The 144,179-nt window shown below is 40.2% G+C and overlaps 1 protein-coding gene and 1 long non-coding RNA gene across 4 annotated transcripts; both read right to left on the reverse strand.

Annotated features, from left to right (window-relative positions):
- Positions 1-1,065: 1,065 nt before the first annotated feature.
- Positions 1,066-103,851, reverse strand: LOC121674393 (cadherin-6). 3 transcript variants are annotated; one of them, XM_042048714.1, is made up of 12 exons: positions 103,477-103,851; positions 51,374-51,729; positions 29,656-29,950; positions 28,107-28,226; positions 25,975-26,142; positions 24,269-24,456; positions 22,575-22,828; positions 16,727-16,863; positions 12,175-12,296; positions 11,255-11,372; positions 10,916-11,167; positions 1,066-7,274 (listed from the first exon to the last, which is right to left on the reverse strand). In XM_042048714.1, exons 2-12 carry the CDS (start codon positions 51,599-51,601, stop codon positions 6,784-6,786), a joined length of 2,373 nt encoding a protein of 790 aa, XP_041904648.1. In that variant the 5' UTR covers positions 51,602-51,729; positions 103,477-103,851; the 3' UTR covers positions 1,066-6,783. The 3 variants fall into 3 exon arrangements, with proteins under 3 accessions (XP_041904648.1, XP_041904649.1, XP_041904650.1); XM_042048715.1 differs by lacking the exon at positions 103,477-103,851 and adding an exon at positions 103,187-103,249; XM_042048716.1 differs by lacking the exon at positions 103,477-103,851 and adding an exon at positions 103,112-103,135.
- Positions 103,852-106,286: 2,435 nt separating this feature from the next.
- On the reverse strand, positions 106,287-114,773 carry LOC121674463. Its single transcript, XR_006019626.1, has 3 exons — positions 114,635-114,773; positions 114,334-114,487; positions 106,287-106,561 (listed from the first exon to the last, which is right to left on the reverse strand). It is a non-coding gene; the product is annotated as an uncharacterized LOC121674463 (long non-coding RNA).
- Positions 114,774-144,179: the final 29,406 nt, after the last annotated feature.

The raw sequence follows: 144,179 nt of genomic DNA on the forward strand, positions 1-144,179 counted from the left end.
GTGTTGTAAATCCATAACATAGATTGAGAGAATTAGAAAAAAAAAAAAAACAAGTTAGAAAAAACAATTTATTAAGTAATATCATATAAATAACTTGTTACAAAAATCAATTTGCAAAAAGGCAAATTCACTCTGTCTGTGAGAAATTGTTGTTCAAATTGGTTTCTCATCAAATCCTTAAATTTTATTTCCCCCTGCCCCCAACCCCCCAAAAAGAAGCCAGTACAGTGAACAGGAAATAGAAGGGAGAGAGTGCACACTTTCCATCTGACAAAAACGAATTGCCCATCCACGCTGCAGAAGAGATAATCATTCCAGCATGGGTCCCTTTGCAACACAGGGAAGTTCTAGGTGTAAGCCTCTTGGGTGACAAAATTGTCACCCACAAATGTCCCTCTCTGCTGAGCAATGACCAGATCCATCCAATGCTGAGGCTCCTTTGGCACAACCAGGGGATGACATCATGAGAGACTGTGTGGCTGGAGTATGCCAGCAAGTAAATCTTCCCAGGTGGAGGCATCATTTTCAATTTATGCTTGGGAGTATTTTTAATTAAAAAAAAAATCAATACCAAAAGCATTTATTTTAAAGGGTTTAAAAAATCACAAATCACAATAGGAGTTTGCCAGATCGATTTCGCTCAGTAACACAGTTAAGATGCACATAGCATTTATTATAAGGCCTTTCTTTTAAGTTTAATTTTTCAGAGCAATGAAAGTAATCACAGAATTAAAACAGTACAGTGATTCTGAAGAGTTTTTTGTGTCAAAATCCAGAACAATTTTGTGTTTGCAGTGTTCTTTCTTTGTTGTCTTCACCTGAATGCTTAATAATTCTATAAGTTTGTATCTTTAATAAACACTAAAGTAATAGATCATAGAAAACTAAAAGCTTATAGAAAGTGTCTCCAAGTATATTTACATAAATAGTGCAGTCTCATAGGAAAAGTCAAAAGCCCATGGGAATGGAAAGGATTTCTCTATATGCTGAACTTATGCCTTATTTGTCGAATCGACTTTGTGGTAGGAGAAATTTAAACATAGCAGCTCCTTTTTTATTTGTTTCTTTTTTTTCTTTTTTTTTCAAATTTATTTTTAAAGAAAGCAAAAGATGCATGAAGAAAAAAAAGATAAGGGCAGGTTCTGTAAAAACTCCTTTGAAATACAGTAACTCTAAACACAAGATGACAGTTTTGTGGCTTTTGAGTCCCACAGGCCTGCCTTGCCTATGACTGATTACCTCCCCTCACCCCCCATGCAATTCACCTCTCTTCTTCTTAAAATGCTCAGTTCTCTGACACTTGTACTTCCTGTAACCCCAGCCACAGCTTTTGGATACCTACCATTGAATTTTATGAACTGTTCAGGAAACTGTTTAGTGTATGACAAACACAGGTCTGGGCTCAACAGTGTAATATTGCAAAATGATGGGCAGGATCGAGATTGTTTCAGCTGGCTTAAATAAAACTGCTGAGGGCAGAGACTGGTATTAAAGGATTGTGTTGGTGTTCTGTGTTTTTCTCTCTTCCTGGAAAAATGCATGAGTCTGTAGACATTAAATATGCTTTTGTTTCTCTTTAAGAATGGAAATGATCTCTGAGAAAAGAACTCTTTCTAAAGACTGAATTGAAAGCAAAAAATATTGCGGCTTTGACATTTACTGGACGAGGCTGCTGTTTCACAGGTGTAGATGGGTTGGAAAAATCCTGCCCTTCACAGCTTATGACATAGCTCATACTCACTGGAAGTAGCACAATGACTGTTACTTTGTCAGCTCTCATTTGATGAGGAAGCTCAGACTGCAGAGTTAGTTGAAATGCAAATAGGCAGGGGGATGGCAGCATCCATTTGGGACAGTGGTCTTCTGAACCACTTCAATACTACTCATAGCCAAAGGAAACATGGAGAGACCTTTCTAACAGACAGGGGTGCTTGCAGAGAGTTACCTGCTCAGAACCACTGTGAGGAATTCTCTCTGCAGAAAACCACCAAGACAATTATGCTGCAGAAATTTACTTGCTTTCCTTCTGAAAGATCTACATGGAAATTGCCTGGATTCAAGCTGCTTGGTCAAAAAAGATCCCTTTCTCCCTATCCATGTAGATCTCCCTCTGGTGTGCCAGGAAATCTGAACGTGTTAGAAGTCCACTGTTGGTTCTGCTCAACTAGATAACTCTGGTTTTGAAACATGGCCAGCTTCCAGTGTTCATTATTTCCCTTCCTTTTAGTCATACTGTACATATGTAGACACACATTTCTAGAGCCATTTCTCTCTGCTATACTTTTTCATGACTGTTCTGGTTTTTATGGTACTGCAGATGTTCAGTTTTTTGGTCTTGCGGGATTATTTTTTGTTTTGTTTTCATAACAGGGAAATGGAAAAGTTGTAACTTGTAATGTAGACTGCTACTTCCTAAAGTGGGTTATTTCAAGGTTGATTCTTCCATTCACATTTAACAGTGACAAAACACCCATCCATAGAATGAAGTAAGGCCAGAAAAATATATCTGTTTCTTAGGAAAAATTTAGAAAATATTGGTACAGGTGACATGTTCTTCTACTATGTATCTTTTCCAGCCCTTTATTAACAGAAATAACTGAAAAATACAGACAATTTGGTTTTCTCATGGTTAGACACAACTCCATCTATGTCAGGTTTGGGAACACATCTCAGTCCCGTGATACTGCTGGCAGAGCCTTGTGCAGAGCTCTCTGCAAGTCTTTGCCTCAGCTCTCTTCCAAGCACCTGTCTACATGGAGGTGTCCTGGCACAGCTGCACTGGAGGCATGGGCTGCCACATCTCCCCATACTGGTGCTGCTGTGGGATGGAACTGGGTTTAACCTGAAGTAGTTCACCTGGGGTAAAAAACCCCCAGCAAACACAAAGCAAAAACAACTCCCCACCAGTTTTCTGGGGTAAAGTGACTTCTGTTGGGAGTTGAGATGAAATAGTTACTGTAGAAACCTTATTCCATTTCAAGTGTAGAAATGTTACTGTTCTGCAGCAGCATGGCTGGCATGGACTCCCAGGTCCCTGTTTCATGTTGACTCCACAGAATTCCTTGGCATCTTTTAATATGTTTCCTGTTGTTAGGCCAGATGCTTTCCCAAATTAAAACCCAACTGCATTTTTATCTCTCTACCTGGCTTAGCTAAACTGCCTAATAATATTTCTTCTTCTGAAAAAGGTGTGGTTGTAAGAAGAGCAGGCTTAAAACAGCCTTGAAAGCCACTTCATAGCCCATAGTCCAACACTTGTTTATCTACAAATGACAATTGTAGCACTGTGTGAAAGCATTGTTAAATACTCATTTCTATCATCTAGCACGCCACCATGCAACAAAGTGCAAAGAAATACTACTGCAAAGGTTTGTATTCACTGCAATATGGCACTTTCAATATTTAATATGCAGTAATGATTTTATAAATTGCACTTTGTGGTACTGCCAAGCAAGAAGAACAGAAAGAATTGAACTCTCCTTGCTGTGTGAGAGGTGCTAAATCTGTTTAATTTGCAGGAAAAAATAGACCTTAAAATGCATAAATGATAATTTGGATGCAAGGTTGCCTCAAATTTTCTTAGAAGAATGCATTTGCTATTCAGGCACCATATTTGTGGTGACATAACATAATTTTATATATATAATGTATTTACATAACAGGCACGAGTAGCCACTCTCTATTATTTACTGTGTCACTCCATGGACAACATAAAACCATCTTTGAATTAAAAGGAAAAAAACCCAAGCCAACCCAAAACTTGTGTCTGGACTGCTACTAACAATCACTAAATCAGACACAATCACTGTACAAACATAGGAAAATAGTTACAAGGAGTTCAGTGATCCTCCTGTCTCGTTACCCCACCCCAAGAAGTGACTAATGCAGGCTGACTTGCAGGGGGCCCAGCCCCTTCAGGGCATCAGGGCTGTCTTCAGCCAAGTGCCACTGATTCCCTCTTCCCAGTGAGCTGGGGGTGGCTTGCAGGGCCAAATACCTGCGTGGCTTCACTGCCACCTCTGTTTCCTACGGGCTTAAGGAGGGGAAGGGACAGCTCACTGGCTCACATTGGGCATCCAGCTGGATTCTGAGCTTGAGGCTATTTGCTGGAGGCAACCCCAGAGTGCAGGGTGAGAGAGGCCTGTGTTAGGAAGTCACTGGGAGAGCCCCTGGAGGGATATGCTGGCCCCACTGACTGTGTGAGGGGAGCAGCCTGAAGTGAGGGACCTGTGGCAGGTGGTGCTGAGCATCTGCTGCTCCTCCACGTATCTGAAATCCAGATGGTCTCTCCTGTCTGCCAGAGCCAGCTTTGGACAGATTGCTTCCTAGAAGTTCTGATTTCAAGGAAGCCATGAAGAGCTAGGCTTTTATCATCTTAAATTACTTAGGGGCCCTCACGAGGACATAATAAAGCTCTAACCATGCCATTGCCATTACGATGGGTGCAACAGCTCAGCCCCCCACTAAGTGATGGAGTTGGGAACCACACTCTGTTTGACTTAAACACTCTGAGAGGCCTCCAACAGGGATGCCGAGGGCTCTGGACCCTTGGAAACCCTGGGCTCCTCTGCTCTGGAAGCACCCAATCTATAATGCTGGGCATCTGCAAGCCAGTAGCTTCTGTGCCCTACACCTACAGGCGTGCAGTGCTCCTCCCTGTGAATGAGTCCTTTCCTGCCCAGCCAGGGCCACAGCATGGCTGGCTCATCCTCTTCCCTCTGAGCTGGTCCACAAAACCTAAAATTCTGTCATTGTGGTTGTAAAAGTCTAATATCCGGGACTCTTACAGCTCTCTTTAACTCACTAGGAGTAATGAATTCCAGGGACTAATTTTTAATTCCTCTTAGTTTTCTGTTCATTAACTTTTTTCTCATCTCTCTTTATTTCTGGAGTAAATTGGAGCTGTTTAATTTTCAAAATGATTTACTTAAAATTTGGGGGAGGAGGAAAATAGATCCATTCCTGTAGTGCTGCTACTAAATACTGTTTCATGAAATAAATGAGAATAGTTACACATGAGGTATTTAAAAAAAAAAAAAAATCCTTCTCTCCTTGGCACAGTCCCATGGGCTGGTTCCCTACTTTGGGACACAGGATGGCATTTAACTCCTGGAACTGGATATGCCCCATGGCAGTCCCTTAGGGTTTCCTCCAGATAGCCTCTCCTAGATGGCTGGATTTGAAGAGCAGCCACTACGTTTGACAAACCGACTGAAATACTGAGTGGTGTGCAAGCTATAAAGAAAACTGTTTTGGCCCAAGATTATGGCATTTTCCCCCACTCCACGCCTGGACAAAAATTACTTAGCTTGGCAAAGCAGATAAACACACACAGAGAAACTTGTGGTTAAAATTTTAACATTTGGTGAAATCTTTAACAGCCCTGGCTGAGTAGTTTATTTTAAAAAATGAGTGATAATTATAAACCCTACTTTTCAAGCTGCTGGAATGACCATTAATTCTCACTTATTTGTTCATTCAGGACTTGAGTCTGGAAGAAAAAAAAAGGAAAAAACTACCCGAAAGCATGGAAAGTTACTTCCTCTGGCAGACTGCCAGTGTTTTCCATTTCTAAAGCATTTTCCAAATGACTTATATAGTTCTTGCAACATCCTGATGAGGTAGGCATTATTTCCCCATTTTATAGATAGCAAAACTGGGCAGAGAGTCAGTTAGGAATCCACCCTGGACATCCAGGCAGGGAAGGTCAGGACAAAAAAAACCACTTTCCTCCTCAGCAGTTGCTCCTTTTGCCCCAGAGGGTGGCAGTCACCTTTAGGCCACTCCTCCCCACCTGCACATGAGAACAGGCAGGAGTAGCTGGATATGAACACCCTGACGCCAAGCTCCCCAGGATAGTGGCCATCACTGATGTGCAGGTGGGGGCTGACTGAGGAAGTGCAAACAAAAGCACAGTTATGATCTGTTCCTTCCTCCAAGTCATGACCTAATCTGGAGCTGCATTTGATGACTTTCCCTGTATCGCAAAGCAAGCCTGTGTTAGAACTGGGAAACCATCTAAGAATTAGGTATTGGGGCTACTGACCACACACACGTGCACACACACACATCTCTCCAGCGATGCTAGGTCCAACGAATATATACACAGCAGTCAATGAACTATATATATGTGTGTGTTAGTATGATTCAGCGCAATGGGGCAATGGTGAGTTCTAGAGAAACACTCAGGTTTAAATTACCATTAAGCCTCTCTACCCTCCTCATGAGTAAAATGTGTGTTTGATGTTCTTTTCTCAGCTTACTCTACTCGTATAATAAACCTTCATTCCATCACCACTACTTTTGACTATAATACATAGGGTAAACTAGGGTACCTCATTACATTGGGATGTGCAATACACAGTCGACAGAGCAGTTGTCTGAGCTGAATAGTCTGAATACAAGTCAAAAGCAAGTGAGCTTAAACAGTAATATACTCCAATTTACAATATAAGCAGAACAAGTAAAAATATTGCTCCCCATCTGATCTTTTTTTTCCCTCCACTACTGCTGTGCCTGTAAGATTGGCTTGGTAAACTGGATGCACTCAAAAAAATAAGGATTTTGCCTCTTGGAAGCTCATAAAATGATACTAGAAAAAGTTTTCTGATGGCTAACCCACACAGACTGCAGTCATTAGACAATTCAAATGGATAGAATAGAGAACCCTTTCACACAGCTGTGGAGAAACAGAAAGAAATAGCCACTTCACATATCCCAGTGCTGTTTCTGGGAATGAGGAAGAGAAAAAAAAAAGAGAAAGAAAAAAAAAAAGACAACATATTAAGAGTCTTTGTCACTGTCCATGGAGCCATACATATCTGCCAGCTTTTTAAACCGAGGTCCCCAGTCACTGAGGTAATCGTAGTCCTGATCTCCGTCCGTAGTCACCGACTCCAAGGAGCTGAGGGACTCGGCCACAGAACCATTACCTTCGTACGCGTAGGTTGCTAACGAGTCATACGGGGGTGCTGTTGGATCTGTATCATTTTCCTTTAGCCGCTGGTTAATGAAATCTCTGACATCCGTGTTATCCCGCGCTGTTGCAGTCCGCCGTGGCATAAAAAGTGTTTCCGGCACAATGTCTCTGCGTAATTTATTGTCATCTATGGCTTCGGGATTCCTCAGCGTGCCAATATCAAACGCCTGCGTGTCTTCCTCTCCACCACCTTCATCGTTGTAACTGACAATGTTGTCTCTGATGTCTTCTTTGGAAATTATCAAAGGCTCTTTTTTCCGCTGCCGTCTCAGTGCTGCAAACAGCACCACGGTAACTACAAACAAAAACAACAGCGAAAGAGAAAGGGAAAGCAGGTTAATCCCCAGCTCCACTAAAGCCCAGAAGAAATGCTGCACCTCTGCTTGAATTTGAAGTTTCAGAGGATGTTTTGCAAAACTGAAGATGTGCATGTCAGATTTTCAGGCTGCGCTTGCTGTGCCTGTGAGTTCCTTGGGAGATGAAATGGCATGGATGCACAGAAGAAAGGGGATGTCAAGCCTGCAGGAAGCCAAGCAGAATGTCTTCTTGCCAGTAGGCACTTTGTTACCCAGAGCCATACAGTAATTCTGCCACCTTGAGAGCAGAACTAGTTTAATGAGAGTTAGGAAGGAAGAACCACCTTCTCCACAATAAATAACACCAGATGTTATTTAGGTTGAACCCCTTGGACAATATGCAACTTCTGCCATGGACAAGGATGGTATCTACTGAGCTTAGCAAAGCTGAATTTCAAGATAACTAAATCTATCCTCTTCTGGGAAAAAAGCTTGGAATATGGAGTGGATTTTCAGCTAGCACAAAGTCTGAGTTTTATTAACTTCCCTGGAATGCTTTTACAATGTACATCACCTTAAAAAGTACACAAATTAAATCATGGGCTGATGAGTTATGATAAAGTTATTTTTTATTCTGACAAAGGCAGATTTCTAAAACATATTTTATGTCCTTTGTTTTAAAGTGTGCATGTTCATACACATATTTTTCATTTATTTGGAGGGGAGGAGCTCTTTCCATGACTCCAATCCGAATTTTAATATTTTTACTCAATAATGATTCTCATTACTGATGGAAAAGTGGACACAGAGGGAGGAAAGGGATATGGACAACACTTTCCTACAGAAGCTAATTTCAGATTTCTTAGCTGAATACTACATTAAGATGTAAATGGCTGAATATTGACAAATGAACAGCAACAAGGAACAGGGATGTATTTCTGCTGTCATTATTGCTTTGGTAGTCTGAAGTCTGCAATGCCCAGCATTTCAGCTCTGCCGTGCAAACTCCAAGGAAAGACACATCTTGCTGTCTTTACGGTTTTTTCATAGCAAAGCAAAGCAGAAATGCCTAAACTCATTGATGTGAGATGATAAGGTGGATCAAAATGATCTTTCATGTCAGCTTTGTTTCTAAAATGGTGTGTGAGTCAAAGCACAGTAACTGTTAAAGAACTTTTTTTCAGTCCCTTCCTCCGTTGTAACCTTTTAAGGCCAATGGCAAGGACTAAGGGTGTCCCCAACACAAAACTTTATTCCATTGAACCTGATCATTCTTAACTTCCTTTGACAGACAAATTCTGGTGGGCTTTTTTCTTTTGGTCGGGGGGGTGGTTGGGTTTTTTTGTTTGTTTGTTCGTTTTGGTTCAGTTTTTTGGGGGTTTTTTGTTTGATTTGGTTGGTTGTTTTTTTAATAATGAGTTCCCCTGCGGGATTGCTTAGAGCAAAATACTGTCTGTAGCTGTGCCCAGGTACCTTGTAGGTTGACTATGGAAGGTCACCAAGAAGACAGGATAAAGTAGGAAAATGCTGTGTCTTACCACAGGAATACTGCGAATAAGGAAGAACATCTGTCAATATGAGCTGAAAGGAAATAGATAGTGAAGTTGAAGAATTAGGAGAGGTGGTTCAGATGGCATTAGAATCTCAGCCTAATGATGAGGATTTACTTATGGTGTCACAGAAGGGTCCTAATCTGAGCGATGCTTCTTCGTGCTGCTGTGCAAAAATGCAGTAAGAGACAATTGTCTTCCTCAAGATCAAAAAGCTGTGGCGCTGTGTGGAAGGACTGGTGAAAGGTGTGTATGAAAGAAGAGAGGTAGCTGGAGAACATTTTGGAGAACTTGAAAAACCCAGTGTCAGTTTGGAATGGGCTTCTGGAACAGTGAGTGGCAGAATGGTCTGAAAAAGCACAGGAATGACAGATTTTACAGCAAAGAGTTGCTGAAGTATCTCATTCCAAAAACAGTGTTACACAGAACATGCAAGGATGAGACTTTGATAATTACATCACGTCTGATATGTGGATTTTACTGTTTTGTGCTGAACTTGCAGGAAAAAGACCCCACCATAAGCTACATGTTGAAGTTCATCACCTTTATTTGCATGTCTGTGTTCAGCATATCTGAAGCCTCCTGATAAGATGCTAAACTTACTCAAACTGCATATAAACCTAGCAATTTACAGGCAATTTTTGTTGCTGCTAAACTTTGAGTTGTGGTTCAGGTCTGCCCAGAGTATTGTTTTTCACTCAGTAGTGGTTGCACATTCAAACCCTGCAACCAACCTGAAAATAGAAAATTATATAGTTGAGTTAATTGAAAATCTGCTTATGGTGCATGGTGGCATGAGCAGTAATTGACATAAAGTGCTGCTTAGCACACAGAATCAATTATTTTCGATTGACATAAAACAGGAAATCGTTTAATGTCAGATTGGTATTAATGAGCACAGTTTTACTAACGAGTGCAAGACTACCTGCAGCATTACATTACTTTTTCTGGTAAGGAACTTAATACAAAGTGAGCTCAGCCCTTAGGGGCAACGATACCATGTTTTGAAAAATGAATTTAATGGTGAATTAAAGATCAGATTGTTATTGTGGGAATCTTTTCTGAAAATGGGATAGTGCTCATTTGAGGAAGTCATGACTATACTGTTAAAAGTCTGAGAACCACAACATCATCTTTGACTCATTACTGGATAGGGAAATTTTGTTAAAAGTAAAGATCAGGATGACTCTGCAGTGGTGATAAGCATGTCCAAGGAAGATAGGAGTATGGTAAAAAGAAGTAGAATCATGAAGGGAACATTTTCTTCCCTGCCTGACCCTACTGCTGTAAAATTGGTCCGACTCCCTTCTTTCCTCCAAGCATCCTAATAACAACTCCCAGAGAACAGCCTACGTTGTACTGTACAGTTGTCCCCAGATGAACAGGTACAGCTAATGGCTGAGTGACCAACTATCTCTGTTTGCAGTACAAGAGGGGTGGAACCTGAGAGGAATGTGAGAGATGGTGCAAAGTGTCCTTATTTTCATATATATTAAAAAAAAATGTTGACCACCTGTAAGTGCTGTAGCCAGAGCTCTGCACATCCTCCACACTCAGGATCCAACCTCTTTCTAATCACAGGTGGGTGAAATGGAGGACCCTGCAGCGTTTGAGAGAGTCCTTTAGTATCATTCAGCATCCTTTTCCAACAGAACAGAAGCACTGAGACTTGTTTCTCCTCAGTTTAGAAATGAGAAGTTAATTCTTCAAAACTAAGTTATCTGCCCTCCTTCTGTGGTCAACAGAAAGGGATGGACACCTGCAGAGGGTTATGAGTAATGTGTCTGGTCCTCCTTAGATACCAATAAGAGATGGGATGAATGTCTCTCTACAGGTGTTTCTTTCCATTGACCAGAGGGTGGAGCCCAGCTGTCTCCTCTTCCTCATATATCGCTAACTTTTAGATAACTAAGGTTAGGTAGGTTGTGCCCTACACACCCCATCTGTAGCAGCCCTCAGAGGAAATACAATAAAATATGTACAGGATGAAACAACGATGTCTTTACTTTGCCATTGTCCTAGTCTGGGAATAATCATTATAGCAATGCAAAATAACCACAAAAGGAACAAAAAGTCCCTGAACTACTTACCAAGTAATATAATGATGCAGAGAAGAATGGCAATAAGAGCCCCAGTGCTAAGACCAGTAGGATGAATCAAGGCTTCTGCATTACAGGACAGCATCTTCCCTCGATGGTCACAAGCACACACTCGAATAGTCACCGTTTCAGTGCTGCTCTGGATGGGGTAATCATTGTCTGATATCACCACTGGCAAGAAGTAGGTACTTGTTTCATGCCGGTTATATCTGGTTTTTCGGGTGAAAATCCCTGCTGTGTTGTCTGGAAATATAAAGCATGCATTAAGACTTCATCTGAAGACTGAAAACAAGGATAAGATAATAAAGAAAAGTCTTCCTAGAAATTCACCTCTGTTGTCCTGTAGTGTAAAATTTGAGCTGCTGGCTGCCTCGGGAGCTATGGAGAATGAAAACTGATGTCCATTGTAAGAGTCATCTTTATCAACAGCACTTAATGTTTGTATCAGCTGAAACAATAAGAACAAAATTATCTCCTAAGTCAGTGAATTTTATGTTTATTTATGTACTCTAAAAAAATCTTGTAAAAGCAATCTTTTGTATTTTTTTTTTCCTTCTGCTTCCAGGCAGATGATGTTGCTATAATGAGCTAAAGAAAAGTGATCCGCATGCTGCTGATGCTGTTTAAGATCACCATACTATCACCATGCTATACCATTGGTGAGTAACGTAAGGAATTTGAAAGCTGGCAGGAAAATCGTGTTGATTTCAACAGAAGGCTTGTGTTAATGCCACTCCAGATCGGCAGGAAACCTTTGCATGTGACAAGCAATGGAGATGAAAGGTGAGACAGTCCAGGATGACTTTATATTTGTCTACCCAAATCTCATGTCACAGAAATAGTTTGGCTGAATCTTCCGAATTATCTGCTGCTTTGAACTACTTCACAACAGGAGTGGTAGACTGAGAGTTATCTAGCAGGAAAATAGTTGTATCACAGACAGGACCTGTAACACTTATAGACCTGAAATTGTTTCTGAAGGAGACAGTGGAGGTACCTGAATAAAGCAGAGGATGAAATAATGAAAATAAATCAGGGGTAACAAGGTGCAGTACAGAAAATAACATTCAAAAACATACCATCATGTTAGCTGGAAGAATACTAAGTGAAATAGATACTGTGCAGCCACTGTTAAATTTTGCAATTAAGTTTGATGCAATGCAAAGTGCACCTCTTGATGAGGTAATGCAAGAGTAGTAGCAAAATTCATTTCATTTGGAATATTTTCTTAGTACAAGCAGACAACACACCTGTTCTGCCTTTGCGTTTTCACAGACGAAGGTCTCATAAAACATGGCAAACTCTGGAGCGTTGTCATTTACATCCAAAACCTTAATGAACACTGGGACACGGCTGCTTTGTTTTGGGTTGTCTGAAATGACAAAACCAGAATGGAGATTTTATTTAGACCAGTTACTGACTCAGTGCAATGGAAGAAAAGGACAGACTTGGAGGCTCGTTGCCTTAATTCTTCTCACTCAGAGCACTTCACTTACATTCTGTTTATTTCTGGTGAATGTGTTATGGGATGAACGTAGTATCATTAATTCTGCATAAACTATAGAGTTAAGATAGATTAGGAGTCCAGGATTTACAAATTCCTTTGACCATTCCAAGTGTGGTTATGAATGTATGTGTGCTATATGTAAATATAATACTGGAACTAAATTAGATCTGTTTATTAGCCTGACTGATACTGCTTAGTGGCAGTGAAGTATCTAGAACATATTCCCTTGCTTAGCTCTCAAACAGGAAGACTGAAGAGTCGTGAGGATGAGATTGAGTGGGTTTTTTCTTCTCCATTTGTTAAATGTAATACTCGGTGCTGTACAAATCTTGTGGCACAGTTCCTTAAGATACCATGATTATCATTATGTTATAGAAATAGTAATTGCAGCTGTGATCACAGATACTTTCTAACCTGTTGTGAATTGTTTTGCCTGGTGTTCTAGGGTAAATACCAAAGTGTATCAGCTGAGAAACATAAGCACTATATAAAACCTGCAAATCCCCCTATGTAAACAATATTTTTTTTCCCTGTAAGGACTGCATAGTGCCAAGAGGTTGAACTTGACAAGGATATTCCTGAGCATAGAATACTAATGAAAATACTGTCATTGTTCTGGATAAAAATGAAAACATCTGGAAATGCACCATACTGTATAGACCATTCCTTTTCCTGTTGGGAGGAGACAGACCTTAGTCAAAAAGATGCACAGAATAAGGAAGAAAAGCAGTGGCAGCAACCCTGCCTAGAGCCAGGCATGGTGAAATAGGCAAGATTCTGAGTCAAAAAGTCACACCGTAACAACCACTGACTCCTAAAAGATTGGTACAAGATCTGGTCCCAAACAAATTTTTCATCACTAATCAAAAGAAACCCAAGAGATATCGCCATTGATCTGTCTCCTTTGTGCTCCGTATCACACAATATCCACCTAGGAGTATGTGGGTATGGGAATGTCAGAGAGTGAAATCTGAGTGAAAGAGTGTGATTGAAATAAGTTTCATTTAAAACAAACACCTTCACCTCTCTTATATGAGGGCTCACACTGAATTTTCCTATGTTGATTTCCTACCCATTATTAATACATTTTAACCTATCATTCAAGTGAAAAAATAGTGCAATAAAATATAGCGGATCTAAGACTCTATATTCCTCTGCAAGCATTCATTATAGTAGCTGGTTGGTTTTATTATTATATTTATTCATTATAGTAGCTTCTATTTATTCATTATAGTAGCTTGTTGACTTTAATAAAAGTCCTATTAATGTGTTTATCATCCTTTTATAAATGTGAAAATGCTTTCTCCAAAATTGGCACTGCTTATTTGTATTACAGAGCTCAGTCATTTGGACAAAATATTGTGCTTTAAGGCTCCACAGTCCCACTGAAGTTAATATGATTCCATTAGGCATAAACCTCTAATATGAGCCATTGGGCTAAATTCATTCAATGTATAAAATAACAGTTTATGTATAATACAGACTAGGCTGAATTCTGTGCTAAAACACATCAATAAAAGAGCTGAATTTTTATAACAGGTAGAAATCAAAGGCACTCATTTGAAGTCACAGGACTATTGGCAAGGCTATTTTGTAGGGCATACTTTTCTAACAAATACATTCAAATATATTCACAAACATGTTTCTTCTCCTCCCAAGAAGGAGAATTGTTTTCTTTCCTGCTTTTTAAACCTAAACCTACATATTTTCATTTTACTTCTAGGTGCTTAAGGTTCTCACAATTTAAAATCATACTGTAATAAACAGAGGCTTCATATAAACTCTAGGCTCTTCGAACGTATGCCTCTTCTCTGGTTTAATGGAAATTAATATACATCTTCAAGTCTTTTCTTTTTGATATATTGTGTCATCATCTTTCAAGTTATTTGTGCAAATTAATTTATGTAGGTTCATTTGTTTGCATTATCCTTTAATTAATGCTGGGGTCCATCTCCATTGACTCAACAAACTGCTTAAATCTATTTCTCTCTATAGGGGTATGTTTTCTGCTGAGCCAGCAACCAAAATGTTAAAGTGGGGTTTTTTTTCAGAATACAGCCTCAAAGTCCTGCCAGTGTTTGACTTGCCCCTAAGTGTTAAGTAACAAATACTTAAAAACACTCTGGGAATTGTCTCTGGTAAATCAGCTGTAATTCTGCAGCTGTGACTCACTAGACCTGTGTCCCCAGTTTTAATGCCAGTTTGCTGTCTGACTGTGGCAGATGTACTGACCCTGTGTTTCACCAACTATTTATTTGCAGCAGTCACAGCATGACTGATTCTCTGGGCTGCTGAGCAATTGCAGCTCATACTGGTGAAAAAGGAGAACGTTTAGAAATGGAGCAATCTAAACTTACTGACAATTCTAGACAAAGGCAAAACAACTTCTGTATCTTTTTTTTTTTTTTAACTATAAAACGAAATCAAGAGCAGTCATCACTGGAAGGTGTTTCTCTTTATGCCTTTATAATTTTTTTTTTCTATATCAAAGGGAACACATTTGAAGGCATATCCTGCCTATAACCTGACTGGGTATTTCTTTTAGATTACTTCAGTGAAATATACTTGGAGCTTGGTGAGATAATGTCACTGAGAGTAACAAGTGATTCTATGGAATTTAGTGCAATGGGACTTTAAGTAGCCTTGCTAGAAATTTCTGGGTTTAGCCAGGAACAATAAGCAGTGGTATTTTCCAGTCTAGTCCCTTGAGACTAAAATTAGTGAAGTGTCCTGGGAACAGTAACTACACTTCAACCAAAAAAATTGCCTTTGGAAGACATCTACCCTAGTTAGGACAAATTTTGTCTAGGCTTAGTAAAGCACACCCTGGGAAGCAGCCTGAAAGGATTCTGACTAAAGAGAAATGGTAATTAAGACAGAAGCCTGTGTCAGACACAAGAGGTTAAGCTGAGAGGGTTTGGTGCAGTAGAAGGTCTGTGCTTACAGGAGAAACCAAATGAGAACTTCCTATAGATGCTAAGCTGGATTTCAGAAAGAATACAGTCTTCTGTACTGCAAGTTATTTCAGCCCAGCTGGGGTCAATGCAAGTGTTCTTGCTATTCCCAATGCTAAATGTTCTTGCTATTCTTTCATTTTTAGGCATTTATTTTTCCCTTCTGCTCTACCCAGGAGCTGCCTATAGTGTACAATTTTTGACCCTAGAACCCTCCTTCAAGAACTTCATAGAAACACAACCATGTGACTAACATTCAGTGTTTGGCGTGCTGAAATCCTGTACCTAGCATTAAAAGGTGCAAACTTTCATGGGAGGGAGAAAACTATTAATGTCCTGTCATTCCTATAGGCTCATACCCACTACTCCACCACACAACCCCATTTACTTGCCTCAGTAGCATTGTTTTACACTGGTTTTCAGTTTTAAAGAAGACTTACACAATAAAGAAAGTTGAGTTCTTTACACTCTTCTCACTGTCAAGCAGGTAATTGAGCCATATACAAATACAACTAAAGAAAGTAGAGCTTACGTTGTCTCAGAAAAATCAAAAGTTTTTTAGCCTCTGAGGTGCAGAGAGACATTGTGACACTCAACAGAACTGGTGTTTATTTTAAAACTTATCTACCATTCCATCATAAACATAGGTACGGCGACTCTGCAAAAGCAAATAGAATTGCATTCCCTGCTATTTGAGCATGTGATGTACTTACAGATAATGTATTAAAACAAAGTGGATTGTTTATTAAGGCCATCTCGAATACATGCCCTTATCTTAGATCCCTGGCATTTCGACTTCTAAAATCAACAGGTCTAGGATTATCACAAGATTACTACTCTGGAACAATCCTAAACTAAGTGACAGACTGATTTGTAACTACACCTTGTAATCTCAAAGGATGCACACAAAGTAAAAAACGGAGATGCATAAAACTGATTAAGATCTGGGCACCTAGCTCAGCCCAGACCTTAGCCTTATTTGACGACATCCAGTCTGAATGAGATTGAATTCAGCCAAGGAATGCAGTTTGGCTTTAAACCATCTGTTTTGCTGCATGTCAGTTTCAAAACTCAGCAACCATGTTCGAAATTTGAAGTGGCTATAACTGATCAGAGAACACAGAACTGTCACATTTCTCCCTGCTAAGTCACCTCTTCATGAACTGTGTCCCTAATAAACACAAAACTGCAGATGACCTCTTGCAGAGTTACTGCTTCTTCATTAGTATTGAGTGGGCTATCCATAAACCTGACATGTGTCCAGCTGTGCTTTCCACACACTCAGCTAGAAGGCTAAATTCATTACATCAGGGACAGGAGTCGTATTTAGGTTTAACTTACTGATCTCTGCTGCTATTACTGTAATGTTGTGCCACAGCAGCGTTTCCCGGTCAAGGGGTTTTGAAGTGAATATCGAACCATTTCCTGAATTGATGTTGAATACTCTGTCCATATCAGTGTGACGATCTACAGAGTACCTGCAAACACAGAGACAGCGGTTAGAGGCATGCTTTCCTTTCAACATCTATGTTCTAAAACCATTTTCTAAGACTAGACATCAAACAGCGAGTAAATGGGGTTTCCTTTTGTTTTCAGCACAGGCTTCAGAGTCTTTATGTATTCACACAAAGAGCTAGTTCTGAGCTACTGGATAATGACACATTGGAGGTTTGATTTAGAAGGTGGAGTATTGTCACTGAATAAATGAATTGCTGCAGAATTTACATACCTCTGAGAATCATCAAAGCTTTGTTTTTAGTGAAAAATGTGAAGTCTATGTCCTGAAAGATACGAAGTTTATTTTAAGGCTGAGTTGGCTTTTCCTTTATAAAGCCTTCTTTTTATGGCTTGATATCTCAACTGTTCCAAATAATTTCTGATATAAAATTTGACAGCTGGGGTGCATTTGTACCTTTCACTTCCCAGCATTTAAAAAGGCTGCCTGCCCAAACCAAGTCAGCAAGGAACAGAGATTCATTATTCCATGGTACATATCACACAAAGGTTTGTTGTAACTCATTAAAACGAACATTCTCAGCCCTGCTTGATGGTATCTGTATGTGAAAATGAATGCTAACAAGCTCTGGATGAGCTCAGAGTTTAAATACAGATTCAAATTTTCAATCTGATCTTTTGCTTTTTCCCCTGAACTAAATCCAAGTTTAAAAGTAGAACTCTCCAGTTCCCGGGAGAGGGTGCTACCACCTTGATCCAAATGCTGTGACTTGGTTTCATCTCTCCTGAAGGGAAAATTCTTGCATAAATTATGGAACTTTTGACAGAAATATGTCTCTGATGTTGCCAAAGCAAGAATGCAATTGCATTATTCTGCTCGTGTTTCAAGCCCAACTCATGTACAATCCAGGACATAGGAAGCCCAGTGTGCTCCCTTGCTCTCCTTGCAGGCCACGTCAATGGAGACAAGGCAGCTACTGCTGTGCCTTGTGTCCAAACAAGGGTAAAGATAATGGCTGAGCTGGTAAGCAGTCAGATGAAAACTGGGCCAGGAGAATGACTGGCAGAGTTTACTGCCACTACAGAATTCAGGGGAACTCAGAGGCTGAAGAAAAATTTCTCTCCCCTGCTCTGCCCTAGAAGCAGCTGCAAGACACGTCCTTTATTCTGCACAGACTTCCTAGTGCTTGCGCAGTGTCTCTTAAATTCTGAGAAAGATCTTGCATGAAAGAAGAAGGGAATAGAAGAAACCAGCTGAACTGTGATTCTGACAAGCTTTAAAACTAACTTGCTAATTATCTTCTGATTTTTTTTCCTTCTTTGCAAATAAAAAAGTGGGATATAATGCCTACAGCAAATTAGACTTATTAGGTCTTATTCCAAAATAAGAATTTAAGTGTAGCCTACCTTTCAAAACAAAACAATGGCAAGTATTAATTATTTGTACTAAACTGTTTTCCTTCTTCCATGTTAAATTCCTAGAGAAGCACCCAAATGACATTCAAAGGTACTAGCACAAAAAGCTAACATTTTTTGGTAGGACTTGCATAGGCATAGCTTGCTAGGTCTTCAGGAGTCCAGATTTAGTTTTCATTCATTGCTGTCACTTCACTGACAGTACTGCAATTTTGGCTGCAGAAGTCAGCTGTGGTGTCCCTAACTTAGTTCCTTTATGCAGCAGTGTGACATTACCATCAGCTTGAAAAGTGTTGTTTTGTCCAAATCTAAATACCAGGTGTGAATCTGTTGACTTGGCTGAAATGTTTAACGGGAACAAGTTTATACAAACTGGTCTGACTCTTTTATATATTGACAAAGTAAGTATTTGGTATGGTAAACATTTCATTTTAACTTTCATTCATTCAGGCTTTTATATGATATTATGTTGGTATCTTCTGAATTCAATTATTTTCAGATATTCTGTAGCTCATTTCCATATCTTTCAGCTGTAATACTTTGGCATTTCCATTTTGCAGTTAAATCTAGATTCTGTATTCTTCTTTGAAATGAAATATCAGGATTTTCCATAGATTAGCTGTTCCTGCTAACTGTAATACTATGTTTCAGACTCTTATTCAGCAAGACATTTAAATAAGCAACTAGCTTTAGGCATGAGTTGTCTGTTCATTGGGGGTTTTTTCTTCAATTTTACTTTCACTCCAGCTTCATATTTTGAATGGACTTAAAATATCTCACTGTCTTAGCACATTTTAATGCCTTGGTGTATTGCAATCACTATCTTTGTAAGATTTCCCAAATTCAATCTCTGGTACAGTATCTGGAAGGAAAAAAAAAAAAAGTTCTGGACTTTTTCTAAGATTACCAGGGTTGTAACATTGAAGAGTTTTTCTTCAAGATATTACAAATTTTAAAGTATTTGTAAAGCCGTATGTATATTCAGTCATTTGTACAGCAGAAACTCAAACTCATAAAAATAAAACCAGCAGAGACAGTTTCTTAATGGAATGTTAATTTTATTTCTTCATATGCCAAGGAAAACACATACAAGGCCAGTGCATGTAAAGTATATTCCAATTATAACATTAAATCTGGTCTAGAAGGATGATTTTAATAAGGTAGACTGTCACTTCTGTTTCTCAGTTTGCATAATCCAGTCTCTTTTGATCAAGGATTTTTAATTATGTTGAACTGGTGCTGATTCTGACTTCTGGATCACAACCTAGTAGGAATTAAGTAGACAACATCAAACTAATTTTTACATTTATTTAATGAAATTACTGGTGTGTATTTGTCAGATTTCAGGACTTCATCTCTTTCAAGCTTTGAAGAATTGACAAGCTAGGAAGTTAAAAAGTATCTATGCAGACTCCAGTCTCTCCTTGTACATAACAGGAAGAAGGGAAGGGTAAAAGAATCTAACACATGCAAATATGTTGTCAGTAAAATACACAAACAAAATTTAGCCTTACATTTGTTTGCAGATCATTTTCATCTGGGGTACTTTAGTAAATCAAATCACAGCAGGAAGACAGTTCCAGTGACTGATGAACTTCATTATGCCTCTGAGGAGTTACTATAGCAAAAAAACTCAGCTAACAATTTTAAAAGATCTGATGTACAATACAGCAGTGCCAGTTTCAGCATTATTTTTTCATCAGTATGCAGTGGTTCATATTATTTCTGTGTAGATCAAACACAAGTAGAACGCAAAACTTTTGTTTTATAACACAGCTGGACAGTAGAGTGCTACTCGGGAGTGTGCTAATGTTACTACACATGGACACATTCAAATATAGCAAAACATGTACTGGTGCTTTTTTGTGTTTTCTCAATGTCATGTCAGAGCAAAACTTACTTATAAGACTTAGGCTGAGGCAATTTAGCTCTACCAGTACACAGGTCACAAATGGTTATGCAGTCTTACAGCCAGGGCAGATATCCGCTTCATTTTGCTATCGCTTCATTGTCTTGTGACGTTCAGCAGCTTGCTGTCTAATGTAACCACAAGTCAGGAAGATTTGTGGGTCAGGAAGGAATGTGTGTGAATTTTTCATAATGCATTTTCATAATGATATTGTGAAGGTTTCCTTTAATGGAAGATCAAAGGGGCTTTCATCTAACAGAGTTAGGGCTCAGTTTGTTTAAGAAGAGAAATCTTCACTCGAGTAGAGGAGAAAATGGAAGGTTTTCAATGTAATATCAAGTGTCTAAAGATTTTATTTTTAACTGTCAAGAAAAATTGACAAGCAAGTGACAAGTCATATATATACAGTCTAATTGCATCTTCCCCGAAGCTCAGAGTGAAAATCAGATTTCGCATCTCTATTGCATGATAGAAAAAAAAAAATTACCCTGTCAAAAAGATGCAGACTCAACCCATGCCCCTAAATTCTAGCAGATGCCCAAGATATTAGCACCATAAAATCACATTTATTGCAAGTTAACATCTCTCAGGCTACTGCTCTCTGCTGATTTCCTTTCTCTCTTACTGATTTTCATGTTTTTTCTTGCTATGTTTATTTCTATTACTCTAACCTCTTTCTCATTTTTATTTTTCTTCTTGCATTTGGCTGTGGCATGCTATTAAGGTAAAAAGTAGACAAGCTTTCCGCTGCACTGCATCAGTTTTGACACTTCTACTAATTTTTGCTCAGTAACTATCCAGTACTTAAATATGCAAAGTACTTATACTGTATTTAAGAACTGCCCTTTGAAAGTTAGGTAAGTTTCAGCACACACATTCAATTAATAGCAAAGAGCCGGCAGGCAGTACTCAACAATGAACAGCATAGTCCCTATCCACTGTAAATCACTTATAATTAGGAGCTGGTGCTGATGTGAAATGCAAATGGTTGTAGTTATCACCACAGGGAAGGAGGGAAGCACTCCCCTTAACTCTCCAGCACCATTAGATACAAAAAAGCAGGTTCCAGTGAAGACTGCAAGGGGCCAGCGTGTCACCCCAACTAATTTTTCACCTTCATGCTAGCATGTCCATGAAAATGTGCTACAAAAGATGTACATTCTGTCCCGGGGCTTCACCAAAGTTGGCAAAACATTATGCTGTTCTTTAAGTGACTGAGCTCTGCTGGCCCAGAATGGCATGTAATTGTTGCGTGTCACAATACAAATTTAAAAAAACCTTGATTACCGGTAGAAGGTATAGTCTTGAACTAGAATTCATGTGTAGGGCATGCTATGCAAACTGAAGATAGAGAGAGTTTCTGCCAGAAACATTTTAGAATTAGCATCTTTATCTAGGAAATTAAAATTATAATATTTACCACTTTCACAAGATGAGCTAAGAGCTTAAAACTTACTCATCATTTTAAGATATCTTGATGAAAGACAGTAGTTTGCAGAAGTGTAAAGTATTGATGGACTAGATTTTTATTAAACCTGCACTGTTCTATTATGATCAAAGGCTACTGTTGATTTTCCAAGGTGCCCAACTCAGAAACCTGCTGAAAATTGACCTGGATTTAATATTGCTGCACTTTTCAATTCCTCCTCTGGCTGCCTTGTCAGTAGCAATGAACTTTAATTAAAGCACACAACTATTTAAAAGTTCTTTAGCACTCTATCCAGTATGACTTAAGCACATTAAGCATGCACTGAAACAATACACAATTTACAAAAAAAGAAGTCTTAGGTATAGCTACTCCAACCTTAACATTTCCTCCACTTCCACTAAGAACAGTTTATTGATTCATGGCAAGTTTAATTTATGAAGCTCATGAGACTGACTCTTATCTTACAAGCCTTGCACTGATATAGGTGAGATCAGAGCCTGTGTGTGCACATGAGCTGATTTTGAGGAATTTCTACTTGCAATTTAGAGAAGATAAATGTGGCCTCTGTTAAGCAGGTCTGGACAGATGGAAGAAGAAAAGGCTGCTGAATCACCACCCTGTCATATAGCCAAGAGGATGCACTGTGCTGCACTGGAAAATGTTAAAAGTGGAAGGAAAATACTAAGATTTTCTTAGTGCTCTTTTTGCAGTAAATTTTTCATGGTAGAAATAACCCCATACATTAGTTATTGAAGAGATTAGGATGCAATTCAAACTGCAAAAGCCATGCAAAAACATTCACACATACCTAAACATGCCCAAGCATGAGAGATCATTTGCTATGTAAAATACTCCATATTCAAGCATGCCCTACAATTCACATTGTTACAAGTGAGGATTTTTTTGTGTGTGCTGACATGATAAAAGCAAAATTAAAGCTGTAAAAAATTTACAGACAAGCTGAACTAGTATATGCTTACTTGACAGGGTTCTTGGCAGCATCTGGATCCTGAGCAGTTACTGTTCCTATTACACTGTTTAATGGAACATCTTCTTTCACTTCCATTATGTATGCTGGTCTGCTGAACATGGGGGGTTCATCTACATCCTCCACCTGAATTCTGACAGTAGCTGAGTCCTTGAATGGCCCCAAGTACAGGAATCGAGGGTCCACATGAGTATTGGTAGCTTCCACTTTGAGAATATACAAGTTTTTGTTTTCGAAATCCAGTGCCTGGGAAGAAAAAAAAACAGAGTTTGAGAAGTCTGTGGGGATTGCTGTGATTCTCAGCCAGATGAGCAGGATGAATGGTGGGAAGTCGTGGAGAGGCCTCTACTAGGTAACAGGAGCCTGAACTGGAATTAAAATTCTAAAAGAAAGGAGAAAGTGTGCCCAGCTAATACATTAAGAAGAAACTACTTTTTCAAGGAATTCTATGCCAGGAACTCCTAAACACCAAGTAGTTTTCTCATATAGCCTTAACTCTTCATGTCTGTTGTTCTGTCATTTTTGGCATTTTGATGATTTCTTATCTGTTTTGTGCCCATAAGCACCACACACTAAAGGAGGGAAGATTTTCTAGGTATTGCTTGTTTAGATACTGGCATTCCATCACTGAAATGAAACACTGTGACATCTAGTGTCTGGATATCCAAGACCACCTACAGCCAAAGCCAAACATGATTTTATGATAGGCTATGACTACAGCACACCCTGTTAAAACTATGAAGAAACAGTATTTAGAGACTCTTTGTCACTACTTGGGAGAAATGTGGGGACAGAGTAGTCACCCTGCTTTTCCATTCCATTTTAGAAGATTCACAGCTTCTGTCAGCAACAGACAGAAATACAAACGGAGTTAGACTGATATCATAATCAGCCCCTGGAAGGCATCTCCTAAAAAACAAGCAATGACAGGTGTCGTACTGATATCAACAAGCAAGTGCATGCTCGGAAAATCTACACAATGTCTATCTAGTGATGACTGAACTTGAACTGATGAAGGATGATATCTGTAACCTTATCAAGTTTGCCTGATAACCCACTGTAAACAATATTTCTCAAACCTTTTCTGACAACCAATGTGCAACCTAGTAGATGATGTCCACTGTGATCTCGCAAGGCACTGTGATTTTTTTTTCTAAAGCATGCTGATAGATTTATTAAATTTTTACAAAATGTGAGTCAAAAGAAATTTGTCTATATACTTTAATATATTATAGCTGCACTATTCAACATCCTCTGATAATGCAAAATAGGCCATGTGATACTCATTGTTTCTGTGGTCTTAACACAGTATTTTCTACTAAGCGAGCAGATCCTTTAAGCATCATAGGGAGAAAATCACAGTTGGATGGTGGTGCTTCCTTGAGTTTTTCTGTGGGTATGTTCAGGCTGTAGAATTTTTTTCTCAGTTGCATCACACTCCTTAGGTAATTTACTCTCTCAGGTCCTCCAAAGTATGTGCATTGGTTTAGTACAGGAGGTGTAAGAGGACGGACACCAATTGCTTGTATAAAAGAAACTTTACATAGGTAATGTAGAGATTCCCAACAGATAGAGTTCAAATTAACAAAAATGACATGTTGCACTAAAAATGAAAAACAAGTATGTGCTAGATAAAGGTTTGACCGGTGTTTCAGAGGCTGGGATTAAGCGTGTTAAGATGTGTACCTTTTTCACAGTTATAATTCCTTCCTGTGTGTCCTTGTCTGTGGTAATTCCAAACATGTCATATCCATCCCCCTCAGTGATGCTGTATTCGATCTCTGCGTTTTCATCCACGTCAGCATCGTTAGCTTTTATCCTGCCAACGGGGGAGTCGAGTGGTGTAGACTCAGGAGCTCTGAACTGGTACGTGCCTGCAGCAGAGAGAGGGAAATCTGGTTAGTCAGTCTCAACGTGCTTTGGACACCACCTCTCAGTCCACTGCCAGGGTGGGCATGTGTACGTGAGTTTGTGAGTCACTGTGTCCACAGGCCTTCCTGGGGCAAAAGCCTTCAGCTTCTGCCATACTTTCATGTGGATAAAAGTTACTAATTTTCCTATCTGTTTTCTCATATGGAGGATGGGCATTTTGCTTTGCTACAAACATGTAACTTTAGCAACAGATGTCCCTTTCTGGACGTTCTCATGGTCTCTGCTGGCCATATCAGAATTGTGTACGAAAAATGTCTTGAGGCCAAAGGGCAAATATTAAGAACTGTCAGAAGCCAGTGCAGCTTAGTAACACTAAAGCTGAATCCAGCTCAAATGCCTATTAAAAATGTACTACATTGAATTTTTGTCTGAAAAAAGCTACTTGTGGAATGTTGGCATTATGAAGCTGTATCTTTGGCTTTTATATTGAAGACGCTTATGCCCAGAGAAGTATAATTAACTCATTGGGGGCAGAGTGCTATATTTCTTCTTAAGTTGCTCTAATTTAAATGGAAACTCTTTGCCCACAGCTAAGAACAGACTTTGAACCTAAATGACAAGTTGCTTCCAATAACTTTCCCAGCGACTTAACTGCCAAAGCTCACTGATTTGTCTGATAGTATCTGCAATTATTTTCTGTAACAGCTGCTCTTGACTTTGACACACACTGTGATACACACACATCATACAGAGAGCAGTGGTTAGACAAAGTAAAAAAGGAAAAAAATAGAGTGAGAAAGAAGGAGGTAAAGAGAGGGAAAGAGAAGAGGATGAAAGCTGAATCACTTTGAATCCCTTAAGGCAATGAATGGTCATTAGTAGGAATTACTTTCTAAGAGAGCTTGCTCAATTGATTCCCATAAGTATCACACGTGTATCTACCGAATTATTTGAGACAGGGGAAGTAAATAGGCAGAAATACCTGATATATTTATGTATGTGCTTTTCTTTCTGTATGCAAAGAATATAGGAAAATTCATTGAAGCAAATGCTTTCTGGTTACAAATACTCATTTCTACTGAATTTGCTCTTGGGGTATTTTTGCATACTTAAATACATTTATTTCAAAACTTAAATATATTCGATTACAACAGATACCTTAAACTGCAATCAATCACAAAGTCTGAAAGAAATAATAGCAAACAAGAAATACAGATCATGGTGATCAGAGTTACTTAACAGGTAGGAAAAACGGAAGCTGTTTCTGCACATTAATTCACCTCTCAAGACTGTCAACTGCAAATGGAGTAAAAATATTAAATATTTGTTTCCCAGTTACAGCAATTAACCTTGGCATGATGCTATTACTTAGTTATGTGCTCTCTTTTGCTTTCCTAAAGGAAGTTTGATACTCAATAAATTCACAATGGAAAAACAACACCTAAGGTGAACAAAAAACAAAACAAGAACCATTTTTTGTCCATTTTAGTGTTACAACACGGAATGTAAATATTCCATACTCTGGGGGAAGCGAGGTGGATTGTCGTTTACATCAGTCAATGTGATGTTCACGGTGGTGGTTCCTGATAATCCGCCCATCTGGCCTCCCATGTCTTTAGCCTGGATGACCACTTGGTATTGCTCCCTATTTTCACGGTCCATGTTCAGTAAAGCAGTTTTAATAATGCCTGTAAATATGAAAATTAAAGAGTGGGGAGTTCACAGGTAGTGACTTTGATGGAAATTCTTATTAAAAGAACAAAACAATCTCTGTGTAGTAAGTAAACTTTGTCCAGTACAAATATTTACTGTTATGAGATGGTTCATTAAATTACAGACTTGTCATGCCACATCTCAGGCTACTGCCTACGTGACAGACACAGTATTAGTGGTACCCACAGAAAGATGTTCTAGTTATTTGTGAGCTGTGTTATTTTACATCACTATTTACCCTCTTTCAGCTCCATGCTAAAATTTCTTATTGAACTGGAAAAAAGCTGTTTGTTCATTATTTTGACAGATGTGGTAAAAAAAAAGAAGAGCTAACTTCAGCAAGACACCATTAAAGAGTGCAACAACATTAAATGGAAGAAGCAAAATTAATTAAGAACATTATGAGCATCCAAACATGCCTGAGTATATATATTTCTATTTATACATCGATTGAAACGATTTGCCAGTCACTTCCTTCTTCAAAGGCACAAGTATCAGTTATAAAGCCAACTCCTATTGAAATTCAATCATTCAGATTTACCATGAAGCAAAATGCTTGCCTTCTCACTGGGTCTCTTAAGGTGAGAACTGACTCCTTTGTAGGCAAAAGGGGTGAAATTCAAGTACGGAAATCCATGACAAAATTCACAGTGGCTTTGAAAGAGACGTGTTTCACTCTAGGAGTTCTGCAATTGATTTCCATGGCAGGAAGATCAAGACTGTGGTTTACTTAGCTTCCCGTGCCCCATAAAAACCTCTCGATAGAAGTTTATTAGTGGTGAACTCCCAGCTACTTTATCCTTATTATAAGTCTGGAAGAGCACATACTGTACTGTCAAAGTCAGAAAAAGTGCATCAGTGCAAAAATCCTGGCTTGTGTTATCCAATACCTTGTGCTTGAAGGGAAGCTCCCTTTGAACTTGGCTCTCTCCCTTTTCAGAATTGTGCACACCCTTTCAGCTCAGGTTTCAGTTTGAGACATACAGTCTCTCTTTCCTTCTCCCTGCCTGAGCTTCTAAGATTTATGTAAGAAACAATCCTAAACCTGATTGCCTGGGATAATCTATTTCTTTCCTGTAAGCATGCTGAGGACAACCAATTTCCCAAGCTTCCAGCGACCTAACACAGTGGATGTTTCCACTGAAGGAGTTTCTTGAGATTATTTGTTTCTTTTTGGAAAACTTAGTCAGAAAGCTTGGGAAGAGACTACCTATATTCTCAGGTAGTCAATGGTACACCAGATCCAATCAGACAGAATATGTATGTTGTACATGCACAGGTTCCAAAGCTGTCTGTTAGTCAGACCATTAAAAATTCGAGTCACTGTGTATAATTTAAACATCTTCCAAAAACAGAACTCAGAACTTTGGGATTCTATTTGTGATCTTCTAGTTTAGCGCAACAGTCAATTTTACCTCTTCCATCATTACTCTTAATTAAGATTTCTTTCATAAAATTAGCATTAAAGTGATATGTTGCAGATGTACAGAAATTATGATTACTTTAAACAAGTTTTGAAGAAGCAGACGGAGAAAAAAACCTCACCTGAACAAACCCTTAGTCTTAATTTAGCCATTATCAAGATCTATGAGGATTAAGCACTTTTTTCCACACCCACCTGTTGCTCTCTTTCATCTAAAAGCCAACCTATTTGGTTTAATTTAAGCATCCACTGCAGTCTCCGTACCCACTGCTTGTTAAAAATGATTGAAAACTGATTCACATCCAGTACTAATTGTATTTATTAGACTTTGCTGGTAAGATTAAAATATTGTAGTTGTCATGTTTACAGATGCATCACTCTATTAAATTTGTCAGATTTTGCACTGAGTAAGATGTAATCTCTTCAAAGTTTTTTTACTAATATATCCTAGCTTGGCTTAGCATGTCATTTTGAATTACAGACATTGTCAGAGAATGACAGATAAGGTCCCCTGACCTGTCTCAGATTCAACGGAGAAGTATGGTTGTCCCTGGAGAATGCTGTAGACAACTTTAGCACTGTTGCCATAAGTAGGGTCATCGGCATCAGTTGCAGTGACTTGCACAACAAAGGTACCTGCAATGAAATATTAAAAAAAAATAAAAATTATTAGGTTTTTTCACGGCCAAGGCAGTTTATGATGTAGAGAAAAAAATAATTCATGTTCAAGTTAGACTTGTGGCAGGAAGTTAGAAATATCTTATTTTGTAGAATTTTTTCTGTTCATGAAGGACATAAACTCAAAATGATACCTGTCTTATTCTCAACTCATTCAAACACACAGTTATTGATATGTGGATCCTTCATCGTGTTTCTCATGAAGGAAACAGAAATGCACCCTTCTCCAGATATTGAAAGCATTCGGAATCTGAATCTAGGTCTAGAATATACTTTTGCAAATTTACTCATGCTCGTAATGTATTTGACAGAGGAATGTAAATACAGTTTTTCATGTGTCTTCTAGAGAAAGAAATGGTGTTGAATCCTAGGCAAAGTGTTAAGAAACAAAAAGTTAGCTTAGATTTTGGCATTTAAAACCATTTGTGAATACGGTGTTCACATATTAAAATGTGAATACTAGGTTCTCACTTCACCAGATGAGTTTTCATCCACATGACAAGTCCCATGAATGAGGGGAGAGAGTATGCCCCAAAGTCTTTATTTTCATATTGCTTGAGCTTTATTTTAATCTCATTCTTGATCATGATTAATTAATGCTTCTCTCCCTGGACATTATTTCAAATTAGAAATGTGCTTCTTGGAATTCAACCATCCATTGCTCTCTGACAAAGAAATCAAAATCATCTCCCTAAGAATCAAAGAATCAAAACCTGTCAACTTCTCAGGAAAAGATCCCATCTTAAAATAATTTTCCAAGGAAGTTCTTTTTCTTGTCTTAACTGATTTTTACAGCTCAGTATATTTTAAATCAATAGAAATATTTCAGTGGACTTCAAGGGACTCTGGAGCTCTTTTTTTTTTTTGAATGGAAAGAACAACAAAGGTTATAGGAAGTTAATGGCATATCTGAGAACCAGTGGGTGACAGAAATGTGTACAACCCCTTCTCTACCTACCCTTTTCCATTTTGTTTACTTTCCTGAACTAAAGAAGGGTTGCTGAACAGATCTAGAAGTGGTATCGACACAGGTGACCATGGAATACCGTATTACTACACTGCTACTAAACCATATTAACAATGTGTGTTAAACTCTGGGGTTGCGTAAAGGAGCTCGACTCACTTTCATTGACGTTAAACCAGACAGTATCAACATGTATTTTTTGTGCTAAAACAGAGGGAGCATACCCAGCTGACACCTCTTATTCCAGCAAATCGCTGCCACTATTTTCCTGGATTTTTATGTTTTTTAAATGTCTGAGGTGCTATTACTCCAGACTCAAACAGCAGATGTCTCTCTTCAACACTTGTAAACTCTGGGCTCTTCAATAACTCCACAGAAAGACGCCAGACCAGACACTGAAATCAGTTATTAGTTAGCACCTACCAACATCTGACATTTCGGGAATGCTGGCATTGTAAACGTCCTTTGTAAACATTGGCTCATTGTCATTGATATCATGGATCTTAATGATGAACTCAGATTCTGGTTCCACTGGTCTTCCAGTCCTTCTGTTTATAGCCTGGGCACGGAGTATGTATACAGGCTTTTCTTCCCTGTCTAGTCTCTTTGTGGCCTGGATGTCACCAGTGTTTTCATTGATAATGAAGAGGTCTCCTGCTCCATCTCCAGAAAGGATGTATTTAAGTGATCCATCTCCTTTATCCTGGTCTGAATGCAGCTGGTGGTGAAATGGGAATTAAAAAAAAAAAAAAAAGAAAGGAAAATAAATAAATAAATATTTGGGACACAATTCTAGATACTTTAACTGATATCATGATATATGCTTTCCTATCAGTAATACTCAGCCAGAAGGCTGTACACTGCTTTTGGGAAATGAGTTGATACTATAGTAGAAGCAGTGAGTAGATAGAGTTGTGTCTTGATGTCAGAACTGAAATGGTCTGCAATATTGTAAGAAATTGCCTGAGGATAACCACAAAGTGAAGCTGCAGACCAATTTCCCAAGCTAAATATACATCAATCAAATCCAAGTGCTAGTGGCTTAGGTGGAATACTAGGAATATTATATAGGGCAATGATATCCTACAGTGGAAAACCAGTGGATTTGGGAATTGAAGTAAGCAAAGAATTAAAAAGTGGCCAGTCAAGCTATTTCTTGAGTTTAAATTCCGGGTGCTTGGCTCTTATGCCCCATGGACATTATGTAATATATCACATAGTGTACAATAAAATAATCTATCAAACACATATACAAACAGCAGATAAATACATGCATTCACAGATCTGGCAAACTAAGGGCAGAGGCAGGCAGGTATAATAGACCATTACAGCACTGGAAGTGATCAGTTGCCTTATCCAAAGGGGCATGGACAAAGCTGAAACATGGTGGAGGAAAGGGAAAGAAGAGAATGATGGCAATTAGCATACAAAGCATGAACTGCCCAAACCATCATCTTTTATTTCCCCAGATGATTTCCACATCTCTTGAAATGCTGTTGAGTGGCACAAAACATGTAACTGACTAAATCATACCCCTATGGGCATTCCTTCGATAAAGCCTTATTTATTCCCCCGGCCTTAAAATGCAGGCTACTCAACTACAATTTATTTTATTGTTATAGAAAATAAAAATTTAACAAAATGAAACATTAAAATGGCTTCCAAAGAGCATAGGTACTGAAACTAATGGGAAAAAAAAACCTGTTAGGCAGCAGATTCCTGGAAATAATTTCTTTCATAGAGAAAACATGTTTATGAGTCAGAAGAGCTGGACTTTCTCAACCAGCTCTTTGCTTCTCTTTTCCTGAATAAAAGTTAGAAAAAAACCCCCCTGGTTGAGCGTGTTGCAAAGCACTTAGCATTGCTGGATAGCATGCAGAGGACAGAAAGATTTGTAGATTTAAAAATCTTGGCATAGACTCCAGCAATGCCTGGCTATGCCCCTACCATGCTGGAAGGGCAGCCTCCAGCATGACCATATGGTCAATGTTTTGGGATTCCTCCAACTTTCTGCTCAGATCAGAAATCCACAGACAACACACTTGGTGGCACAGAGCTCCACTGTGTGTGCATATGCCAATGATCCCTAGAGAAAGCATTCTCCATGCAAAAACTCTGCCTTTAAGGGTAAAACTCTCTGTCACCACACATTCCAAGACTGTCCAATAATGCAAAATATTGTAACTTTGGCATGGTTAATCATTAGCAGACATGCTGAAGCGCTCTTCTTAATTTTCTCCTTCAGGGAGAAAATGGGTATTCTGTGTAATTTTGCACAGAGCCCTTTCTCTTGATAATAAGAATAGCAATAACTAGGTTCTGTGCAGAATTTTTCATAAACAGATTTCACATCCCTTCACAAAACCAGTCAATACCATTTGCTCTGTTTTTGGATAACAAAGTTTCCCAGAAGGCTAGTCTTGAAATTTGGAATAGAGTTCAGGTCTCTTGAGTCCTATTCAGTTAGCCAATTTCCTTGGCCGGGGGGCCTAGAGGAATTACATTATTTACTAGAACATAGCTTCAGACTCTAAAAAACATCTATCAGACCAGCTTCTTCAGAAGTCAGACTAGAAGTCTACTGCAGGATGCAATTTCAATAGGTTGTTTGAATAGAACTTTCCTTAAAGGCAACCTGTAACAGAAAAGGCATGAAAATAATTTTATTTTAAAACTGTGTATTTTTATGATTGTTTCACATCAAAAATTCAACTTCTGTCTGCCTTGAAAGCCTGTTTAACTTTGTCTGTATCAGAATGGCACAAAAACAGCCCTCAGTAACAGACTATTATTAATTCATATGAGTCATGGAATAGTGTGCTGTTTTGAGACTTGGTAAAGGCTGAACTCTCAAGCTCATTTTTGTCACCATTTTAATTAAACTTGGTTTCAACGAACAAAGCAGCAAAAAAAGGTCAAGATAGAAAAGGTGTTGGAACCACTGGGAATAGTTTTCCATAATATTCTTTAACTAGCCTAGACTACTTAAAGAACTAAAAATGGAAACTTGGTATTTTCATGTCAATTGCTTATTAAATTTCCACTTCTCCTCCAAAATTAACCCACCTGTGTAAGACCCACTGTGATTCTGGATACCAAGACAAAGTATATCTCAGTGTCATCAACACTGAGAATGAGATGATCCTCACCCAAGGTTCAATCTTTAGACCTCCATCTAAATCACTAACTTTTGAAAAAAAAAAAGCTCCCTCTGACATAAACCTTTCCAACTTGGGTATCTTTAGTTTTACAGCTTTCCTACAAACTAAGTGCTCAGTTAGCCAGCCTGTACGTGGATAATTTACTGTGAGAACTTGACCTGGGGGAGGTCATGTCCTACATGTGTGTCACAGAGAGTTAAGGCTGGCTGAATGCTTGTTCTTCAAACCAACAATGAACTTACTGCGTATCATCACGTGTGGCCTCATGAACCTGGTTCACAAAGGGTCTCTAAAAGTATGACTGAAATTTATTTGATTACAGTAAAGGAGGATAGTTGTCACCATAAAGTACTTGTGGGACAGACCTGTATCACCTGCTTAATTCCTGGGACAATGACTATATTACCAAAATAGTTTGGATTTTTTTCCCTTCTATTCAGAAAAAAAAAAAAAAGCCAAGCAGATCTCTAGAAACATTTCTCAAAGATAATAAATATGCAACATTCCTTTGTGAGGAAAATATAAAAAAAAAAAAAAAAAGAAGAAAGATTTATTATTTTAGATTACTTTATCTGTCCTTGACTCTTTCTTTGGTAGAAAAGTTCTACCCAGGTAAAGACAATCTTCTCTTTTACTTTTTCTTAAGCATCAGTTTATCTTGGAAGTAATATTTTCTTTGTGCGACCTGTATGAAGAGGGAAATTGCTACTGTAACCTGGTTAAAAAAAAAAAATTCAAATAAAATTAAAGGAAAAAAAATAGTGCAAATTGAGTCTTGATGAAAGGCCTGGAGGTGAGATGTAGTTAAAAATACAGTTGATGGGTTTTGTATATAAAACTTAGCACCACTGTGAGGCTATGAGGATGAAATGAATGGTAATAACAACCCCATTTTCCTTTTAAGTTGAAGTTATTTTTCACTACCCAGACACCTCATTGCAAAGAAAGTTTGCTGTAATGAAGTATGTGCATAAATTATACCGCAGATGCTTTTAGCAGGACTGTTGCTAGCCAATACAAGATATTATAGCTTCACTCTGTTTACTCACCCATATTGCAAAAGAGTGTCCATTATACTCTGCATAAAGTTAGTCAAATAAAAGGGCCATGGCAGATAGTCACAGGATAGAATAAAATGTTTGGGAGACAGCACTCACATCATCTGGGCTGTATCATATTACCATTCCTCAAGACAAAGTTACTTCAGCCAATATTTTAAAGACTCCACTTTAAGACAAAATTTTTACTTCCGTGGGAACTAAGTGTTACTGAAGGGTGCTCATTTCAACTGGTGGCTGAACTGAGCAATACCCAAAAGGTAAGCAAAATGGTGAAGAGCAATAAAAAGTAAATGCATCAGCAATTGCACTGTATTAATATTATAATAAATTGATTCATTCATAATCTAATCTGGACAATCTTGAGACACTGTCCATCAATCACTGGCTAAGGCTGAGGATAAATGACAAATTAAAGATTTTACTATGCCCTAGGCACACTTTTACTCATTTTGCTTTAATACCACTGTAAAGTGAACCATCTGGTTTGCTTTTAATGACTTACAGTCAGAGAAAACTCTCCAGCCCCTATCTTTCTCCTGTTCCTCCCAAATGTCCTGGCCCAAACCATTCAAATACATATGCCTGGACATGGGGAAGGTTTCATTCCTCCTGAAGGAAGAGGTGTTTTAAGAGCCCTCAGGACTACAGCAATAGCTCCTTGTATCAGACATTCTGCTTGTTGTCATATACATACTAACTTTAAAGTAAGAGCTGGTCGTTCTTTGGTTTGGGGTTTTTTTTTCTCAAAATTAGCCACAATCCAGAGTAGCCTTGTTCTCCACAGTATCTCTGGCAGACCCTTCCAGAATATCCAAGGGAAGATGGACTGTCTTCAGCACGACATCAAGAAAAAGGGACATGAAATATCTGCTCAAAGTACTTTTACATGAACATTTTATTTTTTTTATTTTTTTCTGGACTGAATATATTGACAGCATTTATGTTCATCTCCAACAGGTAGCATTGCTTCATTTTAAAGTAATACTCCAGGAAAACTTTATCAGGATTTAAAAAATTAAGTTGGACCCATTCTACACACTCAGGAATTCCTTCAGCAAAGCACGTGGGAAGAATTTAAGGGCATCTTCCAAGTGCTATTGCAACAGGACTATAAACTGCTGTGGTGCAGGGAATAGCATCTCCCCAGGTGGGCGATGGCAAGGCCTGGCAGCCATGGCCTGTCCCACCACCCCAGACAGGAGCAGGGCAGCCACAGGTGACCAGGACAGCCCCAGTGCTGGGTACTGGGCACCTCCTGTGATGCCTGGGCAGGGCTGTGGGGAGCTGGAGACTGGTCCTGCTGTGGTGTTTCTGGGGCAGGGCCATGGGGCTGACTTGGGGTCCTGGGCTCTGGGCAGAGGGACAGGGACAGTCAGGGCTGGGCCCTGAATTTTGGGCCCTTTTCTCAACATGCTAAATTCACCTTGATATGAAACTTTATGAAACGTCAGGACCAAAACGGAATAATTGAAGTGAGACCCCATATGTTTTAATAGGTTAAGACTAACCACTAACTTTCTTGTGTGTTTAAATGGAATACACCAGAGAGAAGCGGCTTCCTAGTACGGATATTTGTAACAAGGTTCTACTGAAAATGTACTTCTACTGCTGTGGTAATTAAATTCCAAAAAATTGAAATTGCAGGCCATGGCTATTCTCCAGAGTTAAATAACACCCCTCCTCTACCTCATTCTGCAACGCTGATTTAAACAGCATAGTTAATCTCATTCATGAAGTGGCTTTAGGTTATGAAAGACAGCTGTAAATTGCAGTTTAGCTCCCACTAATGTCATATTGCTGGTTACGATACCTGGCAACTCAGTGGGTAAAATGGTTTTCTATTCACCCTACAGACCAAGTTCCCTTTCCTTTTGTGAATATAACATGCTTGTCACTGAATTTCAGAGCAGTTACTGAATCTCTGCAAAGATCAAAGTCAACTGACCTTGGGATGTACACACTGAACCATCAACCCACAATTATCCACAAATAAACTGCCTGTTGCATCTTATTATTTGTTTCTATTTTTATGAGGGACTTGATATTCTGGAGTTGGTGTGGTCACATTTTTGTTTCCTAACACATTAATGGAGATCAACTATTAAAATAGTAAGCAAGCAGTTGGTAGGTGGCTAACATAGAGAATCATGTTTTTACTCCTGTGAGTATTCATAGCACATGATTTTGCTCCAAATTTAATATATCCGAACACCAAAATACTGTCTAATAATGAACAAATTCAACTACATGTATTGTGCGAGGTTTCACAGCACAATACCGAAGCATTCAGAAAAAACAAAGCATGCAAAAAGAGACTGCTAATACTGTAATAGTAAGAGTAGTAACAACCTTACACTCTTCCTTGGCTCTCCTGGGGCTCTTTACCCCTATAGCATCAACAAAACCCCTTAATTACTATAATAACCAACTCCTTTAGTATCCTCAAATAATCAGCACCAAACCTTTTTGCTCTACTTGGTGACTCTGTGGCTTTGTGCATTAGGTAATATTTATATGTATTTTGCTGAAGTTTAGGTATAGACTTCTTTCCAATGCACAACCCCCCCCCCCCCCCAAACACTACATATGGATTCCATATACCTCCATATACACAAAATATATCATGGGCAAACACATACACAAATAATTTATTTCAAGACATAAAAGATCCTTTCTTCCAAAAGATATTTCAGAAGGTCCATGAAGAGATCCAGCATCACCAGAAATGACAGATTTCCTGTGGACGCGTGAGCCATGGTGGTTTTGGTCTCCTTTAAGCTAAGCTCTGGATCCTTCCCTACACCACATAACCTCCCTATCCAATTTAGCCCTAAGCCAAAGCCTCCTGTCTCCCTCATATCACTCACCTCACTGCATGGTGCTGGCTACTTCCTGTTCTGGCCCTTGTCTTTAAATCCTCTCCTCTAGAAACTCCAAAATGGTACTATTCATGTTCCCTACATGCTTCCTGGAGAAGAACCATCATGGACCATAGTTGGTGGTGGTTTATGTGTGTATCTATGGAACAGCCAGCTGACCAGACAGTCAAGGCAAAAAGTAGGTTTATTTGCCTGATGTAGCTACTGTTCTTCAAACTGTACATGAGATTAATGATTTTGACACATTTATTCCTCTATAAAATTAACTGAAATAAGTTAATGGCTTTAGAACTATTTAGAGGAGGCCAGTGGACAGAGATAGAGGCTAGACTGCTGAAGCTGATGATCAGATAGCTAGATGCTTAAAAGTAGTTTGGAAGACAATGGGAGAAAGATGCTACAGTGATTCCAAATCTTGGTGCTTACAGAAACTAGAAGAGATGATTCCTTTCCACTCTTATATAAAGCAATTTGAAGATTTTAGTAAGATTTATACTCTGTAGCCTCAAAAATCAAGAAACAGACTTTGAAGAAAGATTCACACTGCCACTTTCAAAGAAAGTAAACCAATTAAAAATATTTGACAAGATTAAAAAGAAATGTGAACAGACCCAGTGCTATCTGATCAAGGCACCATGGTTCCTGATGTACAGCTGTCAGGAGTAATGCTTTTACACAGGGGCTGTATTTAAACTGTTACCATAGGTACCTAAAGTAAATTATCACTCTTTTGTATCTCCTCACTAACCTGAGATCTGCTATCCTAAACAATCAGCAGTCTTCATTTTTAATTACTTTCTTGACCTTACAGATGTCACAGTTTACAGAATAATTGAACTGGCTAACTACAGTAAGTGATTAGTTTAGTATGGTAAGTACAGTTCCTGTACTATAGTTAATACAGTAAACCTGAATATGGTTCAGTATGACTGATTCCTGAGTGCTTGAGGTTTTTAATGTAGTTTTATCTTGCTTGGCTCTCACCATGCCTAGCAAAGAAAGAGGTGCAACAGGTACACAGTTCCAGTTTGAAGAAAGTGCTGCTATGGAGATCAGAAAAGATCTTGTTTGCCGAACTAGATGTGCTGTTTTTGTGCCAGCATTATTTTTCTGTTTTAAGAGCTTCCTCCCACATACATATATTCTTCCTCATCCTGCATTTATAGATAACAATTCCATATGCTCTCTTTTTTTTTGCTAGACTCCCAGCCTATATACAGCCTTTGCTTGCAAAATAGGCACTTCTGAGTCCTCAGCTGGAAACCTGGAAACATCAGTATCTTGTTTTCAAGTCAAGTGGATTCCAAAAAGAGCCAGTGAAGAAAAGGCCAGATAAGAAGGGCTGATGCTCCTAGCTGGTTTTCTGTAAATGCTGCATTTCAATTGGCCTTCTGTCTGTAACAACACACATAGATCTTGGAACAATCTGCGTTAGATTGTACAAAGATTTGCTATTTTCATTGCAGTATCAGACTAGTTCTTCCTGACTAAAACACTCAGGATTTTTCTCTTTCTCCTGCTCCTTCTCTTTCCATTTTATGACCATGCATTGTCTATTAGATTTTTTTCTTAATAACTCTTATTTCATGAATATTGCCTTTTTTTCCTGTTTTTATTCCTTCCATTTTAAATAGCTCTCTTTCACTACTCTCATAATTTGAGTAAATATTATGAGAAAAATATTATATAATCTCATAATAAAGGATAAGACTGAAATCAAGAATCATAGAATTACTGAATATGTTGAGTTGGAACGGATTTATCAGGATCGAGTATTCCAACTCCTGATTGAAAATATTAAATTTATAAAAATTAATGCAATATAGCACTGAAGAATTACTGAGATTATAGGAGGTTCCTGCATTTTAGGGTGTTGGTTTCTTTGGAGTTACTGAAATATATACTATGTCTATTTGATTGTGCTTACTTTTTTGATCCATAAGAGTTAGTATAGCAAACCCAAGAATACCTCAAAACCTGGCTCACTCTGCTGTGGAATCCTATTAATATAATAATACATAGCAGGCTGTGATTTTATAGAAAGAACATATCTGCAAGACACCTTGTTTACAAAATGCGTATCAGCCCTGGTTCCATGCAAACAGGCAGATTAGCAGAAAAACTCAGTAAATATTGAAATATTACTAATAAAAAACAGTACAGGATATGGGAATTCCATACTTGAACTATTAAAACATAAGTTAAATGCTTTATTAAGATAACCACCTCAGTGCATAACATGCAAAGGGTAAAACAACAATATTCTTTATGGGTACCCTTTAACCGAAGTATTGGCTTTAAAAAAAAAAAAAAGAAAAAAGAAAGCAGCCATGAGATGGAAGAACAAAAAAAAAAGCTAAAATTGCACCCACTACAAACAGCGAAAAAAGCTGTAAGTGTTCAGTAACAGCAGTATCATCTGCAAAACATATTGTCCTGATATTAAGAATTACAGGAGAAATTAAAAAAAATATCACGACGATGTTGTCTTTCTGTTTCTTGAGAGTATCAAAATGTCAGTGAACTTTCACGTTCATTCTCAAAAGCAGCAGTGCCAGTCTGTTCCCTATAAATGAATGACACTAAGTGAGGCGAAAATTGGTTTTGTGGAGATGAACACATTCAGAAAATGAACAGAACAAAAACCACTAAGCATATTTCAAGATTCAGAAGCAACCAGGTACTCGAAAGGCAAACTAAGTATAAAAGACAGAGGCATTTGATTTCAAAACAAATAGAATACAAAAAAGTCACTACCATAAGAATATAGGCTGTTGGAGTAAAAAAAATAAAAAGGGTAAGAGATATAAAGGGCAAAGGAATAAGAATTCGTCACTGGACCAGAGACAAGATGTAACGTGTTCTTTCACTTTGGAACCTCAGGCTCACACCCTTCAGGCCAGCTGGAAGTCTCTTTCTTTGAGGGCCATATGTGAGCCCACATGGCCTGAGATAGACAGGGACTACAGTTTGGCTGATGTTGGAATCCTTGGTTTAAGGAACAGGCTGCCCAAAGTGTGGTTGGGAACCTGTTGTTCTCTTTTAAATGCATGGAACTAGGAATAAACATCCATACTCTGGTGACTCACACCTTTATTACATACCCTTCAAAATCACAAATGGGTTTTCTAACCTGAAGTGCAAACATGCAGCCACAGCTAATCAGCTTTGCAAAAAATCAGTTGGAGCATGTCAATCCATTCCACATTGCCTGGGGCCTCTCAAGTCTTCTTCCTCTAGGGCTCCCCAGCTGCTTCTGCTCTTCATTGTGATTAAACAGGGATACTGGCACAAGAGCTTTTGTCCTGTGCTGCAGTACATCAAACTAGCAAGGTACCTCATTCTGATGGCCCTTCTCTCTGGGGGCAACTGATTATCAGATCTTAATGAGCATCTGGCAAAGCTACAAACCATGTAAAGGTACCTCCATGTTCTCCTGAGCTGAGTGCTACTTAGCATTTCTGTGGTAATGCAGTTTTATTTGTTCCTCTTCCTCTTATCTCTAAGCCAAATTATAGCAGGAATTTACAAAGTTTGCCTTTACAAAGACAAATAGGTCTTTAATTTGTAAGGAACAAGAGACCGTGGTGTCAAGTCTGATCCCTATACATATGGGCCCTTGAGTTTCATGTCCTTTTATCAAACTTCTTGCTATTCTTTGAACTACTGTATAATACTAAGAAAGACGCAGTCTTCCTTTCAGACTCTAAGGAATTCAAAACAATTCTGACTCTGAGTAATAACTGACCTCTCACTTAAAAAAAAAAAAAAAAAAAATCCATGGGTTGTATATATGAATTTTCCCAGTTTTACTTAGAGCAGTTGGGCTTCAGTATGCCTTTGAAAGATCAAAGAGCTCTCTTCAGCTAAACAGTAGTGTTGGTAACAATAGATCATCATACAGACTTCTGCAATTACCCTCACAAAAGCGTGGAGATCTTGTTCTTCTCTCAAGGAAGGCCAAGGCAGTCTAAAATCCATTTTATGCTTTTGGTCCATCTATTTAATCACCTGGATTTCTTTGTCAAAGCAAGCATTATTTATTTTTGCTAGTGTTTTCCAACTGTGGAGTAGCAAAAGGACCTGACAGACATGAGGATTTGCTTCAGTTTACACATTAGCATTCACTTACTAAAAAGTAGAAATGACTTAGCCAACTCTAGACTTGTCACAACCTAGCTCAAGTACTAGGAGACCTCTCTTGAATAGCTGAGCAGAAGTTTAGAATAGATTTAAAAACTATTTTATCTAGTGTATACAATTCAGTGATCAGGAATGAAAATTCAAACCTCTGAATGCTTGAAAGAGCTATACGAGGCGTATTAGGAGACAGATATTGCCACCACTGCCAATCTACCACCCTAACTGAGCAGTCAGTCATTGGCTTCAACAGTGAGACTTAAAGACTAAATGGGAAACTTAGTCTGAGACATCACTGATGATTTTCTTGGTATATATAAAAAAAATACAAACAAGGTTCACTCAGTGAAGTACCTTTAAGAGTATTTCTTCGACAAAAACACGAGCTATGTAAGGGAAAGACAGGCTTGTAACCACAAACACACTGTCAAGTTTTAATACTGTTTTTGTCACAGTCCTCCTGCCTAATCTTAGACAGATCACCATTTGATGCTTCTACATTCTCCCTGCAGTAAAATGTTAACAATGTCCAGTTCTGTATGCAATGATTATAACATGATTTGAGAACCTTGGGTGTAATTTGTTCTGTGTTAGTTCATGGAAAGACTGTGCATCATTTAACTGGCATCAAGATTAGCAATATTGTGGCTTTGCCACAGCTTGCTGTATTTAGATTGTGGGGGGATGGTCTATCCTTAATCCAATGGTAGAAAATCTAATTGTTCTCAGGTTTTTGTTATTATGCCCCAGATGAAGGTTACTGTCACCAAAGGTTTGAATGGGCAGGCAGGGGAGTTTCTGCATTCCAAGGTTGGCTATATTAGCTAAAGTAGCATTTTGAGGTATCTTAAAAATTCCCTGGAAAGTAGTATGTGTGCTTTCATATGTGAGGTTAAAGAAAATTAAGTGCCTGACTTGTAATGACATTCAATGGGAATACATGGAGTTCATGAAGGCATGCATGCCTAAACCCCATTTTTCAACTAGAACCTACAATTGAATTACCTACAATTCAAGAGCACCAACTTTCTTTACAGCTTTTTTCCAAGTCAGAGGAAGTGAATTCCAATAGCCTAATATCCTTCCACTGACTATAATGGGACCTCTGTCCTGTACTGCATTAGTCAATTTAAAAAGGGAATAATATAGTAGAAAATGGCAGCAGGTATTCTCCTGAGATTAGGAGAAAATATTTTTTTTTTTAGAAGAGTACATTCAGCAAACATGCACGGCAATAATAATTTTAGTATATTTGCCTTATTCTTTAAATTATGTGATGTGTAGATTTAGTGAAATCAGTCTGTATTGTATGTCCAGCTTCATTTATCTTTGATTTCTCTGGGAAGTCACCCAGGGACAGTTGATTACTCTTTATCACTGGTCAGAATTATCTATTTAATCACTGACAAGATGTTTTCTTTGGAATCATGAACTTTTAAAAATGCTTTATAATTAAACTGTAAGCAAATACAGCATCTTAATCAAGGTATATGAGCACATACATTTCTAATTCCAAGAAAACCTCTGTTCTCCTGTGGGGGTAGGAGGAATCTATCTGAAAGATGAACTACAAAACAAAACAAAACGAAACCTTGGCCTTATATCCAGAAATGTTTTTACTGGGATATAGTTGAATAAAACATCAGGCTTCTTTGGCAAGTAACAGCTTCTGACTACTCCCTGATGGATGCACTTGAAAGCAAATGTTCATCCTTTGCTTACTGACAAAGGTGACCCTTTGATATTCTGAGTGCTTGATGCTGACAATCAAACCCTGAAATGTGTGTATGAATTTTATATGCTATATAAAAGTGTGTGTGTCAGGGAGGAAGAAGGGGGATGAAGAAGGGAGGATAAAGACAAACGCTAAAACAAATGAGAACCCACATTCAGATTTAAATGAAGACTTAACAAAAAGGAAACTAATTCATATCCACAGGTTTAATTGAGTCTTTAATCTGTTTTCATGCCCCTGTCATTTAGTTCTATACATCAGAAGCTGGGAAAAGGAAAAATATTTCCATTCTCTCATGTTCCCCAACTTTGTTTCTAAACAGAAGTTTGTGTTATATAACCAGATAATCAAGGATATGTGAGACAGTAGATGCAATATAAAAGGTCATACATTTATCTCTCAACAGGACCCTCTTGAGGAAGACTCTTCAACTAGAAAAATATTCATGGGAAACTTCAGCCAAGTCTGGCATTGAGAAGATACTTCTTCCAAATAAGTACTTCTCAAAGTGCAATTAGTGAAGCTGTAAATGGACAGCTCACATGACCTGAATGTTGCAGCAGAATGATGTAGACCCTTACAAAAGCCAGGTCAGGAAGGCAAGGAGGTGGATTAGCAAATAATCAGCACATGTAGGTGGAGCTTTGCTTTGGAACAGGTGACATTTCAGTTGAGATCTTCAGGATAAGAGGACAAACCAACACAAGACATCACATTAGGTATCTGCCACAGACTGTCTGCTCAAAGAGATGAAGCAGATGCAGCCTTCTTTAGGGAGGAAACCCTGTGATCGCAGGTCATAGTACTCTTGGGGGACTTTAATCATTCTTATGTTTGCTGGAAGGGCAATATGTCTGTGTGCAAGCAGCCCAGGTTTCTGCAGAATGTCCTGAGACAACTTCTTCACCCAGGTGATTGATGAGTTGACCAGTGGGTGTATTATGCTGGACCCATTCGTCATGAATAAAGGAGAACTGCTCAGGGATATGGAACAGCACTTTGCCCAGAGGCCCCAAAGAGCCTTGAGTCAGACAGAAAATTCTGGTAGAGTGAAGCACTATCCACAGTAGACAAAAACTAATAAATCAGAAGCCTTTTAAGTAAATTTGAAACAGTTCTGTAACAAAAATCAGATGCATCTAAGGACAGCGACAGTAATAAAATATTTCTTTCTATAATGTCTGAAAAGCCACAGTCTTTGGGGAAAGTACTTAAATTCTGAAAACAGGGGAAGTCACACCAATTCAGGTTCAAGATCCAGCATAGCCTATCTAGGAATGTGTATTAATTTTGACTGGAGAACCTGGAATTCTTTTGATGAGAATACTTGTGTCTATGCTCTCCCAATTATATAATATCTATTATTCATGAAAGAAAAGAATTCTCTCTGAAGCACATGTAATTGGTGTGATACTATCAGCCTAAAAATTCTAAAGGAAATTGTTCAGAAAATATTTCCATACATAAAATAACAGATATTTATAAGGTGAATGGCGTAGATCCTGACAGGATCTGCCTGGAAGTAGCATGAGGCTCAAGCTCACATGAGTCTACAATTACCACGAATATACATGCAAGAGTTTTCTTCCACAGGCATTAACTCTTTGCCGGCAACCCCCTGGCAGTTGTTATTCCCAAGATGTGGGAATTATGCTATTCCCATAGTCAGTAATTTTAGCAGTTGTAAGAAGCATTAACTGTGCTTTAAGTGACTGACCTGAAATGTGTAAAACTACATGAAGTGGAAAGGAACTACGAATGGGTGCTCTGACACCTCAGTTTGCATGCCCTTTAAATCCTCTGCCAGTGCCCCGATCAGCTTGACTGCAAGGGCTGCTAGGTACAAGGAAGTATGTCATAGAGCCAAAAGTACAGCTATGTTGTTTGGTTCTGTCTTTTGGGGGGAACTTGACCTTTCATTAATGATAAGATGATGCCAAACACAAAAGGTATGCAAATGACTTGACTGAACTTGATGTCGCCTTCCAACATGAAGATATAGAACGAGCAGAGATGACAAATATGCTGAAGATGACTGAATGATCATTATGTGAGCCTGAGCAACACATTAAAACCTTCTTTGTTCCAGCAGACATCGAATGTGAAACACCACTTGATGTTTCACAAAGAGACAAAGTATGAAAAAATGCCAAAGGGACAATATTCCTATACAGAGAGGCCACTTCAGCAGAGCTCTCCAGGAGCCCTGCCCTGTACCACATAGCATAAGAAAGCTGGGGATAGAGGGACTTTATCAAATGATACGACTCCAAAATAAACAGCTCTGTAAAGAAAACAGTTGGAATTATAGTTCTAACATAAACATTTGCTAATGTTTCCCCCTTCTCCATTAATGTAAGTTTTTTACATCTAGCAGCTCACTCAGTATTTTATTTCTTTACAACCTTTGTTTTGCTGTTTTGGGGTGGGTTTTTTTTAATGAAATTAGAAGACAAGAGAGAAAGGACTGATATTTTTTCCTTTTCTTTTCCTTCTAGAGGGCAATTCTTTCCTTCATCTGCCACCTCAGACTTTCATGATAACTACAAGCTTCACTGCATCCTGAAGTACTTGCAAGTGCATGTTGAGGTTTCTTTCACCCCATTAATGGTGAAAGCAAGCCACAGTCTGCATTAGCGCATATGGATCGACAGTAGGCATTCACATCACCACACATTTTCAGTTTGTGTTTTGAAATGTTACACTGACTAGCCACAGCTCTCAACCCACTGCTGCCCCACTGTGAACCGATGCTCACCAGTGAGGGAAATGGCAGCAAAAGAAAAGGGAGGCACAGACAATATGTTGAATTTAATAAAGAGATTTCTCTAAGCTTTATGGTTTACTATATTTGGTAAGCCAACTGTGAACAACAAATGGTGAAGTAACAACGGCTGTCTTAAGCCTGAAAGAGGCATTTTATTTTTTAGCTATCGCTAGCCTTCAAAATTTACATTCATGATGTTGGAGCTTCATAGTGAGAATGCTACTGTGTTACAAAAACAAATAAGAAAATAATAATTGCAGCTCCAGAGAACAGCGATCTAAATACTCCATAATAAAGCATGAACTTCACATGTAGTCTCTCTCTAGAGAGGAAGATTAATATGTTCAGCTGTTTTTCTATAGCTAGAAGTCTAGGGACACACAATTCAGGACTATGTGCAGACTGCTAACAAGAGTAGAACAGGATAATCTGTGGAAAGATGTGATCCAAAATGTAAGCACTAGTATGAGTGGGTAATTAGCATGAGGAAAATAAAATCGTTTTGTTTGGGACACAAAAGTGAAAAATAAGAATTAACAGAACTATTGCCTTGAGGGTCCCAGGATTTGCTTGCTTTGTAGGTGGAATGGGAAGTAGGGGAGGAGGTTATGTATCGTTACACTGTAAGTACCATCATGTGCCATCATGTAGGAAATGGGGTTTGTTTGAAACAGATGGTTGCAAGGCTCTTATGTTGTGTAATATATTTGGATGCAAGGATGATGCCAAGTAGATTCACAATTATGATGATCGTAAACATTAACCATGCTGTATTTCCTGCCTTTTCATTTTCTGAATAACATCCTTGCCCATCCCACCCATTGTTCATTATCTCCTTTCTTAGCCCCCATATGATGGTTTAAAACCCGCAAGCTGTTTCTGGATTGTCACCCTGGGCCTCTAACCTCTCAACTGTCCCTCATTACGGAGTTATCTCTATTCCGCAGAGACCGGCAGTACAGAGAACTTCTATCAGCACCAGTAAATCTTTCGAAGAGGAATATAAGACAAGTGTGTGTATGTGTGTGCAATTCAATATAGAAATGAAGGGCACTTGGGAAAGTCAAGTGGTGGAACATAAAATATGACTGATGGATGAGGAATAATGGAAGCGCAGATGTGCCACAGCATTTGTTCTACTTTTTAAGAGAATGACAAGTACTCAGTCTATTGACGTGTGAGGCAGGTGACCTAATTATATAAATTGGGGAGGCGGGGAAGGGGCTAGGAACTCTTGATTTTTTTTTTGTTTTCAATCTCTGTTTTGAAATTTCTGACTTTATTTAGCTGTGCAGAAGGACGCTTAACCTCCCTGTACATAAGTTTTGTCACATGTAAAAGGCTGGTCTTAATGCTTACAGTTCTTCTGGATGCAGAATGCAAAATGTAGACCCTGAGAGAGGCTATTCTGATCATCAAAAATGAATGGAAAATTGCTTTGAGATACTCTCTGAATAAACAGAACATACAAGGGTAACTTTTAACTTTAGGCTTTGCAAAAATGCCGAATAGCCACTGTACTTGGAACAGGAAACTGAAGGCATTAGGCATATATCATAGTGCAAGTTACAAGGCAAGGAAAACAAATACTGAGCAAGTGTCTGCCAGTAAAGCTGCATAAAGGATGTTAAAAGTGCAGATGGGGGAGTCATTTTAGTTTGACTTTTCACATTTTGTTTTTTTTGGGAAAGAAAAATTTTAAAGGTAAGCGCAGAACACTAGTGCACTAAAAGCTGAAAGGGAAGATTTCTCTTGCTAGTTATCATGCCATACAATTAAGATACGATACCTTTTAAGCATTGGAGTAATGTTACTCATTACCTCCTAAAATGCTGAAAAGGCATGGACTGTATTACATGACAGTAATTTTCTTTCTTTAAATAGCCCCTCGTGTGTGCTCACAGCCAGATAATTTTGCCTCAGTACATTGCTTAGTCCCCCTACTTGCAATGACTTGGAGGGATTCTGCCTTTTGTTTTATTTGCTTCTGCTGAAATACACTGCTGTGCTTGCCTTCAGAATAGTTGTAGCCAGAAGTAAAATCAGACAAAAGAAAGAAAACACTGCTGAAACTATACTGTGGTAACATTTAGTTCATCCCCTCCTCAAAGCACGGTCAACAGTACCTTAAACCATTCCTTGACAGAGGGAAATTTATCTTTCCAAGTGGTTCTTTCAACACCAAACAAAAAGATTCTGGTTTTGCCTACAGTAACACAGTATCCTTTTTGCTTTGCCAAGCCACATACCAGCAGGCGTTTGACTTTATCTTCCTTGAAAAATGGAATTGTCAGCAGAGGCTGATTGTTTATGATGGGTTGTACAGGTAGTAACATCAGATAGCTCCCAGGCGAGCATACTGCTTGAACTATATGAACATCAATAAGACGCAGCAAAAATGAAAAGTATGTCTGGAAGTTTCCTTTTAGTGCCAGACAGACAGAGTGTTACAAACCATTCCACAGTTGTGCCTGTTGTTACCAGGAAAGCAAGTTGGTCCTTTCCATTGCAGACTGCCAGAAGCTGTTCCTGGGTTAATGAGTAAGATTTAAGACTTGTTCAGATCTTTCTTTAGTCCTAAAGAAAATGGAATCCTATCCCTTTATGTAACAATGATTCTAGGTTTGTGCTCTAAACTCAGTGATGGATGCCAGTACATGGATTTTACATAGCCAGTGGGACAGTCATGTCAAAGCTGTCAAGTGTATACAAATAGTAACTATAGCTGTGAGTATAATCTTGGAACAGGGCAGAATTTTTCATTTTTTTTTTACTCCTTGAATATCTGAAAATATCTAGAAAACACAGTGTATTTTTTTATATGCAGCTGCACTACTACTTCATTGTTTACCTGTGATTTAAAGATGTATTCACCTCAGCCCTTTAAAATTGCACTAAGCAGTCACTGGTACAACTAGATCTCATTTAAAACCTAACCCAGATGTTGCAAATTTTGGCTAGGTAGTAGTGCTAGACGCTTCTCTACTTTGATGCTCATGTAATTCCTGTATTTTATTTTTGGATTGAGTCCCTGCCAAGTGCTATAATTTCTGAACCAGAAGAAAAGATATCTTCAGGTTAAAATGTCACTATGTCCATCAGTCACACTTCAATGCATAGCTATAGTTCACAAGTTATTCAGCAGTGCAATGAATAATTCCGGTCTAGAACTTTTCTTCAAGTTCCTTATTATTGGGTCTGAGACTAGTGACTGGAGGCATGAATTCCAACTCTTTTAAAAAAGACTTTATTTCACAAATATACAGGAATGAAATTGAGGAATACAAGGATGGATAATAAAGCGATCGATCTGGTGTCAGCAAACATAAACTTGTATTTGTAACACTGTGAGTGTCTCCCTGGCAGCTGCACATCCTTGTCCAGTGAGACACAGTTGCATGTTTGGGCTGACAATGAAGTGTGCAGCATACAAAACTGGGGAGCACTTTTTAATAGCTGACAGTACCCATGGCTACCAAAAAAAGAGTTTCATATGTGCTTGGACAACTAACTCTTAAAGGACAGAAAGCTCTGGGTTCAATGAATAAAGAGCATACAGGGTATGGAGAACGACAGTGCCCTGGTCTGTGACTCAGATGATGCTGCAGCATTGTCTTCAGTACTGCCTTGAGCTCTGTTTTCAGAGAGATTGTCTTTCTTTTTTATTATCTCAAACCTGAATCCATTCCCTTTCACTGTTTTTTCCCTACTCTCTAAAACTACTATGATGCAAATATGTTTTTTGTACTATAAACAGTTACAGAATTTTACAACTGTAATTTGGGTATCTCATAGAAATAGCACTGTTTTTTAGAATCTTTCACAACGGACTTCTTAAATCTCATATTTTGATGTAGATATTTGGATTAAACAGATGCTAAAAAAATGAAAAGAAAAAAGTGAAACTAGCATGAGTAAAAGATTTTTTTTTGTAGCTTATATAGAATCTTTTTATTTTTAATAGTTATGATGTTAATGCCCACTAGCTTTAACCACTGAACACAAAAAACCCCAGAAGATTCATGTCTGCCTGTTTATACAGTAAGGAATAAGCACAATTCCCCTTTATATACATATATTGCTATTGTTTTAAAAGATTTTGTTGTTCACATTTCTTTTTTTATATTCCTAGCATTTTTAAGTCCATATTTAAGGTTAACATTTAGTCCTCTGAGGAAAAAAAAAAAAAAGCTTGATAAAAATGATCATTATCCTCATTTGCCCACATCAATCAAGTTTAATTGCTCAGTTAAATTGCCTGGTTACCTCAATTTGGAGACATTTAGATGTTTCTATCATTTCCCCTCACACCAATCTTCAACTTTAATAATAAAAGGCTTCTCTTCCATGCCTCTTGGCTAATTGTTCAGTTACAAGAGTGTGAGCAGTTCTGGCATTTGAAAGATGTGTGAAAGGCCACTTGTGAACGGCTTAGGAACACAGAATCAATGACATTTATACATTATGTGTTCTTTCTGTGCTTTACAACAGAAAGTGTAATAAAGTACAAATAGGCGGAACAACAACTTTTAAAAATAACGTACATTTTTTTCTCTCTCTCGACTCCTGTTGAAACTGTCTTGGTTTTCTGGCCCAACTAGACCATTTTTTAACTGTGTCTCAGCAAACTTATCCTGCAGGAATATTCACTTCCCCATCAGTCCCTCTGAAGTCAATAGCTTGTACTCTAATTCTGCAGTGGAAAGAATGTGGGGCTGAGCAGGTTTAATGTCAAAATTCCCAGTGAAAATGAGAGACTGTAGGACTCATCTCAGGACCACAAACTATCTCTGAACTAAAAGATCCCCAATACCCTGGCCACCCTCGGCAGACTGTGAAACACAAGAGTGTGTGGGTGTGTGGAGGACTGTTGTCTTTCAATTTGTTGCCTTTTTTTTTTTCCTTGACTCCATGTTTCATACCTGTTGGTTTTTTTCCTTCACTGTCTCATCTTCTGTTTTTGTTTTTGCTCTCTTTAGGGAAACTTTCTCCCAGCTCTTATCCTCTACTCCCATTTAGTATCATTTCCCCCTCCTTTCCATCTTGATTCCTCTTTGTAAAGCTTCCATTCCTTCCACCTCTGTCTTTCTAGTTCTTTTCTCTTACTCTTTTTTTTTTTTTTCTTACCCTCTTATCTTCCTTCTCTAATTCTCCTCTCTGAGGACTCTCTGCCTTTGGCCTTTTCCTGTAGATTGGGCTCAGTGGTTCCTTTCATGAATGCTGATTATCCTGGCTGGAGTTCTATGAGTATTACACCAGCTCTGAGTAGCTCTTCATTTGAATCATGCCTTGCAGCCATTTAGCAGGAAAGGAGTGTCACATCCAACTTTGACTGACAGCTGACTGGCAGGAAAGAAAAGCAGCCACCATCTCTCATGGGAATGCTCAGAAGCTTGCAGAGGGAGATAAAATGTCAAACCACTGTGATCTGCAACCTTTGCTAAAAGGCTTGAGAGATCAAACTAGGATCAGACACAACCCCATTTTAGTTTGGAAAACTAAGCTGTATTGTTTCTGCTTTGAATGTCATCATCAATAGCACAATTTCTGTGTTCTGCAAGACATATTCCTACAGACTATGCCACCTTGGGCAGTATAGACTCTCTTTAGGCTCTTAACACAGATGCATTAGCTCTACAGCTCACATAATGGTTGTTACCTACATGGGGGTCTGCTGCTCAGGGAGGCGGATGTTGTTCTCAGAGTTAAGCTGTGACTTTTCTTTTTTAAACTTTTTTTGAACCCTTTCCCAACTGTCAGCATGCTTTGAGATTAGAAGTCTTCAGCTGCCTGGTGCCTCTTAGTATATAGGCAGAGTGTGCTTCAACCAGGCTTTGTAGGAGCATGGCTGGTGGTGTGAAAGTCACGTCACGCAGTCCTCAGTGGCACCACGAAACCTCCTCAGAAAATGGCTGCATCATTGTTGTGTGCAGTGGGGAATAAAAATGGAAATAATTGCCTTTTGCTGGGTAGAGACCATCCTAACCAAAAATTCAGGTACTGTGAATCCTAACTTATACCTAAACCTCTTCTGGTTTATGTAGTTTGACTGTAGCAAAATTAATGAGCATGAGGGAAAACACATATTCCATTTTGAAGCTAAAAATCTGGCCTATAATTAAGCTGCATTATTTCCAGACACAAAATAAATTGGAAAATCTTTAACAGAATTGCCAATGATTTGCCATGGGACTTCCTGGTTAAATGAAGAACTTCTTGTTGATGACAATTTGAAGTTGAAACGTACTAACCTTTCCGCTGAATTACTCCTCAGCAGAAGCTGGGCAAACAGGAACACGAACTAGAAGTTGTGGCAGGCACTGTTCTTCCCTACTTGCTACTGCTGGCTTTCCAGTGCTTCTAAAATCAAAACTTAGATGCATATGAAAGAAACTTACCTTGCCAACATACTGGTAGTCAGTTCCTGTGTATTCCTCCAATAAAAAGAACTGATTCCACATCCAGCTCCTTTTGGAACGATGGAGGTCTTGCCTGCTGTTTCCGGACAACACCAAAACCTTTTCCTTTTCTGGAAAGCCACTAGTCCTCTTGGATAACGGAGTTAAGAAACTTTGGTGGGGCTGACCAGCCCAAAACAGCAGCCAGAAGCAATGGTAAGTTCTCATCACGGCAACACAAGATGGTCTAAATAATGATTTTTTGTCTTGTCCTCAAACTAACCTACTTTACTGCACTGAATCCAATCTCATGCCGTCCTCCTTCTTTGAATAGTCTTTGCAGTCTCAAAGGAACTCTGAAAAGAAAAATAACGACTTTTTTAGCATTTCCAAAGGTACTTAAGTGTCATCACCGCAGCAAGTAAGTCCACAAAGCAGACGAGTAGTAATGATTGTTGAAAACCTGGGCTGTTTCTGAATCAAAATGTCGCAAATGGTCCTTCAAATGATCTGAGTAGGCAGAAGGAGTCATGATGTTTGGATTTAGGGTATGTGTGGCTCCCCTTTAACTCCATTTACTTCCCTTCATCAATAAAGGCAAGCCAGATATTTCTCTTTTTACTGCCTGAACTTTGGGATGTAACTGATTCCTTTCTGATTGGGGATCTTGATGAGGTTACCTTATTGCATTAAAGAAATGCTAGCAAAACTGCACACTGTCTTCCCAGGATGCATTCTGTTGCTATAGTTATGGACTGAAGAGACTGGACTTAACTCCAGGATTTTCTTCTCACATTGAAGGAGTTTTGCCTTTGACTTCATTTAGAAAGGCCTGGCTTAACAGGTTAGAGAAATAAATGTGTGTACTTGTCATTATCTCATACATAACAGACCTGCTTGCTATGGCATACGAAATGGACACCTTGGTTTTCTTATTATCTGCTGCCAGAGTTTTGTACTGAGTTTTGAATCTTTACATACATAGTTATATAAGCACATTGTCTCACTAATAAGTTCTAAAAATAGAAAACAAACCCCAGCTAGTACATTGCTACCTGTGGGTTTTTACTAGCTACTTCTTCCTACTATTATTAATATAAAATATTGGTGCACCTACAAAATAATTATGAAAATGATCTCTATCTTTGAATACTGCGTAATTTTCAACATGCAAAAAGCTACAGATACAGTACCTCACTGTAGTGTTGACGGTTCTTCTGTTTTTAAAAAAGCTGAAAGCTTCTATTCAGAAGGAAGAAAATATACTATATGTCTCAGGTAACCAGTCATACAGAATGCCTAATGAACAGCTTTGGAACATTTTATAATGTGAAGAAATCAGAATTAGTTGACAGAAACATTCCACAACATATGTTTTTGTTGTAAACACTTCATTATATTTTTAGTTCAAACAGATCTATAATCTCAGATAAGGATAATGTGATTAACTTTCATTTGCTTTCTCATTGATGCTCTTTGAAAAAAAGTTTTGGGGTTTTTTTTCAGTATTCTGATCAAAACCCAATAAATCATTCTGAACCAGCTCAAAATTCAATACAGCATCTCTCAGTATTTGTAAAGAAAGACTGTGGAATGACAATCTGACTATACAAAATGGAAGAGAAAATTTTTGTTTGTTTGTTTCACTGCATTTCACGCAACACTACTTGGATCATATTCTATATCAACGACCATTTTTTCTCCTTTATTATGTGTTTACCTATTTAAAGGCGTACATTAGACAGAATTTAGCCCTTGAGCTATGCTGAAGGAGTTACAGTACCTACAATCCCTCGGGTTAGCTACTCTTCCGGCTGTCGTTGTTCTTGGTAATAAATTGTATAAAATAACCCTAAGTCTCTCAGAGTTCCTGTTAATAAATCATTTTCTATAAAGAAATACCACTTAGCTTTTATATGAGTAGTAGGTAATGGAACAGGACTGTTCAAACAATATTATTTTACTGCTTCAAAAGGTAAAATTCCGTTAAGAGGTAACATCTGTGTGAGAAGGAAAAAGATTTTTAGCCTTAAGAGGAAGAATGTAAATAGTACAATTAATTCTGAAGCAGTTTACTTTCTTCTGGAGAAGAGGGAAGATTTGTAGTTACCTCCTGTTAGCCAGGGAGCTTTCTATAGGAAAAGACAACTCTGTCCTGCAGGTCATGGGAGTTGTGTCCACACACAGCTTTGAGTGTTGTGAGAGACACAGACCCTGGGTGTATTCACACATACACGTATCTATACACACAGAGACAGAACAGCAAGAACAGAGCTGCTGCTCACAACAAGGCCTTCCCAGAGGAGGAACAGGAAAAGCTGGCATGACTAAGCTCAATTGCAACTGATGGAACAGTGGCAAACTAGCGTGCAGGTTGCTACAGCAGGGCACAGGCAGCAGGTTCAGCAGATTCAGGCACCAGGACAGGGAGAGATGAGGTGGCTTTAACTTTCTCCATACCTATAGTCTCTCTTCTCCTCCTCCTGTACCCTTCCAATCTGTGTAGGGTCTTGTCCTTTATCACTCTGCCAACATCCATTCTAACCCTGCCTCTCATTGGACTGTATTCAAGTGGACATCTTCCTTCATGTGATATGGAAGAGAAAATTACGTCTCATACAACATTTTGACTTCCATTTTCTTGCCAGGTTGCTTTGGGGAGAGACTGGGGCCTGCCCAGGGGAGATAAGTACTGCCCCAAGTAGGGGCAGACCCAGTGATCTACCATGTATCAAGATGCATGTATCATCAGGATGATCTGTGTTTGGAGGGCAGATATGGAAAGATGGATTAGACAGTGGTTCTGGCTGGGTACATGTGTCTTACCTTACCGGGCAGGCAGGGTCTGAGGTAGGGAGTGAGCAAACCTACAACTTTGCTATTAGTAAGGTCTGGATTTTTGAGGCATAAGTGAGTGAAAATCATCACCTGACAGGCTCCTCTAGCGCTCATCCCACCACCCTTATGGCCAGATCCTGTGGTGGGGCTCCATACCTCTGCTCCTGCACTTAACATTTCCTGAGAAATGCTGCCTGGAGCAGCATTACCTAGACGGGATTTGTGCCAGCCTTTTAAAGGATCAGTCCTTCAAACGCCAATTGCCAGGAAACAATTATTCCTGTGGGGGAATTTTCTGCAGTTGAAGTCAGCTATATTTCACAGCTCTGATGTCATGGGAAAGGTTTTATAGTGGCTCATGCTGAATTATAGCTTACAAGAATGATATCATAGCTGTGAAATACAGCCTTTTACTCTTCCCTGCAGAGATGTGTCCAAAATGCTGAAATAAGGGCATGATCCTGTAACGTCCTTCTTGACTGCATAGCCTGCATGATGCAGCAGAGCAGCTAAGCCCCAGCAGCTTCCCTGTGAGTGGCAAGAAAGGAGACACACCTTTACAGACCCTGGCTCAAGCGTGCAATCGGGGTAAGTACCAACTGAACCCACGGTGTCTCTGCCCTATGGGTGCTGATTACTCTTTCATGGGGCATAGTGATAAATTCAGTTGAGTGAATAAAAAGGACAGAGCACTACACTCTGAGCTGAGGATTTAGTAGAGCGAGCTCTTGTGGCTCTTAAATGCCATTTTGTGCTCCAGTCCCAGTGTCTCATGCTCCAGGGAGGTCTCTGCAATCTCTCTTTATTTTGAAAACAAGTCATTTACCAGGGAGATTCTTTAAGGGTAGATGTGCAAATATAACTGATGGGACCTGGGGATGGGAGCTAAAATTTGTTTTCTTCACATTGCACAAAGACAGGTAAAAGGAGGCACTTTAAACATGGCATTTCTCTCAAACATCAGCTGGTCAGCTGGCTGGGGAACTTGCTGTGTTAATCAACTGTCAAGAGTGAAAAACAATTTTAGTGTACAACAGCCTCAGACAACTGGCTTAGCTCTGTCAGCTCAAATATATAGCAAATCTTGGCTTTTTACGAGAAAAGAAGAAATGTGCACATCCAGACTTAAAAAAAAATCCCAGTCTAACTTTAGCTATGATCACTGTTAACATAAAAGCAATGTAACTTGCAGCTACAGAACTTTCTTCACTGTGATGAGTTGCAGATCTAAAGTTTATGTCCATGCCTCTTTGAAGGATTAACAGCTCAGACAATTGCTTAATCACTGAGTATCAACTTCAAAATTACTTCCCCCAGGCGATAGTAGTCATAGTCATATTCACCCTCTCCTCCAATACTTCATTAATGTAATGTCTTAATGTGAGAACTCAGTGCAAATTTACATCCTTCCAGAGCAATATCCAAGTATTTCAACCATAAATCAAAAAAGAAATGCATCCATTGGAGTCACTCCTATGAATGAGGGAGCCCTGCCCTGGAGATGCCTTTCTGGCACAGTGACAGGCATCAGGTATAGATTCTTGACATGAGGAGCCCCAAAGAGGTTCCAGCTCTGTTCCTGCTCAGCACTGTGGGTTGTAATGCTCTTCCCAGCTGGTTGTTGAATAAACCAGACTAGAAAAGAGCCTGAGAGGCATCAGCAAGGAGAGGGAAAAGCGATTTTCTTCATTCCTTTCTGTTCAGCCCCACAGTACTCACTCCATCGGCAGACTCTCAAAGGAATATGCTTTATAAAGCAGACTAGACTCTGGACTCTTATGCTTTTTACAGAAACAATTATGTTTCTTTATGAATTCATACATCCTGGATGTTATGGGCTGCTGATAATTAGATTTTAAATAGCTTCTAAATAGGCTAGCAACCATCGGTGTCTCTAAAGTTTCTGATACAACCTTTACTCAAACAAAGTGCCAGTTTAATAGATCCTTTATTCTCTAGTCAGAGAGGTACAGTTTCATTGTTTGAGCATTGGATACAAAGCTTTGCAGATTTGGATTAAGGTCCATTAGTAAACTGGAATGAACATCAATTGTGTTTTGAAGAACTGATAATGCACTGCTATTCTCACACAGCAACTGAATGAGGAAGTGAAAGTTAATATACGCTTTGGCATAATATATAGGAAACTGAGCACGGGAAATGTTTTGGAGCTTGAGGTGTGACTATTTATTTATTTATTATTTCTGTAACACAACAAATTGCATCAATCCTTATGGAGTTTGCTTGGTGTGAGAAGCCACTTTAGTTTGAATTCAGCCATTTTAGTTTGCCTCAACTCTGGCTGTCAGGGTCGTCAGAGGCATGTGGGGTGAGGGAGCGTACACCGGCCACTTGCAGGAGGCAGCCAGGAGTTCTCAGCAGCCCGCCGGGAGCCGCGCAGGCTCGGCCAGAGCCGGCCCGGCCGCGGCACAGCCCCTTCGGGACACCGCCAGCACTGCCCTGCCGGGCTGCTGCTAACGCCCTGTTTCTCGCTCTCGCTCTCCTCTCCCCCATTCTTTTCCCGTTTTCCTTTCTTGTCTCTTCTAGCCCTCTTTCGTTTGGGCAAGTCCTTTTACTTTCTGTTCTTGTTATCAATAAACGGTTCTCAGATACAAGGTTCGCCCCGTTAGGCTTAATTTCGTTCCCATCAATTTTTAAAAGAACTCTCCGCAGTTCCCCACAGTGGAACGCGACACTTAGGTTCTTAGAGAAAGATGCACCAAGACAGAGAATAGACCCTACTCTCTCATTCTAGCAGATTACACTATGAATGCACAAGTATACGTGCCTTTACTGCCCCCGAAACAGTTCTAATTCAGAGTTCTTGGTGGAAAGATACAAACTAGTCCCTGGCTTCATCATTGTATGAAGTGTTTACCACCAGTATCTTTGGAGGAAAAGGAGGGTTCTACCCTGGAAGCTCTAATTTATATTTAATTTTGTAGATGATGTGGGAACGCATTGACAGTATTCTGACATTTTCTAGATGCTTACCCAGCCAGCACCAGTTAAGTCTGTCAGGCAAACTGAGCCTGCTTAAATCCCAAACAATTCTACAGAGCCAACTAGCAGTGACAGTAACCGGACTGCAGGCTCTGGATTCACAGCTTCCCTATGCAGGAGAGTCACTTTCTAGTCCCCCAGCAAGACCCTGCAGCAAGAGGAACTCTCTCTACTCAGTCCTTGCTAGGAGGACTCTCCCCTGGCTCAACCGTCACGTGCTAGTGTTAAATCTGTCAGGTCTGCAAGAGGGGAACACATCAACATCTTTGTCAAAGCCTGAGGAACCAAAGGTGAGGAAAGCCTTAATAGGGGAGGAGAAAAATGGCTAAGTAGTGACTTCTGCATTTACTGTCTCAGATATGAGAGTCTGTGGTATGGAATGAGACATTCTAGGTAAGGATCTGGTCATCTGTTGTTTGGATTTTACCTTATTGCAAAGCCAAGCCAAAGGAGCAATTCACAAGTCCCTAGGAGAATTTGAGTCAGAGAAGCCAGGACCCTAGGGTGTCCTTGGGGCCGTCCTCTCTAACGTGGAGGATGTGATTCCTCTAGCCTGGAGGCAAGACTGCAGGGAAATGATTAAGTCTTTAAGGAAAATCTGCAAAAAAATTACTTTCTTACCATGGAGGGGGAAAGGTTAAAGTGACATTAGTTGCACAAAGAAAAAAAAAAAGTATTCCATCTAACTTCAAAAAATAGAAGCTTCCAAATTTAGCATATTCACTTCTTTTCAGTGTCATATTAATATATTTTAATAAATCATATTAGTACATTTTCATATATAGCAAAGAATTTCTTGCTGGGTATTTTCAGTAATAGCTGAGTTTCATGTGCTCAGAAGCTGTAACACTGCAGACTTGTCCATAATTGACTTGGACTTAAAACACAGTTGTTGAGTTTGAGCTCACTTTACAATTATGTCTCTCTTATGACCATTTAAATCTGAAAGTCTCCATCTAATAATTTTCTCAAGTGTGAATAAGCTTTTACAGCACTGAAACCCAAATGCTTTTTTTCTTTATTGTCCATGAGGCTTGCCTTTGTAAATATCAGTCATAAATGGAACAAAATGTCACTTTTCCAGTGCAAAGATAGCTGATGAAATTTTAATCTTCTGATAGCTTTTTTTTTTTATCTCTTTGTTATATAAACCCATATACTCTAGCGATCATTCCTGTAAATACACCACTGAAATAACAAAACAGAACAGAGCCAAGAGAGAATTCAAACTGAAAGATTTGTGGGTTTAAACTAGAGGTACTTTATGAAGACATCAAGTACACAATGTAATTGCAGCCAGCAGCCGTTGATTATAATGTCTTTCAAAGTCATTTTTTTATTCAGTTCTCTCAGCAGGAAAAAAAAGGTGCAGAACTATAAAAATAACTAAATGCAGCAGAAATACTAAGATAACTACTACCTCCATCCTGCACTGGGGACTATTAACATGGTGGTTTTGTACAATACAACTGATTTAATCCTAGTGGACCTAGTGAGAGCACCAGGCCTCACAAAAGCACACACTGACAAAAGAGGGAAAGTGAGAAATGTATCTCCTTCTTTGATTCGTGAATGGCCATGGCAAAAGATGACTGTATGGATTTATTCAATAGCTGGTGAGTGAACTGATGATGATATTTGTCTGTTCTCAGAGATTTTGATTTTTTTATCACTTGGCATTTGAAAAGAGCCTTAATGTCATACTGTTCCAGAGATGCCCCATCTCAGTCTCTGTAGTTAGCCACACTGGGCGTGTATCTTTCATCCACTGTGCAAAAACAGTCTCAACACACAAGACAGAGGAACGACACAGAAAAGGAAATCTTGTTTTCACTGTATGGCTGCATTAAGTGACATTTCTGTGGTCATTCAAGAATATCTATGGAAGGGCTGGAACCTGGACCTAGATTCTTGAGGCATACAGCAGTATTCTAATCACCAGGATATTATTCTTCCTTTCTGATGGAAGTCCAAGTCATCCTACCTGTGCTTTAAGCACCACAAGCACCTTTGCTGCATGTACTGGCTGGACATTGGTGTGAGCTGGAGGATATGTGGACACTGTAGCTGGAGCACCTGGAGAAGGATCTGACGTTCTCTGGGTGTGAAGGCAAGAGCAGCGACGTTACGCAGGTACCACAGGCTGGTCACCTCTGCAAGGAGTGATATGGGAGAGGAAGGACAGACACAGCTCTAGCTGATCCTGTCCTCTTTGTGAGCTACCTTTGTGTGGCACTAACAGGGAGCAGGAGCTGGTCTTGCAAAATGCTTCCAGCTTCTTCTGCCTTTTCCAGGTGATGTGGGGACAGGCCTCCACAGCATTTCAATGTCCCCCTGCAGCAGGAAGCACCCTGCTAATGCTGCTTTCTAATCTAAACCAGGGACAGGTATGTGACTAGCAGATAATACAGACTAATACTGTAAATTATATTAAGTTGTTCCTTGACAGAGAGAAGACTAAAACAGCCAAGCAATCAACTACGTTTAGTAGTTGAAATCAGTAGTGCTCCTACTGCTATGCATATCTGATATGCATATTTTTTATTCCTGATGAATACCTTAATGGCAGAGAGTAGCAGATGTGCATGGAACTAGAGCCAGAGTTTTCAGCAGTACCCAAAGCAACCCTGAAGCCATGAAAATGCTTGTAGGAAAATCTTATTTCTTGTTGCAGTACTTGATAGAAGTCTGCAGTGTTGTCATCTTGTTGTCCAAGTTACTGTTGTTCTCAGACATGCAATAAGCTACCATCAAATTATAAGGTTGTGCTTTCCCCTAACCCTTTTTATTTATCTGTTTAGGTATGTTAGAATACAGAACTAGCAGGCTCTTCAAAACAGGCATGTCGGCAAAAAGAAATTCAGTCTACACTACGCATCAAAATTTGTTGTCTGAAAAGGAGCCTAGCTTCCCTATCCAGACAATAGAAAGACTCTTAGGTGACCATCAAGTGCCTAATTTAAAGTGCTTTGTCTCCCACTGAAAAAGCTACATGGTCTGAATACCTGTTGTTATATTTCTGTTTAGACACTGGAATTTGGAAGTCTCCTAGACAGGCTCTTAGAAGTGATCAGTGACATTTTAGGCTTTCTGTTGTAAAGCAAAAATAAGAGCTATTTTAAACAAGACTCCAGTCTGAGGAAGGTATGGGATGCCACCACTCAACAATATCAGGTAAGGAAACTACTAAAAACCTTTGGACACATTAAAGAAAAACCTGGTCAGCTTCTCCCTTAAAACTGTTTTTCTTGCTCTAGGGGAGATACCCTGTTTTGCTTTATTCCATGCACACTCGGCCTACCATTTATTAGGTATCTACCTTCATGCCATCTGAGGAAAATTATCCACAAATTCCCATAAATAAGACAGAACCATAGGCAACAGATCCTTTCTGTGCTGAATAGCAATTATTCAAAGCCAAAGTGTCAGCGATACTCTCCAAACACAGGAGAAAAATCTGGGCTTGCAGATGCTTCAGTGGCATTGCAGTTCTCCCTCAAGTATTGTAGAGTGATAATGATACTGCCACATGCATAGCCAGGAATAAAAGAAAGGAGGAGGTAAGGTGTCTTTTCAATAAGCACAGGCATATCTTCTCATCAAAGACTGACTATTTTTGACAGTAGCAATTAGGCAGTTCAATAACAGACACAAGTAAAAGAAAATTCTTTGACAGGAGTGTTTTGGATGTGCTTTGGGCAGTGTATATTGTTGTGAAATATGATATTAATTGCTAAAATCCTGATTTATTTCCTTCAGAAGAAACTCAGATACTGTAACAACAGAACCATTTTAGCAAGTGAGGGCAAACAGGTAAGCAGATTTCCCACAATTCTAATTTAAGCATGTTAGAACATATGCACTTTTCCTAGGTACAAAAGAGATTATTCTTTTCTACTTTTTATTTACAACTGTCTGTAACTTCACATTTCTAGGATAGCCACAATCCCAAATGGTATGGCTGCTGTCTCTTTTTTTTTTTTCTTTTAGTGACCTTAATCTTTTCTGCCTACGTTTTGCAGTTCTCCACTACAGTGACTCTCCTCGCTACCCCTGTTCCCAGTGTGCCCCATTTCATCTGTGGTAGAGCAAAGCAGTTGTCTTTCTTAAGCAGTTTTCTATTCACCAGCTGCTGCTTGCATTTTCCTCTCTGCTAGAGGCTCAGTGCTCAGTACATTTTTCTTGACTTCTTGACAGAAACATATGCTAATTTCCCACTCTGAAATTAGGCAAAGTTAGGCAAAAACAAACGAGGTGGGACATAAGGTACTGGAACCTGGGCACGATAGAAATAGCTAAACTTTGACTTCACATTTGATTGTCAGGAGCTTTCTTATCTCTCTTAGACTTTCATGGCCATTTACCAATATGAAATGGGTGCAGAGTGCTACCAATTCAGAAATACCTGCAATGCGCAGCTCAGTGTGGGCAAATGAACTCCACTTGTGCAAATATGCTCCAACAGGAGAAATCAACTAGCAAATAAAGAGATGCCCATTAAGACTGATTTCATTTTGAATGTGCTATTAAAAGAACTGTAGATTAGGAGGTCATGTCTCTTTTTTGATGAAAAGGTCTGTTATTTCTTTGATCGTGATAGTAACTGGCTACACTAAAACGCTCTAGATTCTCTAAAAGCTTCTTAATGTTACCCTTATTAACTACACAGCTTAAGAAGCTGTAGCAAAAGAGAGGAGAACTAATGAAGATAGGCTGGCCTCCCTTCTTAGATCTTTTGATCCTACTTGTGATCCTGTTAAGGATCTAGGAGACCTTCTCAAGCAGGGCTAGACTGGATGGCAGAGGGTGGAGATAGCCACGGGGACAGCCCCAGGAGGCCTACCATGAGGAAGCAGCTGCAGTGGCGAGAGGGACTGACCATTTCTGAGTCACTTCAGAGTTACTAGGACAGAATAATGAGTACTAAAATGGGAATAAGGCATGCTTGTGGTTCATTCAGGTGAATAAATACCATGCCATGCTGGCAGGGATGTTCTAGCCATTTGACAAGTAGGACATTCTGTTTCCAGTAGGATGATATTTATTCACTGTTCAAGTGCATGGCAGAAGCAGCTACACTCAACCTGCGACTTCAGGTGAGGCAATAAACTTTACCACTTCAGTGTATATTTCCAGCCACGATGACTCATTACTTAACCGAGGTTTTGTGAACAGTGAGTGATGTTTCTGAAACTCTTGAAGTTTCATGAATAGGAAACACACATACTTGCTTTTCAAATCACTCATTGAGAGGTGGCTTTCTTCTTTGAGAAGGGCCTTTTAATATGTTTTTGCTAGTAATTTTATGTTTCTCAGAATATGAAAATGTATAAAAGAATAATGTTACTTATGACTGAATAGCTTCTGAAGTATTTAATAATGCCACTTATGTCACTAGTTCTTTGGAAAACCTTAATGAGTTGCTTAAATAGAAATACTGAGGAAATTTGAATGGCAGATTTTTTCCTTTTTTTCTCTTGGTTCATACAGGTCTGCATACATACATTGTGAAAATCAAATACGATAGAGGTGACTAACTCCTTTGCTTGTATTGTTAAAGAATATTCCTCTGGTGAGGAGTTTTCTCTGGGCATTGAAACCAATAAAATGTATGCGATCAAATGCCTGTAAAAATGTTTCTTCTTAGGAATGGGAAAAAAAGAAAACAACATCAACAAAGACAGGAAAGACTGCAATCTGACTTAAAACAATTGGTGTTTCTGGTATCATTAAATTCTTTGCAATTATGTGTGGAATCTCTTTGGGATATAGAGAGTTTGTATTTTTTGCAAGTGGAGTCTACAATGGAATTACTGAAATCTTCCCCTTGTGTAATGGACACTTGAATATGGTGCTTTATTTTTAAAATCTGTTCCAGACAGACTCTTTTCTATTGTTTTCCATGTAAGGGAGCTGAAGCCATGCTGCAACTCTTAACTATATTGTTAATGCTAAATAACTGTGATCATCATATGCAGCAAATTGGGGATTAGAAGCTTCTAGGACAGCTCTGCTTTTATGTTTCAGACAACTGAAGGAGCTAATCCTAAAAATACAGAACATGTGATTCAAGTGGTTGTTCTCAGTCCAGGATTCAGTAGAACATTGCTCTGTGCAAGCCAATGAAGACAGCAAAATTGGCCTTTGCTCACTGGAGTTTTTGATTTTGATTCTGAATTAATTCCATGGAGCTGCCAGGATTGATAGCCAAGATCAAAAACACTGGAGAAGTAGCTTGGGAGAAGCAGAATTAAAAGAAACCACTTCTGTATGATTTGAGCTTTTATGCCTGTAAACAGATGTCCCTGTTTAAAAAACAAAGAGATACTAATCTGGACAAGAGAGACTTCTGTTTCAGAAAATCCTTTTCATCAGGCATTCCCCTGAGTAGTTAATGCTAAAGAAAATTATTCCCAGTAAGAAAAGAAACATGACCAACTGAGGTGCCAGTACAATCTCTGATGCTTCCCTTCACATCAGAGAGGGGTAAATCATCTATTCTTCCATTAATGTAAAGACTCCATGTATTTTAAGTATTTTCTTGAGCCAAAACTAAACTTCTCTGATGCTCTTATGGAAAGCAGTGAACAGAAACAACCAGCCTCAATCTTGTTGAAACTGTTAAGAATTTTGTGTCAGTAGAGCCAGCATGTCACTCTTAATTTTTTAAAAATGTTTCTTAGTTCTACTATTGCTTCTTTCAATTTTTGCTACTCTTATTGGCAAAATTTCTGTTAGCCTGATTGACAAGGGCTTAAATGACTGGAACTTAAGTATGACTTGAAGTGATCAAATGTTTGCTGACTATATCCAGAGAAATCCATGCTTTCGCAATAAAGAATGCAATTAGTTAAATCTCAAACATTTCTAAAAATTGCACTTATTTGCACTCATAGTATGTTCTACTTCAGTATCTTAAATATTGCATGAATTTCTAGCGCGTTGTGACTCTCATGGGCTTGGGCTGCTTCCTTCTGGAGAGATAAAAGACTTCTTCTCATCAAGGTCACTTAGCTTTGATCCTAAAGTCCTCCCAGTTTCTGCTTTCCTGTTTCCTTCCCACCTCTCATTATGGGCAACTGATGTAAGCTGAAAATTGTCAAAGTGTCCTGCAAACATGAGTGTTTATTCACCTAAGGTACCCACATAGTCTCCATTACCAAAGAGTTTGATCACTTAATAATCTTTACTGTATTTATCCTCAGCGTAATTCTGTGAGAACTGCGAAGCTACCGTTCCTGAACACGGAAAGTGAATATAAAGACCAGACCTTCAAAGGCATTTAGAAACCTCACTCTTACTGCAATCAAGTCAATGGCATTTAAACCTCTTACACCCTGACATCTTAGACCTAATGCAGAAACAGAAGGCTATAGGGACACCAGAAAGTCTGAGAAATTATTATGAACTGAACATGGATAAACTTTATAAATACATACAAGTTTCTTTGTCATTACTCTCTAAGATTTAATGTGTTTCTACACAAGTCTTGACAACTTTGCTTTTATTGATCTCTTCTTAAAGAAGCTGTAAAACATTTACAGTTTTATGACGTTTCTTGCCTGCTGGATGAAGACAAGTTTAAAAACAAAATTGAGGCTATACCAGCCGTTTGTTAGCCCTATCTACACATTATCTATTTAATTGTCTTGTGATGAAATGTTGTTTCTTCAGTTACATGAGAAATCCATAATTTATCTGTTTTATACCAGAAATTAGATTCTTTCTCCTATTTAAAGCCCTTCCAACTTAGCCACCACACAGGTGTTGGGTACACACAGGTAATCTGAGGGGAAGTCTTCCCCAGAATTATCTGCCTCTTCTACCTTCTCATAATCGCTAACCAATACCCTATTCTTCTGATTTACTGCAAGCTGGTTTAGATTGTAGGTGGTAAGATGACTGTTTTTCAAGCATGGGCACTTGTAAAGCAGTAGGGATTACCCAAGATTCAGTCTGTCTATGGAAATACAAGATTTGACCTACTTCAGTCTAAGATGTATGGGTTTAGATTTTCATTCCATTGTTTATAAATGCCTGAAGTTTGTCACAAATGTGATACGTCATTTAGTCCCATATTCCAAGTGTTGAGCTTACATGTGTACATATATGTATTTAAAAAATATATATATTTAAGTCTGTACCTTTGTGCTGTACACTACTACCTAAACTGATCATGGCTATTGTAATGCTACTATTGTCAGTAGAAAATGCACTTTAATTTCAGTGCTGAATAGCTCACGTGTTTCCTTGATGTTAGTATCCAGAATAGGATGGAGGCTTAAAACCACAAGTCACTGTTCCTCAAAATGGAAGTGTGACTCTATCAGATGTGAACAGCTTGAAAGAAAACCTCAGGTGTTTGGGGGAACAACATGGAACACTTTAACTGCAGTTTATTTGGCTGTAACTGGAAAAAACAAGTAAGAAGAGTTTTACTGACATAAGCATTGATGTAATGGGCATGTACAAGACTGCATCAGCAGTACCAGTGTGAGCACAGCTTTTATAGAACCTTAGGAAATGTTACCATTGCTACCAAAATCTTGCAGATTTTGTTTTACCTTAACACAGGTCACTTTGGGCTTTGCCTGGTCCTCAGCTTATATTAGCTTGTTTTGGCTGAATCAGCAATTGCCCAACAGATGACTAATATCCAACTTATATTTGGTGTTATCTTCACTCTGTAAAATTGCGTGGTTTTACCCTAAAGAAATTACAGCATGCGTGTTGTTCCAACACCTCTTAAGTGAATAACCAGTAACTAAAGTTGGGCACTAATTAAAAAAGTGATATTAACAGGCTGCGTAAAAACCCCAAGCAGACCCAGAACTAAAGATATTCCTCCCAGTGAAGAATTTAAGGTGCTAATTATTTGCTTTTGCTACTCATAAGAAAAGTGAGTGTGATGTAGCAAAAGGAGGTAGATAATAGGAGGTTGGTGACTAACAAACTGGGTACTATTAATGGGAATTAGCAATAATTAGATAATATGGACTATAAATGTTAGCATCATTGTAGCTGGACTTGGAATAACTGTTTGATTAATTTTGGTTTTACTGCTGAAATAATAATTAGACTAACAATAAACTCCAATTGTCAGCTCTGCATAAAAGGTGTGTCCTCAGGTGCCCATAATGAGATTTTGACTCTTTGTCAGATGGGCAATTTTTATGCAGCAGAAGTGTGGAAAAGGGGAAAATAATAAGTAGCAGCAAGGAGAAAGAGGAGTGGCAGCAAAGAGGCTTCTAGCTTGGCAGTGCTTCAGAGCTGGGACACAGCTGGTTATCCAGCTGTGATCCTGGGATGCAGCCAGACAAGGAAGACTCAGGGCACACCCCTCAGATGTACCTTTTCATGCATTTATATTAATCTCATGCCAGCAGCACTCTGACATACCCACCGTCAATGCAGGGGTTGGGTTCCAGCCCAGCAGGGGATTCAAGTGGGTGTCCCTCCCCTGTGCCATCCTCTCAGAGCAGCATTGAAGGCAGGGCACTGTGTGCAGTCATGAGGGCTGTGATTGCTCTCTTGGTCACAAGATAATTTTTGCTCTGGAAGCAGCCCCTATTCTCAGCAGTTTTGCACTGCAGGGACGTGCCCCATGCCAAAACAGACAGCGTCAATTCATTAGTCAAGGCTGACTGAAATTCGGAGCCGCATCTCAGAGGTGCAGCCTGTACGGATGCCTGAGGGAAACGTGGATGAGGGTGACTTTAAGCAGCCTTGCTTTCAGCTGTGCTCTAGAGCCTGAAGTGGCCTCTGACAAAGCCTAGGCAGTCCTGAGGAGCTCTGTAGTCACCACACCAACCTGGGTTTTGCAGTTTAGCCTCTATCTCTCCAAATCCAAGATCATCCTCGGACATGCGCCCATGGCTGATAAAGTACGTGAGCAGAGCTGCTGAAATTCAGTTCCTGTGCAATGAAGTCTGAGGGAGTGTGTCCTTCCTGGTGGCATCTGGGGCTTCTAAAGTTCCTTTATCAGCTCCTTAAACAGACCCTTTGGCAAATACGGAAAATTTGGGAGTGATGGCTGGGTCCCTATTCATCCAGTTGCAGCACAAGGTGTGACAGACAAGATGGTTTTCTCCGTCATAAAAAACCTAAAAAGCAACACGCCTCACTGCTCTTGAAAGCTAAACAGGGAAAGAGAGCGTTTCACTTCAGCGCAGTTGCATACCCATTGAACTGACATGGTGGGGAAAGGGCCAGGATGCATTCCTGTGGGGGCTCCCACTTAAAATGCACTCAAGTCATGTGTCCTGAATAAGCATATGAAGGAAAATGAGTTGTCTTCAAGGAAAAAATAGCAATGTCTGGCCTGCCTTGCCATTCCTTCTCAAAAGGGGGAGTGCAATATATCACCCCTGCTTAAACTGCATATTTTGTTAAGCCTAACATTTGGATTTATTAATAGTACAACTTCCCTCCTCTATTCCCCCAAGATAAGAATTCAATCTTTTTTTTTTCCCAGAAGCCGCATTTATATGCATACTTATGGGCAGGCAAGGTTTGCAGAAGGTGACTCCCTACAGAGAACATGTGGCTTCTTAATGTCAATTTGTTTCTGCATTTGCTGGAGGACCCTGTAGTAATCTGGATGAATACTTGCTGTAAATTGATAACAAGATATGATGTCCTAGAAAGTACATGCTAGCATAAAACATGAGGGAAAAAGAATCCTCATTCCATTTTAAATTAGCCAAGTTGTTACAAAATGGAGAGATTCCCCTTTGTGTTCTGAAGTAATTTATAAGGTGGGATTTTTTATTACAGCTGTTTGGTGAATGGGATGGGAAAGAGACAGATAATGGATGAATGTGCTTTTTCTGATGTGGAGGGATGTAAGCACAGCTTGTGGCTGGGGGAGAAAGGAAGATTAATTGTCAACTGGTCTATTGTGCCAGATTTTGACAAACTTGTAGTGTAGTGTGGAATCTACACTTTTTAAATATCTTTTTTTTTCCCTGAGTATATGTGAACATAATACTTGTAGTGCTAGGTGTAGCAGGAATGGTGTTAAGATACAAAACTGCACGAAGAAGATCAGAGTAGAATGGGTCACTATTTTGCTTCTGAACATTTCAGAGCCTGGGAGGAATGGGAAAAGAATGGCAGACAACTTTGGCTTGGTCAAACAGAATTTCCTTCTGGGTTTAAAAGGGACCGTGTGCTTCCATTGCATGTCTTTCGGCCACTGTGAGGGGACAGTACCCCATGAACACTCCAGGTATCTGACCCTATTCCTCATCCACTTGGCTGGGTAAAATCAACCTTGTTGCTGTGGGTCAGTCCTCTTTTGCCTTTTGCAGCTGCCCTTGTTTAGTCATGATTAGCATTTTATCCTGAATTGCTTCTAATTGCACTTTAAGGCTGTTTTATCTTACTTTATTTTCATCCTAATAGTAGAAGGGCAAAATCCATAAATTCTATTTTAGACAAGGAAAAATGATCTGAACAAAATTTCAGGCTGTTTTTTATACTTACTGTTATTTATAGGCTTGATCTCCAACCCCATGCCCCAGCTCACCTCTGTACCAAACCACATTAAGCCTTAACGTGAAAATCTTTAGGGTGAGATCATAACAAATAAATAGCTGTTAGCCATGAGCCCTTTCTATTGTTTCTCTTTTGTGTGTGTGTGCGTGTTATAGTATTTCTGTGGTTTAATGGGATCAAAGTAATCTGACTTCTGTATTCTCATAGCTGGTCACAGGCTATATGAACATTTTTCAAATTCAACCTTCCACCCAGGACATGTACTAGCTCTCAAGGAGCTCTTAAGGAAACATCCCAATCCAATGACTGCTGCAGATGTGTTCAATAAAAGCAGAGCTGTAACTACACAAATTACCTTTGCTAAGCTGCAGGGTGCTGCAGAACTGCTGGAATGAGTTTCTCCCTGCCACACTTTTCATTCTCTCTGCTGGTTGTGAATGAATACAAATTAAGAAGAAATCCCCGAAAGAGGTTATAGGCCTATACAAATATCTTACAAGAGAATTGGGCTGCTCATGCAGGTTGTTTTTTACATTGCAGAAAGTTTTAGGAAGAAAGGGATGTCACCTTAGAAGCCTGAGTAGGGCAGGAACGTGAGATGATCAGACTAGCAATTTCATTACAAATGTTGCAGTAATTGTTATTTTAATTAAAGTCCCAGCTCTTGGAGATGGGTTAATGTTGGAGAAATTCCATTTTCTTTAAGGAAAACATGTTTCTAGTCTGATAAGTTTGTCAAACAACATTTGGAAATATAACCTGTGTTCTAGCCTGCTAGCTGGGCTCAAATGCAATGAAAGCTGATCTGAATGTACAATGCATTTTCATTATTTGAGACAAAACACCTCTTGAGTGGAAAGCCAAACTAATGCATGTTGGGGCTGGGCACCAGACTTTCAAATGTGGCATGGTTAATTCTGGATGTTTAAATTCAAGACCTGAAGTGTGCTGAGATTGAGAATGGCAGATGGAAGAGGCTGTGGCAGTCTGTCGTGGGAAGGAGGATATGGTAAGGGTGCAAAATACCTGTTTGTGACCAGGAGGAACAGAGCAGTCGTAGCAAACTCGATGTGCTAGGTGTACATCCAGGAGGAGCAAAAGCATGCTCTCTGCCAGGGAGTGAAATGCTATCAGAGAAAAATTGCTCTGCTTTTACTGCTGAATCCAGTTTCTTGCAGAGACTGATTTACTGGATCTTTTGGCACCAAAATGCCATTAAACAGTGTCTTCAAAATTGTATGAAATTAACTAGGCCCTGGTTTCAGTCCATAGACAAGCTGTATTCTCTCCAGGCTTCTATACCTGGCTGAGGCTCAGGCAAGTTCTTTCACCACTGGCACCCTCAGCTCTGCAGGGTTTTAAAAAATTCATCTGCTTCTCCTTCTCCGGTAGTGGCACAGAAAGGAACTGATTATATTTTGGCTTTGTGGAAGCAGGATTTTAACCATTTTCCGTATGTACAGGTTTGTTTTATTTCTCCTAGCAGCTACTTTGTAGAGTCTCTCCTGCTGCAGAAACCTGGGAAACAAGACCAGGAGTTTACCTACACAAGAGAAATTATGCTGTCATAGTTTGTGGGTTTTGTTTTTTTTATCCTCTCCTATGAATTTGTTATGCATAATCAATTTCAAAATGCCATAAAAAGAGCCAACATGAAAGAAATTCAAAACCCTTAGTGGAATGTTGTCTTTAAAAATAACAACATTTTGGCTTCAGGCCAACCATGCTGAGAACAAGTGGAATAAAAATTCTCCTAAAATATTTAATATTACACAGTGGATTATACTGGATTACAAATAATCAAACATGTCTGTTTATTTTTAAAAAGACATTCATGTCAAATGCAGCTCTGTAGCTTTCATGTTTGTTTGTTACTACTCAATAACATTTTAATAAGAGCCTCTTATTTATGAGAAAATAGTACTTTATTACTCATTGGATTTTGCCTTTTTCTTATGCCTACTCAAATTCAGAGGATTTCTTACATGCACTTCCAAGAGGAGTAGGATGGAATCTGTTTCCAATTGGCAAATTGTACTTTCTTCCTTCCCCTACCCCATGAAACCTGTCACAAACCCATGGAAGATGGTCATCGAGTGACCTAGTTTGTTGGATCAAATCAGTGGTGAAAACACACCAATTTTACATAGTATCTGCTCTGGCATTAGGGAATTTGATGCCTCTTTTTCTCCCAAACGTGGCTGGTAAGAGTCTCCACTTACATAATTGGCAGAGTTTTGGGAACAAGCTTTATTAATTTGTCTGCTTTTAAAAGGACGAGTACATTAGGAAGAATGGGATAAAGGAATGAAGTAAGAGTGGCTATTATGAGGGATTTTTAATGGATTAGTGACATTTGAGGAAGTGGGTTCCTCGAAGTGCAAAAGCACCTTTCAGATTATGGAAGTAATATTTGTCCAACCATTGAAATAAAATAGCCAATATGATCAGTGTTCCTGGACAGAGAATTTGGACCCTGAGGCTCAGTATTTAGAACCTCTTCTCAGCTGCCAGCTGACCCTGGTGGTGCCAAAATTCCCCAGGCACTTGTACTTCTGTCATCAAAGCCCTCCAGGTGCGTGCACTTCTGCTATTGAGAAAGGGCAAAATTATGCAAATCTGATGCAGGCAGGCAATGTGGCAGCTAACACTTGGCATGATTCACAGGCTAGACCCTCATTTTCCTATTTCCCCTCAGGAGCCTCAGCTGGGACATCAAAATGTGTCTACCATATTGGAACAGCATGCAAGTCCATTTCCCACCTCCAGCCACTGTGATCTGGTGGGGCTCTCGAAGCGAAATCCCCTCCAACCGCTTGTGCTAAAGCTGAGTACCACACTCTAATATTTATAGTGCCCAGGCTGCCCACCTGACTGCACAACCACCACATCTGAGACCCTTCTCCAGCCTTTCTTTGGCGTGGTAGCAAAGGGAAAGTTTTGGCTCAAGTTCTTTCTCCTGTTTTCCTTTTCCCTGCTCCCGCCTAAATGGATGGAGCATAAAGAGCACTGCAGCTCTACCTTACACAACTGAATGGGCTCAGACGGAGGAGCAAAGTCTTGTCCACATGTTCTCTCTCAGCTGCAGCTGTGTTGGCTTAGTTTTTGTCACCAAATGCTCATCTGCACACCCTGCCAAGAGGGAAGGTTGTTAAGCTGTACTATACCTTAACCTATCTCAGTCTAAATAAACTCATTGTAGCTTGCAGATCTCAAAGCAAACCTATACAGCTGACACAAAGGACGTGGGGAGGGCTCCCAGGAAGGAGTCTATGTGAACAGTTCTGGGGAGGTAGCCTGCAGGTGGAGGAGGGAGGAGGTCTCCTTCACCAGCACAACACAGCCAGAAAAGGATGTAGGAACAAGACTTCAGCCACATCAAAAAATGGGAGCTGATGCAGCTTCTGTGGAAAATTGATGAAGGGACTGAATTGTGCCTGAACTCCTGTGCTTGCTTGTATTTCTTGGCCTAGTCTGCAAGATGCCAATTTAGCTATTAAGGTCTAATAACAAAATGGAAAGCTTAATTATAAATGATGAAATGTTCCATTAGAGGTTAATAGAATGGTCTGATAAACAAATCTGTTGTTGCATTTCATCTCCCTGTTAACAAATTACTGGTTTGTCAGTTGCCTGCTTCCACCCTTCCCTACTTTCTTTCTGGGTTTTTTTGTTTATAATGCAGTTGCTCGCATATTATCTGTCTTTTCTTTGAAGATAACAAAGTATAACTAAGACTTAGCTACACAGCTTTAGCTAAAATATCTCATGTTGTTGCTAAAACCACATCTCTTGCTTCAGTCATGCAGAAATGGATGAAATGGGAATCAGACTCAGGGGATTTAACTGCAGTGCCAAAAGGCAGGGAGAGCCGTGGGGAATCAGCACCATCTTTTAGCCTTCTGACGTTGACACCTGGGAAATTTGAGATGAATGTATCGGATAGAACAGAGCTTGCACATCATCTCCATAAAAATCCCCTGTTTCCAGTTTCATTGAACTCTGTACACTTACGCACTTCTGCCAGAGTTGAAAAGCACTTTATAGGCACTGAGAAGAGCCTTGCAACACACCTTTATGTTAAGTGCTGTCTTTATTTAAAAGATTGAAGGAGGAAGGAGATGAGGGAAGGGAAGCCAAGAGGGAATAGTGCGGAGAGGGACTTATAAAAACACTTGTGCAAGTTAACTTAATGGGAATTAGGCACCCATCTGACTTCAGTGCATCCTGTGAAGGAATCTAACTCCTGTGGATGAACTCCCTCAGGGACTTTTGCAAGTCTCTTGAAGTAACATTAAATCTTTGTAAATCTCATACAGAAGGGTATGTCAAGTCTGAGCCAACTGTGATTATGGCTGAATGTTTCTACCTTTCACTGTAGTAAATGGGACTTGTGGCTATACAAGAGGTCAGCCTATCCAACTCTAAGGAGATGACGGTGAGCCTGGGTAATCCAGAAGCCTGCCACATTAGCTGGCCAAGTGTGCTCAGACATGAAAGGCTCCACGTGTTCTGACTGTGTGTTCAGAATCAGTATTTACTTGGTACTGAGGGTGGCCCCCAAAAGACTAAGTCACCTCTGGGGTGACTTGCACATGCCAGTCTGTAATTGAGCAGGAAATACAATCTAGCTCATCTTACACCAGCAATGGAGGTAGTGCTACTTCTTGGTGTAGTTAATGGCAGGGTAGGGAAGGCACTGAGGCAGAGAAGACTACAATGAAGCAACCTGCTTCCTCTGAAGACTCGAGATACCTGGCAGCTCTTTTGTGCCCGAGTTCAGAAATGTTCAGTATTTGTGATGCTAAGTTTTTTTCTTCTTCTGGTCTCTATGATTATAGATAGTGTCTAAACAGGTCGTTCAAATTACAGGATTTATTTTTAAATTTCATTGTCTCCTCAAAAATCAAACATTTCCTTTCCCCCAGGATCTCAGCAAGACAGCTGGCAAATCCACGCTTACAGGCAAAAATTACAGAAAACACAAAAAGTACATGGACAACAAAAAACAAGGCAGGAATTCAATGCAGTATACTGCACTCCCTGAGCACAACTATAAAGATAGCTCAGTATAGATGAGACCCTGTCAGAGCTTTTGAGACCTCTTCATACATTTTACAGTGTGCTGCAAAACTAGCAGGCTTGGCCCCAGTGCTTCTCTGATTACAAAGCCAAGAGAAAAGCAACAGCAGAAATGAGAGCTGTGTCTGCTGATACAGTGAATGCTGTAGAACCTGCTGGAGCATTGCTGCTGCATGTACGAGTGTGTCTGTTTGCTCAGGTGTGAATATATGTATTACCTCCCTTTGTTTACATGGATGCTTTGGTTTCCTGTGTTTATACAAGCTTGTTCTAAAGCCTGGCACATCTCATCTTTGAAGCTGTGAATCCTGCAAATTCCATCCAAGCATACTGCCAGCAATCCACAGCTGTACACAGCAAGAGCAAGTGAATAAACCAAGTGTGACTGGAAGGAAAGCAAAGCTGCTTTGCTCTTGTGTGAGCTTTCTCTTTAGTTCTGTGAAAGACCCAATTTAGCAGAGCACTTTACTTTCAAACTGTATGCTTTTACTGAAGGCTGCTAGAGGACGTAAAGATGTACCTGAATGCTTTGCTGAATCGAGGCCTAAAAAGGAGAGCATAACAGAGAAAATGTTGATCATTATCTAAGAAATGATGGGCTGGCATCATGCTGATAGAAGTACTTTTTCAGTGCACATAAAAACAGTAGGGATTACAGGTGAGGAATGGGTTTCTGCACCTTATCTCTCACTCATTGAAACAAATGGTTTTATGTTTCCAGCAAGTTTATTTAACTTATTCGTTCCAAACAGGCATTTTGTTTTTTATTCAGGTAGGAGCAAAGGAGAATGAACTCTTCTGATTGTCCTGCAAGTTCAGAGCAGCCTTAGTTTTTCTCCAGTGACACATTTTGTTTTACATGTTGGCAAACCAGGGGTAGGATGTCTGTTTATCCTCTGTGCTGGAGACCAGCACACCATTTGCTAAGTACAGAAGCATTTCTGAAACTAGGAAAAGCAAACAATGTTCTGGGAACATAAATGTCTTCCCTGGTTAACAATTTCCCTTACAGAGAAAGAGAAGGGAGAGGAGAATTTGAATTTGAATGTGCCCCCACTCCACACACATGCATATACACCTCCTGCCAAAAGATGCATCTGGTTCTATAAAAATCCCAGATCCTCTTGCATGAATGCAATCTGAAGTCATAGGTTTGCATAAGAACCAAATCCTCAGCCAGAGGGCTGTGAAGTATCTGTCAGCTCGTCAGCTGGATACATACAGAGAGAGCTATTTAGAGCTGATGTTGCTGCTTGGAAGACAGGGACTTGCTTATCTTTTTACTTCTGTGCACCTGTGGCCTGTCTTGCCTATTTCATAATGCTTCTACTCACTTTTACATCCCCTTGTTTGAGCTAAGGGCAACTTTAAAGCAAGTGGCTGATGTTTGGGTGCTCTGATCCTTGGGCATGGCAAACCTTTACCCAGGGGCAGTGAGGCAGTGGGGAGTGGAGGTGCTTCCTTGTGAGATAGGGAGGAAGGGCCCTACATGGAAAGAGAGTCAATGAATATCTGGGAGAGAGGTAGTCAGCAAAGCCAGTGGGAGTGCATCTAACCCATCGGATCTACAGGGAGGTAGCTTGGGAAATGTTTGTTTTTATGAAGGAAGCAACTGCAGCACAAAAAGCACCACATGAAATAATATTAGGCACAATTCACAAGAACCTCCTGCCCTTGTCTCAAGATATGCATGCCTCGCTTTCATTTCTGTTTCAAACAAACTACAGTCTTTGAACAAAAATTCAGCCAAAACAATGCAGGTTAAGCAAAGAGGCTTTCAGAAATAGTGCATCATTGACCATACCATCCTGCAAATAACCAGCTTTGTAACAGAGGGCAATAGCATCACTGACTCTCTACCCTTTTAAAAATAAAAGGAAAAAAATATGCTTTTGGTCCCATTGTCTCTACATGTCAGCTACAGGTCTCTACAAATTATCAGGATGTTACTCAGAGGAGACACTACAATGCCTGTAATGCTGCTGCTGGTAAGGTATCAGAATCTCTTTCCAGATTCAGGTGCTGGCCAGCAAACTTGAAATTGCATCCCACTGTGATGTTCTTTTCCCTATTCCACTGAAACAAATGGGGTAGTGGTTCACTGCTGACTCTTTCTCAAAGCGTGGTGTGTGGCAGTGATCTTGGAAAGAGGTCTGTGAGGCGAGCTTTCCCATTCCTGCTCTGAAGTGCTCTAGCAGATTAAAAACAGTGGGATGGTGAAAGAGAGGTTGCTGAGCAGTTAATGGCACTAGAATGGAGAAATTGCATGTTGTGATGAACATTGTCAAAGTTTGTGACCTTGCCTAGTGCACGTTGTGCTGATTATACCAAAGGAAGAAGCAGATGTGAGGGAAAATTGAGTTTCATTTCCTCCCAGCCATCCCAGGCCCTCTTTGGTAAGTGGAGGATTATGCTGCTTTAGGAAAATAACATATATATCTCTGTGTAATAATGATGGATGTTTTCCCCCAACCCAAGTAACTGTGATAGATGCAGCTGGCTGCAGCCTGTGATGAACATGAAGGTTAATTGGCAACAAGGGCACAGCAGTCCCTAAGTAGCATTATTCTGTGGTATATTCACATGCTGTCATTAATTTTTCTATTTGCTTGACTTTACAAAAACACATAGCAACAAAATCTGAAAAGAACAGCAGTAAGAGCTCAATTATACCTCTTAGCAAGGTAGTACTGAGGATGAGGAGGAGCTGAATTAACCAAGTGCTTGATGACATTATGCCTCTGTACAGCCTAATGCCTCCAGGTAACGGGAGAGCACACTGTGCAGTGGCATTTGCTACATCTGTGCTCTTCTGTCTCTTCTACCTGGTTTGTTAAAAGATTGATTACCATAACACTTCCAGGCCACGGCTATTTTGTTAGAGTTCAACCTGAGTCAGAATTTGAACTCTTGAAGCACTGAAAAAGATATATGGAATGTAGGACTAGAGCTGTTGTGCAGTGTGAGAGTGAATACATGGCAGATGGAGTCTGGTGTCTCTTCTCTGAAGGTGGCCAGCATCTGGTGGATGATCTGCATTTAGAGGAATGGTCAAAGACCCCAGTAAGAGGCTGTTATGGGGATAATTTGCTTTCCATATGGGGAGCCAGCCTCATCTGGTAGAGTTACAGACTTCTTTCAGCTCCAAAAATCTGAGGTATTGTGGACTTTCCAAAAGAAGTCAGGGGGAGCCCAAGGCACTCTCATTCCCAGTTTACTGTTTGTCCACACACATGCCTTTTTGGACACCAGCAAAGTTGGGTTTAGCAGGATAATGTGTAGCGGTGGTTCCTGCAATACATATTCCTGTTAGACAAAAAACCCCATGTTTCCTATACTCTATATTTATATATTTAGGGATGGGGCCATAAAGCTTAGAGCAGCGGAAGGTTCTGCAAAGCAGTTGTAAGAGTAGAATGCAGCAGGAATTACAACAGAGATGTGAATGAGAACCAGTGAAACACAGGTACCTGACAAACTATGTTTGTCTCTGCTGATCCCACAGGGTTGCACAAACATGCAAGACAAGTCGAGCCCATACAACATGTGAAACAATATGCACTTGTCAGAGCATTCCAAACAAAACCCTACCAGACTGCTCACTCCCTGTCCACCAAACAAAGCAGTTTAAGACCTTTTGCTTTATTATAAAAGTCAACAAGTCAGAAATTATCCATATTCTTAAATAAAACTGATTTTTACAAGGTTTTATTTGAGCAAATGGTGACTGTCAGTATATGGGTATATTAGTATGTGTACAAGGACGGCTTTCAGTGTAAAGTATATTCAGATAACAGGGAAAATTAGGTCCCAGTGATCCACCTCAAGTGAGACCATAACTTCTAATACCTTTGCAAGATTTCAGGGGGAAAAAAATCGTGTCAGATGCAAAACCTACTGCCCAATTAACTCCATGAAAATGGCCAAATTATGAAATTTGGCCATCAAAAATAAATACGCACACCAAGAAAAATCACAAGTGTCTGCACTGCCTACGAGTAACTCTGTATGTGTTCTTTTTCACACTTGCACCCTTACAACATATTGCAAGCACATGAGGGAGAGGAGGAAACGGGAGCGGGGGCAGGATTCCTGCATGTTACAGATACTGCTAACAGGTTTTTTTTTAGCCTTTGCTTAAGACCTTCTGGTTGCTGTATTTCATATAGGAGAAAATTTCAAGATCCTTCCCTTGTTATCACTGGTTCTAACAGCTATGTGTGCCCTGATGAGACTATTTTCTTGGGCATATTCCTATTAGTGCTCTTAAACATGTCTCTCCATTTGCCTCTTTTGGCTCAACTGCAATACAAAGCTTTAGGCATACTGCTAAATGAGGACGTAAACTTTTCCAGACTTTTGCAAACAACTAGACTTCTGAAGAAGATAAATTGTTATTGCTTTTGCACTGCTCCTTTCTTGGGAAAAATGAAACTCTGCCACTGTGCCAGTATTGCATAGAAGTTTATTGGGTGAGCAATAACATGTCATTGTCAATTGAACTAATAAGCAACGGAAAAGCTGGCAAGTAAAATTCAAGCTCCTGAAAATAATTTCTGAATCTATTTCACATTCACATACTTAATTATTCATTAAAATAAACCAGAATGACTGACAGGAACACAATCCTTCTCAGTGGGCCCTAAAAATTAATCAAGATACTAACTATGCCTGTAGCATTTTTTTTTAGTGGAAATGCAGCAAGAAAGTAGGAAAAGTATAGGTACAGCTTGAGGGAATGCACTCCTAAGCCATTATTGTCACATCAAAGACTTTAGAATGGTGTATTTCCTGTATTTCAGAAGGGGATATCTTGACAGGGATGTAAGACTTGGGGCAGTACATCACCATGGTGAGGAAGATCTTGCTTTTGGCCAGTAGCAAACCAACCTATTTTATGACGCATTTTTCAGCTCACCAGTATGACATTACATGATTCAGCAGAAACCACACACTGCAAACTCCTACACGGTTGCAAGGCACTCTGGCTTTAAAATGAGTCCCACAAATCTATCTGTCAATGCCTCAGACCTCTAGAAAGGATTACGAAGTTAGCACTGCACAAAAGCAGCATAGGGGAGCCTGACTCATGCCAAACTGTGGCTTAAGAGCAGCTTGGGGAGCAAAGGTAAGGTTAAAGGTGGCTTTACTACGTCCTTATATACTACTAGTTCTCTGTCAGTTTCTTCCAGGTCATACCCTTGATCACTTCCTTTCCTTTACTGCAATGTTTTTGCCATTTTTAAGCTGCTCCTGCATCTCATACTTCAGGTCTCAGGTGGATTACAGGATGTAGTGAAGTTCCCATAAACTAGATGTGTATTGTGTGGAGACCTGTGATTGTGGAAGAGCTGGACTCAGTGTCCCAAATGATTCCTTCTAGTGCTGTGGGAACATAGCACCAGAAAGTACACTAGAAATTCAGCAATATTTAGCGTAGTCTGAAGGCTATTTAAAGTTGTGCCAGCTGCTAAACACAGCAGGGATTCAACAGGGTGATAAAGGACATTTCAGACCAAGTCCTGACTTACGCTCTCTGCAGGGAGGTAATACAGAAATTGCTAGGAAAGCTCTGCTCAGTCTGAGAATTCACCTATTTTGGGATAAGCCTTCCAGGGCTGAGTGAGGGCAGATTTATACCAGATGAATGGTGCAAATCTACAGTAATGCAAACAGGGTCTGAATGTGGAAAGGGAATAACAATAGAAGAATCACTTAAAGCCAAAGATTGGTATTTCAGACCTAGCTAGCTGGAGGCTGGGCTTTTTTTGGCATTTGATTTTTCATTCATTAAACTGTTAACCCATTTTCTGTCCCTGTTAATGCAACTCAATTGCATCAGTGCTTTAACAAGCTGTTAAAGGAACCATCATATAGAAATGGATGGGCAAAACTGTGTCCATATTACTGCACTTTGACTCTGAACATGGGCATAATGTACTGAGCATGATACAGTGCTCCTTCAGTACTCTCACTGGGGGTAGTAAAAAGTAAAGAAAGGCTGGGATGTTTGAGGGAAAATCTCTGAGCTTTATGTGTGATTCAAAAGCCAAGATTTTGAAATGATGCTAGCCGGTTGTGAATTGAAGCTGCGAGAAGCAGCAGTGTGTCCAAGTTAAAGTATGCTGCCTTGTTATATGTATTGAAAAAAGAACACCAAAAAACTTGAGGAAGAGTTTGATGCTATCAGCTCTTGTGACTACTTGTGCTTGTTAACTTGGTTATTTTTTGTGCTTGATCAAAAAGAAAATAAAATTTATCCTCTGTGGCCTGCACATTGCTAATATAAGTGGCAAAGAAGGGCCAAAACCACCCTCTTCACTACTCAAGGTGCACATAGGCTGACCTAATACACAGGCTCTGGAGCTCGCTCAGGCAAGGGCTGTAGTCAAATGATGGAGGCATCTCTGCAGGGCTCAGACCCGGCCAGCCACAGCACCTCAGATGGAAAAGCCTTTGTCCCCACACTCAAACACAGAGAGGTCCACACAGGTGCCACTGAGACACAAAGCACACTTCATTTACACGTCAGTGGAGAACAGTTTGAATAAATCCAGGCACTGAACTTAACACTGTGCTCTATCAATACCAATTGCTGATAGCAGCATGGCAACATTCAGCTGGTGTCGAAACCTTTTAAGCCATTTCCACGGTGCCGTCCCATGGCTGAGTGCCCCCCCTGTTCCTGCTCAAGGGGAAGATGGGGTATTTTTCAGCCCCCCACTACCTGACTGTGCTGTGTTTGGTCCATCATCAGCTCTCCTGTATGGAGGCTCCTCTTCTGTTAGGGAGTGTGACCTTACAATTGCCATGGCACCCCACGTCCCCTGGGTCACACCTAAGGGCTGTGGTACCCAGGGCCCCTGGGGCTGGAGACGAGGCACAGCACAAGGGGATGCTCAGGCCTCTGAAGGGTGACTGCACCGCGCTCCGGAATGTTCCCCCTCCTCACTGCTCTAGGAGAAAACCTTGCAAAACGAGGCACAGCAAAAACGAGGAAAAAAGAGGTTTTTTGGAAGAAAAAAGGAAAAAAAATCAAAAGCGGAGCCTCAGTGCAGTCTTAACAACGCATGTTGGCATTTGATGGCAGGGCTGAAATTCCGGTCGACTTGTGCAGAATTCCCAAGGAGGGAGACGCGGGATCCGGCCCCGCTCCCGGCCCCAGCTCCGGCCGCAGCCGCCACGGGGGGGAGCTCCAGGCCTTGCAGCGGCCCCGGACTGAACTCGGCCTCAGGCCCGGCCCGCCGACACTTTGAAAAAAAATAATTAAATCGGCGCTTTGATGGGATATCGGCAAATAATTTAAGAGTGAAAGGGAAAGGGCCGCCAGTGTTAAAAAAACCCCAGAAGAAACACACCCCCCCCCCCCCCCAATCTCCTTCACTGATACACATTTTAAACCACAAACAGCTAACCCTTACACTTGTTTCCTAGTAAACTACTTAACTGTAGTTAAAAAAAGGGTGGACTTTTTTAGCATTTTAAACAGCTCAGCTGGAAAGCAGAGAAATTAGCATGAAGTGAAATATTTGTGGGCGCTTAATACAGTTAAAAGATTGTTATTTTCCCTGACATAAGACACCAGGGCCAATTAACCATTTCTAACTAAGTAGCCTAAAACAGAATAGCAGACAACAAGAAATAGTAGCCAAAAAGTGATGACCAAACTGTGGAAGGAAGGGAGACTGGCTGTGAACGTGAGGTAAATAAATTTCTAATACAAAACTGTAAAACTACTACAGCATGGAAAGGCAACAACTGGATGGAAGAATGAGGATGAAGAAATTATACTCAGAACTGACATTACTAAACAGAGTTCTCTCCAAATCCTGCCCGTTAAATGTGAAGCTTTTGTTCATCTGGATGTGCATCATATTGCATGGCATAGCTCTCCCACACAAATGTGTAATGGAATGCGTTTCTTTCTACTCATCTGCCAAACTCCAAACTTTCATCATTTTTGTTGAGATTTCTATACAAAAGAAAGTTAAATGTATACAGTAAGAAACATGTATTTCGTTTTGTCTTTGAATGACTCGAAAATTGCCTAATCAGGGTGTCACCAGACTGTGATTATGTGCCTTTTTATTACTCTGGATTTTTTAAAATTATTTTTTGTAATGTTTAAAGTTTTTGGTCTCTAAACAGTTGGCACTGGAGTGGGCAGTTTGTATGTCATGGTCTGGAATGGGAAAGAGAGTTAACAATTTCTCTGAAATGGATGAGGTAATGTTTACAGATTCATAACCAGGCTGTTGCTGGTGCTGTTGTTTGCTCTTCAAGGTTGGGTTAACAGTGTAACTGCAATGGTGACTCTCTGGAAACCTAGAAATGCAGAACAGCACTTTAGCAACTAAAAAAGACTGAAACCTAGTGCTAGCTTACAGTTCTCGTAGCTAGGAGAAAATTTTGGAAGAAATCCTGCAGTCCCAGAGGCTGTCTTTATTTTCACATTGGTGATTTATGATGACAATTTTCTCACGCTTTGTAATGACATCTCAGGTAAACTGTCTTGCTCACAACACAGAGCTTGGCCACAATGGGGAAAAAAAGTGCATTGCAGCCTCACATGTAGAGCCTGACAAAAATCTTAAGATACTCTGACACTTTTGGGTGCTAAAAAAGCAAGCTCAGAGTGTCTTTCCAAAGGACAAATGTTTTCCTGCAAGCCTAGGATGAATATATACATCAGCAGCTATTTTTCAACTGCCACTTTTTCACAGTTTAGCCAACTTTGAATTATTTGTGTTGGAACAGCATCTTAAAGAGATGTAAAAAGGTGTGGGTTTAAGCTACATTGATTGTCATGATGATCTTCCTTAAGATCATTGCATGTAATGATTAGATCTTCCCTAAATCTCTGAATGATAAGCGATTGGCTATACATATAAGGGCCTGAGATTATCTGTGTCTCTAAAATTATCTATATGCGTAAGTATTTGCAAGATTGGGCTTGTCTAGGCTAACTTGTGGGCAGCAGAGCTAATTCTCATTTTAGCTTAAATTAATTTTTTTTTGCACTTGTCTGGTACCTTGATAGCTTTGCCTTGCCAGTACAAAAAAAAAAAAAAAAAAAGCAGCGACTTTAATTGCAATGCAGTGTGAGAAAAATTCCAAACTCCTGAGACGAGCGAGATTTGCATTGACCTCGCATCCACGCTTCCCAGCGCCGGGGAGCTCACTGTCACGCGTTCCTGCTCTGGTTCCCAAACCGGGATAAGATGCTGCGCAGCGCAGCACTTGCTGCCTGCCATCCTACGGAGCCGTGCTCTTTGTCTGCAGCACTTGTAAGAGCAAGCCCGCGGGGCTCCGCAGCCAAGTGCGCTGCGCAGAGCCCCCAGCCCTCCCCGGCGCTGTCAGCAGCCCCGCCGGACCAGCACCTCGTCCATCCTGCTGATGGGCTGCTGCTGTGGGATCTCTGCCTGGCGCAGGACTTGGCCCTTGCACAGGTACCAGCCAGCGCCAGGAACTGCAGCACAGCACTGACCCCCTCCATAAAGATGATCTTACCACCTCGGCATCAAAATCAACACTACTGCTATCAAACACTGCCTGGGAGAGACATCTGCTATTTAAATGTATTCCAGCAGATGAAAGGAATGGAAACATAAAACCCAAACACTTCCCTTTTTTCCTAATGTAATCAGTATTTTTAAGCAGTTTATCTGCTTATTAATAGGAAGGTTTTAAAACATTTTGCTTGAGCTGACATTCTTTAATTATAATATTCACACTGCTGAATATGCAGTCACACCAGCAGAAGCTCTATTGTGAAAGAACGCGCAGATTCAATCTGTTTCTTTCTCTGAATTTTTCTGACTTGGTCTTATTTTTCCATTCATCATTATATTTTTGTTTGCTTCTCACATTTCTTTTCAAATGTGTGGGTTTTTTCCTCTTACTCTGTTGTTCCACTTGAAAACACCAGGATTAGCATGCAGATGTTTTTTTGATCAGAGATTTTTTTTTTAATCATTTTCATTTCCCACAGTCTATTTGGGTAGCTGGGGATTTTTTTGTTTGTTTGTTTTTGACCCTGTCTTGTTGGTTATTTTTTTCTTTTTAATGTATTACCCTAGTCTGAGTGTAAACACCTTCTGTTTGCTATTGTTTTCTTAAAACAGCATTTTAGAAAATTAACTTCTAGTCAAATAGATCATGAGCTATGCTAGGTCTGGCAATAATCTAATAACTTCCATGTTTTTAGTGCTTTGATAACCGTGAAAACTTAGGTCAAATAGATATTGGTTTAGGAAGCTTTTGGAAAAAAAAATAAAAGAAAAGGATAAGGTTTCAGCATGTATGTTATTTGTGGAAAGATTGTGCAGTAATACCTTTAAAATGCCTTTTAGAATTCACCTAAGTTATAGGATTTACTGAACACGGGTTGATGAGAAAAGTATTAATACTCCTTGCCAATAAGAAAGGACCAACTTCCTATTTTTTATTTAATTAAAAGGAATAATGACCTCTTTAAATGAGCTCCAGTTGGAATTTGGGCTAGGTTGTTATCTGCGGGCTATCATTCACAGGAGTTGAATTACACTTAATTTTTAGAAAGCTGAGAGGAGAAAAAGACATTCAGCATCTTAGCCCAGGGAAACTGCCTTCGAATGCTGCTTTAAGCAATGACAAGCAGAAAGAATACAACCTAAGCTGTTACCACCCATGAAACTTGCAACATCCACCTTCATTAAATCTATACAACAAACACTGAAGAGGTTCAGGAATGCCTTATCTCTTGCATTAGAAGCAGTGATCAATGGATTTTACAGGGCCGGTATTTCAAGATCAATTTTTAATGTCAAGAAACTAAAGTTGGGGGTAGGTGTTCTTCCATAACCCTGAACATTTCCAGTAACTACGATATCCACCACTGCTGTTTAGTGGCTGCATATATTTTTAAGAACATCCATGCCTGAAGCATCCATGGATAGGGAAGCTCATCTCCACACCATCCCTTACAAGGAAAGGCAAATTTGCCCGCAGCGATGTGTGCTGGGCCAGCTCCGAAATGCCATGAAGATGTTGCTCGGGAGCTTGGCCAAGACAAGAGAAACTCCTGTTCATTTCTAAAGTTCATTTAATGCCTAAAACTTTGTAGGGTCCCTCTTATCCAGCATGCCTTTGGTCCCTGAGGGGCCACAGCAATTGCATCACCATGTCCTGGCACCCCGAAGGAGCAGCTCCAGGGCAGCGGCACAGAGCCTGGAGTTCAGTACTGAGCAAGCACAACATGCACAATTTAGTTACCTCTTAGGAAGTATCTGTTACCACCTCTCCCATGCAGTCGACTTAATTCCTGGAAAGGGTTATTGGCTAAAGTTAAAAAAAGATTATATTGAAATGTGAATTGTTCTTTCAAGGTTTTTCTACAAGTAAGCAAATGCAAAAAAAAAAGGATGATGCTTTTTCCTTTGTTTCTAGACACCTCATTAAAAATGGGAAATTTTTTAAGTGTTTAAAAAAGCTATCTTTTTTTCCCACAAGATAAAGCATAAGGTTATCTATTACCTGAAGCTATAATCAGGTTAATATAACAAATCTGTTTTTTCCCTGCAATCCTATTTCTTTTTGCCCAAGTAATCAATTTTTTGTGACATCACATACTTCAAGGAGAAAACAGAGGATGACTCTGCTACAGCAGTACAGCAGAGCAGCAAAGAGATTTTTTTTGTCTTGCTCTGCAATATGTAACTGAAAATGCTTTAGGGGTTAGTCAGCTTTCTTTAGAGCTGTGGCCATTAAATAATGTTTTCCCAACCCTTCTTCTGTGTCCTATCACAAACAGACAAGGGCAGAAGTTCCTGTAGCCCCTTTGCACCAGCAAAGCCGAAGCAGAAGCAATGCAGTCAAGGGACAAACCTCTCCCAAGCAGATGTTTCTGGGGAAACGTGGATGTGTGCCATCTCATGGGAGGGACCTGGGTGCATGAGGTTACAGAGGGATTATCCTAAAGTTGCTGCCTTCTATCTTGTAATCTAGTGATTTCCTATCCCAGCACAGCAGTTTATTTCAAGAAGAGCATAATTTAGCACCTCTTTGAACATCCCATTATGACTGAATGTATTGTAATTAGTTCCTGCTTGTGAAGGACTCTGACACAGAGGAACACGCAAGTGTTAAGTGTTGCAATCATGACCATTCACCTTTACGTGATACTTTTCTGTTTTATTTAGCTACTTGTGACCAAGGCATCTGTGTGTCTTTGGCCAGGCTGCACACGGGTGAACTAGTGAGACCACAGGAATGGACAAGTGCAGTCCTGAAATATGCCCTGCTCCAGAAAGCTGAGAGATAATTTTGCTGGTAATGAAGAGGCAACTAGTTAGCAAGGCATTTATAAATGATTGCAATTAACTTTACTGCATTGCCACCTCCAAGTCTCCAAGTTAGTTGTAAACTGGACTGACTTAAAAATAACCTAAGATTGTTCTTTTCTATTCTTTCCTTTGGTAGACTTCATGTTTTCAAGGCTTTATTCACATGCAAGAGCTACAGATTTTACTTTTTTAGTAAAATCCATGTATAAAAACATCTTTGCTTTGACAGATCAGAGCGTTAAGGAAATCAATGCTGAGTGGACAACAAGGAGTGACATACACAGTAAATTTTCAAAAGAAACAAACACCACCAAAAGCCTAAAATGTAAAATACTCGTTAATTCTAGTCACATAAGCTGACAATTTCATTAAATTCTATGAGTTAAAATCTCAACCTTGCAAACTCATAGAAGTCCACTGAAAATGTCACCAGGATCTCCAGTGGAGAGGGAGGACCAATAATTCAATTTAACTAAGAGTGATTGTAGGTCCTGTCATTTGGTCAGACAATCTAAATGACAGAAAATAGGATCATGTACTGCTATAAATTTCATTGGGTTTGGCTTTGCCTTTTCCTTGGAAGAATACTGATGTGCACGTCTGATGAACTGAAACTCAAGGCTGAGTTTTAGATCTGACTTGGATTTTAGTAGAAGAAAAAGATGTCTGTATGGCATGAACAGATAAATGCATTCTAGATGCAGATGCATCTATTTCTGTGAGGGCAAGAATCAGTTTTACTTACAATTACATGCCATGGGCTTTTTTTTACATGCCTGTGCTTCTGTTAGGGTGTATATCTACAAAGCTTGCACACTCAGACAATCTTCAAACCCCAGTGTCCAGGTCTGCAAATACCTATTCCAGTGAGTCATTGCTAGCTTCATGAAATAATTTTCGATTGTAAACTTGCAAGTGATCTGCTTTGGGGTATAAAGACCTTAAAAGGAAGTGATAAAACGTACTTTGAGGAAAAAAAATTGAACTCAGCATGAGATCACTCATGAAAGGAAAGGCACTGACACTCAAACCTCAAGTTATCAGATTCCTTTTTAAAAACTGGTGTCTAATGGGTGGTTGCAAACCTGTATCTTTAGTGCTCCTTTCCTGTTCCTCCTCCGTCAGAGGAGATATCTCAAGTCAAAGTTTTACAATTTAAAAATGTAGCCTAAATGCATCAGGTATATATATACTGCAGGTCTTTCACTGTATGCCTAGAATGTGAGACAAGTAAATTCCACCCTGAGATTAGAGACTCCCCTGTAGTTCTCTGCAGATACGCGAAAACACAGACCACATGCTCTTTCAGCAATTCAGCGGCCCAAAAGTATAGGACATGTTCCTATGCCTGTCTCCATCGTAAATCAGCTACCTTAGAATGTGCTTTTTCCCCCCCTTTTAAATCTTTTTATGAGTGCAATGTTTCTGCAGTGTAGACACTGTCAGCTTCAGAGGCTGAAGGTTTATTTGTCCACAGTACAGATAATGCATAAACAGCAGCAATGAGAGTTTATTCAGCCCACCTCATCAAGGAGCCTAGAGATCACTTGGCAGTGCCATCCTCCACACCACTTCTGCTTCTGGTTCATGGGCCAGTGCCACAGAAGTTCTCAATAGATGATGCTATCGGTACAACCCACTACTATTCATCTTTTTTTTCTGTATGAAAGGGAATAAATACTTGTTTTGCTTACACAGTCCTGTGAAGAGCCATTAAGGTGGTACTAATGGTGCTTTTGACTGCTGGCATCTGTTCCAGATGGGGTTTGAGTAGGGGCCTTGAAGGTAGAGGGCTTTCAAACACCCGTTTGCTTGCCAATCCCCTGAGGAATAACAACTACATTGGTATCAACATACTGAAAGACGTGTGATACCAGCCAGCAAGCCAGGTGTTCTCAATGGCCGAATAACACTTTATTGAAAGAGACAGGCACGTGAGGGCAAGCTGTGAAATAAAGATCAGAATTTCTTGTGAGGCCTTTTGAAACACTCTTACTGAACTACCTTGTCCAAGTAGTACCATTTAAAAACTTCTGGAGAGTATTTTATTCTGTCCAAAAATATCACTCCCTCCAAAGTGATTTATCAATCCATCATATTGTGGGGGGAAAAAGATAAATTCTAGGAGTCTCTCTTTTTCTTTTTGAAAATAGACAGAATTTTAGATGTAAAATACAAACATATTCTTTACAAATTCTTACCATTTGACATTTCTTGTGTTGACATTCTGTATTTTTTTCCAGTGCCAGTGGCCTGAATAGTAATGGTGTAGCACAAGCCAGGCAGTCACATGCTACTTGTCCTGAGCAGGACTCTGGGTAAAACACTTATTCCGGTGACTACAAGAACTGGTGTTATAATTTTAATCTTTTAATTGTGTTTGGGGCTTTTTTTCCTGATAGAAGAAAAATATCCACTAGACAACTAAAATATCCTTTACAGTGTGAGATGGTTCCAGATCCTTTTCCCTCTTTGCTTGTGGCTTTTAAAGAGATCATTTCTGCAAGGAGCTAGGATTCAGCATCCTATTTTTGGCACAGTGTCCACGCTTCTGACTTTGCATGGGAAGGGTTAGAGCTGAGAAAGCAAAGCTGAGTATTTATATCACATAGGTATGTGAGCTGTGCTAGAGCCAAGCAGTACAGAAGACTTGCAGTGCATAGGTACACACCCCATTCTGCACAGTGGACAACAACCAGAAGGCTGCCTCCATGAAAAGGTATTCCTTCCTTTTGGCATCTTTTCAGACAGGCAGAAACAATGCACAGCCCAAATGCTCCGAAGCATTCTCTGCTTTGCAGCTGCAGAGGCCTTTTCATTAGCTGGTAAAGGCAATGACAGTTCCTTAAAGTTACTAGAGTTAGACATGGATTTACTCCAAATTAAGCACTTGGCCGAGATTTTTTTCTTTTTTTTTTAATGCATTAGCAGATGGCAAATATGCACTGAGCACAGAAAAACTACTGGTTTTTGAGGGCAATGGTTGCTTGCAATGCTAATTTGGGGCTTTATGTTTATGCAAGCTAACCTGGAGGGACACATTTCAGAGCTGGGTTGAAGCAGCAGAAAGACTCAAGCAGCAACGTGCAGAATACCAGGACCCCATTTACAGCCAGGTGTGTGAGTGCAGGGTTGGGTGTCTGATCGTCCTGAAGAGATTCAGAAAATTAGGCAGGAGCAGATGACAAGAGATCACAACTTTGTGTATTTCCCTCATTCAGTCATGTCAAGATGAGATCATTTGTAAAACCTTCAAAACAGGAAGGTATTTAGCTTTATGTTTGGAGTTGGGCTAGCTGACACTCCACTGCAAGCTGATATCCACACATTCTCCTGGAAAGGATGTCCACCTGAGAACATTTTAGAGCACTGTTGTGGTAGAAATCAACTAGTAATGAGCATCCAAAAGCAGAGGTTGAGAGATGTTTACAAACCGGGTGCTGACAGATTGTTTTCATTTAGCAGTTCTTTTGACGGATGCTCCGTATCTGCAAACTGTGATGACACAGACAACCTTTCCCTCAAAACTCTGTTAACCTTGATGCAGAAAGCAACCTGGGATAACCACAAAATAGCTATTGACCAAGGTGGAACTGACCATGCAGTCACAGAATAGGAAAATCAAAGCCCAAAGAAGAGGTCATTTTCCTGGCAACAGTCCTACCCACAAATACAGTGGAAAGATGTGTTGCTCTCAGAGCAAAATTTATCCTGAGGACAACTGAAGTCACACAGTATGGTCTCCCGTGACTCCCAGCAAATGTTTTGTACCTCACTTTTTATTTCTTACTTCTTTCTGTTATTTTCTTTAAAGAGTTGTGATATCCTGTGTTATGCCTGATACCATGCTGTTCCTACACACAAGACATTCTTGTGTGTTATGGTCAGACCTGTTTTTTGTTTCCATTTCTGATTCATTTAAGGGACCCAGGAAGCCATTTTTGTGAATGAAAAATCACACTGACCTCACCTGAAAATTCTGTGCACAGAAGACTTAAAAACCATTCCAGTGGCTACAGAATGAATCATAACACAGCAGGTATTCAGATACCTTTTTAATAAGTGTGCTTTAATTGGACAGAAGTGTAGCTGATGGAATTTAACTGACACATCTATTACAGGGTGGAACTCAACTAACCACTGTCTTCTAATATGAGTTCCAGTGAAGTTAGCCATATTTTGGTGAAATAATCCTGCAGCTAAGACTGATTTCACTGAACATACTTGCCAGCTGGGACTCTATTAGGTTAGAGCACTGCTTCACACAATTAGGACCCATGGACAATAATGTCATACAAATAAACATGTGTTGCTGTAGAATAGTTTTGATAACTAATTCACCACACAGATTAGGTATGAACCATCCACTTGCACTGTTGATTTCTGTGTCTCTGGCCACAGAAGTCCCATGATATTGCTCCTGCTCTCTGGCTACATGGCTGAGGATTTTTTAACAGGAGAGAAAGAAGAGAGAGTGAGGGGAGCTGACTGCTCTAAGTTCCTGGGCATGTCCACTATTGATAATTTATTCATGCATTTTCTTCTGCTTCCTTGGTCTGGCTTTTCAGCTCATATTTATCATTACAGCTCCTTGGAAGTCAATGGAATAATACTCGTTTGTCCTCTTTTGACTGAGAATATGACTGGATAAAATTTTAGTCAGAACTGAAGAATAAGCTAGAAACCTTGAATGTTGTTAATACAGCATCGAAGGGGCTTATTCCTCACAGGTACTGCTCCCTGATTCAGCACAATCTTTTGAGCACTTGTTTAAATCCCAGTCAATAACGACCCACAAGCACAGGCTGAAGGCAAGCATCACCAGAAAATATTCTGATTGCAGTTCTTGGAGTCTTTGTAACAGCAGATTATTGAAATGTGAATGCAGCCCTAAAACTAAAACTCAGTTTAGCACATCCTGAAAAACCAGGAAAATGAGAAATCTTTCTCTGAATGTCGTAATGCTAGCTTTTGCTTTGAAGAACCAGCAGCTTTCAGATTACAGCTCTAGTCTTTTAAAACTTAAAAGCCCTCAAGACCAAGACAAAACCCATGCTATTGATTAAAAGGAAAGCCATAGACATGTTTAGAGTTGAAATAAAGCAATGAAGATCCTTAAATATCAACATTTCTTTAGAACCTTAGTGTCTTAGTGACGAGAGGATCGCAGGAAGACCAAAATAATGTCTCCCTTGTTGTGAGTCAGTGGAGCTCATAGCCCCTCTCTGGCAATCTTTTCCCTTAGCTCTACACACTATGACCACCACATTCAGCCCTTAGTGAAATGAGTGTTAAATCCACTGACAAGTATCAGGAATGGAAATACACAAGGGAAAAAAAGCCACACAAATTTCTAGAGCAGCTGAACTTGGGGGGGATAGTCAAGGGGGGAATTAGGACAGCTTGAAAATAGGTAACAGAACAGGCCATTGTTATTACTGTCTGTTTGAACATTTAAACAAAACCAATCAAAAATAGCCTTGCTAGAAGTAGAATAAATTCTACTCTGTTCCACTAAGCTGCATGTATTTGGCCTGATTTCTTACACAGGAGAGTGAGAAATGTTTGGCCAGCAGATTTACTGGTATCTACTCCCCACCCCTTTCCCACCTGGTAGCATGCTCCTTTCTGGGCTGCCTCAGTAAGAGCAAAAAGCAACAGCTCCTGCTCTGTTGTATCCCAGAACATAGCAGCAGAATCACCCTGTGCTTCTCTCCTAGCAGAGGTGGCCTAGAAGCAACCTCATAAGCAGGACTGGGAGGCTTATAAAAGACTGGGACAGGGTTGCTACTTGCTGCACAAAGTAAATGTCAAACAGGAAAATTCCCCTCTGGGAAGGTATGTCAGGCGAGCCTTGGTCCTGTACATCTGGATTTTACTCCCCAAAGTAATGCTAGCTGGACAACATTCAGCTCCTGGTCTTGCAGATCTCAGCCTGACTGCCAACTGCAGATCACCCTCTGTCCCAGTGGACTTCAGGGATAGTGAAGAACAACTGAGTCCAGCATGAGACAAAAGCCATCATTTTGCAGGATCAAGCCCATCACAGGATGCAAGAAGCAAGTTGTCCCTCTGACACATGTGAGGGGATGAGGTACCAACAGATCAGCACAACAAATTGGTGCCTGCAATATTCACATAAGCAATATTTCAGAGGCAGCAATAATAATAATAAAAATAATAAATAATGAAAATATAAACCTGGGTATGGTTTCACTTAGATGCAAATCAAGATTTAAATATAAAAATGATAGGCTTCTGTTAATCCTTCTTAGGAAGTCATAAATTGTTAATCAGACCTTAGGCAGTGTTGTTTAATACCAACTTTAATAAAATAGCTGCCTGAAGCAGAAAGACAGTTGGGATCCTGACTCTAAAACTTTGGTAACCTCATCCACTTTTTTGTAGCCTGAGGCTCTTACACTACCATTGATACTAACTCCTTTGAAATATGCTCATTTTTTAGGTTGCTAAATTATTAAACACCTTATTAGTTGAAAGATTAGATGGAAAAAAGTCATCTCTGTATGACAGAAAATGGATTGGAAGAGGAAGGAAAAGTTGAGGGAATATTTACATAAAAGATACAGCTCTGTTGTTGATATACAGAGGTAATCCATAATCCATAATTCATTTAAGAAATGAACCCATCAAATTACATAACTACGCATGACAAATTGCTACTGTTGAGCTATCCTACAATAAATTACAAGGAATCATTCCTGTCAAGAATGTATTTTGTTTAAGACTAAAAAAAGCAATGTCTCTTCAAGGTTGTTTTCCCTCTTGTTCCATAGGATTTGTCTATCACATACAACGTCTCACACTTCTATCATATAATTTGATTGGGGTAGAAAAAGTTCCCTTGTATGGAGCAACTGCAAAGTCTCTCAAATTCAAACTGCTTTGAAAATTGCGAGAAAAGGGGAAAGGACAAAAAGGAAGAATGTTTCTTCCTCATTATTTCTTAATACTATTTGTCAGTCAGGTGAGCACATCTTTAGACTAAAGAATAAGAAACAGTCATTTCCTGAAGTGTGATGTCTTTTTAGTGTATGTCCAGAGCAGCTTGCTAGCATACTAATTGTTTCATTTAATATGCTATGCAGAGCATACTTACTACTTTGAAGTGCTTATTCATGATGTCATGGATATTAGTGTATATTTCTTAATTACACAACAGAACAATCTTCCCTCTTTCAACCTACACTTTCTGCTGCTCTGATTGGTTTCTCTAACTAGCCAGAATAATCATTTTGCCACACAGAAGCAGAAAAGGAAAAAAAAGTAAACAATTTTAAAAGCCATTTTAATTTAATAACAAATTGGGAGCTGTACTTTGTGTTAAATTAGCACTGCAAGCCTCATATCAATTCAAGGCAAGGTTCCCTGTTCGTTACTGCTTAATTAATCAGTCCTGTTTCCATCTAAATGAAAAGTTTTCTCTCTTCCCTATCATCTCTAATATCTCATTTCAGGCAGCTCATCAAGTTAATCTTGCTTACATTAGCAACTTATTTCTAATGGCTCAGTTCAATTATTTGGTTGGAGCACGGTGCTAATAACACCAAGGTTGTGGGTTCAATTCCTGTACGGGCCATTCACTTAAGAGCTAGACTTGAAGATCCTTATGGATTCCTTCCAACTCAGAATATTCTGGGATAATTTATCCTATCCCAGTTTGCAGATGAATCCTGCTTGGTCTCTTTGCTTTGTTTTGGGCAGCTGGAAGTCAATTGTAAAACAGCAATTGCAGGAACAAGGTCATCCAGCCCTATGATGAACCCACCATGTGAGGACAAGGACCTCCTTCAAACACACTGAAGTCTACTGAACTTTTGGCTTCCTGGTGTGCCTTGGCCTCCCTGAGGCAATTTGGCACCTAGAGATATGGTTCAGTGATGGACTTGACAGTGCTGGGTTCACTCTTGGACTTGGTGGTCTTAGTGGTCTTTTCCAACCTAAAACATTCTATGACTCAAATATGCACAGGGCTGAGCAAAGAATTGTTACCTTAAAAAACAACAGATGAGCATGAAACATTCCCATGGAAGAAGAGAAATCTGCAAGGGAAGGAGAATATGGAAAGTTGGGTGGTACCTGAAAGCATGTCCTCACTACCCTTTATGCAACATATCCTGGAAATAAAGCTGTGATAACCATGAGTTCTGCACTACCACCAGTAGTGTATATAAAAAAGTATCAAACATTCCACTATGTCACCTTTGAAGGAAGTAAAGAATAGGACTTGAACACCATCTGGTTGAGCATGTCCTCCTTATGCTGACCCCACCATTCCCAGAGCTGCTATAATCTGGTACTTTTCTATCACCAGCAGCAAACCACACTAACTCTGGGACTTAACAAAAGACCTCTGGTGTTTTGGATTGCACCAAGTTGGCCCCAGTGAAACACCTACTGAAGCTGCTGTCACTTGTATGCACTAGTCTCTGTGCTTGCCTTGCTCAATTCAGCTTCCAGAGTAAGTTTTCTGGCTGCTTCTAGTGCTGGGATGCCTGCCCACGTCAGGATGCCTGTTGTTAACACTGCAACCCCCCCATGCACCACCATGGCTCCAGCAGCTCCCTCCGTAGAGACCCACAGCCTACGAGACGTAACAGATACTTGCTCGGGTCAGGGCTCGAAACTAAATCTGAGCCGGAGGTGTCTGCATCACATGAAGGCTGGTTTTAATGCCAGCTTGACAAATATAAATACTTTTGTGATAAACACAAAACACACAATATTAAATGACCAGCCCAAGAGGATGAAACCTGTTCTTCCTGAATAATCCCAGCATTTACTTTTGCTCATCCAGGACTCAGGATGTTATTGCAACAGGGAAGAAGGATGTACAGCATATTTTAACCTTCTAGATTTGCAGCAATCAGCCTCTGACCTCACATTTACCAGCCTGGTTGAAATTACAACCTGCTGCTAAGGAAAACTCTGTCATACTTTAAAGTAACTCCGATATCAAGTAGCTTTGAGATATCTGAGATATCCAAAATGAATTACAGTGGATTAATGAGTAGCTGCTTCAGAAATCCTGCAAGAGACCCTAACATGTTACAATATCGTAATACACTTCATTTAATAGCAATATAAATTATGTGCTGAGAAAAGTGGGAGCCTGTTTTTGTGTTGTTTTGTTGCATTTGGTTTTTTTTCCTAAGAGGAAGAGAAATCCTTCCTATAAATCAGAGTGCACACTTCTGTTTCTGATGGGAAACACTGCTCTGAAAATCACTGAATTTCAAAGATGCTTGAGATTAGATTGTCTGCAGAATTGTGCTGATGGCTGTAAATATTAATAAATATGATACACCAGGCCAGCTTTTTTCTTCAGATGCTTATGCCCTGCTTCCTCTTAAGTGCAGATGACCTGAAGACACAGGCACCAGGAGGAAGAATCTGAGCTAAGAACTGATTTTAGAGATACAATGCACAGTGACACTTGCACAAAGGAAGGATCTTCCCATTACATGCCAGCAGAAAGAGCCAGGAAGTGAAAATCTCAGTCCAGTCTTCTCTATCCCCTCTGCAACTGCTGATGGGAGCTGTCAGACAGCAGAGAATCCTTCCCCATGCTGTACAAATGATCCAGGGCTATATTGCTGAAGGGGCTTCAATGGGAAATGATGATTCTTCCTTACACAAGTTTTCCTTCCATCCCCATTTTGCGTAGTCTATTATTTAGGGATATAAATTATACAAATATTTGGTGGTCATGTTGTGGTCACTGTGAAAATAATTGCAAAGTTGTAAGCACTTCATTACAAATCCTGACATCTTGATCCAGAATGGTACTTAAGTATTCAAACAGCCCTGTGGACTTCAGTGCAGTTTATTGGTACTTTTAAAAGACTGCTCTGGGACCAGGTATGATAAGATAAGTCAAAGAGAGAGAAGAACATGCTTTGTTTATGGCAGAAATAACTTGGTAATTATCAGCAGTGAGAAGGGAAATACCATAGCAGGGCATTCATATTATTTAGACTTAAATGGAGTTTAGATGAAATACAGGGTTTTATAAAACTGGTTGGCACAGCATGAATTGCTTAAAGGGATCTGGCTGGTGGACTTAAGAGTTGCTTCTGCATCTTTTTCCCTTTCAGCCCTGGCAGCTAAATTGAGCACGAATTTTACAAAAGAAATTTGCTCCCTGAAAGAGATTCTACCTCTATATATTCCTGCTCTGTGATCTGCCAGAGCACTCTTCACACTATGAAAGTGAGGAAATAGGTTCTCTTGAATTCTTGTAGAGCTTGATCAGTTTGTCAGGCCAGCTCCAAAAGCATTAGGTCATATTAGCTGGCACAGAGCTCAGGACCTGGTACTACTTCGATCTAAACTGGCCACATAAATTGTAAATTTACTGTGTCTTTTTTACGCATCTTTTTCTACTTCTCCCTCTATTTTATTTACACTAAGATCAATACCTGTGTCAGGGGTATTGGTGTATACACCATGTCCTTATTCAAGTAACTTCCCTTTGACTCACCTTCATATCTATGTGCTAGGAACACTACTCCTTAGATGTTTACAAAGCAGGGGTGCTTTGAAATGAACTCATACAGGCATGGACGTGAACGAGAGATAGTGTGGTATGACCTCTGGCTGCCCCAAACCACAGGGAGCAGCATGCAGAATAGGCAGCCTTTTATGAGATTTTTTTTATCCCCTTCTCTCACACAGGCATAAGTAGGTGGGAATGTATGAGGCAGGGAATGGTAAAGAAATTCTGTGGCCAGTCCAACTCGGCCAATGCAGAGAGTAAGGTCACTGCCACCTTGCTTGAGGACAGCTCAGATTACTTTCTCCTGGGAATAAGACATTCAGTCATGTTTCAGACAGCTCTGGAGCTACCCAGCCTCCCCCTTCCCCTCCACAGAAAACATGGCTGAACAAACAAGCAAAAAACACCCAGAAAATCCTTTGGGGAGAGAGTGTCAAAGCAGATGCAAGGAGTCCTTGAGAAAAATAATTGGCTTTCTTTTGGATGAAAAAAAAGGACCCAAATCTGACTTTTTCCCCCCATCCATTATTGGATCAGTTCCAACAACTAAAGAGAGCAGGAGGGAGGCAGGAGGGTTGACTGCAAGCTGTACCTGCTGTAAGATCCTGGTTCAGCATCCCTGCTGTGTTATGATCTCCTCCTGTGACCTTGGGCAAGTCACTCACCTCCGTGGTGATTCACTTCCCCTGCTGTAAAACATGGCCAATTATCCAGGCCAGCCTCACAGTGGGGCTGTGTAGTGAAGACGTGGAGTTGTGGAGTACTTGAACAGGTCTTGCATGAAGGCCTCATGTCGATGAACAATACCTTGTCCCTTACTTGAAGTGAGACTCCCAAATGTCCCCTGAGTATCTGTGGGTTCTTGGTTGGTTTGGTTTTTTTTTTTTTTTCAGACTACTTCAAGCTATATCATTTTCTTTTTGTCTGTGAAGATACTTTTGTCAAATAATGATTGCCAGACTAATGACACCCTAAAGTTACAAACCACCAGGCACTCAAAGAGAATCAATTCAGTGAGGAAACAGATTTTACCTGAGTCCTTAGGGCAAAACTCAAAGCAACCATACTTTTAATTATTTTTGCTATGATATTGGATCTAAGGGGATGAGGGAGGAGGACACATGGATATCTTCCTAAGCGACAGGGCTTTCCCTGCAGTGAGACTGTCAGTACAAAGTCTGGCCCCAGTGCAACACAGTGTCAGCACCCCAGCTGGGACCCACAGGCACAAGTGGTTCTCTCACCACTCCATGGCCTCTCATGCAAGTCTGGATCACCATGACCTTCAATGCTGAGTGGAGTTACCATCAGAGGCAAGTATTCTGTTTGAGTTTGGTGTTACCCTCACAACAAAGCAGAGCTACATGCTAATGATTGTGTTGATCAAGCAGCCTTTGTGCTTATAGAAGCTATTAGCTGCCAATTGTAATGAGGGAGCAGGAGGTTCTGCTTTCCACCAGACAGGCATGCACCTGCATTACCTGGGGAAACCTGACTAGTGTTTAATTTCCGAGCTGATTTTCAATTCCTGCTGACCCTTCTCCTAGGTCCTCCTGCTCTGGCTCTGCGATTAGATGCAGAAGGGGGAATGCTGGAAAGATACACTACCTATTATCTCAGAGGCAGCTGTAAACATTACAGCAAGATAATGAAATTAGTTTAGCTGAAAGGAATTACGGTACCCAGATATTACAGGACGAATCTCATTCATAAAGTGCTCTCTTCTGTGCATTGCGGTGTGTCACTAGGGAAGAGCTGGGGGGTTACGATGGGTATTTATGTTGCAAATCAAATCTGATAGTCACGCTGGCTAGAATTAAGCATTTTCTGACTATATATAAATATATATGCATATCCTGACAAAGCAGGCTAATTAATCCATAAAATATTTGCCCACAATGCCAGAATAAAGCCATTATTGAACAGGTTACTTAAAACATAGCAAGGCTGGCAGTGTTCCTGAATGAGACCAGACGGAAATGTATATGCACTTTTGTCTATGAGCCGGGCGCAGAGGAGGGTATGGAGAGTGTGTCTTGTGGCTGGGTGTGAGGAAAGATAATGCAGTATCACTGCATCTTGGATGTTTCAGCATGGTGCTATCAAGTGCTCTGGCACTATCACAGTTAAGCAATCACTTCTTTGCTTAAAGCCTCTTTTTGGAGGTCCACCATACTAACTCAGGAAGGACACCATGCCAGATGAGCCTTTTCCATCCTGACTGGGCTTACAGGCTCCCCTCACCCTTCCCCATCAGCATTGCTCTTCACTGCTGCTAAGAGGGTTGCAGCTGCAGAAGAAACTATCCTTTATGGTTTGTTTTGAGAGAGAAAAATACTCAAGGAGCAGGCAGCTCCACAAGACTGGATGTACCAACCGGTAACATTAATTCACACCACTCTATAAACACTCCTGAACTTCAGTTATCTTAATTTTCTTCTGGTAATGGTCTTTCTAACAAACAAACAAAAGCATAAACTCAAATATTTACAGTCCTTGTTTGGGCCTTTCAGTGCCAAATGCACAGGCAGGAAAATAAATAAAGTGGAAGACAGCCGTGGCAATCATCCCCACCTGGAATAAGGAGATGGTCATGGGTACAAAGAGGGATAAGCCTGCCTGAAATGGGGAGGGGAAGTAGGTGATGGGTGATCAGGATTAGGACAGACAGCAGTGCCCTAGAGAAACTTAGGAACCTGAGCCTGGATGGATGCCAATAACAACCAGTCATTGGGGAAGAACCAAAAAGCAACTCTTAGGCTGAGATTTACAGCATAGAAAGCCCAACTGGATGTGAAGTACTCACATTCAAACTTTAAAAATGCTTTTATACAGCCTTTCCGCACCTAATTCCACTGCGGCATCACTCACAGCATAACTCAGAGAGGATGACTTTTTCTGCTGATGTTTTGCATTAATTATGCATTCTCCAAGGGTGTTTTTTAAAACAGGGACTAATAATCTGCCCTGTACCTTTTGTTACACAATAAAAACAACTAACAGCTGGATTTAATACTAAATGTTCAGTCTACATCTCATCTCTCCCCATTCCAAACGAAACAATGCAAGATGCCATACCTTTATCCTCACTCAGCATAGTTTTTTCAGACCCCTTGGAAAGGTCTGCCATGACTAAGCATGCAGCATGAGCAAACCAGCTGCTACTGGATTTTTATCTCAAGCAGAACACATTTAAACTGGAGAATCGTGTTTATACTGCAAACTGAATCCTGCACAGAGTCAGCAGAAGAGATGCGCTCTGCGTGCTGCAGAACTCTTTGCTTCGTGCCCAGGATGGGGCACTCACTTTAAAGATTTATGCTGAAAAGATCCTGAATTTGGCCCCACCATGGCAGTCAGGATAACCACAACTGAGTTTATCAGCCCTGTTTCTAAGAGCTATGAACCCAAGAAATTATACAGGAAAAAGAAAAAGGAAAAAATAAGTAAACTCCAAATGACGCAAAGCTTTTGAAGACATAGGAACAGTTACTGCAGCTATCTAAGTCTTCAAAGGGTTAATGAAGAAGTCTCCCTAACACCCAGCTTCCAAGGCAAAGCCCTTCCCGCACACTTATGATAATCAAAAGATACTGAAAACCAATTCTACTTCATTCTGGTATAATTGCAGCAGAGCCACTAGAGGAATTGCAACCATTATGTAAGATGAGGCACCATCACAGTGGGGCCTGCTGTTTCCAGTGCATTCTACCCACTCTTTTTTATAGATTTCAGCTACCTTTCATTTTAGTAATTAGCCACCATTTCCAAGGAGATCCATAAGTAATTTCCTGCACATCTTGAGCCATCTAGTGCAAGACTGCACTAGAAAGGTAACATAATTTAGAAGTAGTCAGCAAAGGGCAGGTGACACACTGAAAAATTCAGTTAAGCATGAGACAGGGACCACCATTTCATTTAACAACAGATAAATGTTGCTTGACCACCACATAGCACACGGGCATCCACCAGAAAACCCAACGGTGGTTCCTTCCAAACCCCAAAATACTGCAGGATTCTATTAATAAGCACCATATCAGCATGCTGAAAACTTCTTCAGTCAAAGAAAAGATGATGTAGCACACTTGAGGGGACAGTGGTCTGGAGGAAGGCTCCTGCCCAGAGAAACCCAGTGTGCCCTTGAGAAGAGGGTTGCTCATTTAGTGAAAGATCTCAGCTGGTGAGAGTACAGGCATATTCATAACTTCTATCAAGTTCACATTACTTTTGAGATCTTCTGCAGAAAGCAGGGGAAAAAAAACCCCACATTTTTTAACATGTGTATGTTTTGCTTTGAAGGAAGTCTCTCAACTAAATATTATTGAAACAGCAGATGGCAAAATGCAAACTTTATGAAAGGGAAGGCTGCCTTGAGCGGCAGGTTACTGTGTGCATGGAAGAGCTGTGCAAGGAAAGAAGGGACAGAGGGAGGGAGGGAGGGAGGGAGAGAAGAGTCAGAAGTAAAGATGCACATTTCTAGCTGAACAACTTGGTTAGAAAATGATGACCATGTCTATAAATGCAATCTTTAGAGTGCTGGCATGGAGATATGCAAGAGCTGTGAACTGGTGTGAAAACTAAAATACCTAGAGGGACTAATAAGTCCCTACGGGGACCCCAGTTACTTAAATGGCTGCAAAGGATAATTGCAGAGAGCTACAACATGACTGAATCAATGCCATTTTCTCTGGGAAATAAAAAAGGGAAAAAAAAGTATTGCTGCTCTGATTACGTTATTCTGAAAAGACTGGCTGCTTTCGTCTTCCCTCCCCCAGCTCAAAAGTCAACTGCAAACCACTAGAAATATGTCCAGAAAGATTATGGTGGAGCTGAAAGCCAGAAGCATATGAGATTATATATTTACTGGTGCTGTGTCAGATAACATCTGAGAGAAGAGGAAAAAGAGATTCAGCCTTGCAGTCTTTATTAGCATGTTTGGGCTCTTTAAAGGAGCTATCCAATTGTGTCATTGCTGCCAGGCCTTTAAAACTGTATATATCCATGATAAAGGAATCTACTTAATCGTGATCACAAGCCTCCGAGCCCTACCCGACTCTCCTGTGACATGCAAACTTATTGCCTTTAAACAGGAATTAGAAAAAAAGAACTGAATAGGGATGCACCATTACCCATAGCATTATATTGCTCAGGAACAGATGTTAATCAATTTTATGGAATGTTTTAAGTAACATGCAAGTACTTTTGCACAGAACTGTCTGCATAACAGACTTTTCAGCCCAGCAAATACATGAGATAAGCCTTTATCTTGACTGGGAGAGCTACGCCTATTTTGATTAAAACCAAAGAGGTCTCCACGATCAAGCAATTTTATTCCCTTGGAATTATGTCATTTCCAGAATGCTACTACACACAGTCCTGTGACAAAAGGGAATGGAAATAACCTTGCTCTTGATTGTAATGTTCTCCTTGCACAAATGTTCATGCGTGTAGCTCATGAGGTACACACGTAGGATGTACATTCCATCCTCACAGATTCCTGAACAGACAACAACCATACTCTATTCCAGCTGTTCTAGAAGAAGAGTAAATTTGGAGAAAGGACTGACCTTACACTCCGTAAGTAACTTGTACTACTCAATCTCTCATGCAGTGCTAACAGAACTTTAAAATCCCACACCACACACAAGTAAAAGGAAAAAGGTGCCCTATCTTCTTGATTTGTATAAAAGTAGTAGCTGTGCCATCGTGCTGGGAGTAATTTCGGTCGTTAAACTTCTCGAACCTTGAATGTCATCAGGAGTTACTTAGGTGACCATCCACTTGCACTTAAAAAGTACTGCATTTAACTCTCCGTAAAATATGGATTTTATTGCAGCAGAGACAGGACTCCTTTCCACAGCCACTGACCTCTACTGCTATTGCTTACCTCTTGACTCAACCTTTTGCATAAGAATACAGAGATGTAGTATGCAAACTGTCTTCCTCGCGTGTGCATCTAAGTAGGTGTTATATACATATGAATACATAAATAGTTCAACCTAGCTGACACAGAAAGTATGTTACCAGCTCCTTAAAACATTTACTACACCACCAAATTCAGTGCTTGCTTTCTGCAATTATCCAACTTCTTTCCTGTAAAAATGCCTGTACGCCTACCCTCTTATTTCCACCTCCTCCAGCACTCCCCAGCCCGTTCTTTTATCAAATAAAAGACTTCACATTTGTCAATTCCTGCAACGTCCCCAGATCTGCCCGCTCTGCCCCCTTCTTTTCACTGAGGGAGCGCCTCATTTCAACTGTGCTCTACATTCAGTTCTGCACTTTGCCTCGGATTTCGCTCATGATCCGAAGGGTTTTGCCCTGTATTCATTTCACAGCAGCTAGGCAGTATCAAGAAACCGAGACAGACTTTTAAAATTATTATTTTCTAGTTATTCATCATTTTGTTGTTGTTATTACTTATTATTACTGTTATTCTCTTCCAAGCACACACGACCCTTCGCCCGCTCTCACCACCTCTCCTCGCCCGAAGTGTCTTGCTGGCTATGACAATCCCAGGAAAACGCCGCATCCCTTCGCCTGACTTACAGCGCCAGCAAACGTGGTCCCACACGTCCCTGAGCATCGGGCAGGGCGCGGAGCCCCGGGGGGGTCACCCCGGCGCGGCGGCGGGCGCAGAGCCCTCCGCAAGACAGCTGCCAACTTTGCAAAATAAGTGCTGTCCCCCCGTCCGTCCGTCCCCCCGCCCCCCTTAATTAGCATTCCCAATAAACACGGCAAAAAGAATAAGAGAGAAAAAAAAAAAAAAAGGCAGAAGGCAGCTGGCTGATGAGAGCTACAACTTGCCCCTCCAGAGGTGCAGAGCCGCATCTCCTTACCGGCACGCAGGGACGACGCGGCCGAGCCTCGCCCGGGTCGGCGGCGCGGCAGCGCAGCTCCCCGGCCCCTTCTCCCGCCGCTCAGCCTCCCCGCCTCGCACTAGGGCTCCCGCTCGGCCAGCAGCACTTTTTAACTCCGGCATGCAGGCAGCCCGAGCCGAGGGGGCTCTCTATCTGATTGGTTTCCATTCACTGCTCCTGATTAATAAAAAAAAAAAAAAAAAAAAAAGGAGGAGGGGGAAGGGAAAAAAAAAAAAGCCAAACTCCTCCTCCCTCTCCGCTTGGCTCCCTGGCAGGCGCGCACACACACCCGCACATACGCGCACCCGCACCCTTGGCGCCGGCGCTGCGGCTGCCGGGGCCGCCGGAGCTGCCGCACTGGGGCCGGGGGGGCGCGGAGCGGGCGCGGAGCCGATTCCTCCGGGCGGGCAGGGATTTGCAACTGAATGCGGTGGGAGGGCAGAGGGGGAGGGCTGTGCCAGGGAGCCCCCCTTCCCCCCGAGAGAGCAGCTCCGTGCTTGAGGTGGAGAGGAGCCAGCTTCTTCCCAATCGTTTGGTAGCGATAGCTAAAGCGGAATAAAATCGGGGGAGGGGGGATAAAGAGGAGGCAGAAGCATGTTCCTCTGTTTGAATTGTGTGTTTGTGCTGTGCGGCTTCTCATCCTCCGAGCTGGTCTTAAGTCCTTCTCTCGACACCTGAGATGCCCTGCTGGTCTTTTCCCACACTTCCCAGGAAGTTCCTGGACTTGATGAATCAAGATATTTCGGTGAATTTTTAATGGAGATGGCACTTCGTGGGGGTGATCGCATGTGGTGGTTTCTATGTGAATGGAAAGCAGCGGAGGGGGATTTTCCAGGTGCCTGCCTTTGCTTGGTCCCTCTCTTCCCAGAAGGCTCCCCACTGAGGAGGTTCTCCGTAATCTTAATGCAGAACGGTCTGAAATCTCAGCTTTTGCTGTGGGACTCGTGGAGCTTCTCTGCACGCATGCATTTTGTACAACCTCTCCCCCCCACAAGCCCCTAAATACAGCCTGAAATAAGGCTTTAGGTTTTCTTAACCTAAATATTAAATCACAAGATGGAAATTGCCTGCCACTTTATTACTTACCTGACAAGAGTCCACTCCAGCTGCACAGTGTCCCCTTAAGATTCATGGCAAATGTTGCAAGAAGTGAAGCTTTCTGCCGTTTGCCTCTCACATCTCCACAGTCTTATGTTTGACCTTTATGATTTTTTTCACTGCTAGTAAATCTAAAGTCATCTTGTTTTTCTTTCTTCTTCTATTCCTTTTTCTTCCCTTGCTCCTACCCACAATTTCACAATTTTTGCATGCTGTATGTCTTAAGGATGGGTCTGTGCTGGCTCTAAGCCATCTTTGTGTCCTGTTTCTGAACTATTTCAAGGCTTTAGTATGATTTAAATACCCTGAGCGCCAGGAATTCAGGTAACAATCTTGCTGCTTGTGCTGTAATTTCTACAGTGCTGCAGCACCATGTCCACAGCATAGCTGAAACTGGTGCTGGGCTTGTAAAATGTGAACAATGTAAAATTTTCTTAAGGAAGGTTGTTCTTTAAAGTTTGATCTTTGTGTGCTCTCAAGACTAATCAACAAGAAGGGAGATTTAATCCATGAAACACATCTAACAAGCACTCTCTAAGTGATGTCCAGGTGTTAGAAAAACAAATTACTTGTTGGTAGAATTGCCTTGTTAAGGTTTAGGGCCTGACGTGCTACAGTGATCTCCGACCTAGGGGAAGGTTACCAGAGCTTGGGAAAAAGGATATCCATTGATAGTGGACACAAAGAATGCAGAATTTGTAGGCCACAAGGACAACTGGGAGACAAGGTAAGGAATAAACTAATAAAGCTAACTCAGCAATTGTGCTGAAATCAGCTCCAACTGGGTAAAAGGTAATTCTGGCAGGGAGAGATCATGAGTGCCGACTCACGGACCATCGACCCAAGAAATCCAACAACTCAAAAGAAAAGAAAGATTGAGCATGCAGATTAATTGGCATGAGAAGCAAGAGAATCATTAACCAACAGAAGATAGGATACTAATTAATAGAGAACTATGTAACTTGTAGCCAATGAACACGAATTCATTTGTTTGCTGTAATGTATAAATAGTAAAAATTTGATTGTTGGTGTGCTTGATTTGTGGAATACCACCAAGCACCCAGGCTTGTACAACTGTGAAATAAAGAATCAATGTCTCTCTTGAGTGTGTAATTATTGCCTTGTTGTACACCAGGTAACAAATCAGATTTTTGTGGACAACAGGCTCCTTAAGAAAGCCTTCAAGCTATTCCGCACAGTCACTGTGTTGGCAGAATTCTTCTTTTAAGGACTCTGTATGATACCTACAAAAGGCAAAGCAGTGTAAAGAAGCTGGATTCTGCTTTGCATATATTTGTGAACTCTACTTAAGCAAATCACCTGGAAAACCCACTTAGATATGTACCACTGCCATTATCTGGCCATTTTAGTCTTTCCACAGCTGAGTTTTTCCAGCCTGCAGATCATTCTGGTTGCTCTTCTTTGAACTTCCCCTAGTTCCCTCATTATTTTCTTTTTTTTTTCAGCAATGACAGGTCAGGAACTCAGTGAGTATTTGCAGAGCATTCCCATGGGAGCTTTGTGGACACAGTCTATCTCTCTTTATGACAGACCACATTTGCAGGCTTTCTTATTCCCTGCCATATTGCATTGTCGATTCACTTCCCACTCTAACCCTGAGGTCTCCTTGGGCATTATTCATTCCTAGATGTGTCATATTCTGGTTAGCTTTAATAAGGCTGCTTTAGTTATTTATTTTATTTTATTTTATTTTATTTTTTCAGCCAGAGTTATTATTCAGATTAATATCGAAGGAGGACTTCTGTGTTTTTGTTAAAAAGGAAATGTTAGTGCAGGAACTGTTGTGTTCTCCATAACATGTGTGTAAGATATTTATCTTCTAATCAATTATATGAATTTGTGGTTCACAAATTGAAGTCCATAGCTGTGTGAAGAAAACTTCTTTCATTTTTGAGAGATATTGTCAGGATGGTGCCTTTCTTCCTCAGCCCTCTTCTATTGACAGCTATAATGATAATAGAATTACCAGATTAGATCACATCATTAACCAATGAGGAGTCTTGTATACCTGATACATTAGCTGAGTGAGGCTCAGCTAGGATTGTGAAAATTGATCAAGATCAGCTTTGGCTGAAAACAACTTCCCTGCCATGAGGTGGAGAATATAAGAAGGTTCAAAGAACAACTCAATGTTTGCAAATCTAAGACTCCAAGACTGAAAAGGGGACAAACATTTTTTGCAGCTCTTGAACCAATCTCATATTTAGAAATCAGAATGGGTACTCCAGGTAAAACATACCATCTGACACCTATCTTGTCTGTGGCTCTTCTCTTAAGCAAGCATTCCTGCCCGTGAACTGACAATGAATTAGCCAGAATGAAGATCCCAAGTGGCAACTTCTGCCTCTGCAGTCTCTGTGGAATATCCAAACCCTGCAGACTGTGACCAAAATGCCCGTGAATCTCAGTCACCAGCACAAAAATGAAATACAGTGTGAGCTAGGAATATATGATGATGTTCTCTAAGCTATTTAGGTGAAATACAATAGAAGATGTCTATGTGGGGTTTAAAGACTAAACAGCCACTTATGGTGCACTACAAGCTGCAGTATCTATGAAACAATCTGAATGTCTCACTTCGTAACTCCACACTTCAGTTTGCCGAGCCTCTTCAAAAAAATGAGGAGGGACCTTACTCTGAATTTATAAAGGGGAAACCTCAGTCTAAGAGAATTTCTCTTCACTCTTTTCTGGTTTTTTTTTCCTAGGGGCAGGGAGCCTTGCTTTCTCAAGATTGAATGCCACATCTTTCAAGTCTTTAAGCCCAGTCCTGTAAATCTATGTGCAGTGATCAAGGATTAGCCAGGTGATTGTAAGGACTGACATAATGTTACATTTTAGCATTCCTCAAGCAAGATGTGCTTCTCATAGCACTGAAACAGCCCTGGTGTTTTCCTAGTCCTAGTTTGATGCAAATAGCTAAGAAACCTAGCACAAACCAGTTTCCCATCTTCTGTCAGTTCCTCCTGGTCTGCTTGGCCACTGGAAGAGTGATGGTTTGCCCAATGGATCCCAGTGATTGCATGCAGCCCTGCATAGCATATTTGTTCTCAGTCTCTGAATAGTTTTGTTCTTTGTCAATGTTCTTCTTCCAGTGAGGCCTCCAAAATTGTAGAAGGAGATTATTCTAATGAACCTGAATACCTTGTTCTAATTGGAGTTTGTTACATGTTTTAGCCCCTTCTAGAAGTGATGAAGAAAAGCAGCAGATGGTTTGATTGGTTCCTTCATAAGCCACATGAGGAACTACTCCATTTCTGCCTATCCCGTAGATATTTTCGGATGAAAAAGATTCCCACTGTGAGATAATGTTACATTAACAAAGAAAACAAAATGTGAATCAGAGCTTGCTGATTTTGTGGAAAGATAATGAAACTTTCCTGTTTTTTCTTAGCTTGCTGCCTGAACCTCTCAGCTGATTCCCAAGTAGGGAGCCTGGTACTGCAAATTCCTGAGGTTTCATGGTTTCTTGAATGTCTGTCTTTCCCCATTTCAGTGGTGAAAGCCAGGGAATGATGGTAATTAGAAAATAGTAATAACATTTTTGGTTTATCTTGAAATAGTTGTAATTATTCATTAATCGTGCAGTTCCTCTGAGCAAACTGGAACTTCGGTCTTCTTGTCTAGGTTGAAGATGAAAATTTATTTTCAAAACTATTCTGTAAATTTGATTTTCCAGTCAACTACCATGCTATCTATTCCTCTGCTTCTCTGGGTACATGTAAACTGTTTCAAAGAAACACAGATTTTCTTTAAGAAATAGCTTTAGATCTGAGGTGAATAATCCTGACCATCATGGTCCCTCACCAGTTTTTCCTTCAGTGTTTAGTCCATGCCTTTTTTGCCTAGGGATAGCAAAAACAATCTCATTTTGGATTGAACTCATACTGAAATAGGTATTTTCAAAACTGTCATATACTCCTGAATTTCTTAGCTCTCCTAATTCCAGTGGTATTAAAATATCGCAAGAACAGCTGTTGTTATGTTGCTTTTGGAGTCAGTAATTACAGAATTGTTTTGTGAAAGTAACAAGCTGAAGGATGGCAGGTAAGTTTCACACACAGATAGTTTAAATATGTTCAGCTGAACCAAACCTTTGTATTTCAGGCTTCACCCCTCACTCATGGCAAACTACCAAGAAACTCTGCTGTTAAAAATAATATAACAGCATCCTTCACCTTTTGCATTCCCAATATGTTGGATTGATCATTCCTGACAGAAGCATAAAAATGTCAGCGTAACAAATAAGATGGGTAAATAGCAGCTAATGCCTCGGGAGTTTCATTGCCTCAACAGGTACCTGAAGTTATAATTGCACTAATCAGCATTCCTGCAAGCAACCAGCACTTCAACTTGCCCTAGAAAAGGCCTGAAAGGACAGAGACTGCTTCCATGCAACACACCATGAAGATCAACTACACTTCAACCAGTATGGTCTTTAAAAACTAAAGCTTACATCATTAGGATAAATGAGGAGCCAGCACACATCTGCATGCATGGGACTGCAGCAAATGAAAAATCACATTCTATCCCTCTAGCTGAATAATCATTATACAACAAAATCAGTTCACGATCAAATTTCACTCTGTCATCCAGCTGCAGTCAGAATCTTGATAACTTCCCTGGAACCAATAAGAAAGGTTATCAGTGATAATCTGATGCTGCTGTTGTAGGAGTTGTTAGTCAGGGCACTAGTCAGAATCTGGAGCTACTACCCCTTTCCACATGCAATGTTATTGTAGCAAAATTAGAAGGCAATGCATTTTTCCATATCTGTCAAAGCTTTGGATGCTTTGGGAATATTTTACAAGATACATATACACATTTTTCAAGAAGTACTTAATTTTCTGTTAAAAAATCCTTTTAATTTATTGTGTAACCTGCAGAACTCTTCTACATGATTGCATTTGTTGTCACAAAGCCCCACTTTGGCCACGAAACCTATTCCTTATTTGTGTGAAGCTAATGTTCCTACCAGTCCCCTGTCTGTTTGCATCCATTGATTCTCTCTTCTCTAAGGGCTCAGACTTTCTGTGTAAGTTACCATGGTTTAACCAGTTCCTTGTCACTGCCTGAGCCACAGTGACTGTCTGTATGTACTCGCAGATGGTAGAGAACACCATGTAATTTGATTTTCTCAATTCCTTTTCAGTGTGGACTGGGTTAAAAGAATTATCTTCCATTTGTTCATGACTAAGAGTGCCTCTGTGAACAGGTACTATGCCTCAGATGATGTAGGCTACTCACTGTGCAGTAATAACTTGCTTGTGAGTCTGACATGAACATACTTTGTATTTTAATAACCTGTGGAGAAATAACTCTCTTTTCTACCTCAGCTTGCACATATCTAGTGCAATGGGAGAAAAAGCACTAAAAAAGTCATGCAAATAATTAATACATCAAAATCACAGTGTATTTTTCAGTAGTGCACACATGCACACATCCGTTTGCAGATTTCCTGGCCCAAAGGATTTGTCACCTAAATAGAGATGAAAGGCAAATGCTGAAAAGGTAAATGAATAGATGAAGTGAGTTAAGTTTCATGCAGTGGTTCAGTTAAATCTGGGGATAAAATCCATACCTGGCTCCTACTCTGCTCTAGCTCACACCACTCTTTTATCCCCTTATTCAGAGTGCCTGTCATGGCTGGTTCCTACCAAAGGTTTTAAAGAAAGATATGCAGACATATCTTTTTCAGTTCTCAGATAAGTATTGCTGAGAACCACAGGTCACTCCCCCCAGGCTGATCAGTTCCTCGTTTTCAGTCTTAGGACTTATTCCAAATCTTCATCTTTCCTGATACCAATGTTGACACATACACTGTTAGGCTAGGTTATTTACACAGTTAATAGTAGATAATTTTCGAGTAGTTTTCTAAAAAGTGGCGCTTTGCTTTCCCCCCTCTCCTCCACTTTTTGATTCATACTGTCCCAAGTAAGTTCCTTGCGTGGCTGCGGTGACCTGTGGGGTTACACCAGTGCTGAATTCTGCAACGCACACACGCCCAGCCACGCACACACGCACAAACCTCCCTTACACTAAGGCTGAACATCCATATGGCATTTTTCTTAAAAAAGCAGTTTAAGTCATTTCTCCCTCTACCTATGGGCTCGTCATTCCTGCCTCTGCCCCTGCTCACCCCTCTCCAGTTTTGTCATCAAACCATCAATGGTATGTGCTGTAACCTGGTCACAGAAATCAATATGGTCACAAATTACCCTTGACAAAGTTAGTTTTGTAACTTGGACCGTTTGAGTCACCTGTTACAGTGGTAAATCTGAGAGTATTGTGAACCACTGCACCTCTCTGTGTGTGCAGGAGGGTGGTGGTTGGGGGAAACTTTTCAAATGACTGTGTCACTGGAAAAAATGTAGTGTCATATTACACATTAAGAGATACATTCCCTTTTCAGCAGAAATTGTGTAGCAGCATAGTAATAAAAATGATGAAAAATCCCCAGGACACTTGTGAAAGATCGTTCTCTAGCTATATACAGAATTTGAAGTGACCTAGAGTTTCTTATTAGCATTTACTTGAGCTAATCAGTGAATCTGCTGCTGCCTTTCTACTTGACAACTGATATTGTCATCCCAGAAGAAACAAACACCCTTTGCACCACATCTTTGTGAGTTCTTTGTATTCTGCTTCCTTTATCTAAGAACATAATTTGCTGCTCCTGATGTTTGGCTGAAGGCAGGGGCCTAGCAAAGTTTTTGATGACGTTTCACATGGGCTACTTTATTCTTCTCTGCAACAGGTCTTTTTTTCCCACTTCCTTCTTTTTGGAATTCCTCTTATCTGCTTCATCACAAAAGCCTTCATCTAAACAGTGGAAATTGCAGCTCTTTATGCCTTTCTTTGAAGCCACCAAGTGAACTTTGTGATTCCAGTTTATGAAGTCCAGTGACCAGAACATTTTCATAACTTTCTTGTCCCTATCTCTTGTGGCTGTAAAACTTTTGTTACTGTAGGACAGTGACACTAATCTCAGTCTGCATCTTAAGAAGGCAGGGGTATTTTGAATTTAAGCAGATCTCTAAATTTCAAATGAAGGTGTGATAGCAGCTGAAAATGTACAAATGCCCATGCAGTGTCTGTAAATTCATATACTTTTCTTAGAAGGCTGCAACGTTTTTAAGATTTCCACCTCATCTGCTTCCATTCTGGTAACTTGTAACCCCTCATCCTAATCCTCCAGGACTGCTTACTTGGTTTCTCACTCATCCTGCAGCCTGCATCCTCAAGCCCTGGCACTTTCAAGGAACTTGTAGAAACCAGGAGCCAAACTCTTGGCAGAATTTTTTATATTCCCTTCAAATGGAGTTGCACAACTACCCTGTGTGTGACATTAGAAGTAATGTCCCTAAGGATGAGGCAGCTCCCTAATAATTGCTATGAAAGGCAAAGGAAATATTGAAACTGCATAATGCAGCTGGCTACTCAGCCTGGTATTAATATAATTTTGGGTCATTTTTCCTTGAATGAAGAGAAGCATTCTCTCCTCTGTTAAGGATTTCCAGTCAGAAAGAGAAGCGGCAACCTTTTATTTTGCGTTTAATGAGAATAGTCCCCACTAGGAAAGAACATATTGTCAGGACTTTTTTTATTTACTTTCTCAATTAGTAGCAAACTGTGATAGTAATTCACAAGAGAATTAACACACTGCCTTCTGCATTTCACTGTCTCTTTTTCCTGTAGCTATTTCAGGAACTGCAACACTGTGGGATACACCTAGATCCCGTTAATAGGTAGTATACTGAAAAGGAAAAAGCTAAACATCCTCTACTAGATCCTCTTTCTATTTAGATAGAAATATAGATCTAATATAGATCCATATTTCTAATATAGATCCTCTTTTGTTCAGCTGGCCTTCTATTAGGGTAGAAAAAATTTTAGCAGGAATTAGAGTGAAGTAGGTGGAGTTCTGTAGGAAAAGACCATGTCGTAGTTGAATGAAAATAAGTATACTAGCAAGGACCCATGGTAATGCAGGGGAAGACAGAAGCTGCTTTGGGATTCCTGTTGGAAATCCTAGTTTATTGACCTAGATTGTAGCTCTGCAAGTTAATAGAAACAGACTAAACTTTGGGCACCTGAGTAGTCCACCCAAATCTGGAGTGTTCACCTTACATCTGTGTTGAACCAGGGCTCGAGGTACTATGGGGATTAGCACTACAGTAAAGCTCCGCTGCAGACTCTGAAGAGTTAAAAAATCCTGTTTACGTGTTCTCCTTGAACTGGATGAGGAAATATTTCCTGAACCCACAGGCTTTGTTTCACACTTGAAATACTGTATAGCCTATCTGAATATTTTTGTAGTGCTTAACATTAGCATCTCTCACACAGTTTACATTACTTTGACTTATGGAAGTCCCACTGTGGAGGATTGGGAAAAACTAAAGTTCTGTATTAGTAAACCCATGACAGAAAAAAGAGGCAATTATCTCTTGTTTTAAAAGCTCTAAAGTGTAATTCTTGCAGTTAATTCCTGCAAGTTTCAGAGAATCTAGGGTGAATTTGGTTCGTGATAGATATTTACATTCTCTTTGGATCAACTATATATTTATATATAAACAGTGATTTCAGTAACAATCTTCTACTTAAACTTGCAAATCAAATAGACCCTATGGGGAATCTGATGTAAATTAGTGAACTGTTGTTAGAGGTCCAGCTGAGTATCTGATGCTCTGGATAAAAATAGGTTTCTTGGCATGTCCTTGATGAAAAAAAAAAAAGGAAAAAGAAAGAAGAGTTTATAAGGCTCTTTCTTACTAGCATTAATTTCCCCTTTTATTTTCTCCCATATGATTAGTTATGTATTAGGTAAACACCACATCAGGGAAAATGCCGAAGAACGATTTGGAGACATAAAATCAGCCTAATGTAACGCACACCCAGTAGGAACATAACCCATAGGAGCTGTTGGGATGGGGCCTTAGGAAAGAGCCATAATTTATAATTGGCCACTGTACATCTGACAAAAAAGAGAGAAACTGTGAGTTCAAAAGGGACTTCAAAATGTGAACCTGTCAAAGCCTGTGCATTGTATTTGCTCTGGATGGTGCATTAACATCTCTAGTGAAGCTTATGCTATTTTGAATGATGGAGGTCCTACTGTGTAGGACTGGGGAAAAAGAAATAAAGTTCTGTATTAGTAAGCATGTGACTGGTAAAAAAGGCAATTATCTCTTTCTTTGAGAGCTACAAAGTACAGTGGTGGTAGCTTCTGACAAGAGTAAACTAGATGTGCACAGCTTAAAGGCAAACTGAGGACATGCAGATGAAAAGTTCAGCCCTTTCCTCCTTCCCCCCTCCTTTCTTTACCCACCCTTGTGATCTCTTTGCTACAGCTGGAGAGAAAATCTGGGGCACTTGTTTCTTTCATTTCTTCCAGATTGTTATTTTATCCTCATTTTTGGTAGAGTGGTAATGATATCCAGTGGCTGCTTAGATGAATCACTGATAGATATTCCTTAGGGATATTCCAGAAAAATGCATCCCAGCCAGGACTTATTTCCTAAGTCACAGCATGAATTTGAAACCTATACAGTCTGCCAACAGTAATCAGCTCCTGTCACTGGTCAGGTTTCCATTATTTTTTTCCTTGGCTCTCTTCTTCAACCCTTCTGTTTTATCTACCCGCACCAGCAATTAAAGGCTGCAATGAATCTCTAATGCACATAAGGAGGCAAGAACACACAGAGAATCCTTTCTTACCCTTGCATTTTATCTCCAGAACATTATGGTTCTTTCCGTCCTTTGCACTCACTAGCTTATGCTGGCTTGGTTTGGAATTTACAAGATACTTCAATTTCTTTTCTTGGGTAGTTTGCAAGAGAAAACCTGGCTAGACATTTCTCCTCTCTGGAATCTGCAAAGGAATAGGGGCATAATCAACAGGAAAAAAAAAAGATCAGAAATATTATAGTGAAAAGACAGGTGAGCTCTATTCAGGGATCCAAAATCTTGACATGCAAAGTGACAAAGGCTGTACAAAGGATGTACAAAGGCTCCATACCTGTTAAGGAGGTGAATATTGCTTCTGAAAGTGCAAAGTAATCTCACCAAATGTATTTGTGTCACAAGATGACCAAAGGGTGAGGTGGGGGTTTGTCCTGCTATTTCTGCACCAGTTATCTGAACCTAAGCTGTGCTTGTTACCAGGATTGATTTGGAACTGGGAACTGATTGTTGCAGAAGCTGCCCTAGACACATTGCAACATCTCCCTGCAAAATCTCCGAGTTGCGGCATTACCTTTTATGGAAAAGTTCCCCTTCCAGTACAGCTTTTGGAATGGCACATCAGCTCTCCCTCCTCGAGAAGGCCTTTCCAGTTGGCCTTTGCCGACTGTGTCAGCTGCCAGGTAGAAAGCAATCCATCACTGCTTTCACTCTCTTACACAGCGGGCAAATTTTTAAAGGAAAACTCTCTTAGAGCTGGATGAAAACAATTTCCCAAGCTTGCACGACACCGTATCTATTGCCACAGCAGTACTGAGAGCTCCTGCGGCCGAGCTGACGTGGTACTGGGTGAGAGCTGCTGGGCTTCCTCGCGTGAGCCCATCCTGCTGGCACAGAGCTGAGGCAAGCCAGGTGTAAGGCACAGGCTTCACACCAGCCCTGCCTAGCCTGTAATTCCGCACTCCCAAGCAGTGGATCTGTGGACTGGGTTGCTGCAAAACAGGCATCTGGCCTGGATCAAGAACAGGCTCACAGTTGCTTTTTCTTTGGTCGTTGAACAGAGTATAGATTCGCAGTAATGAATGATGATGTGTTGGTACAGTGGCTTCATGCTGGCTATAGGGCAACAGACAACTGCTGATACAGCCAACTGGTAAAAATTCACCTGTCACCACTGGCAAAGTGAATTAATACATTACATCCACGATCTGTGAAGAACTCTGAAGCCAAATGTACTATATTGCCAAAGCATGGCCTTGTTATTTTTGGGATTTTTAGTAAGAAACGTCCAGCTTCTAGGGCTGCAGAGGCTGAGGAGGGTGTAATTACATGTTATATTTGGGAAGGATGCTTGGGAAATGCTGAAGACTGCATTGCAGTTCACCGTCCCAACTCCCCCAGCTCTGCTGACGCAGCTCAATGAGAGCTGAACCAGTGAGCTAGGTCACTGAAGTTATTTTCCTGTGACTTCTCAGGGTTAGTTTTAACCCCAAGCATTTGAGTGATCTGGTTTACAGGGCAGTCAGATAAACAATTGCTGTGGCTCATCAGGGAGGGTAAGGCTGCAGCATGAAGTGAGAGGCAGAGCGGGTAACTGTGCTGCCCCAGCCACTCTGTTTGAGCTCTCTGGCAATCCCTCTGTGTCAAAGTTGAAGAATACAGAGTATATTTTGCAGTACTGCTCCCAGAGGTATGAGTATCTTAGGAACAGCCACTTCTCACTGTACAGTCTTCATCTTAAAATAGAGCAGGCTAAAAGATGTTTGTTTACAGTAAAACAAAAGCTCTAGATGGAGCTAATTAGCCCTGTGGTATTTAATTTGTGATTCAGGCTCATCTATGACTCTTCCAGTTTCTCTTCAATTAAAAGAGCATGTAACTGCACGTAAACATTTAGCCTAGTCAGATTTAGACAACATTTAGATTTGGATGCCAAACTGCTTGTACTTTTCAGTGGCATTTGGGTGGTAAACTCTTACTTCTTCATTTAAAATCAATGCCAGGATTCCAGGTAGGCTTTTATCCCCTTTAATTTTGTGACTGGTTCTCATATTATAGAGATCAGGTAAATATATGATTCTCACACTAGTATTGCAATAACAACTGCATGTAATATTGGCATTTCTGTAACAAAAAAAGCCACACACATAAAATTTTTAGCAAATCCTAGCTAACTAGTACATTTGCAGGGTGCCCTGTCATGATCAAAATGTTCTGTTATCATCTCTGTAGGAATGTCCCAATGAGGTCACATTGCATTACCCCCTGCAGGGGATTTTCCCTCTCATGTCTCCTGCTTGAGGCTAAAAAGATTTTAAAATGGGTGTTCAGTGTCCCACTGAATTAGCCAAAATCCCACATTAGAAAGCAGCGATTTCTACTTACTTTAATCAACTTTGTACCAGTCTTGTTCATCATCCTTTCAACAAAAGAATTGTTTATCCCATTTTTTTAATTAGATCTCAAATTAATATCTTTCAGGGGAGGCACAGAAATTAATTGGAATAATAACTGTACTCATATTTGCTGATGTGTTTTAGCATACTACAATTCAGATACAGTGTATGAATAGTACTTAATAAAAGTTTGCCTGATGAGACACAGGCTAAAAAGATACCTCTTTTTTTCTTTAGATCTGCCTGTAGTTATGTGAATTTCTCGTGTTATACTTCCCTCTGCCTTTCCAGGCCTTTGTACTGCTGATGAGCAGAAGGCAGAGCAGGTAAGGTCACTCTTCCTTTCCTGTTTCCCTGTCATCATCATCAACTGATGAAGTTGAAACAGAAATGGTATTATTCTTGTTTGTTCTCTCCTCTGAGACCACAGAGAAACTCTTCTGAATGTTAGCAAAATGCTCAAAGTATCTGTCTGGTATGTAGAGAAAGGCCTCTGTCATCCTGTTTCCTGCTCCTTAATATTGAAAGTAGCTGCCAGAATCATAAGCCCAGCATGGTGGCAGTTGCCTCACACAGTGACTCCGTTTATTTTGTTTGCATGAAGGTTTGAAGTTGGATCCTCATGGTCCTTTAATCAGGAGAAACTCATTGAGTTTTTAGACTTCATTTTCAAACACTGAGTTATCCAAGAAGTGGGATGAAAGAAATGGTGTGGAGCAGGCAAAAGCTGAGAAACACAAATGTGATATTTTCTAATTGTTTATTTGGATGACTAGAAAGTTGGGAAGTAGACAACATCCTTTTTCTTTCCTTCTCAGTGCTTTATCCCCTGTTACTATGTACATTGCTACCTATCCATGCCCATGATCTATTGTTGTCACCAAGGTGTTCTTGGGCTGCAAGGCACTTTTTTATATTATTGGCTTTGTAATCACAGTAAACAAAAGCTTGTCATGACTACTTTGTAGTGAAGAATAAAATCCTTTTCTTTCTGTCTTTCCGTATTACCTTACCACATTCTGCTTGCAGAAATATGTGCATTTTCCGGAACAGACTCACTAATAAGGTGCAAATCCATCTCCCTGCTATGTATCCATTAATTCCCACTGATATTATATAGATGTCTTTAAATCTAAAAAAACCCAAAAAACAAACAAACAAGAAAACGCAACCCAAACCCTAACTTGCTTTGAAAAATAATCACCCTCCTTCCTTTATTACCAGTTTTTATTATAGTTTGAAAGATTATCACTTGCATCAGTTACCACCAATCCCATTTTTTACTCTGCCCCATAATATGCTCAGGAGAGTCTACCTGTACAGTGTTTCAGTTTGCTTTTTCTTATCTCCACCTATGAATTAAAACAAAGTTCAAGTGTACCAATGTGTTTTTCTGATATTGGTATGAATGAGCGCAAGAGTGACTGATAGGTCAGGGGGTCATGCTGCCAGCCAGAGGGACCCTGACAGGCTGGAAAAATGGGCTGACAGAAATCTCACGGAGTTCAACAAGGGGAAGTTTAAATTCCTGGACCTGGGGAGGAACAAGTCCATGCACCAATATACGCTGGGTGCCAGCCAGCTGGCAGGCAGCTTTGCAGAAAAAGACGTGGAGGTTTTGCTGAAGACCAAGTTGAGCGTGATCCAGCAACTTGTCCTAGTAGCTAAGAAGGCTAATGTTATCCTGGGCTACAGTCAGCTAAGTATTGCCAGCGTGTAGAGGGATGTGATCCTTCCCATTTACTCAGTGCTTGTGAGACCACACCAGTAGTACTGTGGACATGGCCCTGGACAACTGTCTCTAGGTGATCCTGCTTCAGCAGGAGACTTGGAGCAGATGACCTCCAGAGGTCCCTTCAGCTTCCACCATTCTATCATTCTGTGATTGTTTGATTTGGCTACTCTCCTATTTAACCAAGCACAAACAGTCTGCAGTTATGCAACATAACCTATTCCAAAACACTGCCCCTGAAAGATGATCACCTAAGAAATGTTTCTGTCATTTGCCAGGACAACTCTTATGTTTTCACTCCTGCCCTGCCACTGCTTGCGTATCAATGGCTTTTTGGTCTTGCAACAAAGTTTAAACAAATGCCAAGACTTCTCCAGTTCCATGGGCCCTTATGAGTTCCAGTTCAGGCCATTATCAGTAGTCAAGGTGTATGAACAAAGGGTGAAGTTGCACATTTAAACAGCTATATTTATTGTCAAGAATATGCAGTTTTACATACTCCTGCAGAGATGTGGAGTGGCAACAAGGTCCACCAGGTCCCTTTCCAGCTGACTGTGCTGCTCCACAGTAGGAAAATGAATGAGTAATGCTTCTGTGGCAGGAGTGGCATCTGCCCAAAGAGTGCAGAGCAAAGTACTCCAGCATATGCCATTATCTTTCTGCTTTCGCCTGTTCACAGGAAATAGAGAAATGCTTCCCCTGTTCCCCTGTCCAAGGATCTCTGAGGAATCAGGCTGTAGGCTGCCAGTTGAATTATACCGTAGAGTGAGCTGAAAAATACAATCTTTTCTTTTTTATACCGCTCTATAATTTCCAACCATAAATTTAATTGGAAATTTTAAGGATAAGAGACTACTGAAAGTGAAGTGGTTTAAAAGTTGTTGACTGAAGTAAAAAGAATTGTGAGCTAAACAGGGATCTCAATTGCGAAAAAGAAAATTAATCTATATATTTAATTATTTGCATGGGTAATATCATCATAATATCTGAGCACTTTAGAGGTATTATGAATTTTCTCAGTTCACTGTAACTTCATCAGAAAAAGTTCATGTTCTGCTTTGAAGTGGGACTTACTGAAGGTGTGCAACACTTCTGCCACGAAACTATTTATTTCAGTAACTGCCCCTAGAAAGGTTCAAATTGTTACCAGTTTTCCTCTGTTTTAGAAAGTTGTTTGTCTTAGTTTATGTTCTAATCAGAATTAGGTTTAAAGCCTACAGAGCATTTTGATTTTAGAGTGACTTCTTCAGTAAAAGATGTAGGTAGAGCACCTTGAAATGTCTTGCTCATATGGATTCCCTCCCATTTTTTTCACACTAGAGGTATTTAAAACAAACTCTTCCATAAACTACAGTAGTAGGGACAAAATCAGAAGAAAAGAAAAAGTTGAAGGAAATTGTATAGGTGTGATACAAGTTTGCGAGCACTCCTCTAATGAGAGAAGCTGCTTCCACATAAGCAAGTTCAATGATGACACAAAGCTGGGAAGAGTGGCTGATACCCCAGAGGGCTATGCAGCTCTTCAGAAGGACCTTGACAGGTTGGAGAGATGGAGATGAGTGAGTGGAACCTTCTGAAATTCAACAAAGGCAAATGCAGGGTCCTACACCTGGGGAAGAATAACCCCAAGCACCAGGACAGGCTGGGGGCTGACCTGCTGGAAAGCAGCTGTGCAGAGAAGGACCTGGGGTCCTGGTGGGCAACAAGCTGTCCATGAGCCAGCAGTGTGTCCTTGTGGCCAAGAAGGCCAAAGGTATCCTGGGGTGCATTAGGAAGGGCATTGCCAGCAGGTCAAGGGAGGTGATCCTGCCCCTCTACTCAGCCCTGGTGAGGCCACATCTGGAGAGCTGTGTGCAGTTCTGGGCTCCTCAAGACAGGAGAGAGATGGGGCTCCTGGAGCAGGTCCAGCGAAGGGTGACAAAGATGATTAAGGGGCTGGACCATCTCTCTTATGAGGGAAGGCTGGGAGAGCTGCGCCTGTTCAGTCTTGAGAAGAAACAAGTGAGAAGAAATCTCATCAATGTCTATTAGTATCTGAAGGGACGGTGTCCAGGTTCTTCTTAGGGGTGCCCAGCCACAGGCAAACAGTCAATGGGGTGACTGAAAACAGATGCACAGGAAATTCCACCTGAACATAAGCAGAACTTCTTTAATGTGTGGGTGACCATGCACTGAACAGATTGCCCAGAGACGTTTTGGTGTCTCCCTCACTGGAGATTCAAGACACATCATGACACAATCCTGTGCCATGTGCTCTGGGATGACCCTGCTTGAGCAGAGAGGATGGACCAGATGACCTCCTGTGGTCCCTTCCAACTTGACCCATTCTGTGATTCTGTGAAATTATTCCATGCAAACTGTGCTGCTTCAATACTTCTGTCAGTTTTTAGTGATTCACAAACTGCTGGACTTTCAGCCAAGGAGCAATTTCCTTTCTGGTTTTGTGCTTTTTCCCTACATTGTGTGTTCAAGTCCTGCAAAACAAGCAGATATTGGGTACTAAAATATTATGCTACTAATATATTAAAAAGGAGAAAAGGTGAAATATGTTCATATTGTGCTTGGATTCTCATTGTTCCCAGTGATTTCAAATGCAGAACCAGTTAGCAGTTGAAAGGGAAAGGGAAAAAGAGCAGGTGACACAGATAGAAGGATGCAGTGGGTAGTCTGGCGGTGACGCTGGAGGTTAGGATGCACCACTGGTGTGTCTGCAACACTGCTACAGGTGTACAGATTTTGAGTGTTTGCAGATATGTTTGATACAGAGTGTTTCCACCCGAGTATTCCAGTCCCAGAGCAGGTGGGAAGCATGCTTTGCTGAAGCTGGTCTAGATTATCCTAGCTCATTATGTGCAGGCTGGCCCATGTGGGGGTACATGCGCTGCAGTCGTGCACCTCAGTATTGACAAACTCTGGGATTAGAGATAATGGATGAGAGAGAGAGAGAATGAAAGCATGTGGGTTTATATTCAGAGTTTATTCAGGACTTCTAGTCTACTGGTTCTGCTGCACTGACTACCTCTGACAAATTATCATGAAAGTACTCGTGTGGGTTGGAGTCAATTCAGTGTGGATGAATAACCTACACTGACCTCCATGTTGCTGTGTTAAGTTTATTGTGCCTGGTACTCAAGCTAATTGGGTGGAAACTCGATTAAGTATCTCCACACTGTGCTGAAGCCATGGGTGAAGCTGCAGTGTCAAGCCATACCTGGAGACCTGCTAATGCCAGTGGGAAGGACTTCAGTGGACCAAGTCCTTGTCGTGCAGTGAGCAGTGTCAGGGCCCAACACTCACCATAATGTTTGGCATCTACAAAATTCCAAAGCTTTTGCCTTGTAGGGTTTTTTTCTTTTATTAAAAGTAGTTCAGAAGGCTATGTTTTGAGCTAGTTACGAAGGCATCATAATGCTACCTCACATCTGGGAATCTTTGCTACTGTTTCTCATCTGGTAGGTACAGTCTCTTTAAAACAGATATATGGACATTTCCCTCTTCTAGAAGGAAGGTAGCCCATGAGCATTGGAGGCAAGCCTTCTTCCTTAGAAGTGGGTGATTTGAGGTTGGAGAATTGTATCTTATGGTTAGGTCACAGCCTTTCAGTGATCCATTCAGTAGTAGGATCTTCTTACTCTGTCATCTCTTTTCATCAAACTCACAGGAATGTAAGACTGTTACAGCCTCTGCCCTTTTGTTCAGCTTGTCTAAATTTGGCCAATGAGTTCAAAAGTCATGCTAAGAACAAGCTCTTGGAGAGATGAATATCCACAGAGCAGGAGCACTTTGGAAAACAGATTTGAAAACAGTACCACACTATAATAGAAAAAGCTGCTTTGGTTTGTGTGGTTTGTGGAGCATAGCAATGGAGTTGCTTGAATATGTGATCTGTCTGGGCAACAATTTCACTGAAGTAGGATTTTATGAAATTTTATGGGGATAGAGCTCATTTATCTGTGATTGGTATGATAACTGAAGCATTTGTTTTAAATTTCCAGAAATCGTAATTCCTAGATATATAAATTCACCTGGCAGTCAAAACAGCTATTAGAAATCCCACCAAAGTCTTGTTGTTTTTAATCCCATATCCAGGCAAGAAGCCAAACTGTTCAACAGTTTGGGCACTGAGCTTTTTGAGCTCAAGAATTGAGTCTGTGCTGGGTCCAAATAAGCAGTCTGTTGCTGCTGTCATTTTATATGGTCAGTTTTAACTCTACATTGCACTCTCCAATCCCCACAGCTGCTCATTTTAGTGGTACCAGTGCTGACTCAGCCAGCTGGGATGAAGTGGTCCTGCCTTTGTAATGAGGCAAGGAAGCACACAGGCAGGAGGACCGGGTGTGAAGCAGCCTAATCCACTTTAATCGACACTGGTCACCAAACTGTATGCCGTTAAGAAATTATGGGAACATCACAGCCAAATCTAAGGAAAGAATCTAGCAAAAAACGCTCCCAAAGGCTCTTGTGAGAGCTCTGAAATTGTACTTGTTTCAATGAATGGCCTGGGATGGTCTGTCCAAACCTGACATGAAATGAATCTGACCTGATTTACGTGAATAATTTGAGTCATAACTTCTTCTAACTGATGACTGAGGCTCTGGCAAGAGTGATCATGTCATAATTTATCAATGAAATGGGCTTCCAGCATGCAGAATCAGCAGGATCTTTTCCTTAGCCTGAGTAACACTTATTGTTACCTCTTGCTTGGTCAGAGGTGAGATACTGCTCATTTGGCCTCATTGAGCTCATCGGAGAGCCTGTGGGTTATTTAGTTAGACTTTAAATAAAACTCCACTGGAAAGCCATTGCTGCTTTGGGACTTACCATTTTTCTCACAGTTAGGTCTGTTTCTGTGAAATGCAGTCATGCTCTCAGGTGTTCCTTTCAGGCTTTTTATATGGATCACCATGAAGGACTTAACCAAAGCTGAACATAGGTTTTTGTTTTAGTCTATGTACTATGAGTTTATGTATCTGCTTTTCCATGCTTTCTATAATTTTTGGCTAAGGCAAAATGAAATGTAATATATTAATTTTCTAGCATGCTTTCTAAGCTATTACCTCATTTGATTCAGGGTTTTCTGTTCATACTGTTTTGGCCTGATCTTGGTATAAATTTAAATGTTTCACATACAGATGCCAACTTTTTATTAGCCTTTATGAAGATTTTTTTTTTCCTGCTACTGGAGAGTATGCTATATTTCTGTCATATAAGCATTTGCAATATCTTAGAATATTACAGTTTTCAGGGATGCAAAATTATTTATTTCAATAGTCCCTCATTTATCAATGCTGAAAGTCACAAAGGCCATGACCATCAGGACTTTAGCTCCCCTGACTGCCTGGGAGACTCACCTCCCAAATATGAGATAGTCACAATGTTGTTCTCGAAGTTTGATTTTGAACTTACCTTCATTGCTGCATCATTTGCAATTTCAGTTACCTAGTCATATGTCAGAAGATAACCTCTTCTCAGAGGTTGAAATGAGACCCCAAAGTATAAAGGTTTTCTTTCTGCTAGTGGAATGTGTAAGTCTCCTTGTGTCTACAGGGTTTGCTTGTCAGGACTATGGCTCTATTTGGCTCATATAGGGCCAAAAATCTTTGAGCTAATTTTTGAGTTAATTTCTCTGTGACCAAGGAGCGATTTGTGATCCCAAAGACACCCGTTGATACTGCAGCCCCAAAGACGCAGAGCGATTTGGAGTGTTTCTTTTTGCTTCGATCCAGCACAAGAGCTAAAATGAGAATAATGTACAGGTGTGAGTACTCTTCTGTTCAAAGCTTCTATATACTGGTGGGAATGACTGATCTCCTTCATATTTTCTAAAGCTCTGATAATTAGGACATGGTGGGAATGGTGCTGTTAAACACCATATAAAGCCTAACCACTGGCAGTCTTTAGGACATGCTCAGCAGATGAAAGGAAAACAATGGATGAAAGGAAAACAAACCCAGAGTTACAGATGGCATTCAGCTATACACTGTGGACTTTTACAGGAGGAGTTTTTTCTTGCATTCAGCATGCAAAATGCACAGCCACAAGAAACACTATTGTGAGCCCCTTCTTCTGACCTCAGTAATCATGCAGGCCACAGGAATCTCCTAATTGACTTGTCATCTGAGCTTGTCAGAAAAAAGAGGCATCCCACCCTTACTTTGAAACACTTCCAGTGATGGAGATTCCACTCCATAATACTTCTAACACTTTGGTAGTTAATTATCCTTATTGTTAAAAATTTCTGCCTTATGGCTTGCTTGAATTTTGTCTAGTTCTGACTTTCAGACTTTGACTTTTCTTCTGCTTTTGTTTGCTTAGTTTAGGTAATGAAGAGACATTTATAAAGAGAACTCAAGATAGTTCTCCCCTGCTTTTGACCAACCCATATCCCCATGCCCTTGTCATAAGGCACCATAGGGCATGTGTTTCAGTGAATATAAACATCCAAGCAGCTCTTCTCATAGCTTTTGTCAATTTGTTGTCATCCCCCTGTAGTGTGGACATTTGAACAGGACGGTATCCTGGCTGTAGTCTCAGACCATGCAAAACACCTGTATCCTGTACCTTAATCTCAGCTGGAATCCTCTTGCTTATTTACCCAAAGACAGCATGAAGAACAGAATTTGTTTAGCAGAGGATTTTGACAGAGCTGAATACTGGAAACTGTTAGTGGCTATCACACAGCTTCAATAGAGTACTTAGGCATTTCATGAGGCATTTCATAGCTTGTAAAAACATGTGGCTAGTGCCATGAATAGTGTGTATTTGCTTTTCAACACCCTTAGAACACTTCTGTACAGGAGTATGTCTTCCCTTTCTAGTTTTCCACATACTCCAGCTCTTCTGAGCAATTCTTATACAGTCATGCACTTAAGTATGTTAGTAATAGTTATCCTGGATTAATCATGTTACAGAGGCTTACTGGTGCTTTCCTGCCTCCCCCTCAGTGGCATTAATTGCAATGTCTGCTTCAAGGGCTTCAAGCTTGAGATGTCTTATGCTTGCTACTGCTCCCGAACACCAACAATCCTAATATTACCTGTTCTTCATTTGTTCTGTAAGCTTGTCCTACAAAGTCTTCATTTCTTTGGATTTTCCCCCTTATTAGCTTCAACCTGAAAGTGAGCTATTAATTCCTCTGACTCAGTAATTTACTTTTTAAGTCCAAGTTTCTGCATTTGGGAGTAAGAGATTCAGGTGTAGAGAAACAGCTCTTATGCATTTAAGCTTTGTTTTGTTGACAGACAGTCATCTCATCCCCTCTCTGAGTCCCTTGAGCTCCAAGACAAGGAAGTGCTTGTTTTAAAGCAGAGAGTTTTTCTAAGGCATCTTCAGTGCCCAGGGATGTTTGAGCCCCTTTTCTTTGGGAGAAGGACCATAAGAGATGTCTTTCCTCTTGTTGGTGTAGGCCTAAGGGCTACATGGCACATGGACTTGGGTCTTTCTGCATCTAGAGGGCTCTGCAGCAGCATCTGGGTCTCGATGAAGAAAGATTATGGTGAGGGAAGTTAGGCAGGATAATTGTAATGCACCAGTAACTTGCCTTTCCTCCCTTGCTTTCCATTACAAATTTTACAGTATTTCTTTGAACTATCATGGTGCCCTTGGGGAGTTAAAAATTGGTCTGAAAAATCTCTATGCCTATTTTTTTTTTTTGAGAGATTTCTAGAACTTTCTCTTCCAGCTGAGCATAACAACAGCTTTTGTCTTCTTATTTTGGCATCTTCACTTCTACTCCCAGCTGGAAGTGGGAAATATACTAGCAAATGAAATTGAACAATAACAAGGACAAAAAGGGGAAAAAAAATAAAATAAAAAGAGTCACAAAGGGTTCATATGTTGTGTTGTGTGTCTTCCTCCTGAGGTGGGTCTTGATCCTGCCAACTGTTCCCCTGTAAGAAGGTTTATGCCTGTGGGTACTCCTGCTGAGTTCAAAGTTGCTCACATGAATAATTGATTGCAGGGTCTGGGACATAGTTTGCAATTCCTTTTTCAAGAAAAGTTCATTATCATCAGATTTCATCTTGCTCCAAACATTGCTGGGTTAGGGACAAGTAGGTCAAATGGATACCTGTTGGGATTTTTTATTGCAGGAAGACCAAGCAACTGGCAAACTGAAACAGTGATTTAATAATAATAATAAAAATAATGAAAAAAAAAGAGTCACTGTCACTCTTTTGTTGGGGTAGGTTTTTATCAGAGTGGTGAGCTTTGAACAGCTTGTTCAACAAGAGTTCAAGTCTCAGGGGAAGGAGAAGAGCTCAGAAAAGCTTTACGTTTTACAAATGTTTAAGTGGTATTGTTCATAACATAATACGCTACCCTGGCATGTGCTTCAGAGTTATGCTATTGCATCTTCTGCCATATAATTTTCCAGAAATCACACATCTTCCAATTTATATTCATGGTAATCAGAGCAACATAGAGAAATTAGGTAATAATTGAAGTGGATTGAAGCTATTTCAGCACAAAGGGTCTTATTCTGGTGTATTTTTAGCAGTTAGTGTAGCACACTGATACAAAACACCAACTCACAGAGGGAGAGGGGGAAAAAAAAGTGCGGAGTTGTAGAGGATATGAGAAGGAAGAAAAGAACAAAGGACTTTTCTCCAGTTGCATGCAAATGGAAATGACCCTAAAGATTCAGGGAACACAGGCTTTCTCCTGACAATGAAGATTTTCATGCAGTGAAATCCATTTTTGAGACTCATTAGCAAGTGCTGTGATCTTGCTTATTTTCTGTAGCAGTGTCTAGTTATTTCAAATTGATTAGGAAACCTCTGATGTGAGAGTGAATCAGGAGCTATTCCAGGTATTTCTGTAATTAGTTATCATGCTTAATTACAAATGTTTGAGTACAAGTAGTTTGCTCTGAACTTGATTTTTCCTGCCTTTCAGTTGCTGCTTAGTGTATGTGTTAGTAAAAAAAAAAACCCCACAAACCAAAAACCTTCCAGAATGCTTTTGTTCTAAAAGAGTTGAAGATTTACAGAATGATGGATTAATTTAAGATGTACTATCAATAATGATTTAAAAACAAAAGAACCAGACTATCTATCTATTGATCACCTATCCATCTCAAGGTCATCTGTCTCTGTCAGTGCTACCAGTCTGTTTTGGGTCTAATTACAGTTCCCTCTGCATGGCAACTTCTATTTGCCACTTACTGGTTAAGGCCTTGGTTGCTGAAAAAAAGGTCCTGGAGCTGTTCTCAGTTACAGTGAGGTGCCAGTTTTGTGCTGCTCTGCATGCTAAACTGCGTAGTACAGAAACGGGAAAATGCAGTAACCTACAATCCTTGTGGGAACTTCATAAAGAAAAGCATCTATCAGGACTGTGGTAGGTTGGGGAAAAAGCCTGCATTTTGAAGGGAAATGAGACACTTGGAAGAAAGGTGGTGTCATTTGGCATAGGCACCTGGTTGGTTTGCAAGATTACAGCAGCCACTGACAACACTCATAAAAAGAGAAACAGGCAAAGCACCAGGACAATAGAGAACACTTATGGTGACACAAAATCATTGTTTATCACAGGCTGCAGAAAGTTGCTTGATCAAGTTGTTTATGTCCCTAATTGGTTGCAATATTCCTATTACCTGGATACAAAGACCCTTTTGAACTTTTCCTCATCTAGAGGGAACAGCAGGTCAGGGAACTAGCAGTTACGGATTTTCACCTATAAAGCTAAAGTTCTGTGTTTTGTGATACACTTAACATTCTAAAATACAAGAAAATATATTTATCTCTCAACTCTGTCAAGAGACTAAATATTGCTAATGAGGAGACTGTACCAAATGTTCCTTCCAAAACTTAGTTCTCTTTTGCTCAGTCATAGCTTTAGGCATCATCACCTGTTCTGCTGAGCAGGGTAGTGCTGTGCCCTAAGAGCTTTTCATTCTCATTTCCGTAGCACTGACTGGTAGGCTGAAAGGATCTCTGAAGAATGAATAAGATTTAATGACCCAATAGCACAAGTGTAGTTAACTTATCCACAATACCTTGCAACACCTGCATCATCAGAAGCATTTCTGTGTGCTTGGATGTCTTCTCATTAAATAAGCCACCTAACCAAACTGTGTGTGTTTGAGTTGCAAGTTGTTGCTCAAAATGATCTTTATGGAGCTGTTCTTTGGCAGGGAATGCTCTCCTGCATCTTCTTCCGAAGGCTTCTTCCAAGGGGCCACACAAATGAGAAACTGGTATTGTCCTGCCAGATTGAATGTCTGTTACTTACAGTAAGCTCCTGGACCTCATTTTCAGTAACTTATTTTGGGGGAAGAATATGCAAGAAGAGTGTTTGAAGTCCAAGCTTGTCCTTTGTCCTACATCAATCACTGCTTGTTCTGTGGTGCTGAGACCTTCTGGTGTAACCTCATAGGAAGCAGATTTCTAGCAGACAGTAATCTTGCGCATTTACACGTTTCCCAAGTTTGTAAGAATTCAAATGTCAGCTAAATCTGAGGAGATACTAAATGTTTTTCCATTTGATAGTTGGTATTATAGGGAAGGAACATGGGATTTCTGAATTAAAAGGGAAAAAGTCTGCTCTAGTTCAGGCAGGGTTTTTTTCATCATTGTGAATGTGAAGTAGAGAGAAGAAACTATTTGCTTTTTCATTTGATGTTGATGTAGTCACACCAGCATTCCTTGGTTGCAGACTAGAGAGAACTGTAAAACTTTTAAAAATCAAAACCTTAATTTAAGTCTTAGCTAAATGAAAATTTTCATGCATGCTTTTGAAGAAGAAAAGGCAAGCTCTGAAGTCTTTTTCTCTCTGTACGCAACTATCAGTTTTTGCTGTCCAAAGTATTCTCTATCAGTACTTCAGTTAAGCCTCTGTGCTTCTGCTGGCACTAACATTTTTCATTAGATTTCCTAGCGTTTGCACAGCACTGATTCACCTCTCTGGGTGATAACAACAGTTAGAGGGGCTAACTGGGACTAGCTGCTGGCATTTTAATCTTGCTCAGAGCAGGCAAGAGTAAAAATCCTGTCACTGCCTAGCCTGTGCTTATCCTCCCTGTGGTGAAACTCTGCTGTTGGCTGTAGTGCTGCGGAGGTTTTGAGAAACTGCTCATATTGTGAAAGTCTCTTGGCCCTATGACAAAGGAAGAAACCTTCGTTTGACAAGTTAAAATGTTTACAAGAGAACACAGGTGTATATATGAGGGAATAGGCAGACCCTGAAGTAGCCTGAACAGGTATAAGGGAGAGTTTCCTACTTATTCTGGCAAAGAATGTATCTGCAAAGTCTGAACTTTGATATTTGTTTTGAGAGTTGAATAGATATTTAAATGAGACAATTTCACTCTGTGGATTTACTGGAGCATAAGCTAACTGTTCGTCACCTTTCTTATTAAAAAAAAATACAATTTCTATGGAGATAAAAAGAAAAAAACAAACTTCAGAAGACTTGCATGAGGATACTTTGCTGAGATTAGTGAAGACTAAAGCACACAATGTGATAAGAATAGAATTGCTGGAGTCTGCTCTCTTCTCAGTGGGTGCCCATTCTCTTCTTTCCTCAATATGCATACCCCCCATAAATGTTAATGGCAGCTATTCACAGACAAGAAGAGCCCCACAGACTCCAACATATGCAACTCCCATTCACCATAGGGAGGTTTGATTCTCTTGGTGCCAGACTCAGGTCTCTCTGAGAACTTGTGCAAATAAGCTGTGGGTAGGGACACCCAAATAAGTTTCTACAGAGGAAGTGAAGCTGTGAATTTGCAGTGTTTCAGCAGCTCCATGGTAACATTTTTGCATGTATACCCTTGTGCCATGGTAATTGTAAAGTAACCTGAGGTATTTCATCCTTCTGTGAAAGAAGAGAAAGTATAAAACACAATGAATTAATCATAAGTTTAAGAATGTGGAGAAAGGAGGTCAATGTACTGCAAATTTATACTTTAACTTGCCCTGCAGAACTCTTTGGGTGTCTATAGACTGAGAAAAGACCTGGGCAGACTTAGGTAAGCAACTGAGATGGAAGGAGGTTTTGGTGAAGGGGTTGACTGGGAGGCCCATTTTTTGAGGGTGTGAAGTTTCAGCAGCTCATGGATATCAAGATGTGGTTACAGACTGTGCCTGGAAAATAAGTGTACTCGCATCATGAAAACATTAAGAAAGCTGATGTGGATGCTATGATTTTAGGATCTTGGAGAACTGAGTTTTTCAATTCATCTTGCAATGAGAGGTGAGCCAGAGGTCCATGGATGCTGTCCAGAAAGGATGCTGACAGATTGAAACCAAGGTGGTCATGAGACCCTAGGCAGCTGCATGTAGCACATCCCTTTGGCTGGCCCTGAATCCTAACACATTCAAGCTGTTGTTGAAAATTAATAGGAGTCAAATGCAGGGATTAGGTGAGGTGAGATCCCTGTTTCTGTGTGTGCAGAGTGTTCTGACGCTGGATTTGGTGGAGAAGCTTGACACATTGAGCATGGCTTTTCTTAGGAGAGAAGATGTCACAGTACCTACAGCAGCAATTCAAGCAGCAATGGACTGGGATGCAGTCCTACCTCTGCCAAGGTTTTGCTCCATTACCTCAGGCAAGTTGCTGAAAACTGTCATCGATTTTGTGTCCCTGGGTTTTTGAACACCCAGCTCAAATAATCTGGGGTCTGACTTTCAGAGGTGCTTTGCTGCTGCAGTTTTGATTGACCCTGACAGGTACCTAGGGCTTGACACATCTGGCATATAAGGCTTATCTGGCTCACCTGAGGTATTCTGAACCCTCTCCAAAAAGTTTGTCATGATCTTATAGTGACTAAGCTCGCTGTACAAAATTGACTGTGATTGTGATATCTGCCAAACACAGGTGTCCCAACATGAAACATAAATAACATTAAATCTTTGCACTGGAGATGCTGTATGTGTATTCATTTCTTGTTCCCAGTCTAAGTATAAATTTATTCTTTACAGATTTTAGGTAATTTTTTGCCACAAGTAAGACAGTCTACTAAAAAACAGAATTTCATTTGGTAAGTGTTTCGATGACGTCCTGTTGAAGTCATCAATAACATTGCAAATAGCACTGGTGGGAGAAAAGGATGGGAAACCAAATATCATTAATAATAGCTGCAATATTCTCAGTGTTAACAAATTATCAGCTGTATAAATTTTTAATTAATAGGAGTATGAACAGGGATTTGACTGTCAACAGGCATCAGTATTGATGTGTGCGAGTGAAGCATGGCAAGGCAAAGATCATTGCGGGGAGGATAACTCAAACCATGCAGCTGTGAAAGACAGGTCAGCACTTTCTGGACCAAGAAACCCCTCATGGACAAATCACATCTTTGGGTATAGCCCTCTACAGCGAGAAGAAAAATGGAGCTTGGTGAAGTCAAGAGAACCTTTTCATAGCAAAAGTGAATACATTTTGTTTGACATTTTACTGCATTTCCGCAGAACTGTCTGTTAATTACAATGGTAAAAAGGCACGTAAGAATTTGGGTGAGAATATGGAGAAAGTAGACTGGTCATCTCAGGCAAGAGACCCAGCAAGTGGGTAGGCTACTGTAGTCTGAAGTGTTTCTTTCTGCTCCTTTCACTAAATTTTAGAAGTTTCTAACAAGCTACTTGAAAAAACCCAAGCCGGTTAATTCAGTGAAAGCCAAGCGTAATGATTCAGAGCCTAGAACAATATTACTTGGTTTAAATGAAATCCAAATATCTCAAACTTAAAAAAATTTCAATAAAAACTTTACATCTCCATCTCCCGCGCAACTTGTCAAAGTTTTCTAATAAGTTTGAGCGTGGCTCTGTTTTTAGAGCTTAGATTTGTTCTCTGAGGTATGGTGTGCAGCATTTGCCCTTTATTTTTTTTCTCATTCTGCTTCTGTGAATCAATATAAACAACTTTTGTCTTTGGATATCCTAAGAAAAAAAGTGTTGTGTGTTTTGGTTTGGATTGTCTTCTTTTTTTTTTTTTTTTCTTTTTTAAATAAAAGGCTTTGGATGTAGAAATAGTGAGGAAAAACCATTTTATGTATCACAAAGCACTGCTTCCCTCTTTTTTTTCAGATTAGAAACTTTGGAAGCCATTATTGTTTTCCTTCTGGAATGCGTTCTTGCCTTTATTAGTAGTAGATAATAGTGGAATGATTTATTTCTAAGTGTATGGACAATATAATGCACCAATTATACATTAAAAATATTAATACTAGAGTAACTTTCCAGTTTAGTAGATTATACCCGTTTTTCTGTTCTACCACTAACAATCTAAAGACTAAAGCTTTTTTTCACTTTTCATTTGAGGAGATCAAAATGCTTTAAAGACATTAGCTAATTCTTACGCTAATCCTGGGAGATTGGACAGTGTTATGATAATCCTTTCACAGATGAATAAATTGAGATAAGAGGGAGTCTAAGTGACTTTTCAAAGTCACAGATACAATCAGTAGCAGAGTTGGATATATAACCTTGAGGTTCTGATTACTGTTTCTCTCTTACAGACTATATATATTTTTTTTTCCTTTATGCATTGCTAACAATAACAGTGAAAAACTATTACCATCAATTATGTTTATAATAATAATGCTTTTTATTTATTTAGTGACTCCCTGCCAAGATAGTCAGGGTGCTGCTCTAAAGACAATTAAAATGCAATTACTGTAATAAATAAACAACAATAATTAAGACATCATAAAATAAACAATATCAAAAGCAATCAAAACCACTAAGTAGCCAAAGTTAGTCGAATTAATAATGGATCTGAGTGACTCATTTGTAAGAAATTGCATATTTAGTCAGCTTTTTCTTTTGTGAAAAGGTTTTTTTGTTGCAAGATTATAATTTTCCAGCTGCAGTTTTTCATCCAGCCCTGAATTGAAGGGGTTTTTTGGTAAGGTTTTTTGTTTGTTTATTTTGTTGTTGATGATGATTTTAATATACAGCTATTTGCAGTGTTATGATGGTGCTAAATGATGACTGGTCAGCTAAATTACATGAATTACATGAATCACACTGAGTTAATAACTATTGCAGTTCGCTGAATGGATTAGCTGTACATAAATGTCTGGACTTCAAGCTCCTTGACCTAGGAAATTCAAAAGGCATTTAAATTGAAAAACTAGTTGCTTGTTTTTCATATTGACTTCAGTACAGTTTATCTTACAGTCTATAACTCTATTTGCAGTTGCTTTTAGTGAATGTGTGTTTGATGACATTAGTTGATTTTAGGGTTGACCAACCCTGTCCCATGTCTGTCATTTAGCAACAGTGACTGAACATTGCAATGATTTCTGTTTATCGTCCTTTAACAAGAGGCCAAATTTTTGTAGCATTGAAATGTCTTTGAAGATACTCCTTTGGAGAAAGGAACTTGCTAGAAACCTTTTGTTTAGACTGTGCTAAAGCAGTTTTAGGAGGCTCAAAGTCTCAAAGCTCTGAAATTCCCTAAGGGTATTTTAGCCTTTGTGTCAGGCATGACATCACCTTCTTTTTGGCAGGACACTGAAATCTGTCCTTGCTGTGAAGGGGTGATGACTGGGGAGAGTGAACAAGGCCTGGGCATGTGGGAAGAAGACAAAACTGCATGGGTTGGGAGGGCAGGACACTGTCCTGGTGGGGCTGAGATAAGAAGGTGAGACAGAAGGGGGGACGGATCTAACTGAGAGAGTGAAGGAAACAGGTGATTTACAAGATCAAGACAAGGGGGATAGAGCTGGGAGGCCTCATAGAGAGCACATATGGTGCTGGGGGATGAAGAATTGTGAATAGACTGGGAATGGGGAGGCTGGATATGAGATATATGGATATAAGAACAACAGATCTGGGTCTAGAAATCAGAGGCTGTGCATCCAGTGAGATGAAGATTGGTGGGCAAGCAGGTGTAAGGGGGTGTGAGAACCCACTCAAGTACCTGATTGGCCTAGGAGCCAAGGGCAGGAAAAAGGCAAGATCGGGCTTCTGTGGATTGGCTTAATGAGGAAAAACCCCAGGCTTATGAGTAGTAGTAGATGTGTCTGAGATGCATTGGCACTTTCTGAGCCAGGTAGCTCATGAACAGATCTGAGCAGATATCTTGATCCCTGAATGTTGCTGCTCTGCCTGGAACCATCTGCCAGAATGGGGTGTCACATCCCCTTCAGCATGTGCCCTCAAGTAGGACAGCAATCTATTAATGCAAACAGCCACTCCATTAGCTCAGTGGCAAAATCTGTGTGCTGGCAGGAAAGCTTTCAACTCTGCTGATGACCTGCATGTGTTTTAGGAAGGCACCAAATAATGAAAGTTATGTCTGTGCAAGTTTTATTGTCTTTTCTTTTGTTTAGTTATTTTTAGATAAATTTGGGACAATGTATACACAAAATGATACTATATATATATTTTTTTTTTAATTAAACCCATGTTTTTCAAACATTAAGAAATTTAATGGATTTAAATTTATTTTAAGGATTTAAACTTTTAAATAAATTTTAAATTTATTTTAAGGATTTAAACCTTCTATATATGGGGTAAGCATTTGTATCATTTCTATGCTTATAAAATGAACATGGTAATACCATATGCAATTAGGTGTCCTTTGTACCACTCACCATAAAGTCCTCCTCTTATTTGATCTCTTCCTAGCACCTTTCTTCACTTCTGTATTCCCTTGCATCCCGTACAAACTCTGTGTCAGATCTGTATCCTTTCTCTCTCTTTTCCCACACCTCCTGATAGGTCAGCTCTATTCCCCAGGCTGCTTGGATGCCAGCAGTAGGGGCACCAACAGCACAGGAAAGACAATCCTGTGTATCTGAATCAAAGCAGTCATTACAGGGTCATAGGTATCTATGACTCTTGGCTTGAGCACACTCCCTTTTTCTCTCCTTAGTAGTACAGGCAATGCTTCCTTCAAGCACAGAAGTTGTGAAAATCTCCAGCATATCCTGTGAGGATTCTTTGGGGAATTCAACTGCTAAAATCAAAGCAGCCTATCATAGATGTGCACAAACACCAATTATTCAAAGACTTTTAACTTGGCTACATTTGGACTAATTTTCATATAGGCACAACCCTGATTTATTCCTTTTTCTCCCAAGACAAATTTCTGGTCTTTGCCTAATGCTCAGTTTCAGGAGAGAATTCCAAAGAAAGGATTGTCATGAAGAGGATAATGCATTTTCTCATTAGCTTTTTTCTTGGAAATGACTGAAAAGCATTGCCTGGAGTCTTGCAGGAAAAGATATAAATAACTGCACAGATACTGGGCAAGTAAAATTTCTGCCAAACAAGTTAAACAGGCTAAAGTTAGGAAGCAGCTGAGTCCAGGGACTCATAGGAGGATACGCAACTTGGCAATATTAATGAGTATAATAAATGGTACCGGCTTGATGACCCATCAGAGAAGTGCAGGCATATCTCTATGGATCAGTGGAGAACAGTGCAGGGATTTCCAAGCTGGCTCAGAACCAAGCTGGTAATTTCACCTAGCGCTGTGTGAATTAATTGCTTCTGGTCCTGGCTCAATGCAGTGAGCACACCGAGGGTTTCAGCTGCAGGTGGTGCCAGCCCAGTTATCCTGTGACATACGTGCGACATCGGGGATGTGACTGAAGTCAGGTGGGACACATGCAGGAGAGATGAGAGATGAAAACAGTTTTCCTGAGCCCTGGTTTAGCTCATTAACTATGGAAGCTGAATCGTCTCCCTCCAGAACAGAGGCTGGAGCACTGTGCCTGACATCACAGCATGTGAGTGTTCTGAGAGCCCACTCTGGTGCAGCTGATGGGAGCTCTTACTGTCCTTGGTACGTATATCTGCTCTTCTTCAGTGAGGCATCACAAAAGGCTTGTATTGAGGTGAGGGGAGTAAAAAGTTCCTCACGCACCTTGAACTGCTTTCACATCTCTCTCAGCCCACCCAGAAGCTGGTTCAGGCAGTCCATGAGGACATGGTAGCAAAGACGTGATGCCAAATACTCTGCCTTTGTTCTGTGTCCTGGGAGGCGAGTAAGCGAAGCTCTGCAAGCCCATGCTGTAGGAACCCCAGGCTCTTCCTTTAGTGTAGCCTTAATCTAATTTTCCTTTCTATTTAATAAAATTCTGTGGGTCTTGGGGTTTTTATTCCTTTTCAAGAAGCAACAGAGAAAAGATCTCCTATTTGATCCTGCTGATGTTCGCTTTCCGACACCTGCCATCAGCACTGCTTGGACATGTCCCTTTTATTTGCCATTCTCTTTCAAGTGCCGAGGCGACTTTGATATATTTCTGTCTCTGTCTGTAATAGCAACAGGATAGGGTGTTATTCTCAACCTGGACTTGTCATGATGAGCCTTTTATTTCATTAAAGTCACATTCCTTTTCAGGAACTGTAGCTTGAATTGGAGTTATTTTGCTTGGACTAAGGATGAGTGTGTACCAAGGACAGTAGTATAAAGTACAAACATCTATAAATGCAGCTTTGATTGGATTTTACCCAACCCCTTTAAAATTCATATATGATAATCAAAATGGTGAGTGGGAAGGGAGCATTGCATCCTCTTCAGTTTATTGCCCTCATGTAAAATCTCAAAATAAGGATTGTAACCAGCAGAATTCCAGCATTTATATTTCATGAGAGAAATGTCCTTGTGTAAATATTGGTTTCCTTAATGCATGCACTTCCATCTCTTTTTAAGAACTCCCAACTCAAAGAGCACCTGACAGCATTACATGTCTCTCTCTGGAGGCAGCAATGAAAATGTGCTGATAATTTGAGCCCTGGGAAGAAGTCTGTTCCCCTGTGAATTTTACCAGTCACACTGCTCTGCCATTGTATTAGATCACTGCTGCAGTGCAAGAATAGCAGCTCTCTCCACATTTTAATACCACCTCTCTCAGATCACATCTTACTGCCAAATAATCACCTATTCCCAAATGGCTGGAAATTAACGATGGCTGAACCCATCAGTGCTAGGCTTATGCTAGTTACACAGTCCAGATCCTGAAAAGCCTTTTTGCAGGGAATGACTCTGGATAAATTGCTTGCTTGGTTACTCTGAACTACTCCTTATCCTCTCCATCCCATTGTCACTGGCCACCTGTGGTAGAAAGGATTCCTCAAGTTTACATGAGCCTTTGGAATAAGAACTAGAGATTACAAAGTGTGTGAAATGGCATTTGTGTAGCATCAATCATGAGACACAATATTTTTCTTTCTTGCCCAGGAGACCCCTCAATCCTTTCCCCTTTTCTCCAGATCCTCTGAGAAATGTAGAAAAGTTTCCTATCCCAAGCAGTGGCTCTGAAAAAGTGATAGAAACAACTGCCCAGATGTATAGCATTGAGGGATTTTCACAACCAGGAGAACAACATGTGGATGTTTTCCTTTTTTTCTCCCTCTATTAAGGAATATGGATTTCTGAGGTCAGACTTAGGGAAAATGGAGGCCTGCAAAATTTCTGTCCCTCAGCTCAGTTCAGAATTTTTCCACAAAAATGATGATGAGGAAAATCTCATTACTGGTTTTTGTATGATCCTACTCATCACTTCCCACAAGTAAAACTTTAGCAACCAGACTCCTGTTCCTCTCCTTCTGGTAGTTCAGTCTTGGGACATGAACTTAGTTGAAATCAGACTGAAAAACACTTTGATTATTGAATAATTTGCTGATCTTATTATTATTTACACTGATTATTCAGAGAATTATTCCCATTCTCTTCTCATGTTTTAGTCACATCTTGGTAAAGAATTTTCTATAAATATGGTTTCAGGCTTGTTTGAGTGGTAATATATTGAACACAGGCTGTGGTAAAGAAGGGGTATGGTGGTGCACCATTTATTTTTGATGTACTGCACTGCAAAACTAAATATTCAGCTTGATCTTTACACGTTTCTGGAATCAAACCCTGAACCATCGTTTTGTCATTGTAATTAGATTGCATGCAGTTTTTGCTTAGTTTGTTTGAGACATAAATATACAGACCACATATTTAGTGTGATTTCATCACTAATTTATCTATTTATCCTATGATGCTAATGAATATTATGGTGGCTGAATGCCTTTATTCCAGCTTGGGAAAGATGTAGCATATGGTCAGCTCAAAAGACTTTGGAAATGACTCTTTGGCACCTGTCACAAAGTGATCTCAGATCTGTGTAAATGGTTCCTTCTACTCTGGAGATTAAGTACCAGATGCTGTCCTTTGCAAATAAAAACTGAATAACAAGTTAGCTGAACACACTGGCTGATCTGCTGTGAGTTCAAGGGAACCTGAACTGTACAGTTGTCACCCCAAGACAGCCCCTTTGACAGAAATCTCATCGTGCAGACTGTTCTGAGATGAAGAAAACACCTAAAAAGTCTTTTCTGTGCTGATTTTCCAAAGCACAGTTCTGTCTATATCCAAACAAAATCTGAAGCTATACTTAAAGGATGCTTTGCAAAAGAACCTGCAGAGAGTATGTCTGGTACTTATTTTTCTCCAGTATAAGAAAAGAAAAGGTGAAATTCTGACAGCTTTCACTATGCCTGGTAATAAGCGAAATTATTTGGCTGCCGAGAGTAATATTCATACTTCAGGCACCCAAGTCAGCGCTTGTTTCAGTGGGATCTGTACTAAGATGTTACTATGCTTTGACTTGTGAACTATTTTTGTAGAAGGAACATTGTACAGCTGGGCTTCGGTCATATGCTATGGAAATATGCTGCATGCTGACCTTTGTTAGTGGGGAAACTCATACTTTCTTCACTGCCCTGTGAACTTGCATGTTGGGACTTCTGTCATCCTGTCATTCTACCAAACAGAAATTTTATTCATGTGCAGGACTGCAAGGTTTCCACAGTGGGTCAATCAGGGACATGTTAAATGATTCTTATTTTTCTGTCTCTCTTTTTTTTTTTTTTACTGCTCCCCATACTCATTTTTTCTGTCTGTGTTTTTCAGAGCAGCTTAAAGTGAGGAAGGTCCAGCCAGGCAGGTAGGTACATCCAGCCCCTGCTGCCTTGTGCATTGTCAGTCATTTTTTTCTCTGTCTCGAGCATCAGCGAATGACTGCCTCAATCCTGTGGAGGAAAGTTAATGAAGGGTTGATGTGTACTGGCTGGGAACTGTGTGGTTCAGGAAGAAAGCATTAGATAAATAAGTAACAGTAATATAAATGTGGGAAAATTTTACTGGGAAGACAAAATAAGAGAGGAGTTGAGGAAAGGCTGATTGTGAGGAGGATTTTGGATGCAAGATGGAAGGGGAGAAGTGCAGAGTTGAGTCTCAGGACTGGGTGTGAGTCCTGTTGCTTGGTGTACTCACGAGCTGTGCTCTGTCGCCACAGTCAGCACATCTTTCCTAAGAGTGCCGTACTTTCCCCCTTAGTAATGTAGGGACAGAGATTATTCCTTTTTTTCTGCAGGGCAGTGAAGCAGTTCAGATGGAGAATGTTATGTAAGTGTCATGTATAATCACTAATATATTATTACTAGACAAGGGGACAGGTCAAACCAAAAAAAACCCAGCCTGATCTGCTCACTAGTATCCTTGAAAAATGTCATTTGAGTTACACAGAACTTGGGAGCTCTGCCAGAAAATAACCTGCTCGCTGGTTCCCATGTGGATTGCCCTGGAAAGTATGGCCAAATGTCGCACAGGAGGAAGGTGGACCAAGTACTTATAACGGGGTGGGATGTTCCCTGCCTCAAGCTATCCAAGGTGCTCCACCATGGCCTCTGACTGCCGCTGCAGAAAAAGTTTTCAGGGCTTGTAAGAACCCCAATACCAGTCCCTGAAGAATTTGCCCTGGATGGTTTTTGAGCTTGTGTCCCACACTGTCCCCTTAAGTTCAGGATGTGGAGCAGTGGGTCCTGAGCAGTAACACTGAGGGAGACCATACAATACAGCCTCCAGTGAGACCATGACTCCCCACTTGCCCATGTGCCTTATACCAGGAGAACTGCAAACTTCAGGAACCAGGATTGAACAAAAGTGATTCCTTAGCAGTTTTTCCTCTCTCCTCCCTCATTATTCTTATCATAAATATTCTGACTTACTGCCACTTTGCCAAGGTGGTAAGTTTGGCACCCTGACTTCCCTGAAGCTCGTAACAGACTCTCAGCCTTTGTTCATTCAGCACTGTAATGCCCTGTTTTCTACCTCAAGCAAGAGGAAAGAAGGGAAGTTTCAAAGGCTGGATGCAAATTGTGCCTGCAGTGCAGTATATGTAACCTTTTGCACTGTGGTTTTGTACAATGCTAGGTAATAGTCGCTGCAGCACGTGTCAGTGTGTCAATGAAGGGGAAGGAATGATCACAGAACAGCCTTTTAGAGGCAGTCAGTCAGCGGTTGCTATCTGGGCTGCAGCACTGCAGGTGTGGTGGGAAAGTGCCTTGGCAGGGAACACACGCCATGTGGCATTGGATTCCTCTCTGCAAAAAGATGTGTAAACTGATACCAATATGTTGGTGCACCTTGTCAGTCAGGCAGAGCAAACTGGAGCATGAGGGCATAAAAAGATTTTATGTGCATTTTATATTCCAGCAAAACCCAATACAGGCTATAATTTTCTCCTGTCATTGTGCCCTACAGGCAGCAAACATACTTTGCTCTGGATTTATCTGTCTGTCACACTGGTTTCTTGTATACACAGTTCATGAGGGGCATTCTTTTTCAAAATCCCTAGCTATGTGTAGACCAAGGATGCTGAATAAACTTGGATATGATAATTAGCTGACTGGATGAGGCAGTGCCCAGTGATTTTCCTTCTCATTATTAAGAGATGGAACATCCTGATTCCATCCTCAGAGTTATCCTGTGCACATTGCAACACATGAGGCTCAACAGTGCTTTAACTTGCTTGACCTATCCTGTTCCCCAGCCCATTCCTAAGGCAGAACTGTGTCCTGGCTGCTCAGTAGCACTGCCAAGAGAGAACAGGGGGTTAGAGCAGTGTGCCAAACATTGGTCCAATACCAAAATTTAAGGTTTCCATTAGGTATCTTAGATCAACCCAGTCTTCTTGGTATCTATCCATACCTGACAGGACTAACTGCATTGCGTTGAGGCATACCTGAGTTTCCTTTGGAACCAGCTTGTTTCAGTACCAGTAACAGGCCTTGCAGGGTAGTGGAGAACTCAGGTGTGCTCAGGTCATGTAGCCAAGCCAGTTGAATGTCTCAGCACTGCCAAGGAACTCCTTCTTCACCCCTTTCTTCTTTTCTTTTCTTTACTCCTTCCCCTGGGGTCCTGTGCCCTCCCTGTGCTGCGTCTTCTTCCTCAATTCCCAAGTAACTTCCCTAGTAACTTGAAAAATATTCCTTCCTCTTTCTCTTCCCTTTCTGCCTTATTTAAAAAAAAAAAAAAAAATTATTTGCCTGGGTTAGTTTAGCATGCTCTCTCATCCTGAGGAGCAGTGAGAAGGATCGTGCTGAAGCAGCTGGGAGCAGAGGCTGAGGAGGGAGCCTGCATCTTCCCAGCTGTTGGATCAGCACAGGGACTGTAGCTGCAATCCCCATGCAGGCTGGCCAGGATCCCCACAGAGGTCCCCAGGCAAGAAATGCACAATGAAACCTCTGCTGCAGTGGCTCCAGATCCCAACTGTACCCAGCTCAGTTCAGTTCCCAGCTCAGGCTTCCATAAAAAAACAACCTTGAAGTTGACTTTAGCTATGGTGCAGATAGGCTGCAGCATGGGGTTAGGTTTGCTAGCTTCACTTGTCTGGAAATTAGGTGTCTAATCTAAACATCCCATTTAGGCATGCTCTGCAAGTCAGAGGAGTGTGTCCGACAGCTCAGTTAGTAGGCAAACATTGATGTCCAAAGTAGATAGGAAGAATCCCCCACTGGAATTACTTAACTCTCTGCTGACTATTGAGTCAACCATCCTTTTCCTGAGCAGCCAAAGTTAGATGGGATTAATCTCACCCTTAGAGATGTGCAATTTCATCAGTATCAAAGCATTCTGCATCACACGTTTGGTTGTAAAACTTGTCCTTAATATACACGTTGTAACCGCCTCCATGAGCTGGAAATGCATGAGCATATTTACAGCCACTTCCATGCAGAATTGTGTCCCCAGAATGTGATTAAAGTAGCAAACAGAAGGCAACAAAAAAATCCTCCTTCTGTTTACCTCATGGAGCTATAAATTATGTTAAAATGTTACGGGATTGTTGTTGTATTTGATACAATTTGACTAGGTTGTAAATGATACAGTACTATACTGAAAAATACAAGTTGTTTATTTCATCCTAGCCTCCTAAATGTATTATTTGCTACTGGGACATAGAATTATTATTTTTAAAATATCTTTAATCCCAAATATCATCTATTATTATTTTTCCTCACTCTTTCTTTTTTAAAATTTTTTTGTAAAAAGCCGAAAGAAAACAACTGTTGTTCCCTCACTCATATGAGCTTACATTAAACTTCAGAACTGAGAGGCTATTATAGATCTTGATTGCTTTTCAGAACTAAAGAAGTGTTGGTTATTTTTTTCCCTGAGGACTCTAATTAATTATACAAATGTTAATGAAAACAGAAGAATAAGGAGAGTATGTGTAAGTACTGAGGCTTCCCAACCTTTTTCTTTTTGATTTTGAAAGAGTCTTCAATGAGTGAATGAATATTTCTTGCCACTCCTGCATACTTTCATTTTTTTTTTCCTAGTGCCTTTAAGGTTGGCATTTTTCTGTATTGCAGTGACACGTTAAAGTGTGAGACTTTCTAATGTATATCTCTATGTGGCTGGAGTGTAAAATTGACATGGGGATGAGGAGAGATGAAGAAAAGGGGAGAGTGGTGAGATTTTAGCTTGCTTGAAGAACCTGAGCCATTTCTAAATTTAGTCTTGGGTTCTGGGGTGGGGGTGTTGAGAGTTTAAGAAGGTGATGATCCTTTGTTACGGTTCAGTTTAGAAAAATAAGGTCATTGTACAAAAGATTTTTAAGCACAGTGATGGGAAGGCTTTATTCTATTATTACCCTTATTACACTTTAAATATTACCCTTATTAAGACACTTTATTATTTAGTATTTATTATCTTAATACTTTTTACTTCAGCAATTTATTATTTACTCATTTATGATATTATTAAAAGCATTATTTCATTACTTATTATTATTAATATTGTTTAAATTTAAGGTCTCTTGGAAGTAAATGGTGAAATTTTAAGGTTAAAATCAACTACCTTTTAAGGACTTTAGTGGGATGTAATTAATAGCCTGCTGAAGGTGTGCTGCTTTGTGATGATAGCTGTTTCATCGAGCAGTGAGAGCAGACCTAGCTGCCTTTAATCTGTATAACTCCTCTTAATGCCAACTCTAATGATCTTCAAAGGAAGGGCAAAAGAGAATGATAGACAGTGTGTCTTCATGTTAACTCTTCCCACTGCAAACCTGGACACATTTACAATGAGGCCGCTTTTCAGATGTAGTACTATTCCCTTGTTCTCCCCAAACCTATCACTCTTTTTGCATCTCTGAGGGCAGAGGGATTTGCCTTGGGGCCTTTGTTTGCATAACACATTCCCTGTGTGTTTATTAACACAGTGTTAAACTATGTTCTCAGCATGAGCAGGCGTCCTCTCAGGCCATCACTGGGGTCTGGGCATGCTCGCAGCAGAGATAATCACTGGAACTGAGCTGACTTCTCACTGGGAATGTGACTCCACTCACAGCAAGAGAGCAAATAGGAAATGACTCGGGGTGAGTCTCACTAAGCCGGAAAAATGAATTAGACACACTCCTCAAGAGAATCTGAAAATATTATATACAGTGAAGAGAGAAAAGGTCAGAGCGAGAGGTTGCTTACCATTCTCACTTTGGAACTGAAATGCATTTAGGGATACATTGTACC

Source organism: Corvus kubaryi, unplaced genomic scaffold (assembly GCF_017639235.1).
Source record: "Corvus kubaryi isolate FWS band 111438036 unplaced genomic scaffold, C.kubaryi_AGA036_p1.0 68, whole genome shotgun sequence".
In the NCBI taxonomy this organism is placed as follows: domain Eukaryota; kingdom Metazoa; phylum Chordata; class Aves; order Passeriformes; family Corvidae; genus Corvus; species Corvus kubaryi.

What these genes read in the sequence shown, in the direction of transcription:
- LOC121674393 (XM_042048714.1), bottom strand. Translation starts at nt 51,601, where the DNA reads ATGAGAACTTACCATTGCTTCTGGCTGCTGTTTTGGGCTGGTCAGCCC. An exon ending in GCTGCCAAGAACCCTGTCAA is followed by an intron (nt 16,864 to 22,574) that starts GTAAGCATATAC and finishes CTGTGTTTGCAG; the next exon opens with GTACTCTGTAGATCGTCACA. An exon ending in AGTAATAGCAGCAGAGATCA is followed by an intron (nt 12,297 to 16,726) that starts GTAAGTTAAACC and finishes TTGTCATTTCAG; the next exon opens with ACAACCCAAAACAAAGCAGC.